At 41.4% G+C, this 144,179-nt stretch overlaps 1 protein-coding gene across 9 annotated transcripts; it reads right to left on the bottom strand.

Annotated features, from left to right (window-relative positions):
- Positions 1 to 44,332: 44,332 nt before the first annotated feature.
- LOC148009476 (GTP-binding protein At2g22870-like) lies at positions 44,333 to 117,465 on the bottom strand. 9 transcript variants are annotated; one of them, XM_087673087.1, is made up of 6 exons: positions 116,915 to 117,465; positions 46,149 to 46,218; positions 45,841 to 46,003; positions 45,662 to 45,769; positions 45,489 to 45,536; positions 44,334 to 44,988 (listed from the first exon to the last, which is right to left on the bottom strand). In XM_087673087.1, the coding sequence occupies exons 1-5, from the start codon at positions 117,354 to 117,356 to the stop codon at positions 45,513 to 45,515; spliced, it is 807 nt and encodes a 268-aa protein (XP_087529213.1). In that variant the 5' UTR covers positions 117,357 to 117,465; the 3' UTR covers positions 44,334 to 44,988; positions 45,489 to 45,512. The 9 variants fall into 9 exon arrangements, 7 of the variants coding, with proteins under 7 accessions (XP_087529216.1, XP_087529213.1, XP_087529214.1 ...); XM_087673090.1 differs by lacking the exon at positions 45,489 to 45,536 and having other exon boundaries at positions 44,333 to 44,988; positions 45,698 to 45,773; XM_087673088.1 differs by lacking the exon at positions 45,489 to 45,536 and having other exon boundaries at positions 44,335 to 44,988; positions 45,698 to 45,769.
- Positions 117,466 to 144,179: the final 26,714 nt, after the last annotated feature.

Below are 144,179 nucleotides of genomic sequence, written 5' to 3'. Positions count from 1 at the left end.
AGACATAAACACAGACAAGACTAACTGTCACACAAGTGAATTAGGTTCCAAGATTGAGACTTGGGCTCATAAACACAATCTTGTGTATGGATAATGATATAGACACTTTACTAAAAAGAAAAGAGTACTATCATATCATTATAGAAAAGGAAGCAAGTACAATGCTTTATAGGAAAGTCTAAGCAGCACATCCTCCTACTATGCTTATGGGATTCTTGTCCTAAGCCCTCACTACTCCATCCAAAGAGACTGAGGTATGTGTGATTGCAAACATCTCAACACCTCTCCTCAATCACAACCAGAAGTACAAAGTGTCCAGAGGCTTTAGTGAAAGCAACACCTGCAAAGAGTGGACACACCATAGACATGGCAAAATACTAGAGGCTGTCACAGAAAGGCTAAGTGTGGGTAGTACACCATGGTGGACATCCAGAGGCTGTAACATGGGCCTTACAAAGTGTACAGAGGCTATAGTACAAGGTTACATGAGGAGTTTACAAGCTTATGTCAAAAGCATTAGGGCTAGGCAATACAAGGCTAAAAAAGTCTATCAGAAAAGAAGGACTAATGAGGTCTCCTGGTGGTCTTCTTCTTCTTCTTCTTTTGCTTCATGGTCTTGTTCTTCTTTAACAGTAACTAGATAGGCCTTTTAGAACCTCTTTTTAGCGTGGCAAAACTTCTCAGTGTATCCGGTCATTTTGCAAAAATCATAGAAAAGCTGGCCCTTCTTGCCTTTGTACTTGTTGCCAACATATGATGCTTGTTCATCTCTAGAGATTATTGGTTATTCTTTAGTTTTTAGCTTCTTTTCCTCCTCTAACAGTCATGCTTGAATATCAACAAGCTTGGGGTTTGGCATTTTGATTAAGGTTGTTGATACATTATTATATTCAAGATGTAAAATTTTAAGCCTGATACCAATGCAAACATATTCTTCCATTTAAATGTTGATTCTTGTTAGTTGGGTTAGAAGTCCTTCCATATAATTTAGATGTGTGGCAAGTGATGTGCTGGACTTCATGTCAAGCCTAAAAATTAAATCAAGAGACCATACTTTGATGACTTAGACTGTGCACCAAAAAAAGTGTTAAGTCTCTTCCATGTATCATGTGAAGTATCATAGTTATCCACATGGTGGATATAGCTGTCGTCTAGCTCCACTTTGATAATGGCCTGGCCCATAGACCCTTCTTCATTAGGATAAGCTTGATGCGGGTCTACTAGGTGTGAAACCCGACCCCCTGAAAGTGAATTGTCAGAGAGTCCTTGCCCATGTTGGAGTTGCAAGAACAACAACAAATTGGCTCCAAAATTCTCAGATTTCAGTATAGCAGAAGAAATTATCTTGAGTGTGCTAACAAGCATAAGTGCCCAAAACGCACTAAGTGACTAGTATCAAGGGATACTTGTGGAGCAAGATGCTTGGAAAATCTTCAATAGGTCTTCAAGAACTTCAATGATCTTTAATGTTGTATTCCCCTCCTTGATTTGATGCTGGAGTAGCCCAAAAAAAATCTCAAATCTAATGTAAGGACAAAGCTGACATGAGTGACAAGAGTCACTGGATAGTGTCAAGCAACACTATGCTTGAAATGCTTGTGAATCTACCAAGAACTCCCCTCCTCAATGATTTGTGTAAGAGTACGTGCTGGAACTTCAGTATTCGGTCACATCAAAGTGAAAGTGGACTGAGAAAGTGAAGTAAAGGATGAGCTTGGAGTTGAGAATGGCTATGGAGTCTTTTAGGGTTTAGCAGGCCCGATTGTATTTTCAGCTATTACACCATGTACACGAATTATTACAAGGAGATTCTTTGTGATAAGTAAGCTTACTCCATGGGCTCAAAATGCCCTATGCAAGTCGTCATGATTGCACTCCACATAGGAGCTGCCCACTATACAACCGAAACACACACACATATGGACAGTGATAGACAAATTATAGAATGTTGGAGTTAGAGATCATCAATGTCTATGATTGAGGTATCAAGAGGGAGCACCCTGATGTCAGGAAGATATGCCCAAAAGAAAGCTCAAGGAGATGTGTCTTTCTTGAAGAGATCTCAACCCTCTAAGTCAGGTAGGTCTTGCAGGCTATGGCAACCATTGAAGCTTCACTGAAGGTAGAGTGAGAATGGAGCTGGAAGTGAAGTCATGAGCTGGCCAAAAGTGAAGATGAGCTGAGGTGAGCTAGGCCATTCCTGACTGGGCTCTAATACTATGTCAAAACATTGATCTAGGACATGGTAATGTGGAAGCCATGGAGGTTGAAAGATGAAGACCAAACTCATGAAGACATAGACACAGACAAGACTAACTCTCACACAAGTGAATTAGGTTCCAAGATTGAGACTTGGACTCATAAACACAATCTTGTGTGTGGATAATGATATAGACACTTTACTCAAAAGAAAAGAGTACTATACTTTATAGGTGATTGGTGTTGATCGACTAATGGGACTCCTAACCATCATGCATAGGGGCACCATGGATAGGTTAGAAGTTGTGGCTTTGTTGGGTTTGATTGCAAAGTCTATCACTTGCCTATATTCATCCTCATCATTTGAGAATGGAAGATCAATGGTTGCTAATGTATGCATCCAATTCCACTCATCCTCAAGACAAGGAATGTACTTAGCTAGGGATCCATAATTGCTTCTAGTCTTTGAGTCACCCTTCACTATGGCAGAGATGGCATCTAGCTCCACTGGTGAGGTTTTCCATGTGTCTGTCTCCACTCAAACTTCTTCTATGCATCCAATTCTGCTCATCCTCAAGACAAGGAATGTACTTAGCTAGGGATCCATAATCGCTTCTAGTCTTTGAGTGACCCTTTAGTATGGTAGAGATGACATCTAGGTCCAATGGTGAGGTTTTCCAAGTATCTATCTCTAGTTATATTGAATTTTATCTATTGCCTAAGAATATTGGACCATTACCCCAATCCTCTATCACTCAGGCATTCCTCATCCAAGGTTTGCCTACCACCAGGATAATCCACACCCTTCATGACTATGAAGTTCACAGAGAATTGAATTCTCGCTATCTTTAAAGGCCAATCCTTCAAGACTTCAAAGGGTCTAACCTTCATCCCATTTGCTAGAGTAGCATTGAACCGTGTAGTTTCCACCGATGGGTTTCTCCAAGCTTGTAGGACTGCATGCCTAAGTACACTAACCCATATTCTTGTGTATACTATCCCCTTGTGTGTTGTATTTCCCAAGGCAATGATAGGTAAGACTGTGTGCATCTTAGTGCCTTCCCAAAAGGCATTCACTTGTGGGGACTTCAACATTAGATTCAATGTGAGGCTTGGTATGTGCATCATAGTGTCATGGTTAGGCAAGTCTTGTAGTTCATGTCTATCAGTTTGTTCTACCCATTGCTTCAACACTTGCCATAGTGCAAGGTTTTTCCTAAGAAATTCTCCCAGTGGAAATGTTATAGGCATTGATATAAGTGTGGTAAGAAAATTGCCAATCATCTTTCCCCCTGCTTCCTGAACTTACTGCCAATGCTCTTGGCCAAGTTGTCTATTCATGGCATCCATGTTCTGCCTATGCGGTTGTGCATGTGATGATTTTGCCTCTCCTGCTCCCAAGTACGTGGTCTCCTCACATGAGCGACGTAGTCTCATATGTCCTCTTTGTCTTTTTGGATGATATTTATCAACTTAACAATGAGGTTATTAGAGTGCCTCCCAGAATCTCTTGATAAAGGAATCCTTTAGATCATTGAAATTATTGTGTTTGACATTATCTAAATTGGTAAACCAAGTCCCTCCCTTATATCCTAGGCAAAGACCAAATGCTTGTTGCTATTGAGCGAGGTCTGTGAGGGGTTGTTAGCCTCGCACACCTGCTAAAACTACTTGATGAAGTTGTAGGGGTCATTACCTGCTTGATATTTGTTGAGTTGCTTGGCAACTAAGGGTATCTTTGTTTGGCTCCCACTGGGGAGCTAGCAATGATGGTGCCAAGGCTGCCCCACTTTTCCCGGCACTAGTATTGTCTAGCGATTGCTTTGTAAGAAACTTGCTCACTGTAAGGTCTGCTTCTAAGACTCTCTACCTATCATCATTTCCTTCCATTTTGTTTCTACTTGAGATGGCTAGGATCTTATGAACCTCCTTGAGCTCTCTCGTACTTTATTTGTGCATACATAAGTTATAGCTTATCCTGTGCTTTATTTCTCAACACACTTTGGTACACAAACACACATTAAGATAGCAAACACATACTTTTACACCAAAGGCACCTATACACGTCCACTATCCCACTCAGGAACTCTTGCACTCTACTCATCTAGGCATGCACACACTCTCATCTCAATCACTTAGGTGCCCTAGTCACACACTCACCCTACCACTCTTGCATGATAACTTCACTCTTGCACTACTATGATTTTAAGTTCACTCTTGCACTAGGAAATTAAGACACTTTTGGACTAAAAGATAACTCTTACATTTTTACTTTTGCACTATAAGTTCACTCTTGCACTAAGAAATTCTTGCACTAGGAAAGTCCACTCTTGCATTAAGAGATTAAGATCACTCTTGCACTAAAATATCACATTTAGAGTTCACTTTTGCACTGTAAAATCCCTCTTAGAGATCACTCTTGCACTAAAAGTTTAGTCTTGCACTAAAAGATCACTCTTAGAGTTCAAACTTACACTAAAAGTTCACTCTTGCACTAGATAGGTGAAATTTACTTTTGTGCTATCATTTCACTCTTGCATTGGGCCCTCCTTTTTGCACTAAGTTCTCGTGCACTAGCACACACACCTATGAGCCACTAGCACTCCCGCACAAGAACTCCGACATACTTCCACATGTATGCCTCTACCCTCTACTCCACACTTGTCCTAGAATTCTTGCAATTGTCCTTGTGTTCCTAAACCTCCTTGCTTAAGGAGCATCCTCCTTTTTCTAAGGACATTATCCTTTTGCCTTAAGGGCACAAGGTTCTTAGAACATAAGCAAAAGCTATAAGGGTCATATCTTAGGCTCTTTCATCTTAGGGTATTCACCACCTATAATCACAATCGTAATCTCAAACCTAGCTATGACGGTCTAGCACTCTTTTCACAACAAACTAGCATCCAAACATTAATGGTATAGTTTCATCCTTAGAGTATCCAATCCATAGGAGAATTCACCTTAAGCCCCAGGTTAGCCTTCACATCCCCTCATAGTCACCACCTTTGGCACATGTGTATAAGTGCACTTTGTCCTATGATACAACACCCAACACAACACCTTAGGCCCCATCCATATGTAGTTTAGATAGTGTGTCACACCTACGATCAATTTTGGTAGACATTCCTTGTTGAGGGGGTCATCACATCCTTGACCCTAGCATACTCTCCTCACACCTAGGCACAACATTCCTAGGGTAGATAATTAGGAATTGACTCACATAGCATCTAGGCTAAGCTCATTAGACCCGAATAACCTAGGACCACTTAGGCTCACTAAAATCACAATGCACAAACACAATAATCACTTAGGCACTAGACTTAAGATACAAACACTTTAAGGAGGGAAACATCATTCTAAGGGGCTGATGAGAGAGGAGCTATTGGTTGAGTGACTATGAGTACTAACTTAACTTCCAATCATCTTGCCAAGCAATATTCAAGAGTATACCAAGACCACATGATTGAGAGGAGAAGCTAACTCACAAGATGACCATCTTAACATCAACAAAGCTTAAGACTTGAGTGTGGCATTGTGAGCTCCAATCTTAGACCAAATTGATTTCAACTTGTAAACTTGATTTGAACTCAAGTGAGCTGTGCTCATTTCACTGACCACTACTTGCACAGTAACTTGCCTTATGTTTTGCTACTTTGACTTCAGAGAAAAGGGAGAAAAATGCTTTAGGTGGCTCATTGACACATCCCAATTAGGAGCCCAATTACGGAGAGCTTGGAAATCTAAGCACCTCAAAGCCCAAGATACACATTCTAGCTCACAAGGCTAATTGAATTTGCAAGTCCACATGAACTATGACCATCAAGAGCAAAAGCATAAGGGGACAAAGCTAGCAAGGCATAGAGGGATATCAAAGGAAACCCAAGGATAATTGCACCTAGTGCAAGATTAGAGAGGACACTAAGTCAAGAATTTTAGGAGACAAATATAAATGACAAGAACATGAAGAGATAACATTGAGAGAACTAAGAGGAATTGACAAGCCTTGAAATTTGAAGAGAAGGAGCACACACATACACCTAGAACTTGACTTAATAAGAAGAGTTGAAGAGTTTTTCATCTAGCTATTGAGAGCCTAACACTCTATTGATGTACTACATAGTAGGACTAGATTGCAAAGTCTACAAGTCCTCAAATCTTGAGTCAATATCATAGAGAGAACATTTCCATCCAACAATCCATTGATCAAATGCCAAAGCTAGCACCATAAGGGATAGAGCCACAACTAACAAACTCAATGGAGATAGGTAATTCCACAAAGATTGACCTTAGATGCATTATGTGTAGTATCATTCATATGCATCACAATTGTCCAATGTGCAAGGTATCCCCTAGTACCCTAAGTAGGTCTACATAGCCTAACATCCAAAAGGTTAAGGCCAAGTTGTTGTTAGGAAAAGAATTGCATCTAGAAGGAAGAGGAGATCTAGGGTATACAATCAAAAGAGTTAATAAGGATTAGGACTATGGGAGCTCACGCTCAACCACCAAGACACATGGACCGCTTATTGCTTCAAGTGTTTCAAGCCAAGTGCAATGTCTACCTCTCACATAGCCATATGCACTCTCACACCTATGAGTGTAGTGAGCTTACCTCCATGCTCGATCGAGTTCCTCCTCCCTCCAGTAATTCTATAGCTCCATAATCCATGGTGCAAGCTCAAGCAAGCTCAATCCTCAAGCTCCAAGCTCCATGCTCCATTTCCGCGTGTGAGACAAGAGAAGAGAAGAGAAGAAGAAGAAGAAGAAGAGAAGAGAAGATGGAGAGCTTCTCCACCACGGTCTCTCACACTCTCTCTCAAGACAAGCTTAAGCAAGCAAGAACAAGAAGAAGAAGAGAAGAGGAGAGCTAGCTTTGGCCACATACAAGAATAAGCTTCTCTATTCACTTTTTGGCTTTCATACATGCCCTAATCCCTTTTGGGCACCCACCCTTCTTTTACATGACCGGCTATTTTAGCCTAGGTCCTATTTTCATATTCCCTTCTATTTACATTGTGGCTTCACCTACGCCCACTACTCTTTACAAATTGCACAGAGGGGATCTTGGCACCCTTTTATAAATATTTAGGGGTGTCTTTGCATATTAAAATGTGTCTTTTCCATTTTTGCACTCCCCTTGGGTTTTTAAGGTGTCTTTGTGCTTTTGACCCTTTTCTTTCTTATTTTTGTTGTCAGGCTGCCTTTTTCCACTTTGCCTTGTATTTTAAAATTTTCTTTTGTTTCTTTCTTTTTATTTTTTGTCTTTCTTGCACTAGGGTTAACATTAGCCCCTCATAGTCAAGTGCCAGTCCCATGGCACTTGTGGGCTTTGTTGATGAGGTCTCAAGTGGTTGGAGGGTTGTCATGGAGGCTAATGATGGAGCCTTGCTTAGATTGGACATGGAGAAGAAGCATATAACAGTGGTTGAGGTTGTGGAGGCCGAGAGTGGATTGAGTGGGTGATAGGGCCTCCGAGGTCGATGGGTTATCACAGTTGATCAAATTCACCTGAAAAGGAAAATAAGGTGCACTGCCTAGGGGATGCGTCTACCTTGTCATGTAGTGCATCATGTCCATGCTAGTGAAATTAGAAGTTGGGTCAGACCACATGCCACTGCAGGCCAGCAGAAACCACAAGCAACCACATGCAAGCCTGAGATGTTTTCCCACACACTTGAGGACTTAATTTGTGTAAAGGGAATGTGCGGTGGGTGTAGATTAGGGAGACATGTCTAACCATAGGCGAGTGTGACCTTCCTAGGTGTGTCCTGCCCTTGATGAGCCCTAAGTGTGGAGTGGGGGAACAAAAGGGCTAGGGGGTTAGGCATAGAGCTGGCTGATCGAGGCCACCAAACACATCTAGCTTGAGAACCCCTAGGTGCAGTGGTCGTTGCACTCCAATGTTATAGTAGACTTCATTCATATTTCCCTTTCTCTTTATTTTCTCTTTTATTTTTTCTCTTATTTTATTTTTCTTTTTGGTACAAGTAGGAGGAGACAAGCCAGATGTCATCCTCATGCTCTTCAATAGCTACATGTTGAAGGGGCCCAAGAGATTTGCTAAGGAAAGCATGGCTTTGCATGGAGCCCTTTTGGTTGATTCTTACATTGAGAGGGGTATTACAAAGGAAAGGATGATTACATTTTGAGAACCTTCTATTGCTCATATCTTCTAAAATGATCATGCAAAAAGCTAGCAAGATAGCAAGAGAGTGGCCCTTAACATTAAGTAGGACATTGCACAACTGTCTATTCCTACATTGATATCAGGAAGGGCCGATTCGCTAACTTACCTAGGGTTTGGTCTCAAAACCCAAACTGTAAATTATCTTAGGGGAAAGTTATGGCAACTATGCTAGAGCACTGCAAAGGGATTTCTAAAGACTCAAGAGAAGACTAGAGTGAAGTGATAGTGATGAGTTATGAAGAGTCATTGTAGTGGCTCTGGTGACCTTTCATATCAGACACACCTCTTGGAAGAGGCATCCACGACCTAAGAATGATTATTATGAGTGATTATTGAGTATTGTAGTGAGGAGATGACGTACTATTGATTGAGAGAGAAAGAGAGAGTTAGAGATAGCCAATTCTATGTAAAAACAATGTATCTATCTATGAGAGACTGTGAGAAAAAACTATGAAGACAATGAAGATGAATCATATGTGATTATTTCCATTCAAAAATTGTATATTCTTTTGTGTTCTTGCTTGTTTTGATGGATTATATGAAGACATTGAATATTATGGTTGATTCTATCAAATCCATAGGAGATATCTACTATGATGTTGCGTAAAGATTTGTTATTTTTCTTGTTGTGATTTCCTAAAGAATGAAACAAAAGCTTGTTGTTGATGTTACAAGATAGATTTTCTTGCAATAGAAACCCATTTTCCTTGGTGTCTCTCTTGGGTCTCCATATTCTTGCTGCGCAGCCGGGGAAACTTGCCATCAACAAGCATCAAAAGAGGCTGAAAATGAAGGAAATGGCATTGCCAAGAAGAGAATAATTCAATGGATGTTTGCAAAGTTCCTTCTTTCACTAAAGAGTTGGAGATTCTCATTGCCAAAGCCACTTTCTACAAGAAGTTCATCCCATAATGGCAGAAACATATTACCATCATGATGCAAGCTCTATGTGGTGGACTATTTCCTCTTTTATCAGTTGAAGCAACAAAGACGTGTATATTGATGGCAAATTGTTTGGGAACAAACTGAAGTGCAAAAACAAAGAGAATGACCATCCATGGAAGATTTGGCATTCAAAACAAGAGAGAAAAGAGTTGGAATTTGTCCATACAGTAGGACACGTGGGATGCCTGGTGTACTAAAAATCTCATGTTTGTCCAATTAGTAACCCACTAAAAGTTGGTGGATAGAGTATTCTTCACAACATACACTATTGAAACCATTAGAAGCTAGCATTATTATGATTGTGGCACAATAAAAATCCTCAAAAGAATGAGTTTTGATACCTTCAAAACGGAATATCTCCCTCTCTGTAGTGGCATGAAAGCAGAATTCAGAGATGTTGAAAAGAAAGAAGTAGAAGAAATGTTGGCAAGAGAGTCCTCCAGAGACTAAAGCCTTCTGTTATCCTTTTGTGGAGCACTAACAACTTAGTGGAGCCAACCCCCTTGTGAATTATACCATAAGGAGACAAGTGCTAGAACGAGTCCAGAGGTACATGAGAAGAGAGAAGGCAAAAATCAAGGCCAAGAACGAGCTTGCAACAGAAGCCTCCTTTGACGCCTTAAAAGCACTCTTTACAGAAGTCCCCATGGCGACTCAAGGTCCCCTTCCTAGTTAGATTTGTCCTGGAAATATTGATGACAGGCCACCAAATATAGTCCCATTGCCAATTTTCAAGGGAGAGTATAATGAAGACCCTAATATTCATGTAGCAAAGTTTATGGTAGCATATGTAGCTAACAATGCTAGAACCCCTGAGCATTGGTTAGCAATATTCCTCGCCACTTTCAAGGGCGTGGCATTTCAGTGGTATGAGAGACAAGCACATCATGAAACTTTGGCACATGGGACGACCTAAAGTTGACCTTCCTCACTAAATTCAAGAGTGAAGGTTTTGAAGAGCGGATGCGAGAGGAGTTCATGAACCTAAGCCAACCCTCTAGAGAGAAAGAGTAGAAGATTATATCTCGCGAATGGAATCCATCCTGAAGAGGTGGACCAATCATCATTTGGATGAAGGCATCTAGAAATGAGTGTTCCTCAGAGGCCTATAGCCAGAAGTTCACAAGTTTGTGGAATTGAGAAGACCAGTCAATCTGCAAGCTATAGTGGAAGGTGTAAGACTGTATGACGAAGTTGAAGCAAGGTTGTCAATGACCTCAAGAAGAGGAGCATTACCCCCTCCCATGCCAGGAATGTTATACCCATCAAATACAGTTCCAGGGACAATTCCCTACCCCTACCCCCAGATGCAAATAATGACGCGGTACAATGCACCTAATCCACAGTAGCCATAGACGACAATACCTCAAATGATGGTTCAACCACAATAGCAATTGCCTCAAATAGTTCCTCCAATGGTGACTCAATAATAATAGTGGAATCCTACCTACTGGAATCAACAACCCCAAGCCTCAACAGGAGCTTTGAATTAGAATCAGAATAGAGGACCCTCTGGATCAACCCAACCAGTGCATGCCGTAATTACAGAAGCTTCCCAAAACCCTACAACAAGTACTCCAAGAGGTGAAATTTTGAAGGACTACCTATCCAACCAGTACATGCCGTAATTACAGAAGCTTCCCAAAACCCTACAACAAGTACTCCAAGAGGTGAAAATCTGAAGGACTACCTATCCAATTCAGTGGCAAGTATCAAGAAAGAGCTTATGGATGTGATTACAGAGTAGCTACAGACGCTGAAGATGAATGTCGCCAATATATCCACTCCTGTGGGAGGTGGAAGAGATGTGATGTGTTCTAATACATGGTGCAGAAAGTGCCATCAAGAGGGATATTTAGCCACTGAATGTATCTGAAAACCAACCATTCTTGGAGCTTTCCGTTCATACTATTTGAGAAAGAACCATACAGAGGATATTTGCTCTCTGAAAGAGATGCACCAAAGAAGAAAGAAAGATAAAGACGCAAGATTGAACTTGCTAGAATCCAAAATGACAATGCAAGACATTGGACCAAAGCCTAGGGAGTTTGGTCCTAATTTCGGTTCAAGGAGGTCTCCCTCTCAAAGTTATAGAGGATGACAGTTTGCTGGTGGTGTTCAGAGATTAGAGGTGGAATGTTACAGATGTGGAGAAAAGTGTCATATCTCACAAAATTGTCCAAATCCTAGAAGGTCTATGGATTACAAGCCCTTATGCAACCAATGCAAAGGATAAGGCCATACTGCAAAAGATTGTCCAAGTCCAGCCCCTGTAAAATCTACTTCTAATACCCAACAGAAGACCCAAGAACTTGCTTCCAATTTGGTGGAATTGAAAGTGGCCACAATAATGCGAGCAAAGAAAGGAGAATCGTAGTTCCAAAAGAGAACGTTCCTTCTGCCAAGACTGTGAAATTCAACCTTCCTTGGGAATAGCAGAACAATGCAATCCACAATGAGGAAGTACGTAGCACTACAGAGCCATAGAGCTACAGAGACAGTTGTAGAGACAAGACTAGAGATCCAGGAAATAGAGGATATAGAAGTACCTCCTCATGAAGAAGAGGTGTAGATATTGCCACTCCTGGAAGAAAAAGGGAAGATAAAAGTAGGTGTGGCCCCATTTCCCAGTCAATTGGAAAAGCCTATGAATCCTATCAAAGAGTATGATTTGGTCAAAGACCTAGACACCTTTAAACCAAACCTAACCTTCTGACAGTTGTTGGTGTTGCCTCCCAGTTGTCAAAAAATATTTAAAAGCATCTTGATAAGAAGATGCGGCCTAAGGATTGCTCCCCCAACAACAACAAAGTCCAATAGAGCCTTAGAACTCGTGAAGGAAGTAGATGTGGCTAACACCTTCCTAGATCTTGGAACCCCAGAGATTGGCATATATTTACGATTGATCTTTTTTATATTTTAATAATGGTGGAATTTTTTCTAAAGAGAGTACTTTTAATCAATAATTTGACAGAGAGTAAAATTACACAATGACAGAGTTTGAGTGTCTAGCAATGGTGTTTGCTTTGGAGAAGTTCCAACATTATCTATTGTCGATACTTTTCAAATTCTATGTAGAACATGAATCCCTTTCCTTCCTGATGAAAAAGACTAACATGAAGGGAAGAATGATGAGATGGCTCCTTCTATTTCAAGAGTTTGACTTTGAAGTGGTTATCAAACTCGATCGCTCTCATGTCCAGGTTGATTACCTTTCGCGAATCCCTCAAAGTGAGGATGAAGAAGAGCAAGATGATCCAGACCTTCCTGATGCTTCCTTGTTTCTAGTCAAAATAGTTAACCCATGGTACGCAGAAATAGCCAACCTCGTAGCAACCCAACATTATCCCCCTGGCATCTCGAGCCATGAGAAGAAGAAGCTTCTATTGGAATAATCCCCCTACACCTTGTTAGGTGTCGCTCTGTACAAGAAAGACAAAGATGAAGTCTTGCAAAGATGTGTTGCAAGAGAATAAATCAGCGTAGTATTGAAAGCATGCCATGTCGATCCATGTGGTGGACACTTCACAAGAGAAGCAATGGCCAGAAAATCCCTACTTGCAGGATATTGGTGGCCAACCCTCCATAAGGATGCTTATTATTACTACAAATAGTGTGATGCTTGTTAGTGAATGGGAAAGCCTACCAAATCTAGTACTATGCCCTTGCAATCCATTATTTTTCTAAAGCTGTTTTAGAAGTGGAGGATTGATTTCGTGGGACCCATTGATTCGCCAACTAGATGGAAGCAGAATAGATACATCTTGGTCTGTTCATACTATGTAACAAAGTGGTGTAAAGCTAAAGCTCTGAAGCGGGACAATGGTAATAGCATGGCCTTGTTCTTATACCAGAACATCATCACCTGTTTTGGCAATCCCCTAGAGCTTGTCAGTGATAGAGATATGCACTTCCTTAACAAGATTATGGAAGAGTTGACAGATTTGTATAAGATCTGCTATCGCAAGTCCACTCCTTATTACCCTAGAGCCAACGGCCAAGTTGAAGTACCACAAATCACATCCTTTGCTCGATCCTAACAAGGACGATTTCCGCACATCGCCGTGATTGGGATGATTGACTTACAAAGGCCCTCTGGGTATACAAAACCTCCCATAAGGCAGCTACAGGACAAACTCCTTTCCGGTTGGTGTATAGAATAGAAGCAGCCTTTCCTATTGAACTCAAGCTACCCTCTCTGCGTGTGTGGCCATCAATGAACGCTTGGGAGATGCTGAGTCCTTACAACGTTGTCTCTTGCACTTAGAGTGTCTTGATGAGATCCACAAGATGGCCCTACAGTGCATGAAAGCCACACAAGCTCCCAAAGAGTTCTATCATGATAGCTTCATCAAGTAGAAGGAGTTCAAGAAAGGTGATCTCATCTTGGCCTACGATTCTCGATTTGGAAAGTTTCCATGCAAGCTTCAACAATGATGGATGGGTCGTTATAAGGTACTTGCCATCAATCTGAATGGCTCAGTCCAAGTCCACTTGATGCCTCTGATGATCCCTTTCATATCAATGACTATCTCCTAAAGAAGTACTTCCCTCCCTGGGGATCTTGAAAATCACAATCGACCCACCCTTTCCCTTTTGGGAGTCACACTGCCCTTCTCCTTGTGCTACTAATAGCCATTACGCTCTTCTTTATGAGGCAGCATCCTTCTGCTAGCCACTCCTAGACACCTCCCATCCTTACTTTGTTCTCCTCTCGTCTAATTCAGTAGTGGTGGTGAGGATGGTCTTGACACATGGTATTTCTACCATTCTCTTTATTTTTTTGTAAAGAAAATATATATATATTGGTCATGGGAGAAAATGACTTAGGTCCCTGTCATGCCGACTTACTCTTCGTCGAGATAAGGTGGAAACACCCTCGGGAGTAGAAAAGAAGAAAAAAATGACAAAAATAAAAACAAATAAAGAAATTGCTATGGAAGAAAATGAAGAAATTCCCTGTCATAATAGGCCTCGTTCCAAGAAAAGGTGGTAAATACCCTTGGGCGGGAAGCTTGCTATGGAAAAGGTGGTAATACCCCACAATTCAAGATAGCTAGTGTGCTAGCAAAACTTCTTCAAATACCATTTCAAGCCACCTCCATTGGCTCATTGTCTCTGCAACTTCATCAGTCTGTCTAACCCCTTCAACAAATGATCTTTGTTCCAACCCAATTGAAGTACCACACATGTTGGCTATCTCCCTGGATACGCCTCATTTTCAACACCCTGATGACAATAATCAACAAAGTGATCTTCATATCAACAACCCCTTGAGTGATGTGATCTTTCATCTTAACAAAATGGGCTATGTGTATGGTCTGCCCTCTGTATCTATCAGTGAATGAGACAGAGGGTGGGGTGAGTGACCAATCCTTTCTCTTCAAGTCAAATGGGAGGTGAGCTATATGAAATGGAGTGTTGCATGCATGGGTTGGGTCTCTCAATACACAAAGCACAATATGTTCCTGTGCACTGCACTATAAGGCTCCCTAGCTTTTCTTCTTACACCGTATGTCGGCACAGGGCGGGATGCACAGTTGCACCAGAAAATGCACACAAGGCATACAACCTGTGCACAAGTGCAAGTAAGGATTACATCAATGGATGTAAGAAACGGCTTGCCCTCCTGTCTTCTCAAACAGAGTGTGCGACAGAGGGGGGTCAAAGTGTGACTGGTGTGTCCTCTAAACAATCATTGAGAGGTGAGAATTGAAGGATGTTACAACATTGGAGTCAGGTGCATTTTCCTTTCCCTATGCACCCACGAGATAGGTCTCTATCTTCATCACTAGGCACATCATCCTCTTCTGTACACTGCACAACAAGGCTCATTGGCCTTCGTACTTACACTTATGCTAGACGGAGTTGGTTGCATGAATGCACCATCAACTGTGCAACCTAGCATACTCCTGTCCCATTTCCCTAGTTGATTTTCTAAACCAAGTGTGCGATGTGGGTTTCCCTCATTATTCACTCGAGTGATGTGAGTTATGGGGCGAGCGAGTGTTCCTCCCTTTCTATTTGAGTGACTGTGCGACGAGTGCAACCTTCTTTGTTATCAATGGATTTCCTATGCCTTCATCAGCAAAGCTACATCCCTGGGTATTGTTGTGTGGTTCTTGCCACATTGAGTGCATGCTATGAAGACATCTAGGTACCTCATGTAGCCGACTACGACACAGGATGCAACGTCAACTGTCAATAAAATAGGCATTCACTGTGATTGTTTGTATGTGTGGTATATGTAATCTATTGGAATGGCGTCTCAAGCTCCTCCTCCAGTTCATTACGTCCCCTTGGTATCTCACGATTATTCTTTATTGCTAGAGTCCGAACTTATTGGCAAAGTAGCCTTAGCCAAGTTCATCGCACTCTCCTTACTACTCATTCCAAAGAATACTGATACTTGTGATCAGTTTCTAGCCTCTTAGAATAAGAGGTCTGGTCTTGTCAGAGGCACAGTTGTTCAGTTGATGCCTAAAAGTTTGGACAAGGTTCTGTCTTTACCCTATCGGGGAGACTCTTTCCCTACTACTAGATAATTGTTTTCAATTGAGAATATCCTTAAATTGTTGCAAAAGTAGACACATGATGTGTTGGATCCCAAAAAGATTATTACCACTTCTTGCATCAATGTCTCCATGATCTCCAATCTTGTGTGGAAGCAGCTCTGACAATTCCTTCAGGAGAGGTTTATGCCTGCTAAGACACCCTCCAATTACCTTTCAAAGGAGTTGTTCACAGCCTCTAGAATGGTGTTGAAAGGCATAACGATTGATTGGAGTTCCTACCTTCTGTCAAAAATGGATCAACACTTTGTCAGAGCCACAAGGGGTAATGTAACTAATGTTACATTTGGTTCCTATCTTTCTGCCTTTTTGGCATATTCCACCCTTTGAAGGAAGTTCCTACCTTGATAGTTGATCCACTAGAAGCTCCTGTCCCTATTGAATACTCTGATGTTGTCATTGAGGATCTTGATCCTATCCCTCCTGTGGTAGTTCAGAGGAAACACTTAAAACGAGTGGTTGAATCAGTTCCAGCTCCTCCTCCAGTCTCCATTCTTCGTGATCAATCTAGCATTCCCCTACCAGCTTTCCTTATAACATCGAATCTTTTCAGAGCACATCGTGAGGGTACTCTAGATATTTCAATCCCTTCAGTACAACACTTGGTTGCTACAGATACAATTCCCTTCCTATTTCAAGATGTTCAGCGTTCTTTTGAGCTCTCAGTTGACTGCATGTATCCAGCAGCTCTATTCTTGTTATGATGAAGTCTAACAAACAAAAGAAGAGCTGACAAAAGCAATTGCAGAGCTAGCTTCTACTCATGAATCTTTTTTCGATCTTTGTACCCAAATGGAGCAACACACTAAGATCATTGACGCTCAGTAAATGGACATTTCTAGTTTGCACACTCAGTTGGCTGACACTATCACCTACGTGGTTAATGTGACTAAGGAACGAGATAGATTGTTGAAGGAATCTCAAGAGCTTCAAGCTCTACTAGCCACCCAAATAGAGGAGCTTAAGATAGCAAATACCACCTTAGAATAGAGCAGATTCCAAATTTAGTAGCTTAACGAGTAACTGGTCCAATCACATTCTTCTACACCAAATCTTGAGCAACCAATTTCTTCTTTGATCCCTACGGACTTGGCAGTTCTTCAACAACAGGCCACATAATGTCTGTTGCTCCAAGCTAAAGTGGAAAGACTGCAATCCAGGATGGACTTATTATGGTTTTCATTTGAGTGATTTCAGGAGTATATTCCTCTCGACCATTCCTTTTTTGTCCACTATTAGTTGTAAAAGTTGGCCTTCTACATTAAGCTCTCAACGATGGATCTACCTCTTTCAAAGGATGGTTGGAGTGGAGCTTGGTCTCTTCTGATTTATTGACAGAAGTAGTCCGTATGGTCTTTGAAGATTCTATGACTTCGGATACCATGCTGCTATCTTATATGTATTTACGAGGTGATCTGTTAATTCCCGATGATAAAGATCTGGCTTGGTATGTGGAGGATGTGGTCTTACAAGCTGTCTTATATGTCAGACATTTGGAGTTGAGGATAGATAAAATGTTTCAATGCTATTCTTCTAAAGTGGCTGCTTGCCTTGACACTTTATGGCATGTAATGATTGACTTTGTAGTCCTGAACCAACAACAGAATAAAGCCTCTACTCATTTGTAGAACACTAACCAACTGAGGGTGGATCTTTTAGCTTATCTTTCCAAGAACCCTTCATTTGATTCATCATTCTTTGATGCCTACTATCGACGATCTGCTTTAGGTCCCTCCGTTCCTAGCTTATTTTATTATCAACAAATGGCCCATCGCTATTATGCTTATTTTTCCCTTTATCAATCCAACTCAGTAGTCATCTTACCTCTCCCTTTCTTACCTCACAGTGCACCTCAAATTCCAATCTTTACCTATTTTTCTTTCATTGAAGATCGAGTATTTTCCCCTTCTCCGCTTTGTCCTTCCCCATCTATCCATATTCCTTTCACTTTTCCTACTTATCAATTAACACATTTCTTAACTGATTTGCCTAAATTCTTAGCTAATCCTTCTTTATCTTATTTCTCATTTTATAATTTTTTCTACCCATCTCTTCATCCTCTTTCACTCATTCCTCTTCCATCTCCTACCACTTCTATTTCTCAAACCCCTTAGTTGGTTAGTGGGTATGAAGGATTTGATCAGCAAATTCCAAGAAGAAGAGGATGGAGCTCAACTGACTCTCTTATGGTACCACAAATTAATTGGCCATTAATTCCAAGGGACTGGACAACTGCTAGTCAAGCCTACCAAAATTATCTCCATTTTGCCCAACAATATTCACAATCTCCAGATCCTTCAGTGAGATTGACAGGCCACTTTGCTTGATACCTAGCATATATGCATAGGCATTCCCATAACAATCAAAAGGCTATTCCAAAGTTATGTATGAATGTCAATGTGAACATTGATTACCAACAACTAGATGTCCTATATTTTCATGCCCTTTGTCTACATAGCAGATACCTTGTTTTGCTAGAAAGGATATGCTGTCTTCAATTCTTTCAGAATTCTCCAAAATCTTTTGTAGATGAATCCTTATCCATGGATCATTTTCGTAATCATCAAGCTTTCAAGAGGGATCATCTTCACTGATTTCCCTGGATGTATCTTCTATGTTTCTTAATGATATATCTATTTTTTGGAGGTGCCATTCAGATGGTTGTTTTGTGTTTGTGCAATGTTAATTTTTATGTGATGAGTTCATGATGATTGAATATTGGATTTGTTCGAGAGCTCTCTTTTCGACTATTGAACTGATGGTGATGGTGGATGAAAAGCCTACAATGCAAAGCTGAAGAACCTCTTATATCATTTACAAATTTGTCATGGCTTTTTATTGTTTATATGATGTGTTACTGGATAATGGTGTTTTCCTTTAGTTGTCTTCTTTCTTAGATACAGGTGACAAGTTGGGATCATGGTTGGGTGGATTATTGAAGATACTAAAGAAGATCGAGTTGAGCCCTTAATGAACTTGTATTACCTCTTTCTTAGGTCACAAGGACGCTTCCTTTCTAAGTGTGGGGATATGTTGAATGCTGAGATGACTAGATTTTTTTATTGATTTTTGTTGTTTTTGAGGCCTGAATGATTGATTTTTGATGGATATTGAGTTAAGATTGGTTTTTTTGGAAATTTTTGAGAGTTTTTTGGATGATATTGATTATGTTTTGACAGTGATGAGTTATGAAGAGTCACTGTAGTGGCTCCAATGACCTTTCATATCATACATACCTCTTAGAAGGGGCATCCATGACCTAAGAAGGATTATTATGAGTGATTATTGAGTATTGTAGTGAGGAGATGATGTACTATTGATTGAGAGAGAAATAGAGAGTCAAAGATAGCCAATTCTATATAAAAACAATGTATCTATCTACGAGAGACTGTGAGAGAAAACTATGAAGACAATGAATATGAATCATATGTGATTATTTTCATTCAAAAATGGTATATTCTTTGTGTTCTTGCTAGTTTTGATGGATTATATGAAGACATTGAAGATTACGGTTGATTCTATCGAATCCATTGGAGATATCTACTACGATGTTGCGTGAAGATTTGTTCTTTTCCTTGTTCTGGTTCCCTAAAGAATGAAACAAAAGCTTGTTGATGTTACAAGATAGATTTTCTTGTAGTAGAAACCCCTTTTCCTTGGTGTCTCTCTTGGGGCTCCACGTCTCCTTCTTTTTCTCTTCTCTTTTCTCATGTGCTTGGCTATGGAGCTTAAAGCTTGGAGCTTGGAGATGGAGCTTGCTTGAAAGTGCATCTTGGATCATGGAGCTACCAAAAGATTTGTGAAAGGAGGCAACTTGATTGGAGTCAAAGGTAAGCTCACTACATTTCTGTGTGGGAGAGTGCGCATGGCTATATGAGAGGTAGCCATTACTCTCGGCTTCAAAACATTTGAAGCAATAAGCGGTCCGTAGGTCGTAGGTGCTATGGATCCATATACTTCTTCTCGCACAAAGTACATCCATCTGCACACAAGTGTGCATCTGCATGTGCATCCATAGGTGCACATATGCATCCACACCCATGTATGCATGCGCTCACATGTGTGCATACACTCCTAGCATCTTAGGTGCCCATGGTACACATTAAGAAAATGTTTGTGCATGCTCTTTGCACTCTACGGTGCTATGCACATACGTACATCCACTACATTCTATGCACACCTGTACATCTTAGTCAGACATGCCCTTCCCATGTGTACATCTAAACCCCTAGTCATGCACACCACACCTAGTGTACCCATACTACTTTTAGACTCATATGCATGCTACGACATTTGTGTGTGTTCAATGCACTAGCACACTCTCTCGCATTAAGAACTCATTCATGCACACATAGTGTGCTTGCATACCAATCACATGTAATACTTGCACTAACTTGCACTAAAAATAGCACACTTTAACACTAACTTGCACTAGAAACAGCACTAAATTTTTCACTAAAAACACATATTGTGCTTGCATACCAACCATTGTGTGTGTGTACTTACATGTGCAAACTCTACATGTAATGCAAACTAAAAATGCACTAACTTGCACTAAAAATAACACACTTTTGTACTACACATATGCATATACCTAGAAGCACATCCATCATCGCAGATCGAAATTACCATAAATAACTTTCACGTACCAATGTATTGTCAAGAATCGCATAGTGGGGGGGACTTGCTCAAGATGCTGCGCCGAACACACACAGAATGGACAAGGAGAAGCTCACTCAAGAGACAAGAAGAGAGATGGAGGCCAAAACGTTTTCTTGCTGGTTTTTTTCTTCTTCTTCCACACACTTTACAATGTACACAAAGTATAGATAAGATACAACATAAAGGAAAGTGGCCTACTAAGTCAAACAATGCATAACCGACTACACTAGTCGACTGGCGCTATTACTATGCCAGTTGTAAATAGGTGTAACAACTTGAATATAATAAGTAATGAGTCAGTGGCCATGTGAGAGTCATAATGACCACCGACATGCTAAGTGTAGACGTGTGGATCCATCTAACCAGGCGGTCCATCATCAATGTCCGCATGTGTTGAGCTTGTCATCTCAACATGTATCCTAGGACATATAAAATAGCTACACATACACATATTAATCCACGCGCCCACACATTCACATTGCATCTTCTAACCACACACACCTAGGGCCAAGGCATGTAGGTTAGATCACACCTTTGCACATGTGAAACTTGGATTGTGCAGTAGTGAACTTTCAAATGCGGACACTAAACTCAAAGGGAAACTACAAAGAATTGAGCAAGCAAGACCTAAGCTACGAGGAGCCAAAGACAATGCAAAGCCAACAAAAGCTAGAAGCTTAAGAGCTAGCATGAGAAAAAGGTGCCACAATCCTTACAATTATTATTGACTTACGATTAGCTTGTTAAAGTGCTCCAAGCTATTTTAAAGATCTGTGAGTATTGAAAGGAGAGAAAGCCTGCTTGCATACTATGTACTTGCACAAAATTGAACTCAAGTCATCATGCGATTGTGAAAATTAGAATCAATGGAAACACAAAGTCTAGGAACACATAAAAGGAAATCCAAATCTTAGACTTCAAAAATAAACCTAAGACTTGTAGCTTTCTTCTACTATCCAACTCCTCACCTTCATCACACAAGAGAAACCTAGTGCCAACAATAACTCTTGGCTTACTTCATGAATACATTGGATCCTTCTCAACACACCTTGATATCAAAACTCTCTAGACTTATCTCAAGAGCTACATGGCTGAATGATCAAGAGTACATCTTAGGAAGTCATAAAGTTCAGTACCCTCCCATTACCACACAAGTAACTACCAACACACTTGACCTAAATCAAACCAATCTTTACTCTTTCAAGGATCACAACTTGAAAAGAGAACACATGCTCAAAAATGCCAAACTTCTTCTTCACTTCCACTACACAACAAACCAACTCCGAGATAAAATGCAAAGTATATATGCCAAACTTAGACAAAACCCAACCACCACTTAGTCATCTCATGACCCACCCACACATCATCTATTGCACAACCTTGCAAGCCTAAAGCTTGTTCGAATTGCCATCAATCATGCCATATTTCTTGCTAATTTCCAAAGCCACAAACCAATGCTAAGGACTCTCAATGCATTGGATTCACCTCCATGCGTCATGAAGGTCCACAATGTACAATACCCAGTGTGACAAACTCCCTATGCCTATTGGCCCTAGAATTTCTACTCGAATGGCAAAGGTTGTCACCATTGACTCCAAAGACAAGGAGCTAATCCCACTTGCCTATCTTAAGGTCAAATTAATCGTGAAGTTAGAGCATCTCACTAAGCTCTTATTAATTGAAGGAGCTAATTATAAAATCCTCGCCTATCACACTTGGGCTTGCATAGGACAATCAAAACTAGTGCCTATATATGCTATAGTCACTCCTTATGAAGTATCACCATACTCTATTCTAGGCAAATGCAAAATTTTAGTTTCCTTAGAAATTGAACCCTTGCCAACTATGTTTTACATCTTCCTAATCGAGAGGATGTCAGGAAGAAAATCCTACTTGAAAGACCTTTCAAATGTGCAACTAAGTACAATATAGACTATGGGACACATCAAATACACTTGACCCTACCTATGTCAAGATCATCACATTATCTTTAGCAAAAGAAACCTCGTCGTCTCACTCAAAACAAGGGTAACCAATCAACTTCTAAGCTAGATAGAAACTCAAGCCAAGAGAGTCATGAAGATCTTGGAGAACTCCTAAAGGCACATAAACAAAAGTAAATTTGAAGGGAGTGAGTCCTGAAGTGGAAGCATGACGCAAAAGCAAGTGCTATGGTGGAAGGAGTAAGAGAGAGAGAGAGAGAGAGAGAGAGAGAGAGAGAGAGAGAGAGAGAGAGAGAGAGAGAGAGAGAGAGAGAGAGAGAGAGAGAGAGAAGATGTGGAAACTCCAATAGTCACAATGTGTGACCGGCCTTCCCTTTATTAAAATGTCACTAAAAGAATAAAGAATAAAGTGATAGTGATAGGTGCTCTCCACACACAGTGTATATGTGCACGAGTAACTAATACATAGTGCAGATACTATCAGTGTAACTAATGCACGGGCAATTAGGCACAAGTTACTTTATCCCCAACAACCTCCTACTTAAAGGTGAATGTGCCCCTAGTGAGGAGAGAACAAGAAAAAACTAATAAAGTACAAATGTACATAAGTACAATAGGATGAGAAAATATATCATCTCATCCAACGCCCATCAACTTCCTAAGAAAGGAAAAACACTCTAATGAGAGACTTTTAGTGAGAAAATCTGTAGGATTTTGGTAAGTTAAGATATTGACAAGCTCAATGGACTTATCCTCAATGACCTCTTGAATAAAGCGATAACGCACCTCAATGTGCTCCGTCTTCGCATGGAAAGCTAGATTCTTAGACAATTAAATAGCACTCATAGAATCCAAATGCAATGTAGGAACCACATCAATAATGTCAAGGTCTAACCAAAGAGCCTCCTTACAAGCCTCAATGGTGGTTGTAACATACTCTGCCTTAGTAGTAGATAGGATTGTGCATTTTTACACCCTGGACATCTAAGAAACAACACCTCTAGCAAAGGTGAAGACATAGCTAGAGGTGGATTTCCTACTGCATACATATCTTGCATAATCAAATTCAATGTATCCCACGACCCATGTATCCTAGCTACCATAACATATGCACATAGTTGTTGTGCCCTTCAGGTACCTCATGCTACCCTTGACAACATCCCAATTTCCTTGGCTAGGTGTAGCTATATAGGGTGCCACAACTCCCGCTCCAAATGCTATGTTAAGGCAAGTAGCTATCAGATCTTTTGGATATACTCCTGTGTCAAGTAAAGGAGCCCCTTAGAGTAATTGCATATAATGTGTATCCCAAGAATATGTGAGGTGTGTCCCATTTCTTTCATCTCAAATCTCTTCTTGAGCTAACCTTTCAAGGCATCCAGCCCATCGGGAGCACTCCTAGCAATCAACATATTGTCCACATAGAGGATTGAAATCATAAGGCTACCATCACGAGTCTTCTTCATGTATAAACATGGATCCATATCACTACTGGAGTATCCTTCTTAAATGTATAAAGGCAACAAAATTGAGGTACCATTCTCTTAGGTGTCTACTTAAGGCCATAGAGGCTCTTTCTGTGCACACTAGGTGGTCCATGCCAGGTTTTGCAAAGCTCTTAGGCTACTCCATGTACATCTCATCATACAAGTCCCCATGAAGAAAAGTCATCTTGACATCCATATAATAAGGATCCAAGTCAAGCTAAGAAACTAAAGCCACTACCAAACATAGAGTCGCCATCTTCATAATAGGAGAAAAGACTTCATTAAAGTCCACACCATGCTTCTACTTGAAATCCTTAGCAACTAATCCGCCCTTGTATGATGTCGCTTGGGATATCTAGGGGTACTTTTCAACTTGTACACTTACTTGCTTGGCAACGTACACTTTCCACTAGGCAAAGGAACCAAATTCCATGTATGATTTTTCCTCAATGAGTCATACTCTAACTGCGTGGCCCTCTCCCAAGAGTGACTATCACCTTTTCACATGGCCTCACCATAAGAGGCTCACCAACATCTACTGCCATAGCATACACCATAGAGGTCTAAACTATGTAGAATGTCATTTATCTCTAGTAGACCATCTCAAAACACACTTGGGAGACTTGGAAATCCTATGGAGCATTAGTAGGGACTCACTCTTAAACTGTCCTATTCATACACTTAGCCATGCCATTTTGGGATGGGGTGTACGGGACAGTCAATTGATGCTTAATATTTCTCTTGTCAAAAAACTGCTCAACAGCTTTAGAGACATATTCATCCCCATTATCTCACCTTAGGCATTTCAACCTATACCCAAAATGATTCTCAACCAAAGCAAGCCAATGTTGGAATGTAGCCAAGACTTTTGATTTCTACTTAGTAGGATACGCACAGACCTTGTGCATATAGTCATTAATAAAGGTAACAAAATACTTCATGCCCCCTAGCAACCGTAGGGCATATGATCATATACATCAGAATGAACGAGAGCCAATGGCTCATCCATGTGTATCATACCATACTTTTTATGTGTATTACGTGTTTGTTTGCTATAAAAACAATGATAAAAAGACTCAAAGCACTTATAATCAAGGGGGAAAGATACTACAAATGGATAAGCATTTTCATTCCTTTCAAGGATATGTATCCAAGGTGATAATGCCAAAGAGATACATGTAAAACTACATCCATTGCCAAAACATGGTCAACTAACCCAGATATAAACAAGGGATAGAGAGTAATGGACTTAGCACCACGTGCAATGACAAGATTCCTAGGTGTAATCTTCCATGATGAATCACTAAAAGAAACTACATAACATGCATCATCCAAAGTGCCTGCAGAGATAAGGTTCTTTGTGTGAGCTAGTACATGGCATACATCACGAAGAGTAAACATGTTACCTAAACCAAACTATAGCTGGACCACCAATATCAACTATCTCTAATGCTAGGTCATTACCCAAACTGACAAATCTAGTCAAACTACGATAGGAGTGGAATCACTCTCTATGAGGGGTCACATGAAAGGAAGCCCTTGAATCTATTAACCAACACTAAGTATACTCCGACAAAGCATCAATAAGGTGTGAAGTATCAAGAGAAGAAGTTGCAAGTATGAAATCATAGTCAAAATCAAATTATATGATATTAATCTCTTCAATCTTAACATTGGACCAGGCTAGGGACAATGCTTTGATCATCATTTTTGTCTTATACTTTACCCTTGCCCTTTTCCTTGAGCTTATCCTCAAGCATTTTATGGTATTATGGCCGAATATGTCATGCTTTCCCATAGTAATGACAAGTCAAGGAGGACTTACAACCATAAGACTTACTACGAGATTTTCCACATGACTAAGAAGGAGACTGCTAAGAATCTCTCCCACGGTGATCATTACTACTTCTACCATTATTGCCTCTAACTGTCAAAGCATGAGAGGTGAGGGAAGCATCAACATTGTTTCTATCAACTTCTTCATTCAAGAGTACACCCTCTACATCCTATAACTTCAGCCCATCAATAGGCATGTTTACACACACAGCAGTACAAAATGTATCTCATGATTCATCCAATGTAACCAAGAGAAACAAAGGGGGAATATGGCCCTTGATTTCAATTCCCTACGAAGACAAATGGCGAAGAATAGAATGAAACTCATTTAAGTGGACTAACATGCAAGTTTTATTCTTCATGGGAAGTTCCATAAGCTGTTTTAGCCAATACATCTGAGAAGCGGAGCTCTGCTTGTCATAGACATTGTGAATCTTATCCCATAAGTTCCATACAAACTGCCTACTATCAAAGATAACATTATAGAACACATACTTACATAGGGATAATATGATAGCAGACTTACATAGCTCATCTAATTCAGCCCAATCCTTTGCATCATGGAGCCCCAAAATGAATACTAAGAAAATGGAGAATCTACTGTAAGAATATCTATCTTGTGTCATCAGTAAACTGCAACAAGGAAAAGAATACCAAGAATAAGAAATCTTCACACAGCTTCATAGAAACGATTCTCCCATGGCTTAACTTGAACAAAATTAATTATGCTATTCATATTCTTCATAGAATTCATCAAGAAGCCACAAAGACACAAGAGAATACACCACTTTGAATGGAAATCATCACATAGTATTCTTCTTCAAAAGTTCCATAGCTTTCTCTCACAATCTCTCACTCATAGATACATTATTTTGCATAAATTTGGCTCTCTCTCACTCACTCTCTTTCTCTCTCTCTCATATGTGCTTTCTCTCAATTGTACAATGAGATAATCAAGAATAATCATTCATAACCCCTATTTGGTCATGGATACCCCTCCCAAGAGGTATGTCTGGTATGAAAGGTCACCAGAGCCACTATAGTGTCCCTTCGTCGCTCATCAATGTCACTGTTACTTCAATCTTTACTTCAAGTCTTCAGCAGCTACTTCTTCAACTTCTCAGAGAAGATTTGAACTTATATTCATCCCTTTCCAAGATTGGAAAACTTTCCCAAGCTATACATTCATCCCATATCACACTTACAGAGGCATACATAACATAACGGAACAAAGACAGTGGCTCTACAGAAGCTCAATAGAGGGTCTATATAAAGTATCAGAAAGCCTTGAGCTTATTTAAATCACTCAAAACCATCAAAATCAATCAATAAGCTTCCAATCACTCTCAAACTTCATCAATAATTACTCCAACCTCTCATATAGAAGGAAAACATAGCAAAACAGAATATCAATAGACTCAAATAGAACCAATCAAACACTATCATGACATCAATAAAACATGTCAGAACATCATATCTCCACTATAAAACATCATCATAATGAACCTCATCCAAAACACTCTCAAACACTTCCAAAACAACTAAACATCATTCAAAATCCATAAAAAATCAACCATTCAGTTCACAAAAACAACAAAAATCAACAAAAAAATCAAGTCATCTCAACCCTCAACACATCAATATGTTTACGCTTGATATCCTCATGTTTTAACATCTTAACCTACATTTTCTATTCTAAAACTTGCCAGATTTGGGCCTTCCAATTACTGTAGTTGGTGTCATCCAACTTGTCAATATTAAAGATAGCACTATCATCAAAATCATCAATCATACAGAGACTAAGTAAATGCACAAAGAGGTAAAATAGGTTGCTATAATAATCCATAAATCAACCCCACAACCATTTCTTGATCAAGCTTAACAATAAGAGGTATTAACCAAGTAATAACTATCCACAAACTCAATGCAAAGAACTATCAAATGGAGGTGACTGCTTACATAAAAAATGCATTAAACTGCATTTACAACATGTCAAAAATGAAGTACAAGAGTAAGAAATCAATGCCAAAGAGGGAAAATCACTAATATAAGACAAACTACAACTACCAGGAAATAGCTCCAACTAGCAGGAAGCGAATATGCGACTAGCACCAAGAACTGTCAAAGTTGTTGAGATATTTGCAATCACACCTAATGTAGCCTCTTTGTATGAGGCAGTTTGGGCTGTAGGCATACAGGCTACACGAATCCCATATGCACAGAGAGGGAAAAATGTACCCATCCAACAACTATAAAGCATTGTACTTGACTACCATTTTTCACATGAATGAATACATGATGATGCTTTTCTTTATCAGTTAGTGTCAGTCTTGTACTTGTCAGTCTAATACACAAGATTGTGTTTATGAGTCCAAGCTTCAATCTTGGAACCTAATTCACTTTTGTAACAATCAAGTTCAGGGTCTCTGTCATCATGAGTTCATTCTTCTTCTTTCATCCACCATAGCTACCTTGCCATGTCCTAGATCCTGCACATCTTTCACATGGTATTAGAGCCCAGTTGGGCATGGCCTAGTTTCCTCACTGCTTCTTCAGCTCTCTTTCACTATCATGTAGCTTTGGCTTGAGCTCAATCCCTAGCTCAGGACCTCATCTCCCACTTTTTCTCTTCACTTTACCTACCTGGAAGCCATAGCCAAGCAACTTGGAGGTTTTGTATCTCTCTCCACAATCAATATTTTTTTATACCTTCTTCTAGGCATATCTTTCAAGACTCAAGGTGCCTCTCTCTGTTATGTTACAGTAGGACATTGCTCATCACATAGCTCAGCATTGTCAATTCTTACAACTTTTTCCCTATGTGTGTCTGCCATAGCCAGACCCTGCCAACTTTGAGGAGGTAGATCTTGCAATAGAGGGCATAACCCTTCATGCTATCTTCTACAAAGTTGTTCCTCTACTCAAGGCGCTTCAGATGGCACAAAAATCAACGTGATCCAAGTAGAATAAGCCTAGAATTTTGAAATTTTGCCATCACTGTCAAAAAGCGCCTGCGGCTGATCGTACCATCACTACGAGCTATACGTGTTAAATCGAGACCCGTGACCATAGGGCTTTTTAAGACCATGGTCTAAGCTTCCTCCTCACTGATTTGTGCATGGAATTATTAACTATATGAACTAAAATCAGAAAAAACACAGTCGGTTGTGAAACCCTAATTTGGTGGAAGCCATAGCCAAGTTACATCTAGCTCATATTTTGCCTTTTTTTTTCAAGCAAGGTTGTGATGTGCCCACACTTTGGTGTTTTGCCATGTTTATGATGTGCCCAAACTTTATAGGTGTTGCTTTCACTAAAGCCTCTACACACTTTGTACTTTTTGGTTGTGACTGAGGAGGGGTGTTGAGATATTTGCAATCACACCTAATGTAGCCTCTTTGTATGAGGTAGTTTGGGCTGTAGACATATAGGCTGCACGAATCCCATATGCATAGAGAGGGAAAAATGTACCCATCCAACAACTATAAAGTACTGTACTTGACTACCATTTTTCACATGAATGAATACATGATAATGCTTTTCTTTATCAATTAGTGTCAGTCTTGTACTTGTCAGTCTAATACACAAGATTGTGTTTATGAGTCCAAGTTTCAATCTTGGAACCTAATTCACTTGTGGAACAGTCAAGTCCAGTGTCTCTATCATCATGAGTTCATTCTTCTTCTTCCATCCACCATAGCTATGTTGCCATGTCCTAGATCCCACTCATCTTTCATAAAAGGATCAATGTGTCAAACTAAGATGTGTCACATAGGCATAACCATCATGCATAGAATGGTCTCGTGGGTAACAAAGGAGACCAACCAAAGGCACAACCGATTGAGAATGTAACATGAGCTCAAAATATAGACAGGCAAGATGCATATATCACTAAAAACATTGTGGCAAAGATAGATGCCAGCCCAAAAGTAATGTCAAATCTACCCAGTAAGCATCAATTGCGTACATAAAGCATGACAAGAGGATGTACATGTCACCAAGTCCCATGATCTCACTATAAGACCCTCAAGTAGCATCTAAAGTGCTCAAGAAGTATCCAATAGCAATAGGCATATAAGATCCTTGATAAAAGAGCATTTAACCCTACTCATTATAGTAGTAAAAAACCTCTATAAAATTGCAAAAATGAGTGCTCAAATCAATCTCATAGCATTCCAATACATTGGCATAACATTACCAAATGGTCTAGCATCAAATAGGTATCTTGGGAAGCATAAGTGACCTCCAAAAAATGAGTGAAGGGCTATCCAAAACTCTAATACATCAAATTGTCACAAACTATAAGCTAATGGATAAACCCAAGATATCCAACTAAGGCCCAAAATCATGCCAGAGTGTGGCTCGAGCTCCTAGGGAAGATGGATCTAATACCAATTGAAGGGAGTGAGCCTCGAAGTGGAAGCACGGAGCACAAGTAAGAGCTATGTTGGAAGAAGAAAGAGCAAGAGAGAGAGAAAGACACAAGATGTGGGAACTCCAATAGTCAAGATTTGTGACCAGCCTTCCCTTTATTCAAATGTCACTAAAAGAATAAAGAACAAAATGACAGCGATGGGTACCCGCCACCTGCAATGTACATGGTGTGGGTAACTAATACACTATGTGAGTACTATCAATGTAACTAATACACAAGTAGCTAGGCACATGCACCTTTATCCCCAAACAAAATTCCCATCAGTTTGCAATTTCTCAAACTTAATGCAAATGCCAACATATCTAACAGCTCCCAAGTAGCTCCCAAAGCTACTAGAAACATACCCCTGTGCAAGGAACAATAAAGATTTTGGGATACCATTGTAAAAGTCAACAGAGAGTTAGCACAATGGCGCAATGGGTACCCAAAGCATTCCTCCATGCTCAAGGATATTACGTGGAAAATGGATGGATTTGGTTACTCAAACCACCTGCATCACCACCTTTGTTAGAGAAAAACCAAAGGAAATGACCTAAAATTGGATCATAGTCTAGGAAAAAAGCCACTCAAGAAATCGACCCAACTAGAATAGAAACAATGAAGTTGAATTGCGCCCATTGGAAAAGGAGGATCAACCTAACATTAAGGTACAATTACTCATCTCATGGTTCTACCTTATCAGCACATGACCGTCCAAGTTAGGAAAAAGTCACACCATCAACAAGTAATGAGCAGCCACCAGAGCGGTCCCAAGTCTCTTAAGAACATTTCACCTAAGCAAAAACAGGAAACCTAGCAGCAATAGCCTCATGTAGTTGCTCAACCTACACAAGTAAACCCACAAAAACCAGCCCAAGGCATTGCTATACCCAAGTAGGATAAGGACTTGACCAAGCAATCTATCTCAACCAACAAAAGTACCTAGTCCATTGGCTCAATTGCTATTACTTTCCAATTGGAATCTCAACAATCACAACCTTTAGCCATTACAAAGCCCACATCCACACATGAGTAAGCCCTTATCAATCCACTCACAAAAATGATATCACAAGAAATATCTTTATCACCTCCAAAATCCGCTATGCATCCCAAGTCTATTCTCATGAAGAAAACTCTTGAGGAGATAGATAATGAGGTCACACAACAAACCAATGAGCCAACAATGAAGTGTTTAGTCCAAGGCAATGCAAACCTAACATCGTTCACATGAGCATGGATTTACACCAACATTGGAAAACCAACACATGAGCACAAGTAGAACTTAGAGAAGTGATTGATGTGGGATAAGCAGCAACAAATTTACTCTTGCTACATGACCATTGCCAAGGAAATCATGAAAGATATACCAAAAGCCATAGACAGTGAGTTGTGTCTAATTTCCTCTTTCTATATCACCCTCCATGGAACGAACGAGGAAAAATTGGACGCCTTGGAGTGAAAAGGAAATAGACAAGGTGCTTATGAATGCAAGTGGTATTCAAATTGCAACCTAGCAACTAAAATTGGCCACCAACTAATGATAGTAGCTGAGCAAAGGAAATCTCTTTGGACATCCCTACATGACCCCATATATGTCGGTCCTACATCCCTAAAAGTGTTGTCAATTGTCCATGATATCGAACTATCATCCACCATCCAAAATCATTCCTTGTACAATAAACTTCTTGTTAAAGAAGGCCTACATGTGGCTATCAGGCTAGGAGTAGGGAGCATGGTTCTCGATGTCAGTGCATATGTGTTTTGCCTTACCCAAGACTTGCTAGTTTTTGATAGCTATGCTTCACTTTAGTACAATCCCAACTTCTTCAAGTGGTATATTCCATGGATATCTGACAAAACCTAGTCTAGCCCCCGATTTTTCCCTAGTTCCATCCACTCCTTCATCTCAAAGAACGAAAGGCAAAGTGACTCATCCACAACCTTGCCCCATATAGCTAGAACTGAAAAGAACAATCATCCTATAGATCTAGGCCAAGGATCCATACCTCCTAAATGAACCCTTAATAGAGGCTCTAAAGAGAATGAATCATTGCCATTAAAGACACATCCACAAGAAACTTGAAATGCACAAGAGTCCCTTAACCCCAGGAATCATTTTAAACAGAACCAAGATCTAAGACCATAGTTACCCTCAACTGCTACAACTTCCAAACCCACTGACTCACTTATTACTACTTCCCATCAAGAAGAGAAACCACAACAATTACACTTCCCAGTCTCGACCAAACCCACCAACTTTGCCAAGAAAAATATGCCTACTACCTAGGAAAAGAGTGCTACTAGCACAAACCCAACAAGTCCTAAGGAGTTAAGAGTTCTCAAGTCAAGCCCAAACCACCCAAAACCTCCCACTCAACTTGTGATTGAGAAGATTAAAGGATATTGTAGCAGAAAGTACCTAAGTGTAAATCATCCATTGCATGTCTGCCTTCAAGAATTGAGTCATAAAATCACATTCCTTGCTCATGTTTATGCCAAGTCTAATATTATCCTTGAGGAATTTGTAATGTGCCCATCTATCGGCTATCCAAGCACGTTTTAGCGATCCATCGAGAAACGAATCTAAGCGTCGCCGCCCGGCACTCCCATGGAATGTTCCAGGGTTTGTCGCCTAGGATTTCCCAAGTTTGCCTCCTCGCAACGGAACGTTCAAGGCCTAACCCACTAGGATCGGCCTAAAATCTAAGTTCCTAGGGGCCAAGGTTGCCTAATAGTATTCTAGCGTCGACAAATCCTGGACATCCTACTTTACGCAGAGATACCCAAGCCAAAGCAGACCCATACCGCACTTGGTTCAAAGAGAATGGAAAACGAGAGGGATGCACCACTCAACCTCTCTGCCCATAGGGCATAGTCCCATTCCGGTCCCCTAAAATTCCATGAATCAGGTTCTAACCTAATATTACCTAAAGGTCGTATGACTATAGAATCTTGTGAGAAGCCTCCCAGCTCTCTGGGACCACCCTTCCGTAGGACGGACTTGCGTCAAGGGTTCCGTCCACCCGCTTCCCTCCATGGGTGTTCTTTAGTTATATAATTAGGTCATATCACATTTATGTGTAACATTTAAAATCAACTTCCTTAATTGAGCCTTTTAGGAAACAGGGTTCATTCACGTAACTTATGGCACTGACACGAAAACAATTCAAAAAAGTTCGTTGGAAGTAAACTTTATATTAGCTTCTTAACTGAAATACAAATCTTGTCCAAAAAGGACGAATTCCGCAATCCATGAGGATGCATCTTATTTCCTCCAAGATTCCACCCTTGTACTAGTAATAGGGCCTCGAGAATCTATCCTGAGTTATGTAGATCGTTTGAGTTGGACCCAGAGGCAGGGAATATGTGATTTTGTTTTGAGTCTAGTTAGTGTCTGGGATACGGTGTGCTTGAGTCCAGAGCCCCCTTGGCATCCAAGCGTCCTCCTACATTCAAACTAACCCACGGATAGACCTCTCGTGGCAGGTTCGGTCCACATTCCCGTCATAGTTATATAAAACCCTCCTTGGCAAAGGTTGGCAGCCAGCTGGGGGTAGCTTGGCGCGCCCTACATGAATTCAACCTGATTCATTAATCATATTTCTTTTATGAGCTTGGGTCATACATTCCTTTCACAAACATTGAATCTAGATTTACAAGCACAAATAATGATGAAAGTGAGTGCTCATGACATTTGCTAAGGTGGAGTCCTCATCTTTGAACGCTTAGCGATACCCCTCTTGGATATTTCTTGTCTTGGCGTCAATTTCCATTATCTTCTTAGAGATAGAGAATACCCTCTTTCCGACCTCACTCCTATGTAATAGGAGCAAGCAATTACACTATTGGATTTATACCCAATAGTTTTCGAATGGTAACTTTTCCCAGGTTACTCACATTTGGTTCTTATCTTAAGGTCTAGGTCTTATATGTTTCAACTATGATATAAATTGGTTGGTTAGTAACCATTTTCCCACCTTAGGATTTTATAAGGGTTCTAAGTTTACCCTAGGGTTTCCTTCCCTCAGGATATCAGGAACTTTAATTCATTCCTCTCGCAAGCCAAGCGTAGCCTAATCCCATTTACCATCCTTAAATAGTTTCGAGTATCAAATGTAATGTAGCAAATTGTCATTTTTCTTGTAGATATGACATTCGAGTTTTCTTGTGTTCGCTTCAAGATATACCATATTTTGAAAATGATATTCCCAAGAGTGTTTTGAACCCTTTACAATTGGCTATTGGGATAGAGACCAAAAGAGTATGTTGAATCTAAGTCAAAATATGGTTGTAAAGACAACTTAACCTATTTGCAACTAGAGTCCTCGTTGAGTCGAGAGCTAAATCTTGGCTTCACTTATCATGCAGGATTTCATTTTCCAAATTGGTCCTTGCAATTAAGCTTGACATTTCACATGCGCATCTTAAATCTATCTTTTTAGATGCATTCCTATTATGTGATGCAACTGAGGCTATTCATGATGCCATGCAAATCTAGATGCAAGTATTTCCTAAGTTGACGATACAATGCAGGATTCCCATTCATGAAAACTCCTTCTAATGAATTCATGCAATTCATAAGGTGTGACCTAAATATTTAAATGCGAGTGTGCATGAGCTCATTGTAAATGCGAGTTAATTCGCAACAATAGTCTATAGGATGCCATTGATCTATACTGAATATTTATGTACACCAGCAATCTATGATGCATTTGCGAAAGTTTGAACCTAATACTTGACTTAATTACCGCAACAACCCATAGATGCTTAATCTATTCAAGACAACTCATGGTTATTAAGCCCTTTTCAGCTACCTTTCAAAATATGCACGTTACTTGATGTGAGGTATGACTTCTTCCTAATGATGTCCATGCTTAAATATTCGATTTCAATTACTAGACACGGTAGCGGTACCTAGTTTTAGAGTGTCAAGTTAGGGTTCACATATGATAACCCGTTCATGTTAATAGTGGCATCTTTGCCCGATCCTTCTCCCGTAGTCGCGGCCTTTCTAGTTACTTTTGGGAGAGTTTACGCTTTGGGGCCATTTCAGAACTGGAATGTGACCTTTATTTCTCTCGAAGGACTCTTTGGTGCCGGAGTTTCCTATGCCTTGTCTTGAATTTCGCGATCTCCTTATCCACTTAAAGGCAATTGATGGAGTGGTTATAGGACTCACGATAGGGAGAGTGGGTACTCGAGCCTTTGCCCAAGAAAGGAATTGTCATTGGGCCTCCTCCCTCCCTCCCTCCCCCTCTCTCTCTCTCTCTCTCTCTCTCTCTCTCTCTCTCTCTCTCTCTCTCTCTCTCTCTCTCTCTCTCTCTCTCTCTCTCTCTCTCTCTCTCTCTCTCTCTCTCTCTCTCTCTCTCTCTCTCTCTCTCAAGCTTAGCAGTAAGGGGGATAAAGAAGAATGGTAACTCATTCGAGCACGTTCAGTACATTATGAGAACCTCAACATCTAAAGTCAAAAGTCAACTCATGACCATTTCAGAGCAAAGACAAGCTATCTCCAAATCCCAAATTCACCCAACATATGTAGTTTCTACTTTTCTTTGAGTACTTTCCATTGTACAAGACATCACACTAATTGGACCTCTCTTAGACATTCCCTAACTCCACAAAATCCTCACAGAAGAAGAGCTCCATGTTGTGAGTAGATTAAATCAAGGAGGTGTGGTGCTTAATTTTGCTGCATATCTAACCTTAATAGCAAAATTACTACAACTTCTTGAAAAATACATTGCATTACTCTAATACAATCCTAATTGTTATCAATGACTCACGTCTTGCAGAGTAACCATGCATCATAAAAACTGGTATATTATAGTTTTATACACAATCAAAATTGTAAAAACAAAAACAAAATCCACAAAAAAAAAAAACATCTAAAAAAATATCCTCGCACACCACACTTTTAGTACCCTTGTAATGCTTAGAAGCATTGCAATATTTTTCGTGCGAGGAAGCAAGTGGAAGCAACCGACTATTGACAACGTGATCGGGTAAGTAATGTTAAATAGCAATTTTCAAAATTTTTTGAAGTCCTCACTAAACTCAATTGCATATGCTCCCAATTTTTATCAAGTGAATGCAGACAAACAGGTGTGGCGAATGATATTTCTTAAAGCAGTAACAAAGAAGTAGCAAGTCAAAGACATTTTTCTCATTTCCCCCACACTCACTCAAGGCACATCAAGGGTAGGACATACCTAGGAAGCATGCCTTGCCTATGGTTAGACCTATCACCTTAGGTCACTTGCACATTTTCTTCCTTATACCACATCAATACACGTGACAAAGCAAGGTGAAAAAGTGCTAGAAAAAGAGACCATTCTATTCAACCTCGATACTTCTAACCTAAAACTCACCATGAGAACTTACAATGATAATAATCACCATTGGAACCCACTAAGAATCCCATCAACTTCACTGCAACCAGGACACCTATCACCACTCCAACAACTTATTGTACAACCAAAAACTTCTATGCCACCAATAGTTTAAAGAATTCCTCCAAGGCCAACATGGTCCATAACATCTACATCTCTGGTGTAAGCTAAAGCATGCCACCTATGATAGAGACTACCATGGGACTAGTACTTGTCTAGGAGGGAAATAATGTTAACCGCAACAAGAAGTAAGAAGCACGCAACATGCAAGCAAGCACAAGAAAGAGCCTAAATTTTAAAAGATACACTTCAGATTATTAACCATAATATAATGTGCATGAAGTATATGCATATTTGAATTGCCAAATGGTTGCAGCAATTGCATTGATTTATTATGTAAATCTGTAAGCTGGGCATGATTCCTTGCAAGTTATAATGATAGCATAAGCTCCCATGGAAAAACCGCAAAGATTCTAGTTTGTTCTCACCATAGGAAAACCATGCAATGAAAGATTATCAGTGTCGAGGCCCTAAAGTGGATTGGATGCCCAAGAGGGATGGGAAAAACCTAGAAATCATCTATAAAAAGGATGAGAATAAATAGAACAAGATATTTGCATGTGTGCAAACTTTGTGCACTTGCCTTCCCACTTTCATTATGAGAGAGTGAGTGAGGGTGAGAGTGAGAGATTGAGAGCAAGAGAGTGATAGAGTGAAGTGATGGACCAAGAGGGTGGAGCTACTCATCTTCTCTCAAAGCACTCTCTCTTGACATACCCATGCTTCTCTTTTGCATGTGGAGGTTGTAGATGGTTGAGAATTGAAGGAGCACTCACTTGGATCATGGAGTGTGCAAAGTGGATCCTTCATGGTATTGAAGGAAGGCTATGTTACTCACTACAAACAAATGCTTGCATTCATGTGCGAGAGACTATGTAAGAGGTAGTCATTGATTCTCACGTATCAAAGCTCTTGAAGGAATAAGAGCATGTCTGACATCCCACTACATTTAGCTCATGTAGTACAACAATCATGAGGCATTCAAATATTTAGCGCACTCTAAGAATCAAACAACCAGTTTACAATTTATCATTAGCTTTGTTCTTAGCTCATGCACATGCCAAAGTCACAATCCAAATAGGAATATGACCATAAATTTTGTTTATCTTACATTTATGTTTTTTGCCATGACCTCCCAAAGAAAAGACATTGCTCCTCATCGGTGCACCCTAACCTTTGGCCACTATCAACAAAGTTTAACAAAATTTGAGCATAATTCTTGAATATCAAGCAGACTTATACATGTAAGAACAAATTAGTTCCTACAATAGAGTAGAGTCTTGCTATAGAGTAAGCACACCAAATTGAATCATTCCACTAGACTATGATAAAACTACCTAAAATGGCACCCTCCTTCCAATTGCTACTCCAGTAAAACTCTGATAGACCGATTGAAATGACACCTTCCTTCCACTTCTCCTTTGAAGCAAAAAGGCACATCAAACGAATATGTGAACAAATAATAACATGCAATGCAAACACGTAGAATAGTCATCCAAAGAAGCAATAAAGTCACTCTTAGCCTTTGAATTAGTCAATATTGGCTTTCCATGGAAGCTCATGCTAGCAACATTTGCAAGCAAAGCTGATGCAAGTGAGGTTGAAGGGCAACAAGAGCGCATAGCAATAGTAGTAGATTGACAACTGATTTCGAGGATTGAACTGGTTGTCCTCTAAGACAAGCACTAAATTATCCCCATTCATAAAACCAGGCATATATCCAAGAGAGAAAAAGAACAACTTTTTAAGATGTGACTTCATGAATCTGCAACACATGAATAATAAGGAACAACAAACATTTTCTCGAATAGATGCAATTACTTGATCCAAATTAGCATTAATCTATAAATAAACATAATATGCATATTATAGCCAATCCATTTCCCAAATTTCCAACACCTTAGCCAACATCTTGAGTTGAGCAATTAAATTCTTATTTGTACAAAGTTCACTCAATAACATTTCTTTATGTTCAAGTCTAATAATGCTTCCCTGCAACATGCAAGGCCAAACACCAATATGGAGTAATAAATTCTTTCTAGCAATTAGGATCGTAACCAATTTGTGCTCTAAACATTCAAAATGTTGGAAGTAAACCTAAGAGTTACTTTCATACCCTTTATGCATCTAGAAATTATTCATCCATCCCAAACATGTTATTTTACTAAGATCAAAACATTCCAAAGTTAAATTTCATCTCATATATAGTGTCTCATGCTTAGTAAGTATTATGTTTTGCATCTATAAGACACTCTTAAAACACTCAACTAAATGCGTTCATTCCAAAACATGAAACCACTTTAAATTTGACTGTGATTCTAGAATTAATTAACAATCAAGATGAAGAATGGCAGCTTCCTCATCCATGGTATCAATCAAAATGACACTTTAGCTAACGCAAGCATCTAGCTATGTATCATCATATACTATTGCCAAACAATGAGACCAACCCTCAACCTTTCTTAGTGCTACAAGCTTCCACAATGTTTACCCAAAGCAATTCAAAACTTCATCTCATGAGGTCCATGTTTGGCATATATACAAGGATTTGTGCATTCGAACATATGGATCTAACATCATATGCCTGCAAGATGCTTGTTTTACTTCAACAAGGGCATCAAGATTGACTTTGTACAACTTGATAATTTTCTAGTAGCCCTAGCTTGTAGACCTCAACATCTTTATATTTGTCCTTCTTGGTTTCCCAAATGCCACTATGAGCTTTTATTACACAAGCCCATGCTCATCTAGAAAGAGTCCACATTTTGCATTTGTAACATCTTTGAGTTCTTCACCAAGGCCATGCTACACATACATCCTAATGAGTACTAGAGGTCCTCACACACTTCTTGTGCTTTTGAAAGCATAGCAAACTTAGCATACATATAGACTAGGGTGACCTTATTCAAATTTGCATTTTTTAGCATAAATGTTTTGAGAGTATTACTGTGTATGCTTTGATCTTTAGCCATCATCTCTCCAACATTGATTAGCATACAATTCAATAGATCAACTCAATTCAAGAAAGTAAGCAAAGCATAGAAACACAATATTTCGAGCCCTTTAAATGCTTGGGAAGAAATCATTTATTACATGATGATAAAAAACAAACATACTTCACCATGATCACATAACAACAAGAGATCCCAAATATAAGCATGACCCACTATATCAACAAAGATAGCATCGCATGCTAGTAAGTAATTTATCTGCAATTCTAAAAGTAGAAACAAAAGCTAGTTTTCTCTACCACATTCACAAGAACAATATAATTTAACTATTTCGAATCTTGGAATTTGTGTTGCCTCCTTGAGCTTGATAAAGTAACTTTCTACTTCATCTCTTTGGCATGGTAATATCCTTCTTAGAAGTATTCAGAAGCTTGATTCTCATCTCTTGCCTAGGCATGGGATAAACTATTGTCATGAAGTGGCCTTTTCATAAAAATCATGTGGATTCTCACTAAGGTTTAATATGGTTGTCAACATATTCAATGGCTTTAGGAAACTTACTTCATATGTTGAATACCCATAAAGATCCTCTTGACAAAGGCTAATGATTTGGTGCCATAACTATTACTCTTTTGGAGAAATGGTAGGTTAATATCGTTGGACAAAAGTGGTTTCTATTGCCTCCCAACTCCCTCACTTTGGAAGTGGTAAACCCAAATCCAATGCCTTATCCTCTTCTCTTATCCTCATTTTATCATCATTTCTTCTTCTCATAAGATATTCTAGCTCCAAATTAGTCAAGACATTGGTCGCATCTTCAACATTCTTGCCATATTAACTTGGGAAAGCCATTATGGAATGCCAAACTCCTAACAGATGCTAAAAAATCTTGTAATATGCTAGGGGTAAGATAAATGGATTCACTTATGCATTGGCAACCACTAGCCTATAAAGACATTTCAAAAGGTAAAGGCGACTTGGAATTTGAGTTTTGTACAAACATAGAGGTGGATAAATTATCATATTGCAAGACTGATTGTGCTAGAAGCGTCTTGATAACTCATGAAAAAATATCATAACAAGATTAAAACATACACATCAAAACATGTGAGGTACACATGTGAAGTGCAAGTTATTTTGCACATGGTGATAGAATGTTTGCATAGTCTTTTGCAGTGTACAACAATAGCAGAGGGTGAGATGATTTCAAAGTCAATGCATGATCCTTCACTTTGGCCAAAATCACTAACAATATCATCGTTGAATACACTATTTGCTAAATATCTGCTTCAATCACAACTAGGTGATGAGTCTAGGAGAGAGTATTTCCATGCTTTGGCAATTCGCAGGAAACTAATCAACCCTAGTGGTTTCAACTTTCCATGGAAAAGATCAAAAGCTTTAAACTGTTTAATAGTTGTGTCAGTAAGTGAGTGCTAGGCAGTGGTTATTGAATACTGAAGCTCTTTCATAGTAATCTATGGCTACAATGGATCAACATTGCAAAGGTCAATGCTTTATTAGCCCTCAAGAGACTATTAGGAACCACAAATTGGGCACTTTTGGCTCTATACCTTCATTCTCATTGTTGAGCATCTCTCATAGTGCTTGCATCTTGAACATTCCTCTTCCTTGAGTCTTGGATAGCTCGGCACTTTGGCACTATTGAGGCTTCAATCTTCCTTGTGGACTCTTCCTCAAGTAACCCAAAGTGCACTACTATGGTGCATTGCAACTTTGTGGTGTGCCTATGTTTATGTTGGCAATTAAATGCCCTTGTTTGATAGTGATGCTTATGTTGGTCATGTGATGATCATGTTTGACAAGGTTGTGCGTTTGTTGGCAATGCATTGGGCCATGGTGGCAATGGTTTGGGTCATATTGGCAGTGACTTCCAACCCACAATGATTTACAGGACAACTTCCAGCTCATAATAGGCTTATACATGCTGATGTAGGTATCTACAAGTGTTCACAAAGGTATTTATGATTTAGGGAAGTATTTGCAAGTCCTCCAAGGTTCTCACAGGTCTCCCAAAGTTCCTCATTTGGTTTGATAACTTGGTTAGACCCTACAGGGTATCTATTATTCAAAACAAGCCTCTCATAGTTACAAACAGGGTGCTAGACTACACAGTTCAACCACACATTTCTTATTACAAAATTTTATGTATAAGACATGTTATTACATACCTATACTCCTTGCATAGAGGGATCGATACCTTCGACTAACACTAGAAAGCTCCCTGATTGGAGCTCCCATTAGAGAGTTACAGCCACTTTTGTGTGTAGTGGTTCTGCGGGACAAATTGCAGTCCCCTTCTATACAGCCACAGAAAGTTGTTCACAACCAATTCTGAATATTTTGTCATAAAACTTTTCACATAGGATCGTAGAGGGCACTCTCTCCATTTTGAATCAGAAATTTCCCCAATCAGAGCTCCCTAGCCAAAGTTATCTTAGATTTTGTGACTAGGGGTCTATGTGGACTGCACCTTCAATGGCAAGGGACAAGGACAAAAGAAAGAATAGTGACCAAGAATGTAAAGCTTTGCCCCACACATCTCAATGGCTTGATGCACTTTTGGCACTAGAATGGATTGAATCACCTACAAAATATGGGGAGTAGTAATGATAACCATCAAAGCTACTACCTCTAGATCAATACACCCAATCTCCTTAGGAAAAAAAGTAAATGCCCTACCATACTTTTCCAACATATCCACAAAGCCCAACATCTTTGTAGGAAGCAAAAACTCACAATTCCCAATTTTCAATTTTGCTAAGGTCTCTACTAAGAACTTGTGACCAATCTGTCTAGAATCTTGTAAACTTGGCTACCATGCAACCCTCCTCATCTAATCCTCACTATCTAAGGGTGGTGGATTTGCAATTGGTTTAACTTTCGTGTCCACAGTCTTGTACTTAGTAAACACCTTGGCCTCTATATATTCTCCTACTCTCACATCCTGTGGCATCCCACACACACCTCTATTAACTAAACATAGGCAACCCTCTACTCATTCGATTGAGCTACCTTAGCCTCTAATTACATAAATGTAGCAATCTCACTATATATCTTCAAAGACTGCACTAAGACATTAGCATCCCGAAATGAATGCATTGACTGCTACTCTATGGCGACAAGAAGCTTTCCAAGCTGCGAGCCACAATCAACTAATTGAGCAACACAATTAGTTCATGTCTAAGATGGACGGAGTGGTCTCAACCCTCCCAATCACCAACATGCAAGCCAAGGTAATCAATGACAACTTGCAACCCTTACGACTCAAGTTGCTCAAATGGCTACAATTAACAACAAAGCTCAAAGCCTTTATAGCATGGTCAAAATCTATATCCAACACAAGAAAGAGATTAGGGTTGAGTGCACATTTCAATACAAGTAGCTTTAAGACAATAGAGTAATTTTACAATCACTAAAAAGCTTATTGAGAGGAATAGTTATTTGAGATTCCAACATTCCCAATGCAAGAAGATAAACTATTTGAAATCCCATGAATCCCAATGCAAAAGGCAAGGATAAATAGGCATGTGATTATGCTTGGCAAGTATGGAAATTTTTATAATTTTCAAAGCCAAGCATTTCTTTGTAAACATGGAAATTTGATTGCTTTAGCAACTAGCAATTCTTAGACGTGAATAGATATATGTATGATGTATAATTGATGAATATTCGAGTTTCAAAAGGTTGAGATACTCACTAAGCAAAACAATTCAACATCTTAGTCACTTCCCATTCTAGAACTTTAATATGTTTACAAGCAAGACGATACCATTTGCCTCAACTATTACTTCATCTACTTCGAGATCCACCTTGACTCCCTCAAAGATGGACTCAATCCAATATCCCAAATCAATTAGGGTGTTTGGATTTTGAAGGATTCATACCCAAGCTCTCATAAACTACCTTGAGTACTAATCTCACCCAAGACACAAGCCCTAAGCTTCTAGTTGTCCCCTTACCTACTAAGCTTCTTGGAGATACCCTACCACAAGCCTCCTACTATACACTTTTATTGATTCATCCCATTTACTCCAAATTGCTCTATTAAGCATTTTGGAATTCCAAACAATGTATCCTCTTTGTGAACATTTAATGACTATGAGACTACTTTGTTGCTTTGGTTGAGCGCGCACATTTAATAGTACCTCTCCTCTTAAAGATTCTATTATTGAATATGGACTTTCAAGCTTCATAAAGTAGCACTAAAAGAATCCGAGGTGTTTCTTCAAACCAACCACTAATCGCTCTTCAATGTAGATACATTCCTAATTTAGTGATTTTAGTAGGCTTCCTCACACAAATTGGTATTTTACGTGCTAAATCAATGAAGGGGATTACAATGTTATCAAGCCCTTTAGACTTGATGATCGTGCAAATGGACAAATTGAAATTAAGACCTAACAATCACCATGTGTTCAATCTATCAACTAGGCCTACCGTCTCCCCCCCTCCCTTGGGCCATGTGTGCACATGTGAGTATTCACATATTAATACGAGATTAGTTTCAATATTCTCTACAAGTGTTCAAACATTTTAGGAATATTGAAGAGACTCCAAAACTTATGCTTCACAACTTAGATGTCTATCCTCATATGATTGGTGTTGGATGCTTCTATAGCATAGATCAAGGACTCCACATTCAAAGCACAAGTGTATGGAACAATCACATTCACATTGACAAGTATCTCTCATGTCGCTTTATGGGCTTCTTTGATATGAAATCAAAATTTATGAATGACACTCCACATAATTCCATTTCCCCCTAAATCAAAATTTATGAATGACACTCCACATGATTCCATTTCCACCTTGGTTGGAAGTAGTCCATATCCAATTGCATGGCTTGACCTATTGTGGCCCTCATGATCCTCAAGTTTATGGTACCAATTTCGCACACCCATCCTCGTACATTGGAGTCTACTAGACACTTAACGACAAACACAAGGGAGAACAATCCACTGGCCAACAATTCATTCACAAACCTTTCACACGAAAGACAATGCCTTGTTAATATACCACACAAGCTATCTTCCACTTGGCCTACTGGCTGGCCTCTTGAGTTTCTCAACAGCAGCACATAGGTAATCCATGTAAAACATTGGCTATCATCATGATTCTGGAGCACAAGTGCAAAAACTTTCAAAAGACCAACAGCTGAAGCATAGCTTGTCAGTTGCTCCATAACTGCATTGAGTATTAGGCCATCTCAATAGGTCATCTCCTGTGCTTCCATGTGCTAACTGAGCTACTTGCTCCTCAAGACTGGTCAGTTGTTGACACCTTGTGTTATCAAGTTGGAGGTCTAATATCAACCAAGACCTATCAAAAGAAAGATTGTTAATGCCTTACATAACTTGTTGCAACAAAACTGAGAAGCATATCATCAAGGTGCAAAGAAAGAGGTTTACAGAAGGGAGGTAAATTCGTTTTAAAAAGCTTGGGACAAACTTAAGGGACTATCAACTTAAACTAGAGTCAATACCTGTTTGAGCTTAAACCCTGCAAAAAGTATTCATCGAGCCAGTTCCTAAAGTTATAAAGCAAATTACCACCCTCTGCTTCCTTTAGCAATTCATCTGAAAGGTTTGAAATACACTTTGCCGTAGATAAACATTTTCTTTCAACATATTCAAGTAGCATTCAACTAGTCATGCAAGCTCCTTTTAAAGGAATTTGAAACGCTTAACGCATACTTGGTTGAGCTCTGACCCCCCCCAACGTGCAAAATTTGCAATGTCTTTGAGCTAGTTCTTGAAGTAATAAAGTTATCATTCTCTGTTCCCCTCCAGTTTTTCATCTGAAGGGTTTGAAGTGCATACCTTGCTGCAGGTACATTCTAGTGTTCATGTAGTAATACATGCTCCTCCTAAAGGGTCAGAATGTTGTATTATTATCTTGACCAATAGTCCCTTAGATGAGCCAAGTGAATCAAAACTTCTGAAATGCCAAAGCTTTTCACACAGCTAGTCATGATCCATGGATGTAACTTGTCATCATCATGTTTCAGTTTTTGCAGAAAGGCCTTTACATTTGCATGCGAGGGGTCCTTGTTTCTTGTCCTCCGCTTATCACATTTCGTAAAAACTAGAGTCAAGGGAACCTGCCTAAAGAGAACATGTTAAGCCTATCCATAAAAAATCTTGCTAGACTCAAAAAAACCAGATAACCTACCTTATTGCTTGTCAACCAATCAGCATACTGGAGATCCATTTGTTTCGGAGGAACACTTGCATCTACCAACAGCAGGACGGATACTAGTGTCTTTCTACTGAGAAAATAATCTTTTGTGAATGTATCCCAACTCACACGGATGTTTGAAGGAGCATTTGCAAATCTAGCAAGAAGGCAAATTGTCAAATCGTACTAAATTACGCAAAAATAGAGTTTAATATCCTTTCGAATAAACCTCACTAAGAAAAGGAATTGCCGGGTTTTACAACTGAGGAACAAAAGCAAAAATAGATAGTTTTTTGCCTTACCCATAACCAGGCAGATCCACCAAGTACCACCTTTTGTCTATAAGAAAATGGTTAATGGCTTGCGTCTTCCCTGCGCCAAACCACAAGAGGAATTGAGAACTTGTTGAAGTAAAAGAGAAGCTGAATAGTTTTGAACTGTTAATTGAGAATGTGCCTGTTGAGGTACCAGATCAACAAGTGCATCGTGTATAAAGATGAACAAGTGTAGCACATGCTATGACACCCAATTCATTACATGAAAGCCCAAGGCTCACTTAAATTCATTAACCTCATGGCTGTCATTATTCACATAGTCATTTAAAACATTTAGAAGTCACAAATTTTGCATGCTAAGTGTTGCAAACTCAATTGAGCAAGCATGGGCATACCCCATTCCAGCCCTAAATGATAGAATTTTTTTACATACAATGAGACGCAATCAAGGTCTCGAATATTAGGTTCACAAGCACTTTGCAACAACTACTTAAACACAAAACGAAAATCTGAGATGATGAGCAAGGCAAGAAAGGAGAATCCAAGGATAGGGTTGCAAACCAACTTCTTCCTCCACCCACATCACACTTGCTTCTTTGTAAAGGATTCATGTTACAGTGAAAACTGGAGTGCATAAAAATAGGGTGGAACTCAAAAACTATGCCAAGCAATGAGATGATCAGGCAATCATGCTGCCACAGCCTGTCAAGGCTTCCTAAAATTTAAAGATGCAGAATTTGGCAGCAGATGAAACGTCCCCCTAGGATCCAACATGCACATGAGACACAACACAAGCCATACTCACAATAAAAGAGACTAGATATCAGACTCACCTTCCATCCATAAAGCCAAACATGCTCACCTCCAAGTCCAAGAGCTAGCAACACTCCGGTTGACGACCACATCCCAAGGGTTGGCATCCCATACCACTAGCCCACACCATCCAAGTGTATGGATGCATAGGCCAACGAACCAAGAGTCCAAAAGTGGTGATCACACAATGAATGTGCACGATAGGGCCTTGAATCCTATAAATAGGACTCGGCTACCCTAAAACTGAAGTGCCCTTAGTGCATTCACACTAAGCTGCTTCATTACCACTGGAACCAATGCTACTAGCACCCATCTAGATGTCCAAGGACATAACAACCGGTCAACCAAGGTAGCACTAAGCTTGCCACACTCAAGCCCCAAGATGCAAACTAGTATGCTGGCAAATAAAGAGCGGCAACAAACTTGGACAAGTCAAAGGCAATATAAATTGCAGAACACGTCGTAATTTGAATCTCCACATTGTAACCGACCTTCCTCCTTGGATAGGATGGTAAATCTCTGATTACAACTTAATTACAGTAACAAATAATAAATGAAAATCTGAAAATACAAATTTATCTACTGATCTTGGACAATGCACACTCGATTGGCTCCAAAATTGGCACCCCTTTCGGTATTTCTCTAGCTTTATTGAAGAAGAAGTTGATTTACAATGGGATTCTCCCGATCCCCTTCGCAATCCAAACTCCCCTTGCATTTCAAAGTGACCAGCAAATCTTCAATCAATTTACCACTTGATTCAGGCACTTGATTGGCCTTCACCCACTTCATAGATGATGGAAATGCCCCAAATTCAAAGGCTCGCTAGTCCTCAACCTGAATTTAGCTGAAATTCACCTTCAACGTTGAAAAATCCAAGTCTTGGAGCTTCCAATTTCTAGCATGCTTCCCAAGGTTGCTTCTAAACCCTAATCTCTACTGTAAGTTAGGGTTTACAGTAGAGAAATTTACAATTTCTCAACCTCCGAGGGTCCAAATGCTTAAATCTTCAAAGCGAGGCTATGAAATGGTTGGAAGATGAGAGAGAAAGCTATAGAGAGAAAATTCAGAGTTTTGTCGCGAAGAATGACTGAAAATCAGTCAAATGCAGCTATTGCCCTGCCACAACAATGTTGGAAACTGACAGCTAGCTATGGAGAGAGAGAGGAGAAACAATGACAACAAGAGAGTGAGCTGAAGCAAAAAGAGTAGAGTGTACTTGCTAGAATGAAAGATAGAGTGAAAGTACAACTTCTGTTTAGGTCAAGGGTTGACCTACCCAGCCTTCCACCAACTAACTAGAGTTAGGTTTATTTTACTCTAGAGCCTAGTGTCACTACTTTAAGCTTCTAAGACACTAGGTATACACACCTTATATTGACACTTTAATGAGTGCCCATACCACACAAATTACATTGGGCATTGCCCATAGAATCGTCAAATTCTAACACCCACTTGTAGTACCAATGTGATGAAGTACAAGGATGATCAATCACCAAAGGGTAACAAGTTTAAGGACTTTCGAAAAGCCTCAAATTTCTCGCGTAGTAGTGCCTTGGTGAAAATGTCTACAACATTTTTCTGTGTGGACACATACATCAAGTTGATCTCTCCTACATAGCATCTCTCTCTGACATAATGGTAATGCACCTCTATGTGTTTCGTGCGAGCATAAAACACAAGATTTCGTGCTACTGTAATAGCACTCTAACTATTGGACAAAATGGGTGTAGGACCCTCCAATGGTAAATGTAGATCAGCCAACAATCTATGCAACCATACACATTCCACTATTGTCGTGAAGGCTGCCTTGTACTCAGCCTCACAAGACGAGGTAGCCACTGTAGGTTGCTTCTTGCTTAGCCATGAAATGCATGAACGGCCTAGAAAGAAACAGTGTCCACTAGTAGACTGCCTAGTGTCTACATCACTAGCCCAATTTGGATCACTGTAAGCCTGTAAGTGCAAGTCTCGCCCCTAGGAAATAATAATGCATGTGAGTGAGTACCTTGCAAATATCTGAAGATCCGCTTAACAACCTGCCAATGTATGGTCCGTGGGCTATGCATATACCTGCTCACCTGAGATACTACATATTGAATGTCAGGGTGTGTGTTGCAAAGATAAATAAAACAGCCAACAGCTTGCTGTAAATTGCAACATCAGAAATCTCTTCACCATCATGCACAGACAGCCTTAAGCTTGGCTCCATAGCAGTGCACATAGGTTTGCAATCTTGCATACTAAACCTATGTAACAGCTTATCCACATATTGTGACTGTGACATGATGATACCATGCCGATTTTGGATGAATTGAATCCCCAAATAATAGTGTAGGTAGCCCATATCTGAGATAGCAAATGCATGTTTTAATTCAGCCTTAAAATCTGCAATTTTTTATTCTTTCCCACAGCACGAGCTGAGATTCGAGAAGAGATAGCTGAAATAGATTGGAAATTCCAAAAATTTCAAGAAAATCCCAAATCTGAAAATTAGGGTTTCTTAACTTTTTAGGGTTTACAGAAATTGGCGGGCAGGACTGAGAAAATGGCGGGTAGAGCTGAGAAAATAGCGGGTAGAGCTGAAAACAGCAGCAGCTCTTCCAAAACAGCGACTCCTCAGGCTGCGTGCAGGGCTTCGTATGGGACTGCGCGTTGGACTGCATGCAGGGCTATGCCCAGGCTGAAAACAGCATATCTGAAGCAGATGATTGAGCTGGACAGATCTGGAGCAAATGGACAGATTTGGAGCTGATGGCTGAACTGGACAGATCTGGAGCAGATGGACAGATCTGGAGTAGATAAGAGATGGCTCAGCTACAGCTCCTCCTCCACTTCAGCAACACCTCACAGCAGCTGAAAACTCTTCCTCAAGCTAAGAACCAAGCTGGCAACAGTAGGACCTTGGGCAGGATGGCACTGGCTGACGGTGGTTGAACAAAATCCGCGAGTACAAGTTGCTCTGATACCAAATGTTGGAAAATGGCAGCCAGCTATGGAGAGAGAGAGGAGAGACAATGGCAGCAAGAGAGTAAGCTGAAGCAAAAAGAGTAGAGTGTACTTGCTAGAATGAAAGATAGAGTGAAAGTACAACTTATGTTTAAGTCAAGGGTTAACCTAACCAACCTTCCACCAACTAACTAGAGTTAGGTTTATTTTACTCTAGAGCCTAGTGTCACTACTTTAAGTTTCTAAGACACTAGGTGTACACACCTTACATTGACACTTTAAAGTGTCCACACCACACAAATTACATTGGGCACTGCCTATAGAATCGGCAAATTCTAACACATGCTCATGCAGCAAACACAGTATGTAGTGAATGAATATTATACCTCGAACTCCTGTATCTCAAGAATCAGGGTAGGGGTAATGAGCTAGAGAGTGTGTCGTACTCTGGACAGTTCATGAATTGCAGCAAGATAGCCTTCGGATGTCGAATACCAGCAAATGCAACCAAGGTTGAATCTGATGTAGCCGACAATCCAAGAGAGAAAAAGACTAAAAACACAAGTGAGGAGAGAGAGAGAGACTAAAAATGCTAGCTGCTGGAGAGAGCAAATAGCAAACATAGGCTCTAGGAGAGAGAGAGAGAGAGAGAGAGAGTAAAAACGTAGGAAAAACCAGCAGCAACAGTCAACATGCTGAAATCAGCTCCGAACAGTGTGTGGTAGGCCGGAAGTAGGCACCAGACTATTGTAGACAGCAATATCTAGCTTGGACCACGATGTTCTTCCCGTTTGGGGTATGCGCAACAAGCTCAAATACCTAAAATCTGCTAAAATGAGATAAAGGCTGCTGAATGGAGAGCAACATTGTCACGAGGACGTGAAATTTTGAGATGCTTAATCTTGCTAGTAACATTTGATTAAGTTATTAATCAAATGTGCAAGGTTGTTCAGCACATGTGATGCACATGGCAGTTATTTCATGGGAACGGGCCAAGGACCCCAAGGATGCAGTGGGTGTGTGTGGAAGCTCTCGCTCAAACCACCAAGACCCACGGACCGCTTATTACTTCAAGCGTTCCAAGCCGAGCACTAATGGCTACCTCTCACATAGCCGACGCGCCATCCACATCTACGGGTGTAGTGAGCTTACCTCCATGCCAATCGAGTTACCTCCTCTCTCGCGCACTCCAGTAGCTCCACGATCCAAGTGCAAGCTTCAAGCAAGCTCCATCCTCAAGCTCCACGCTCCAAGCTCCATAGCCGCGAGCAAGACAAGACAAGAGAAGAGAATAGAAGAAGAGAGAAGAAGATGGAGAGCTTCTCCTCCCCGGTCCCTCACCCTCACACGCTCACTCCCTAACACTCTCACATTCCCTCTCTCAAGCACAAGCTCAAGCAAGCAAGAACAAGAACAAGAAGAAGAAGAGGAGACCCACTTTTGGCTGCACACAAGAATGAGCTTCTCATTCACTTTTCAACTTTATATACAAAACCCTAAATCTCTTTTTGGGCGGTCATCCCCTTATCCCCTTTTTTACATGGCCGGCCGTGGTCTAGGCCCTTTTTCCCATTGTCCTTCTATCTTCCTAGCTTGCTTTCCACCGCACATCCACATTTACAAATTGCACGGGTGAGAGCCCGACGCTCCTTAAATTAAATCACGATGCGCTTGCGCTCTTTTACAAAAGTATTGACTTGCGCTTTTCCTTGTGCACATTTTTCTCTTATTTGGGACTTTTCTACGCTTCTTGTGTTTCTAGGTTTTTCTTGGTGCACCTTCGTCTTCCGTTTCACTTTTGCCTTGGCCTTGTCTTCTGCTTCAACTTTTCCGAATTTTCCACCTTCGTTCGTTTGAGGGTTAACAATACCCCCCTCCTAGACGAGTGCCAGTCCCATGGCACTCACCGTCGTAGGTAGCAGACTTTGGCATGAACTGAAGGCATGGGTGGAAGGGACATCGGTGATTGCCATGGAGGAGTGCTGGTGGTGGTGTGAAGGAAGGTCGTTGGGGGCACGTTGGTGGCCTAGGTGGCTGGTGGTAGGGTGGTTGGAGTTGGTGGTAGGGCTGTTCGTTGTTGGGGATTGCACTGATGGCCAGCACAAGTGTTGGTTTGTTGGGGATTCAGCACATGACAATTCTTTGACGGGCTTGTAGGATGATAAAGGATAAGAGTTCAGAGTTGGGTGTCGATGAAGAGCAAACGACACTTTCGTTGGAGTCTCCAATACCTGCAATTAAAAACCTCTCATAGGTGGTCTCTCCCTAAGGGTAGTGCTAGTCTTCTCTATCGTGCACAAGACATAGTTCAATTAGTTTGGGAGACAGGTCGAACTCTGAGCAAGCTAAGAGTATTGTCCTCCACTTAATGACCCAAACTGTGTATATATTTCGATGCAGATATTATGTGAGTGCTCGTGCATACTTAGATATTACATAGTTAGAAGACCGCGGCTGGTTTCTCGTAATAATATGTGGATGAAGCAAAGGCGTCCATGTTGAGAAGAAATATATGTGAAGGTGTATGCGACATCCTTTGCGTTGTGATTGCACGACGTAACATAATTGAACACAGGGACACTGCACTGTTGGTATAGCTGGTAGCTATTGGACCTGCGTGATGAGAACAGTGTACTTTTCATGGCCATGCATGCGGTGCTTACCACAATTGATTGCAATGGTATTAAGACAGAGTGTAAGAGGGAATCGTGCGAATGGGTCAAGATGATAGGTCTAACCATAGGCGAGGCAAGCTCCCTAGGTATGTTCTGTCCTTGATGTGCCCTGAACAATTGTGGCTGACACTAAAGGGCTAGGGGACTAGGGACGGAACCAGCCGACCAAGGTCACTGGACGTGCCTAATTTGAGGACCCCTAGGTGCTGTGCTATGATCGTGGATGCTTCGTATCTTTTTTTTCTTTTCTTTTCTTTTTTCCTTTTCCGTTTTCTTTTTCTTGTGCTTTTTTCTTTCTTTCTTTCTTTCTTTCTCTTCTTTTTTTTTTTTTGGACTTGCCTGAGTACAACCATTGCAATATGTTGAGGCTATCATCCTTTCAATGGATTGGGGAATGTCAATTACAGTGATGATTATGCCCTAGCCTCGTTGTTAGAGAAGCAGTCGTTGAGATGGGGAGATACACTTGAGATATTACAACCCTCTTTGGAACGTGCAATATTGGTACAATTGGGGTAACAGCTGCCGTGATTACGCGACGTAGAGTGTGCGACGTGGGCACTCGAACGAGTGATTTTTGCTTTCGGCAGTGGGCTTTGTCGCGGCTCTTTGTGGGGTCGGTGATCTTGCGGTGCTCGAACATTGAACACTTTCGCACAAAGACCTGCATCATCCTGCATCCACTTCTCACTTCATGAGAATACATGCACGGCATATGCCGCAACTATAATAAACCAATGCAACGCAAGGAGACATCACTTATCTAAATTCCCTGGTGTTGACTTAGATACTTATCACTTGCGCTTGATTAGCTTTTTCTTTTGCTAAAGACATGAAATATATTAAACGCAGATATGAAAAGTTTGTACAATTGGGGAACATGTCAACACTAAACCATTTTTAAGACAAAGTCATGGCCAGGGAGCATTTAATAAGCCTTTTATACAACATGGAGCTACTCTATTTGTACGAGGCGGGGTGAGTCTCGGTGGTCGGGCGACTGAGGCTGTGCTGGTGAGGGGATCCTGTGAGATTGGGCGGGGAAAATGTCGGCTGGGACTCGGATGGTATAGTCCCTGGCCGCAACTGTTTTCAAGATGCTTTTAAACAATGCATCAAATTCCTGCTTGTCCCGAGTTGCCCTCTCCTCTTTCGAGCACCTGATGCCTGAGCATCTGGTGGGAGCCTGCATGGTTGGTGTTGCCACACCCCATGTGCGGCGCATACCTCTTTAGATACGCACGTAGCGTTTTGGTGGGGGTGCTTGTGCTGCATGCTCCCTTCGACGGCGAATAGCGTCCTTGCAAGCCAGCTACATTGGGTGCTCCATGTCGGCTACCGTAGGGGGACCTGCAGTATGCGAACCGAGGATTAGGCCTTGAGGCAGGATAAAACTGTTCGCATGGAAGGGATTATGCAGTGGGTCATCAAGTGCACATAACGAGAACGGGAGAGGTGAGGCATGCAATGTTTATTGTAGAGGGATGGCCCCCATGATGATATTCATTTAGCCTCCAGCCATTAGCAGACCTTGGCTCATGCTAAGTTGCGTGGACTGGTTGTCATGGAGTGGGGCAGGGCTCATCCTCGGAAGGATAGACCGGAAAGGGGGAAAGGTGTATAGAAAGGGACGGTACCCTGCCTACACCCTCAGAGATGTTGGTTAGAGCTTCCTATGGTGGTGATGAGGGTTGCATGCCCTCCACCTAGAGGCGAGAATGGTCACACAACTTGTGACATTAATGTGACATTAAAAGTGATATTTAATGTCACATTAAGGTCATAAGTGTGGAATGTGACATTAAAAGGGATATTTAATGTTACATTAAGGTAAATTTAGGGGAACATGCACGAGAATGACCGTCCGGGCTCTTGGGCGCCCGAACGGGGTTAAGGGGAGCCTAGAGAGTAAGGGAGTCCAGGAATAGTAAGACTCCAGGAAGTTGACGGCTGGCAAAGAGATAAGCTTGAGGGCCAACACTTATCTGGGCGTGGCTGGGAGGTTAGTCTGTCTCGTGCTTCCATCTTTTCAAAAAAACTGTCCCCGTAATCTAACATTGGTATCAGAGCCTATGTTTCTGATCATTAATCGAACAAGAATCCGTCAGGTCGTCAGTTTTGGTCATATCGCGTGAGCAGCCGGAACCAGGAGCTGTGAAGACGTGACGTGACTCGTCACGAAAATAATCGCTGGAGTTGCTGGTCATTAAGACGTCGATAATAGTCGACAGGCCGTCAGTCAGAAAACGGGCCCGTCAGTCAGAAGCGGGCCGTCAGTCAGAAGCGCCCCGTCCCGTCGAGTGAGAAAATGGGCCGTCAAAGAAATTTTAAAAGAATTTCAGCGCCACGTCACATTAATGTGACCTTCAACGTCACGGCAGAAAAAGTTACGAGCAGAAATGTTTCGTGACGGGCAGGAAAAAAGAAAAAAATAAAAAAAACGTGGAGCCGCCAGCATCCGCGAGGATCAGACGTGAAGCTGCCAGCACCCGCGAGAACTAGATCAGAAGTGGAGCCGCCAGTATCAGATTGCTGAGACGAATAGGACTGCTCCTGAGACGGATAGCACTGCGACTGCTGTGAGACAGGCAGAAAACATCATATACAACTGAAGTCACAGTCTGCCATTAAAAATCAGGGAAGTATTTTATCTTGTATGCAAATTTCTTATTTTTGCTTTCCAATTCCAGTGTATTAATGGCAGAAAAAGGGAAAGAAAGGGTAATGGAAAGTTCTAGTTCCGGGGATCAACCTATGGCAGATCCCCATGAACCAGACATACAAGAAGAACAATGGGAAGAATTTTTTGCCACGAGAGAGCAATTTGATGATCTTTCTGCTCGTGTGCAAACTCAGGGGGTTCAAATGGAGTTTTTAACTCAAACACTTACTGAAATAAAATCTCAGCTAACTTTATTATTGGAAAAAGATAAAAATAAGATAGAAATCTCAGATGTCCCATCTTCATCCAAAGATTTAGATGTGACCATTCGAGATTCTAAAGAACCCCAAACCTATCATAAATTGAGGGATAATCTGGTTTTAAAGGATATGAAACCACCTCAATTTTACGGGGAGGAAAAAGATAGGAATAAAGATACAATCTTTAATTTCCTCCAAAAATGGGAAGATTTACATAAATTAAAAAATACCCCACCACATCTCCAAGCACTGGAGGCCAGTTTAACTTTGGGGCCCAAAGCATATAAGTGGTGGCGAACTTTAAAGGAGGCGAATAAAATACTTGAAACTTGGGCTCAATTTGAATCTGTCTTTTTAAAAGAATTTCTTCCTGAAAATGAAATGGAAAGAAATTGGGAAGATTGGGATTATGTCAGACAAAAGGGACGGCCCCTACTGACATATCTGGAGAAATATCGTGAGATAATCCTCAAACTGGAAGGAATTGATGAATTCCAAAAAACAAGAGGATTCATTAGGGGACTGGATAAAGCCTGTAAAAAAGAAGAACGGAGTTTACCTAAGACGCTTGAAGAGGCAATTAAATTTGCATTAATTTATGAAGATAGTACGCGTCCAGGTACACTCACCAGTCTCACTGATACGGAGCCCAAGTCTAAGGAATTAGAAACCTCAAAATTTGTGGGCAAATTTAAAAGAAAAATGCCATTTTTCAAGGCTAAAAAACAACCTTTTGAAAAGAAACCATATATGAGGCCAAAGCTAAGTCCTGATGACTTTGATAAGGCCAAAAAAGAAAAATTGTGTTTTAATTGCCTATCCCCTAACCATGCTGCTTGGAATTGCCCTCAAAAGAAAAAGGGGGAAGACAAAGGAAAGGACAAGGGCAAGGGAAAAGAAAAACAAATCCATGTAGTGCAGACCTTAGAATTAAAGGGCCATGAAAAGTATAAATCTTTAAAGGTCTTGCACATGGATGTACAACATAAGTGTTGTATGTCAACTTCTTTGTGGCAGCCTACTTTTGGGCCACATGATTTACTTAGAGTACATGGATTGATAGCTGGAAAACGGATTAGAGTCATGATTGATGACTCTGCCACACATAATTTTATAAATTATGCACTTGTCAAAAAATTGAAACTTCCCCAACAAAACAGTGAGCATCAATACGTTGTGCGTATGATGCAAGGCCAAGACAATAAAATATGGGATACAATGGTATCCAATTTGGAAATCGAGATTCAAGGATATAAAGATAAGCTTGATTTCCAAATAATGAACATGGAAAGAGCTGATATTGCTCTAGGGAGGGAGTGGCTATGGGGATTGGAACCATCCTTAAAACGTAGCTATCACCATAATACACTGGAATTTGAAAGGGATGGTAAGACTTTTGTCATTCAAGGTGAACATGAAGTATCTGATAATCCTTTGCTGTGTTCTACTGAAGTTCAGAAGCTGATAAGAAAGGAAGTTTGTGAGGTATATATGTTATGGTCTCTTCCTGTACAGAATACTTTTACTTTCTGTAATATAAAGCAACAATTTTCTTATGTTTGCGAATTGAATGTAAATAATGAATTGAACAGTTTGTTAGATGATTTTAAAGATGTGTTTCCTTCTGATTTACCAAGTGGCCTTCCACGAGATAGGGGTGAAATAAATCACCCAATTGATATAAATAAGGATACACAACCAATTTCAAAACCACCGTATAGGCTAAGTGAAACACAGCACCAAGAAGTTGAGAGACAAATTAAGGATTACCTGGATAAAGGATTTATTCAACCTAGTAATTCACCTTGGGCTTCACCAATTTTATTGGTAAAGAAAAAAGATGGTTCTATGCGACTTTGTGTTGACTATAGAGCACTTAATAAAATAACGGTGAAGAATAAATTTCCTATGCCCAGAATGGAAGATCTTTTTGATCAATTGCAAGGAGCAAAATTCTTCACAAAGATAGACTTAAGATCAGGTTATCACCAAATAAGAATTAAGGCACAAGATATTTCCAAAACGGCATTTCGTACTAGATACGGGCATTATGATTTTTTGGTGATGCCTTTTGGTCTCACTAATGCACCAGCTACCTTTATGAAGCTGATGAATAGTGTTTTACGGCCCTATCTAGGACATTTTGTAGTAGTCTTTTTGGATGATATCTTGATCTTTAGTAAATCAAGAGAAGAACATTTGGAACACTTACAATTAGTATTCCAACTGTTAAGAACACATTCCCTTTATGCGAAGAAAACTAAATGTGAATTCTTTGCACAAGAGGTCAAATATTTAGGGCATATAATCTCGAAAGAGGGAATCAACATGGATCCAGAAAAAGTAAGGGCAATTATTGAATGGCCACCTCCACGGAACCTGGAAGAGCTGCAGATCTTCCTAGGTTTATCTGGATTTTATCGTAGATTCATTCGAGATTATGCCAAAATAGCTGTTCCAATGACAGACCAACTTAAAGGGAAAGGGAAAAGTTTTAATTGGGGAACAGACCAAAATGAAATTTTTCAAAAACTTAAGGTAGCTATTGCTACAGCTCCAGTATTATTAATAGTGGATCCCAATAAACCATTTGTGGTTGAAGCTGATGCCAGTGACAAGGCAATAGGCGCGGTCTTATTACAAGAAGGTCGACCAGTTGCTTTTGAAAGCAAGAAATTAGATCGTGCAAAACAGAATTATCCTGTTTATGAGAGGGAGCTGTATGCAATAGTACATGCAATGAAGAAATGGAGACACTATTTGTATGGTGTCAAACTTTTGATTTTATCGGATCATGAAAGCATTAAGTGGCTTAATGATCAACCAGATTTACATGGGCGTAAAGCCAGATGGGCCGAACTCCTCCAAGAGTTCGATTATGAAATAAGATATAGAAAAGGAAAGTATAATATAGTAGCTGATGCACTCAGCAGAATGCCCATCATTAATGAATTGAGTTTTACTCAGTTCACTTCCAACTTGCTTGAATCTTTAAAAGGGAAATGTCAGGTTGATCCGGCATATTCCAACATATGGGAGGCAATAAAAAATGGGGATCCAAAAGAAAGTGCTTCTACTGAGGAAGGAATATCTGAGGATGTTCAACTAGCAAATGGAGCATCAGGGGTTGCTCAAACTGGATTCAAGTGGAAGAATTTTACCATTGATAATGGTTATTTACTCTACAAGGGTAGGGTATGTGTCCCGAAAGATATAGAAATAAGGCGCCAGATACTCTTTGAGTGTCATGATACCCCTAGTGCGGGACATCTAGGAGTTAATAAGACTTATAGTCTTATTAAAAGGCAGTTCTATTGGCCTGGAATGAATAAGGACGTCCTTGACTATGTGGTCAAATGTAATAAATGCCAGGTTAATAAAGCTGAAAAATTACAAATGGGAGGACTTCTCCATCCATTAGAAATTCCTTCGGAAAAATGGGAGAGTATCTCCATGGACTTTATTGTTGCTTTACCTAGAACACAGAGGGGACACGACTCTGTGTGGGTAATTGTGGATAGGTTAACCAAAATGGCTAGGTTTATTCCAACTTCAATTGATGTTAAAACACCAGAATTGGCTAGATTGTTCGTAGAGAACATATACCGATTGTATGGCCTTCCGGAAAATATAATTTCTGATCGGGATAGAAAATTTGATAGCCATTTTTGGCGTGCCGTATTTAGGAAATTGGATACTAAACTTAGCATGAGTACGGCGGATCATCCGCAAACAGATGGGCAAACTGAAAGGGTTAACCAAATTCTTGAAGATATGCTTAGGGCATATGTAAGCAAAAGGCAAACTAATTGGGAAGAGTATTTACCGATAGCCGAGTTTGCATATAGCAGTGCCAAACACTCTTCCACTGGATATAGTCCATTTATGTTGATGTATGGGTTTCAGCCCAGAGCTCCTTTTGCAGTAGGACTGCATAAGGAAAAGGTTCAGGCAGCTAAAGACTTTTTGGAGGATATGAATAGTATGTTAAAATTTGCTCAAGAAAATATTAAAAAGGCTCAAAGTCGAGCTAGAGCATATGCAGATCCTCACCGAAGAGACATCTCCTTTGAAGAATGAGAATTGGTCTATCTTAAGGTGCCTGAACAAACTAAAACTATGAAAAAGGGACATTGTCCAAAGCTTTCACCAAGGTATTGTGGTCCTTTCATAATACTTAAAAGGGTGGGAGAATTGGCTTACAAGCTCCAACTACCTGCTGGTAGTAAAATACATCCAGTTTTTCATGTAAGCAAACTAAGGAAGAAGCTGGGTGATTTGGATAATCTAATCTTAAATGATGATATTGAGGAGTCATTCTATGACCAATCTAATCCACATGAACCAGAAAAAATATTAAATGTTCGTAATAGACGAACGAGGAATACTATTTATCAAGAATGTTTGGTTAAGTGGAAAGATTGTTCAGAAAAAAACTCAACATGGAAGCGAGTAAGTACTTTAAAGAAAAGGTTTCCCGATTTACAGTTAGACCTTCCAAATATCGTTTTCGAGGACGAAACCGATTTTTAAGGGGAAGGAAATGTGACATTAATGTGACATTAAAAGTGATATTTAATGTCACATTAAGGTCATAAGTGTGGAATGTGACATTAAAAGGGATATTTAATGTTACATTAAGGTAAATTTAGGGGAACATGCACGAGAATGACCGTCCGGGCTCTTGGGCGCCCGAACGGGGTTAAGGGGAGCCTAGAGAGTAAGGGAGTCCAGGAATAGTAAGACTCCAGGAAGTTGACGGCTGGCAAAGAGATAAGCTTGAGGGCCAGCACTTATCTAGGCGTGGCTGGGAGGTTAGTCTGTCTCGTGCTTCCATCTTTTCAAGAAAACTGTCCCCGTAATCTAACACAACTTCTAAATGTGTGGTGAGAAGATGACCTGAGGAGCTTAGCCTGTTGAACCCAACTTTTCTCCCTGCGCTTCACTATCATTGCTTGTGTGTATTGGCATTGTCTATACAGGGTCACAAAATTCATTGTTTATTTATGTACATATTTACGAATCCATGTCACTTCTCGAAGATAAAAGCCAATTATAGAACTCCGGATTGTACTGGAGTGTGGCACACGCATCTAGTACTCGTGACAGCTTACTTAATACTGATAGATATTTTGTAACATCGAGTAGCATGAAACCTTATCCGAGTCTACTGGCAATATGTAACTCCTCCTCAGTGAGAACCTTATTAGACAGAGAGTTCTCTTGGCTAGTTTCAGCTAAGTTTGTACCCCGAATGGCAGTCAGCACTCGAAAGAAAGTTGGTGCCACATAGGTTGGGTCTCTTTGAGACCACCATTTGGCCAATCGCTTCTTTGAGACTGTCATGATTTGCGCTCCTAGCTCGGCCATTGCAATGCGGTTTTCACACCAACGTTGTTCGAATTGACTTCGACCCTCTGATTGTCGCTTTAGTTGCTCTATCTCTAAGAGGTTTGGTTGGTAGAGCACATCATTGAATGTTATAGTTAAGCGTAGTTCATCGGCTTCCTCATTAGAGATAAGTCGCATGCGTTCATACAAGAGCCTGTTATAGTGCTCATCAAGATGTTCTTGCTCTTCCCAAGATAAGGAAAATGGCAAGTATTCTTCAAGCTGCTCTTTAGGGAATGCGCCCATGTCTGCCAGGACATAGACACGTACGAACACTTTGAACTTAGCATCCAACTCGGTTAAGCATTCTCCGACACTTCTATGTTCAATGCTATCTCATGCAAGGTTCTAGGAGTTTACCTAGGCTTTAGCATAGTTGGGGGCTCAGGCCTAGACGAGCAAGATTGGTCAACGCTAGGATTTCTTATGCTCTTGGGGTTTCCATGTTTCTCCTGAGGCTTCGTTATTGCGTCATGATTCTCCTTGGATGTGACTAGTATAAATTTGTCACCCTGTTGTAACAGCGTTGTATCCACTCTTGATTGGTCAATGCGAGTTCTGTTGTCAGTGGATTGAGTGTTGCAAGCAACTGTTGATGGTAACGACTGCTTTGATTTTTCAGAGCACACGGATGTATCTGAGGTTTCACCGCTATTAAGAGAGGCATCAATGGGATCATTGGTGGATGGACTCTATGCTTTATTTTTCAGCTCTCCAGCGCTCTTGGTATCAATGTTACTGGGGTCCACAACCACCTATAACTGTTGTTGTTTTCGTTGTTTTCTTCTATTTTTCTTGGTCAGTGAAGGTGCATCTCTCAACGACTCAGGACTCTGAACTAGGTAAACCGTTGATGTGCTTGGTTGGGCCTCAGCATTCTCTTTCTCTAGTGTGTCCTTGTGGGACATAGCTATGGCCTACTGAATAGTCTTGCTAGGTTGTGAGGGTACAACTGCCTCCCTTTTTGGAGAGTCTAGCTCTTCCCTTCTGTTTAACTTCTCCAGCCTAGACTTTAGGCGCTTTGGAAGTGCTGGAGTTATCAATGAAGTTGGTTGCGACATCTCCTCCACAGGTAAACTACTAAGGACACGTTCCGCAAGGGTCGTTGTCATGGCCAAGGGGTGTGACTGCTGTGATCCCTGATTGGAAGTAGTAGCGGCTAGTCCACTGGGCTGGATACTCTTGGTGGATTGCGGTGTCAAGTCCCTAGGGCGATCGGAAGTGGTCGTGTCTTTTGTTGCCCTTTGAGCATTCACTTGTGTAGATCGAGCATAAGTTGATCTATTCACATTAGGTTGTATAGGCATATCCTTAGGCTGAGAGCTGCTGATGGTGTCATGTTCCACCTCTTGGACATTTGGAAGCTTAGATGGAGACAGAGATTGGGATTGAGCAGCTGCACTTGATGACTGTTGTTGTGCTTCCTGTGTCCGTTTAGGGAAAGAGAGTATAGGAAACTTGGGACTCTTAAGTGGACTTGGCACTGGCTGAATGATTTACTCGAGGCTATTAGACGATTGTGCCATTTGCTTTGTTAAGTAATCAGCCTTCTCACAAGCAGCGTGTTTGGTACCCAAATCCATCGGTTACCTGCATAATACCCTTGAACACGTAGCAACGCTTTGGATATACATCTCGGCGTTGTATTGGCTCTCCATCGATGCCTTCGTCTATAAAGCTTAGGCTTCTTTTAGAGTTTTCTACGATGTTTATAAGTCCAACGCCTGTCCTTAGCATTGGCTCCTGACCTTCCTGTTTCAGACATGGCCTCACTCATTGGTTCTCGTTGTTTGACCTGTGCTTGTATCAACTCTTCCAACAAGTCCTTGCTCTCATTAGCAGGCTGGACTGTTATGTCAGCGCCTTCCTTGCCTTTCCCTTGAGATTCGATGAGGTCACCCTTGCTAAAGGTTGTGACTATCCTCACACCCGATAGTGTCAAGTGTATCCTCTGTGCTACATAGTCGGCCTCACACTTGGTCGCTCTTTTGAAGGATCTTCCTAGGAGGGTTTCCTTACCGTAATTAGCACTATTTGGAGGAACATAAAATAGGACAAGCTTTCAGTTTCCGATTGCCAGCCGTCAAACCTTGGTGAGTCCTACTATTCTTGGACTCTCTTCAGTTCTAGGCTCCCCTTAACCCCATTCGGCCGCCCAAGAGCCCAGACGGTCATCCTCGTGCATGTTCCCCTTGATTTACCTTAATGTCACATTAAATGTCACTTTAATGTCACATTCAATGTTTGTGACCTTAATGTCACATTTCCTTTCCCTTAAGAATCGGTTTCGTCCTCGAAAACGATACTTGGAAGGTCTAACTGTAAATCGGGAAACCTTTTCTTTAAAGTACTTACTCGCTCCCATGTTGAGCTTTCTTCTGAATAATCTTTCCACTTAACCAAACATTCTTGATAAATAGTATTCCTTGTTCGTCTATTACAAACATTTAATATTCTTTCTGGTTCATGTGGATTAGATTGGTCATTTAATAGCTCCTCAATGTCATCATTTAAGATTAGATTATCCAAATCACCCAGCTTCTTCCTTAATTTACTTACATGAAAAACTGGATGTATTTTACTACCAGCAGGTAGTTGGAGCTTGTAAGCCAATTCTCCGACCTTTTTTAAGTATTATGAAAGGACCACAATACCTTGGTAAAAGCTTTGGACATTGTCCCTTTTTCATAGTTTTAGTTTGTTCAGGCATCTTAAGATAGACCAATTCTCCTTCTTCAAAGGAGATGTCTCTTCGGTGAGGATCTGCATATGCTCTAGCTCGGTTTTGAGCCTTTTTAATATTTTCTTGAGCAAATTTTAACATATTATTCATATCCTCCAAAAAGTCTTTGGCTGCCAGAACCTTTTCCTTATGCAGTCCTACTGCAAAAGGAGCTCTGGGCTGCTTCAAGAATTTGGTTAACCCTTTCAGTTTGCCCATCTGTTTGCGGATAATCCACCGTACTCATGCTAAGTTTAGTATCCAATTTCCTAAATACCGCACGCCAAAATTGGCTATCAAATTTTCTATCCCGATCAGAAACTATATTTGCTGGAAGGCCATACAATCGGTATATGTTCTCTACGAACAATCTAGCCAATTCTGGTGTTTTAACATCAATTGAAGTTGGAATAAACCTAGCCATTTTGGTTAACCTATCCACAATCACCCATACAGAGTCGTGCCCCCTCTGTGTTCTGGGTAAAGCAACAATAAAGTCCATGGAGATACTCTCCCATTTTCCCGAAGGAATCTCTAGTGGATGGAGAAGTCCTCCCATTTTTAATCTTTCAGCTTTATTAACCTGGCATTTATTACATTTGACCACATAGTCAAGGACGTCCTTATTCATTCCAGGCCAATAGAACTACCTTTTAATAAGACTATAAGTCTTATTAACTCCTGGATGTCCCGCGCTAGGGGTATTATGACACTCAAAGACTATCTGGCGCCTTATTTCTGTATCTTTCGGGACACATACCCTACCCTTGTAGAGTAAATAATCATTATCAATGGTAAAATTCTTCCACTTGAATCCAGTTTGAGCAACCCCTGATGCTCCATTTCCTTGTTGAACATCCTCAGATATTCCTTCCTCAGTAGAAGCACTTTCATTTGGATCCCCGTTTTTTATTGCTTCCCATATGTTGGAATATGCCGGATCAACCTGGCATTTCCCTTTTAAAGATTCAAGCAAGTTGGAAGTGAACTGAGTAAAACTCAATTCATTAATGATGGGCATTCTGCTGAGTGCATCAGCTACCATATTATACTTTCCTTTTCTATATCTTATCTCATAGTCGAACTCTTGGAGGAGTTCGGCCCATCTGGCTTTACGCTCGTGTAAATCCGTTTGATCATTAAGCCACTTAATGCTTTCATGATCCGATAAAATCAAAAGTTTGGCACCGTACAGATAGGCCTCTATTTCTTCATTGCATGTACTATTGCATACAGCTCCCGCTCATAAACAGAATAATTCTGTTTTGCACGGTCTAATTTCTTGCTTTCAAAAGCAACTGGTCAACCTTCTTGTAATGAGACCGCGTCTATCGCCTTATCACTGGCATCAACTTCAACCACAAACGGTTTATTGGGATCCACAATTAATAGTACTGGAGCTGTAGCAATAGCTACCTTAAGTTTTTGAAAACTTTCATTTTGGTCTGTTCCCCAATTAAAACTTTTTCCTTTCCCTTTAAGTTGGTCAGTCATTGGAACAGCTATTTTGGCATAATCTCGAATGAATCTACGATAAAATCCAAATAAACCTAGGAAGATCTGCAGCTCTTCCAGGTTTCTTGGAGATGGCCATTCAATAATTGCCCTTACTTTTTCTGGATCCATGTTGATTCTCTCTTTCGAGATAATATGCCCCAAATATTTGACCTCTTGTGCAAAGAATTCACATTTAGTTTTCTTCGCATAAAGGAAATGTGTTCTTAACAGTTGGAATACTAATCGTAAGTGTTCCAAATGTTCTTCTCTTGATTTACTAAAGATCAAGATATCATCCAAGAAGACTACTACAAAATGTCCTAGATAGGGCCGTAAAAAACTATTCATCAGCTTCATAAAGGTAGCTGGTGCATTAGTGAGGCCAAAAGGCATCACCAAAAAATCATAATGCCCGTATCTAGTACGAAATGCTGTCTTGGGAACATCTTGTGCCTTAATTCTTACTTGGTGATAACCTGATCTTAAATCTATCTTTGTGAAGAATTTTACCCCTTGTAATTGATCAAAAAGATCTTCCATTCTGGGCATAGGAAATTTATTCTTCACCGTTATTTTATTAAGTGCTCTATAGTCAACACAAAGTCGCATAGAACCATCTTTTTTCTTTACCAATAAAATTGGTGAAGCCCAAGGTGAATTACTGGGTTGAATAAATCTTTATCAAGGTAATCCTTAATTTGTCTTTCAACTTCTTGGTGCTGTGTTTCACTTAACCTATACGGTGGTTTAGAAATAGGGTGTGTATCCTTATTTATGTCAATTGGGTGATTTATATCACCCCTATCTAGTGGAAGGCCACTTGGTAAATCAGAAGGAAACACATCTTTAAAATCATCTAACAAACTACTTAATTCATTATTAACATTCAACTCACAAACATAAGAAAATTGTTGCTTTATATTACAGAAAGTAAAAGTGTTCTGTACAGGAAGAGACCATAACATATATACCTCACAAACTTCCTTCTTTATCAACTTCTGAACTTCAGTAGAACACAGCAAAGGATTATCAGATACTTCATGCTCACCTTGAATGACAAAAGTCTTACCATCCCTTTCAAATTCCAGTGTATTATGGTGATAACTATGTTTTAAGGATGGTTCCAATCCCCATAGCCACTCCCTCCCTAGAGCAATATCAGCTCTTTCCATTTTCATAATTTGGAAATCAAGTTTATCTTTATATCCTTGAATCTCAATTTCCAAATTGGATACCATTGTATCCCATATTTTATTGTCTTGGCCTTACATCATACGAACAACATATTGATGCCCACTCTTTCGTTGGAGAAGTTTCAATTTTTTGACAAGTGCATAATTTATAAAATTATGTGTAGTAGAGTCATCAATCATGACTCTAACCCTCTTTCCAGCTATCAATCCATGTACTCTAACTAAATCATGTGACCCAAAAGTAGGCTGCCACATAGAAGTTGACATACAACACTTGTGTTGTACACCCATGTGCAAGGCCTCTAAAGATTTATACCATTCATGCCCCTTTAATTCTAAGGTCTGCACTACATGGATTTGTTTTTCTTTTCCCTTGCCCTTGTCCTTATCCTTTCCTTTGTCTTCCCCCTTTTTCTTTTGAGGGCAATTCCAAGCAGCATGGTTAGGGGATAGGCAATTGAAACACAACTTTTCTTTTTTGGCCTTATCGAAGTCATCAGGACTTAACTTTGGCCTCACATATGGTTTCTTTTCAAAAGGTTGTTTTTTACCCTTTAAAAATGGCATTTTCCTTTTAAATTTGCCCACAAATTTTGAGGTTTTCAATTCCTTAGACTTGGACTCCATATCAATGAGACTAGTGAGTGTACCTGGACGCATACTATCTTTATTGATCAATGCAAATTTAATTGCCTCTTCCAGCGTCTTAGGCGAACTCCTTTTTACTTCCTTTTTACAGGCTTTGTCTAGTCCCCTAATGAATCCTCTTGTTTTTTGAAATTCATCTATTCCTTCGAATTTGAGGATTATCTCACGATATTCCTCCAGATATGTCAGCAGGGGTCTTCCCTTTTGTCTAACATAATCCCAATCTTCCCAATTTCTTTCCATTTCATTTTCAGGAAGGAATTCTTTCAAAAAGAGGGATTCAAATTGAGCCCAAGTTTCAGGTATTTTATTTGCCTCCTTTAAAGTTCGCCACCACTTATATGCTTTGGGCCCCAAAGTTAAACTAGCCTCCAGTGCTTGGAGATGTGGTGGGGTATTTTTAAGTTTATGTAAATCTTCCCATTTTTGGAGGAAATTAAAGATTGTATCTTTATTTCTATCTTTTTCCTCCCCGTGAAACTGAGGGGACTTCATATCTTTTAAAATTGGATTATCCCTCATCTTATGGTGGGGTTCCTTAGGATCTCGCATAGTCACATCTAAATCTTTCGATGAAGATGGGACATCCGAGGTTTCTATCTTATTTTTATCTCTTTCTAACAATAAAGTTAATTGAGATTTTATTTCAGTGAGTGTTTGGGTTAAAAATTCCATTTGAACCCCCTGAGCTTGCACACGAGCAGTAAGATCATCAAATTGTTCTCGTGTAGCAAAAAATTCTTCCCACTATTCTTCTTGCATCTCTGGTTCATGGGGATCTACCATAGGGTGGTCCCTAGAACTAGAACCTTCCATTACTCTCTCTTTCCCTTTTTCTGCCATTAATACACTGGAATTGGAAAGCAAAGATAAGAAATTTGCATACAAAGTAAAGTACTTCCCTGATTTTAATGGCAAGCAGTTGTTGCTGGTTTGTAAATAAACCCGAAGAGTAAGGAACAAATTTTATCGCCCGAACAAAGTCGGTCACGCAGGAAATGGAGCTTCTTTGCAGAAACGACTAGTATTCAGTCCCCCTTCTTAATAATCACGCAAGCCATCAATGCACCTTTCCTGAACTTGTTCTCTGCTGAGCTTGTACTTGTGATGCAAGTGCAGTCGGGGCTGGTGAGAAAAATTTCAGAGCGTGCAGTCGACTGATCACTCAAGAACCAGAAAATAGCTTCAGCTTCGAAACTGAAGAACCAGCCTGTGGAAAGGTGAACAAGACGTCAGGTCCATTGATGCGTTTACAGACGAGCTCCAGCCAGAATCCGTCGCGCGATCCAATATACAGCGTTTTTGTAAAGGATAGCTTCCCCGCCTTAAAATACGTAACGTAGGTAATCGTCACGTCAAATTTTATGTGACGTGTCACCAGGCGCTTTAGACCAACGGCTTCACGGCGAGACCCGTCGACTGAAACCCGTCACCCGTCGACTGAGACGAATAGCGGGACCCGTAAGACCCGTCAACTGAAACGAACCGCAAGACCCGTCGACTTTGCCTTTTCGTTGAAGAACTTCACAGAACCACACGACTAGACCCGTCGGCTCTGATACCAATGTCAGATGACTCAGAAGAAGACTATGAAGCCAGAAGAAAACAGTCGAGATGGATGAGCACGAGTAATTCCTTTCACCTCCCAGCCTTACCTAGTATATTGCTGGCCAGACCATCGTGATCCAATTGCCAGCCGACAAACCTTGGTGAGTCCTACTATTCTTGGACTCTCTTCAGTTCTAGGCTCCCCTTAACCCCGTTCGGGCGCCCAAGAGCTCGGACGGTCATCCTCGTGCATGTTCCCCTTGATTTACCTTAATGTCACATTAAATGTCACCTTAATGTCACATTAAATATCACTTTAATGTCATAGCTTGTGGGTGTCCCCCATAAGGACTAAGAGTTGCATTAGTCGGTGTGAGCTTTGGTTGGCCTGATAGGGTCCATGATTCATAGGTCAAGATATTAAAATCTGCTCCTTCATCAATTAGAGCATCGATAGTATACTCTCTTTTCGCAGTGAGTTTGACCCTAAGATAAGCAGGTGGTACTATGTCTTCATCTTGCGGGTCTTGGCTTGTAAATTTAAGCCTTCTGACAAATGCCCTTGAGTCCCCAACTGCACGACCAGATGTGAATTCTCCACCGATGTCTTGGGTCGTCTGTGCAGTGCTACTCAAGGTACATCTCTCGTCAAGAGTATCATGTCTAGTCATCTTCGCATTTGTAGCTTGTTGATGTTGCATTCTACTCTGACTAGACACGGTCTGAACACAATGTCTTTGTGTTCTCGTGGTGTGGCCTTTTTGCCCTTGATGGCTAGATTGGCCTGTTGAGGTTCTAGGGTCTCTTTTTGTCTTTGAGTGTAGGCTTCTGTTTGCTGCTTTACAAGTGAAAATCTATGCTTGTATAGAGCCATTACTACACTAGGGCCTAATCCGGAGGACCTGTCACGACGCACGTTTTCTCTCCAATCTACTTGAGGGAGGTGTGGAGGGAGCCCCCTTTGCGAGGATCTGGGGGGAGACAGTCCTCCCCGGCCCGTAGGGCCGTTACGGTAAACGCCATGTGCAATCTAGAGGACCGTTTATAACCAAATTTTGAACTACTTGCTCTAAGTTTCAGCCCAGTGATGGATCTGTGATGTGCCTTTAGCCCTACGTAGCCTTTGGATTTAGATGCGTCAAAATTTGTATTCTAGATACCTGTCTGATTTTGACAATTTTCTGTCCGATTCCCAGATGTCCGATTTTCAAGAGTCCGATTATCAGAAGCGGACGTCCGATTTAAGGTTGGTCCGATCGGTCCAGCGATCCGATTTTGGTCACGTCCGATTTCTGGAATCCGATTTTGGTCACGTCCGATTTCTGGAATCGGACGTCCGATTTCTGGAATCGGACGTCCGATTTTAACGAGTGTCCGATTCTGAACTCATCCGATTCATTGCATCCGATTTTCGTGTGTTTGATTCTAAAGTCTGATTTTTAGTGTGTGTGATTTTCAGGGTCCGAGTATCCGATTTTGAGACTGGGTCCGATTCTCACAGTGATCCGATTCTGGTAAATCGGATCGGACAAGGTAGTCCGATTCTAGCAGTCGAACGGTCCGACCCCGAATTTGAATGGTTCGATTTTGGGAATCGGACGAACTGGTTCGACAGTGCGGACGACGGCCCGCGGATTGCGCGCGATGCCTCAAGGTCAACGCCTACTCCACGAAATCATCCAAACCTTCCAAATAGGTACAAAACACTACAAGGAAATGCCAGACTTACCTGGAATCACTGTGGCGCTCCAATCGATCGGCACTTCAAAGGTCTCTCCGCTGCTCTCTCTCTCCCTAGCTCTCAAGCTCACTATCTTCTCAGAATGCAGGATGTCAAATGTGGTATTCCTGGTTTCCTGGGCCTCTTATTGCCCCATCCCAGCCTGCTGTAACCTCAGAAATTAATCCCTCGTACTTTTCTAGCCAAAAATCTGAATCTGTGCCCCTATTTCCATGTTTCAACCTGTTATACAGCAACAGAAAACCCTACTGTTTGCTTCAATGTTTTGCTCCTATCTTTCCTAAATGCAAGAAAAAATTATAAGAAAAACACCTACACTACTCCATCATGCTTTCCCAAGTCCAAAACTACAAAAACCAACTTGCTAAGGAGATCGAATACCTCTTCAAACACCCTCGCTTCCCACCTATCTACCTCAAGCATCGATTGGGAGAAAACCCTACTTCAATGCTCGATTCGAAGTGCGCAAGCGCTCAAGGCTTGAATCCGTTGGTCCTGGCAACGGAACCAAAATGTGTTAGGTCTCACTCAACCGCCAAGACCCACGGACCTCTTATTGCTTCAAGCGTTCCAAGCCAAGCACTAATGGCTACCTCTCACATAGCCAATGTGCCATCCACATCTACGGGTGTAGTGAGCTTACCTCCATGCCGATGGAGTTACCTCTTGTCCCGCGCACTCTAGTAGCTCCACGATCCAAGTGCAAGCTTCAAGCAAGCTCCATCCTCAAGCTCCACGCTCCAAGCTCCATAGCCGCGAGTAAGACAAGACAAGAGAAAAGATTAGAAGAAGAGAGGAGAAGATGGAGAGCTTCTCCTCCCCGGTCCCTCACCCTCACACACTCACTCCCTCACACTCTCACACTCCCTCTCTCAAGCACAAACTCAAGCAAGCAAAAACAAGAAGAATAAGAAGAAGAGGAGACCCACTTTTGGCCACACACAAGAATGAGCTTCTCATTCACTTTTCAACTTTATATACAAAACCCTAAATCCCTTTTTGGGCGGTCATCCCCTTATCCCCTTTTTTACATGGCTAGCCGTGGTCTAGGCCATTTTTCCCATTGTCCTTCTATCTTCCTAGCTTCCTTTCCACTGACGGTCCACATTTATAAATTGCACGGGTGAGAGCCCAGCGCTCCCTAAATTAAATCACGATGCGCTTGCACTCTTTTACAAAAGTATTAACTTGCGCTTTTCCTTGTGTACCTTTTTCCCTTATTTGGAACTTTTCTGCGCTTCTTGTGTTTCTAGATTTTTCTTGGCGCGCCTTCGTCTTCCGTTTCACTTTTGCCTTGGCCTTGTCTTCTGCTTCAGCTTTTCCAGATTTTCCACCTTCATTCGTTTAAGGATTAACAGTGTGAAAGGCAAAAGTTGTGTTAAGTTATGCCAACTGGGTTTTGGTGGTCAGTTGGTGCCAAGTTGGACCCTAGGACAATTGTTTGGCCATTAAGTATCAGTGGTGACACTAGGGACTAGCATTAATTAATTAATTAATGCTAGTCTAAGGGTCAACAAAGGTTGGGAACCACTCCAAGTTGCAAATGGCCTAGCCAATTTCATTACAGATGGGCATGTTTAATTTTGGGCAAGGTCAAAAGGACTGAAATTAATTTTCAGAATTAATTAATTCTGGAAATTTAATTTAATGGCTGAAAATGCATTAGGAAGGCTGCCACTCGGAAAACTTTCCCATGCAACTAGGGAGAAGGCTGTTGAAGGGTGGTGAAAGCTGAATGGCAACCATTCTGAGCTTGGTGGAGGGGGAGGAGGTGATCAGATTTAGCTCTGAGAGGCGACGGCTGATTGCACGCCGCGATAGGATAAGGGGCAGCTGGTTTTCACTTCCGCCTCAAGAGAGGCGGCGGTAGAAGAGGAGGGCTCGCTAGCCGAGAGCTAATGTTTTACCCCCTTTTAAAACTGTTGGTGCCATCAGATTTGTCATCAGAGCTACGAATCAAAAGATACATTTCAACTGATTTTCTCTCTCTCTACAGCATTCTCTCATCTCCTCCAGTCTATGCTCAAGCATTCTCAATAATTCTCAGCCATTGGTAGCAAAGTACAGCCAAATTTGATGGACAACAGAGAGTTTACTGCTGTAAACCCTAAATTACAGCAGTAATTAGGGTTAGCAGACACCTTGGGACCCGTGCCATCAGTCAAAGGCATTGTACACTGAAATTAGCACTGGAAATTTGTGGAATTGTGAGGATTTCAGATGCCAGCCCATCTATAGTGAATTTGGGGCAGCATTTGACCAGTTGGGGTTCCATTAGAGCAAGTCTTGGGTGAAAAGCAAGGGGCAATTTGCTCGAATGATTTGCTGATTATTGGAACAGCAAGGGGCTTTTGAATCAGCCAAGAAGATCGTGAAATCTCGACTTGTAATTTATCCATTAGCAATTGAAATTAAAGAAATACCGAAAGGGGGGCCAATTTTGGGGCCAACAAGGTATCCACTATCCAAGTTTATGAAGGCAAAGTGAGCATTTCAACTTATGTTCATTTGTTGATTGCTGTAATTAAGTGCTTAATCAGGTTAAACCACCCTATCCGAGAAGGAAGGCTGGTTTCAAACATATTTATTTATAGAAAGTTTGGGCCCTCCCAAGTGGGTTTGTGCTTATTTATAGAAAGTTTGGGCCCTCCCAAGTGGGTTTGTGCTTATGGGATACATACACTCTCTAGAATGCATTTCTTTTTAAATAAAGAAGGTTTCTTTCTTAATTAAGCATGTTTTGGGACTGTTTAAGTGAAGCTAATGCATTTTTAGCTCAACACCCTCTCTTAGGCCCAACAATGGTGCCATGAGAGGAAAATGGCTAAGGTGTCACGCCAAATATATATAATGAAGCTTATTAGGAAGAAGAGAAAAACAAACGCGACGACTCTAGTGGATAATGACTCACTCACTGAGAGTTCTAATGAGTTTTCTCTAAGGGCCCTTAATACATATGGCACTCCTTGGGCGTTCTTCGAAGCCGCCCGGGCCCTGTTCAAATGTCTATTGTCCCACCAATGTTTAAGCCATGACAGTAACCCAGCTAATGTGAATCCCAACCTTAATCATTGAACTTCCTTAAGAAATTGCTGGAGGGGAGGGACCTCTTTTTTCCGATACCCTACAGGGCAGGCACCTATAATATTTAGATTATCCATGTCAATGGGGGCAAGATAGTCCTCTTGTAGCATGCTGTTAACCTCTTCCTAGTTTTGCCCGATCTATTTTATTCCTTCCTACATACGTTATTAACTCTCTCTTTAGATTTTTTATAGAAAAAAGACGAATGGACTCACTAAGAGAACGAACTCATGATATGGCTGTGCAAGGTTTATGGAGCATTGTTATACCCATCAGCCTTGCCTATCTATCCACATCCCTACTTGTTTGTAGAATGGAGTACGTCCGAATTGTCAACAGGGAGGGACCCGAGGGGGCCGAGATACAAAACCATGCCCTTAAGCGAATAGTTGTGGGCGTGGGGCGCTTTTCTATTATGCTACCCAATAACGATGTCCTTGACATCATAGTCTATGAGCTTTTTTTCTTTAGCATTTTTCACACTATCGGTTTTATAGTGTTGTTATTTAGGTATACCAACAAGCCCTAAAGGGCTAGGTGATTTCATAACATCCCTCTTTAATGCTTGACCCGTGCAGACCAACTCTAGTATAATAGTGAGATATCATTGTACACCAATAGGGATAGCTTCACATCTGACCCCCCCCCTATACTATCAGGTGGGAGGGGGTTTAAATATCCCAAATAGGCCCCCCCTCTCTGTTAGTTAGGACAAGCTACCCTATTAGCTATTATAGCAAGATGCAAGAATTAACACACCAACAACGAATAGGTTCCTTATAGGGGAACGAGGGGAGAGATTTATGATGCCTCATAATATAGACGAGAACACCTCTAATAATATGCCTTTAGACTCTGACCGTCTTAGACTAGAATCTTTTAAAAAATGGCATGCTAAGCATTGGATTACTACTTTTATAGTAGAAGAACTAGCAGTTGTATTGCATTTAAAGACGGCCTATTTAATATATAAACAGCAATGCGTAACGTCTGATATTCCGTACGTACGCATTCAAGCGTTCAACGGCCTTATTAAGAATGGTTTGGCGTCGCGCTGGCCCAAGGCACGCAACTACCGGGGAGCAAAGGATATCTATTATGAAAATCTCACAATTTGCGGCTAGGTCCGTGCTGTAGATTTTAATTCAAGACAATATGAGGAGCCCCCCCTCTAATTCCTCTGCTATGTTCTCGTAAGAAAGGCGGGTGCCAAAATATTCCTAATACCAATCTATCAAAAGGGGAGGGTAACACTAGAAAGGGACCCTTTGAAATGAAGCGTCCTCTTGATATAGCTGAACAACCAAGGAAGATCCATCCACTTCATGGGGAATTAGCCTTAGATAACCCATTAATTGAGTGTAAGAGGTGGCAAATAGTCTCTTAACGGGGCATCAATGGTTAAAATAGGTGTTGCCCTACCTCCTAAATAGCCTAAATAGCATATAAACAACATCCACTATTGGGGATGCTACCCTATTTATTAGGTTGAAAAGGCCTTGAAATTGCATTTGAGATAGCTTTAACTGTTCGGTAGATTGCTCTAAGGTTGGAGCCAGAGGGTGGGTGACACAAATATAGCACAGAGATGCCCTCCTTTGTTGAGGAGATTCATAAGTTATTAAGCATTAAAGGAGAGAAGATTCACAAATGAATGTACTAAATGTGGCTAAAACTGAGTAGATTGCATACTCAAGAATAGGAGTTTGATCTTAAATTTTAACATTGTACTTAAAAGCATGGCCATGGTTGTGTATTACAAACTTTTGTTTAACCCCTAAGCATAAAATAAGGTCAAAATTAGCTTCATTTTCAAAACTACAAAAATCTTAAATTCTTGAAAAGTAAGGGCTTTTGAGTCTTTTTTAAAATGGAATACATAGAACACATATCCTTTTTAAGTTTTTTTTTGTGAATTTGACTTTTTAGAAGGGAATCTTCAAAAAGATTCTAAACATTTATCTTAAGCTATAATATTTCAAAACCACAAAAATCTTAAATTCTTGAAAAGCAAGGGCTTTTGAGTCGATTTCAAGCAAGCAAGACAAGCAAAGAAAGCAAGCAAACAAGCTAGGAAAAATGCTGGCTGCAGGAGAGAGAAAACAGCAAACGCAGGTTGCAGGAGAGAGAAAGACTAAAAACGCAATAAAAACCAGCAATAGCAGTCTACATGCTGAAATCAGCTCTGAACAATGTGTGGTAGGCTGGAAATAGGCGCCAAACTGTTGTAGACAGCAATGTCTAGCTTGGATCGTGAAATGGAGGGCAACATACCTATTTATACAAAGTTTGGGCCCTCCCAAGTGGGTTTGTGCTTATGGGATACAGACACGCTCAAGGAATGCATTTCTTTTTAAATAAACAAGGTTTCTTCCTTAATTAAGCATGTTTTGGGACCGTTTAAGTGAAGCTAATGCATTTTTAGCTCGACAAAAAAGTCTTAGTCATTTGAACATTTTGGTCAATTTGACCGTTTCACTTTTAATTTCTCTTTGGCATCTCGTCAATGATGACTAAAATATAATTTCAAGGTATTCTAACATTGGCCACCCTTGAATAAGAAAATAACATTTAACCGTATTTTAAAATACTCAAATAATATACAAATCACCTTTCAAGGTCTATGAGGATCAAATGAATTTGAACACATCTTGATAATAGTAGATGTACAAAAGGTTGGTTACATCCTAGTATGGATGGTTTGAATGGTCTAAATGTACGAGCCACTTTGATTTTGCACCATAATAATAAAATTCTTGAAGCATGTAAAGATTTCTGATTTCAATTTGAGACCAAAATCCAAGTGTATTTGGAGTAATCATCAATGAAGGTAACAAAATAATAGGAGCCTTCAATAGTTTTTGTTGGCATTGGACCACAAACATCATTGTGACTAAGATGCAATTTCGTTTTGGCACCAACTAGTGCATCATCAAGCAATGAGAAGTGGTGCATCTTATGAAGGAGACATGCTTCACAAATATGATTGTGAGGCATTTGAATTTTGGGGAGATCATGGACTATATCTTTAGAGTGAAGCTTTAATAGTGCATGACAACTAATGTGCCAAAGCCTTCGATGCCATAAAGGAGTGGTTCCCATAGAACCACTGGCTTAAAGTATGTGATTAACATAATTTCCAGCAAGCTGCTGGTCATGAGAGTAAGCTTGTAGAGGCTTTTAGCCACCGTACCAACCAATACAAATAGAGGAAGTACTTGTTATTCTAGACTTCATACTAAGAGCCATCGAAGACCATTCGAAAAATTGATACATGGCACATAAAGAACATCTTGCAAGAGGTTAGGAGTGTTAGAAACTTTGATGATCTAGTACTTACACATGACCAATGCTGCATAGGAGGCAATGACAATGGCCCCCTTAGGACCAATAGTGAAACATCCCCTTAGGATCCAACATGCATACGAGACACAACACAAGCCTTATCCACAAATATAAGGGATTGGACATGAGACTCACCTTCCAGCGAATGAGCTCACCCTTGAGCCTAGGAGCTAGCAGCACTCTAGGTCACAACCACATCCCAAGGGTTGGTAGAGTCCAAGAGTGGTGATCACACAATGAATGTGCATGATAGGGCCTTGAGTCCTATAAATAGGACTCGACTGCCCCAGCCCTAAAGTGTCCTTAGTGCATTCACACTAGGTCACTTCATAACCACTGTGACCAATGCTACTAGCACCCATCCAAATGTCCAAGGATGTAACAATAAGAGATAGAATGAATAAGGTTTTGCAAGATGTGATGTGCTTTCAATTTGTTGAACCCTCTCATTAAGGTATTCGTTTGGCCCCAGCCTTACACTTGTGCAAGAAACTTGTATGGTATCATGCATGGTAGCAACCGGGTCTATTGCACCATGAACTTTTCCAAGTTTATGTACCACATTGGCATACCCAACAACACGCTGGGCCTTAACATCACATCTAGTGATTGTACTACTGCCATTCACCTTTCATGGATAAGCAGGTTTGGATTTTAAGATTCAAAATTCACCAGTTAGGTCCCAACACTGCATCAGATCTTCCTCAGCAAAACAACTTGAAGACTATTTATAGATACATCGGCTCTTCCTTAGCAAAAAAACTTGAAGACAATTTACAGATGGGTGACAATAGTCCTACTGTCCTAGCATATTGCGTTGGGTGCACCTACTTTGTGACAAATAGTAGTAAGAGTGGACACACTCTGTAGCTGCAAAATCCAGCTAGAACCACTTACATACAAGGCCATGTATACTATGTTAATATCATTGATTCTTTCTAGCCATCACCAACAACCACAATCGAGCATAGACAAGTAAACCTCAAGCAATGCCCACCTTCTCATGTGAATGCAATTGTATGAAGACATGACTAATTGAAAACTTCTCCTTCACTATTTTACTGACTTGTGATTTATATCTGAACCAAATGATCCATTTTTCAAGCATATGTCTTGTTTACCTCAAAATTGCATAGCTCGCATTGTTTCAAGGAATGCATAGTTTAAATAATGTCTAGCTCCATTTTGGACATACTTGTATATTCTCCCAGGCACCCCATTTTACAAACATGAACATTTGATGCACCTTGACTTGTGTCCAATCATTGCCTATTTACATGTTCACTGCTACCTATACTTGTCACCATTGAGAATTCAAGTATAGATCTAGCTTGCATCTTAATTTAAAGACTTGAAGGGGAGATAGTAATTTTTTAAGTGTGAACTGTTCTTTTATCTTTCCTGTCCAGGTTTTATTATGTTACTGAGTAGGTGTGATCAGAAGTAGAAAAGATTTGCCTTGCAACCTGGGTACATCTGTACTCAAATTTCCTAAAAGCAGAGAAGGTGAATTGGATTGATATTGATAGATAGCCTAGTAAGCTTATCTTACAAATCCAACACAATCTCTGTTACGGATCATTTATTGATACATGACACACTTATTTTATTTGGACAAGTGATGGTTTACAATGTACATTGTTCTCCTGTAGGCTGGACAATATATGTAACATTCCTCCCTTGTCGGTTATGTGTGCTTTAGCCCATTACATGAAACATGATTGCAATGCATTGTTGCAAGTCTCTAACCTTACACAGTACCCAAATCCATTGGGGAGTTCTGACTTCTAGAGTAGAGTAGTGCCCGATCCTATCATAATAACTTCACCTATGAAAATTGCAAATAATTGTGGGATGTTACGCGGTCAGTTAGTCATGCAGCATAGAGGCTGGGCCCAAAGTAGAGAGGCCATGGAGGATTGGGGTTTGGGATGCCATAGAAAAGCATCTTCGGTGGTATTGAGCGCTTAGGCATATGTGAAGTGGACTGTTAAGGTAAATGGGTTGTTGGGAATAAAGGGCCATCGTGCCTTTTATATGTGCACGGGTGTGAACATACCCTTAGCACATTGTACTTTCGTATATATATCTATCTAAAACCTAAAGTGGTACTCTTGTCATTGTACCAAAAACGTGCTCACACTCTACACTGCTTGCTCTCGCTCTCTCTCTCTATCTCTCACTGCGCGTACGACAGTCTGCCTCGATCGTCATGCTCTATCGGCCCCCTACAAACTGGTATCAGAGCCAATGGCTCACTCAAGCTGTTGAGAGGTGCAAGCGACACACAGAGTCTCGTGTAACAGTCTTGTGGACTGTTGAGGAGCAGGTGAACGGGCAATACGGCGCGGCAACTGACGGGTGCCAACGACCGTGCAACCAAAGTCAAACGGGCAACTATCAACGGGGGGTCCTGCGTCTTACGTAACTGACGGGCTCCAAGTCACGCTACCCACCTGGCGGGTCAACGGACCCATCATAAATTTTTCTTACCAAATCAATTTCTTCTTGAAACTCCCTTTGCCCACTGATGGGCGTTCATGCGTGTAAGCACAGTCAAAGATTTTAGGCAGATTTAGGCCCAGAAATTTGAAGCTTTTTCCGAATTTGGGGATCTCAACATAGAATTGGACAATCTGACTCAGAAATTGCAAAGTTGGTGCACATTTGCCCGGGAATTTTGGGGCTTTTCACATTTTTGTGAAATTCTTTCAATTTCATTGAAATTAGTGCATGCAAGACTTGGAAAATTTGGGAATTTGTCCAGATTTGGTGCGAGCAAGATGCAACAGTGATATCCGTCTCAGAAATTGCAAGAATTTGTTACATTTTGTCCCCGACATTTGGGGCTTTTAATGTACCCGTGCAAATTGGACTGAAATTTACCCAATTTCTCGACACTGATGCACATTGGACCCCGTGCAATTTGGGGCTTTTGCAATTTGGGCAAAATTTGTGCAGTATTTGGTCATTTTATGTACATGCAAGTTGAATTCCACGCAATTTGGGCATCAACACTTGGTAAATTTTGGGGGTTTTGCTGAAATTTCCTTATTTTGGCAAAATTGGATAGTCCTATGCATCACAGAGGAAATGCAAATGTGTGTTTGACGCTTTGAGCACAAAATTTTGGGGCTTTTGACCGTTCGTGTCAAATTTTATGCCCGTGGGTACATGTACAACAGAAATTGTAGCTGAAATTTTGGGATTTCTCATGTAATGTGATGCACATGCCCTTGAAATTGTAATCAGTTGGATAGTTGTTGTAGCACATGGTTTGGTGCTTCTGAAAATTTAATTACAGATCTGAAATCTGTACTTCTGCATGGTCGTTTATTGCTAATTGGTACTTGTTTGTACCTTAGTCACGTGGGTGACAGTTTGGGTTTGCATTTGCTGGTTGTTTTTGTCACATTTGGGCTGAAAATCATGGCTGGCAGCAATGACAGCGGTAATTTGATGCACATAAAGACGCTTGAAGGCGCACATAATTTTGTAGTGTGAAAAAAACAGTGCTACAATATCGTGTTACAAAAGAAGCAAGCAAAGCCGATCAAAACCAAAGGGGCAAAGCCTGCGGACATGAATCAATACGATTGGGATGAGTTGAATGAGCTTGCACGCTCAACCATAAAGCTATCGATTTCTGATGCCTTGCTCTTCAACATTGAAGGTTTGGATTCTACATATGCTATATGGACTAGACTAGAAGAACTGTATGCACAGAAGAGTGTTGTAAGCAAAGTGTACTGGCTGAAAAAGATAATGGATTTGCGTATGAAAGAGGGTGCATGTCTACTCACTTGAGTGAGTTTAACTCCATTTTCAGCCAGCTGATTGCCTTGAAGTTCATGATTGATGAGGAATTTAAGGCTACTTTCTTGCTTTGCATTGTATGCACAGAAGAGTGCTGCAAGCAAAGTGTACTAGCTGAAAAAGATAATGGATTTACGTATGAAAGAGGATACTGCAATATCTACTCACTTGAGTGATTTTAACTCCATTTTCAGCCAACTGATTGCCTTGAAGTTCATGATTGATGAGGAATTTAAGGCTACTTTCTTGCTTTACATTCTACCAGAGAGTTGGGATACATTCAGGACTGCTATGAGCAATTCTAATATAATCCTTTTGTATGCTGATGTAGAGAGTGCTCTACTTATGGAAGAGATGAATTGGCAAAACAATGCATCCAGTAAGTCTTCCAGTGCTTTGCATACTAGGGGCAAATCACAACAAAAGGGCAAATATGACGGCAAGGGACGCAGTAAATCACGTGGCAAAGATGTTGAATGCCATCATTGTGGCAAGAAGGGTCACTTTAAACGTGACTGCTACAAATGGAAGAAAGAGAAAGGAAAAGGCAAGAAGACAAATGATAGCAAGGAAGAGAAGAAGGACAATCAACCTAAGAAGAGCAGTGTAAAAATTGAAGAGGTGAATGTAGTCACTCATGACAATGACAGTGGAAGTGACGTACTCTTTGTCTCTTCACACTTTGGTGCACATGCTTTACTTGCAAATACAGAGCTGACATGCATACCTGGATTCTCGATTCAGGTGCTTCCTTTCATGTTACTCCTCCTCGTGAGTGGTTCTCCCCCTATACAAGGGGTCGACATGGTGTTGTCCATCTTGGGGACAACTATGCATGTGAGATTGCAGGTATTGGCAGTGTGCAATTACAGTTTCAGCATGGCTCTATCTTTACACTTCAACATGTATGGCATGTACCTCAACTCAAGAAGAGCTTGATTAGCACAGGGCAGCTAGATGATGATGATTTTCATATCACCTTTGGTGATGGAAAATGGAAGATTTGTAAGGGATCTAGGGTTATTGCCAGAGGTTGCAAGAGTGATACTTTGTATCCACTTCATGTATCTAGTGTGCGTGACCATGTTGTTGCTGTGACCGAGCAGCCAAGCGTTTCTTTGTGGCATGGCCGGTTGGGACACATGAGTCAAACAAGAATGAAAGTGCTTTCTTGTTTGGGTTACTTGCCTTGTCTTCATTATGCTGATTTTGAGCATTGTGATCACTGCATTTATGGCAAACATACATAGACGTCACATAAAAAGTCTCTTTCTTTGAAATCTTCTCCTCTAGAGTTAGTACATTTGGATGTATGTCAAATGCCATGATTATCTCGGCTGTCATAACAGCCTCCGCCCCAAAACCATGAGGTAATGTAGCATGAGACAGGATCGTACGGACCTTATCCTGTATGGTCCAATTCATACGCTCTGCAACTCCATTTTGGGGCGAATTATGAGGGGCATTGAGCTCCCTCTTTATCCCTTTGCTGTCACAAAATGCTCGAAAGGCCGTGGACACATATTTCCTACCATTGTCAGAGCGAAGACACTTAAGTGTCTTATCTGTCTAATTTTGAGCCAATGCCAAGAATTTTTTAAACTTATCAAGCACTTCATCTTTGCTACGAATAGGGTAAACCCATACTTCCTGTGTAACATCATTGACAAAGGTGACAAAATATTTCTTTCTTTTCCACTTGATTAATAGGTCACCAAACAGGTCTTGGGGAGGGGGGGAGGGGGGAGGGGGGGCGGGTTTCCTAAGAAGCGTGGTCACGCAAGTCACCTTCATATGCTCATCTGAAAGTGTTTGGCTGCAAGGCTTTTGTGCACATTCGTAAAGAAAAACGCAGCAAACTTGAGCCAAAGTCCTGTAAATGCATTTTCCAAGGATATGGTGACGGGGGTGAAATGGGGTATAAATTGTGGGATCCCGAGAAAAGAAAAGTAGTACCCAGCAATGACGTTATCTTCCGAGAAGATTGCATGCACAAACAGCCCGAAAGGACTGAGGAGGTCCGTAGGGTTGTATTCCGGGAAGAAATACCTTTTGGACAGCAAAATGTGCTCGCTGTACAGCAGCAAATACATGCTGTAAATGAACCTGTAAATGCATGAAATGATGCTGGAAATGATCAGCCAACTATTGCCCATGAAAATGAGCCATAACATGTGTAAGAACAGCCAGGACAGCAAGCTATTAATGCTGATTTGCAAGCTAAAATGCCAGGACAGCATGCTGAAAATGAAAATTTGCAAGAACAGCCAGCAAACAATGACCATTGGGTTAGAAAATCGTGTAGGGCTACTAGACAACCTAACAGGTTTGTTCCTAGTGCAATTAATGTGGCTGATTATGTCATGTTGACAGACTGTGGTGAACCGTCTCGCTTCAAGGAAGCAATGGACAGACAGGACAGCAAGAAATGGTATAAAGCCATGCTGTCAGAGATGGAATCTCTTGAAAAAAATGGCACTTGGGACTTGGTGCAATTGCCTAAAGGGCAGAAAATCCTTCCATGCAAATGGGTTTACAAGATGAAGGTCACTTCTGGTTCCTCACCAAAGTACAAAGCAAGATTGGTTGCAAAAGGGTACAAGCAGGAGCATGGAATTGACTTTGATGAGATTTTCTCTCCTGTAGTCAAGATGACTACATTGAGAACCATTTTCGGCTTGGTTGCAGTTGAGGATATGGAGCTCATACAGATGGACATAAAGACTACGTTTTTACATGGTGATCTGCATGAAGACATATATATGCAACACCTGAAGGGTTTGTTGAACAAGGAAAGGAAAAAATGGTATGTAAACTCAAAAGGAGTTTGTATGGGCTGAAACAAGCACCAAGAGAATGGTATCATAAGTTTGATACATTCATGCAGTCCCAAGGCTTTCATAGAAGTCAAGTGGATCACTGCTTCTACACCAAGAAGGCAGCAGATGGCAGCCTGATTATCTTGGTTTTGTATATTGATGACATGCCGATTGCTGGTAGGGAAAATCATGCCTTGGACTCACTGAAACAAAGTCTTCATGGCAGCTTTGACATAAAGAATCTTGGTGATGCAAATCACATTCTTGGCATGCAAATACTCAGAGATAGATCGAAAGGCTTACTCTATCTATCTTAGCAGGGGTATATCTCCAAAGTTTTGCAGCGTTTCAATATGGAGGGGGGAAAAACAAGTGGGGTTCCATTGCCTCCATATGTGAAACTTAGTGCAGAGGACAGCCCTACATCTGATGATGAGAAGGCTGAAATGGCCAAGATACCATATGCTTCAGCTGTTGGCAGTTTGATGTATGCTATGGTTGCTACACGTCCTAATATTGCCTTTGCAATGGGAGTGGTTGGTTGGAAGCATTGGGATGCAGTGAAAGGTATTATGAGATACCTCAAAGGCACAAAGGAGTTGTGCATCTGCTTTGGAAAGCAGAAGGCATCTGTTATTGGCTTTACGGATGCAGACTGTGCTGGTCATGCGTACTGCAAGAAGTCCACTTCTTCTGGGTATGTGTTTACTTTCACAGGAGGAGCAATCTATTGGATCTCCAGGCTACAAAAGTGTGCTGCATTGAGTATGTGGCTGCCACTGAGGCATGCAAGGAGGCTTTATGGCTTTCACGTTTGGTGGAAGAGCTTGGCATCACAGAGTTACCTGTTCTCCATTCTGATAGTCAGAGTGCTATCATGCTAGCACGGAATCTTGTCTTTCATGCAAAGACAAAGCACATACAGGTGAAGTACCACTTCATTAGAGATGTACTTGACAGCAAGAGCATCGAGCTTGTCAAAGTACATACAGATCATAATCCTACAAACCACCTCACGAAGGGTCTTCCAACAGAGTGGTTTACTCATTGCCGACAGATGATGGGAGTTGGATAGATATATTTATTTCAGCTTTGTACATACCTAGACTTAGCTGATTCTTTTCTCCTCTTAAGGCACATTGCCTTTAGGTGGGAGGCTATTGGGAATAAAGGGCCATTGTGCCTTTTATATGTGCACGGGTGTGAACACACCCTTAGCACATTGAATTTTCATATATATATATCTATCTAAAACCTAAAGTGGTACTTTCGTCATTGTACCAAAAACGTGCTCACACTCTACACTGCTTGCTCTCTCTCTCTCTCTCTCTCTTTCTCTCTCTCTCTCAGCGCGTACAACAGTCTGCCTCGATCGTCGTGCTCTAATCGGCCCCCTACATGGGTATCCCTTGAGGAAAATGCACCCACTAGTTGAGGGCATGTGAGCTTATCAATAGCCAATTCCACATCCAGACAAATGAGATTAGGGTTATTATACATGATTGGCCACTTGAGAGAGTAATTTTGTACTTCTTGCATCTCACCTTACTGTGTGTGTCATGAGAACGTGTATTTTTGAAACCTCACTTAACATATGGATTAATTTTTAATCACATGGTTAAGTAAATGTTGCACATGTGAGTGGGTTAGAGTAAATTTACGAGCCCGGGACCTGAAGAAATCACAAGATATTAAGGCAAAAGTTGCTATAAGTTATGTCACACAAGAAGTTGGTGGTATCTGGTGCCATTTGTTAGTCTAGGTGATTCACTTGGCTATAAGTGTCAGTTGGTGACACTAGAGAAGTGGTATTTAATAGTACCTAACGTCAATCTGATGGTCAAAGATGGCACAGAGACACTCGGAAATGGATGTTGCCTAGCCAATTTAATTATTGGCCAGTCAGATTACTTTTCATGGCACTAAAATAATTATTAGATTAATTTTCAGCATTTAAAGACTGCAAATTAATATTTAATCATAGCTAATGCTGGAAAAACCATTTGGGAAGACTGTCACTTGTCAAAAATGCCCATGTAAGACTGAAAAACGTCTTTAGAGATTGAAGAGAAGCATTTTTACTGGATTCAGCCTACAAGAGAAAGGGAGGAGATATTGTTGGTTTGATTTACAACCATTGGAGGACCTTGTGAGGCAACCAAGGATAGGAGAAGACCAATCAACAACAGGTGACAGTATCTACAGGCTGTTGAGACAAGGCAGCAGTAGTAAATGACTGATTTTCTTCAGTTCTTTGCATCTACAAGCTATTGTGGTAGGATAGCAGCTGCATTTCACTGATTTTCAATCATTCTTCGCCACAAAACTCTCAATTTTCTCTCTCTACAACTTTCTCTCTCATCTCCCAGCCATTTCACAACCTTGCTTTGAAAATCTCAGCATTTGGAACCTTGGAGGCTGAGAAATTGTACATTTCTCTTCTGTAAACCCTAACTTACAGCAGAAATTAAGGTTTAGCGGCAGCCTCGGAGGCGCGCCAAAAATTGGAAGCTCCAAGACTTGAATTTTTCAGGGCTGAATGTAAATTTTAGCTAAATTTAGGTGGACTAGCCAGCCATTGAATTCGGGGCATTTCCATCGTCTATGAAGTGGGTAAAGGCCAATCAAGTGCCCGAATCAAGGGGCGAATCTGATTCAAGACTTGCCGGTCACTTGGGACATCAAGGGGAGCTTGGCTTGTGAAGGGGATTGGGAGAATCCCATTGTAAATCAACTTTTTTTTCAATAAAGCTAAAGAAATACCGAAAGGGCGCCAATTTTGGGGCCAATCGGGTGTGCATTGTCCAAGATCAATAGGTAAATTTGTATTTTCAAATTTGCATTTATTGTTTGTTGCTGTAAAGTTGTAATTGGGGATTTACTACCCATCCACGAAAGGAAGGCTGGTTTCATGGTTCTGTTGCCGGGATACCATCAAATCCTTTGAATTGGTGGACTTGTGGTACTTGATTGCAACTTGGGACTATTGCATTATTGCTGAAATTGTTCTTAGCAGTGAATTACAGCAAGAATGTCTTCACATGGTGATATGGGATCAAGTGGAGAGGATACATCACTCCTTGGTCAATCACGTGGTGAAGGGGGAAATGCAATGACTGATGTTAGGCATGGTTCTCAACATGAACAGCATGCTGAAAATGTGGGAAATGTCCCAAACATTGGCATTTCAATGCATAAAAGGCTGATGACCAGCAAGGGGCTGAAGGATTTGATGATAGCTTCAAGGATCGAATGCGTACAGCAGCAAATCTTTTTGCTGAAATGGCAAAGGATCCCCAGTTTAATCGATTCTTGAATGCCCCAAAGAAGGACAGCAAAGGCAAAGAGAAGAAGACACCTTCTACAACTTCGGGACAGCCACAAGAACCGAAGGAAATGCCTAAGCCTTCTTTAGAAGAGCCCAAAATGCCCGATGAGAACAAACAGTTGGTATCCATGGGCAACAAGTGCAAATGCATGGCCAACTTGGTAGTGCCAATCCATGGGAACATGGGCAGCAAGGCAATTATACACATGCAAGCATGGGACAGCAAGGATACTTTGGTGGTGGTACCATTTTTCATGCTATGATTGGACAGGCACCACATACGGGAATGTATGGCACAAATCCCTATGGTATGCAGCAACCAATGCATGGTTCACAACACCCAATGTATCCGGGTAATGCAAGTGGAATGCCTAATCCCATGTATCGCAGCATAGGCATGATGCTTGGGGCACAAACGGGCCATATGGATATGTATCGGCACCCCTAGGAACTATTGAAGCACAAGGATTTGGTGCTGGTCATGTAGGTGCTTCAGATAGTGCTGGTTTTTATGCAAATACAGCCAATGCACCCTTTTTGCAGCAGCCCATTTATGATAACTTGACTCCCATAGGTCTGCCGAAGGACTATAATGAAGGTGGCAAAAGCGTGAAGTTTAAGCCTTTCAGTGGTGCACAAGATAGGCTGAAAGCACTTGTTTTTATCCAGCAATTTAATGCAGCCTTCTAGAGGCAACTTCACTGAGACATCTAAGATACGCAAGGCAGCCACATTTTTGAAGGGAAATGCATTGCAGTGGTGGTCTACACTTCTTATTCAAGGGAAGTCACCTACCACTTGGGTCCAATTCAAGCAAATGTTTGCTTCAAATTGGTTGACAAGTACCTTTGAAGTAGACATTATGGCAGCTTGGAATTAGTTGAATTCCAAAGATTGCAAGAACTTGGATCAATACAATAAGAAGTTTTAGGATGCATTGTTGCCAGTTACTTCTTATTGCAGTGTACCCCTCCATGAGTAGGTGGAGAAGTATATTTGTGGTTTGCCAAAGGGTATTCGGGATTTTTGCATTAAGTCTACTATTTCCAACATGTCTTAGCTTATAGAAATTACTACTACAATTGACAACATTGCTACATGGAAAGGATGCAAGATTCCACGATGATGATGCCAAGTCACATGTCAAAGAGGCAAAGACTGAGAAAAAGGGCAAATCTGAAAATAGAGCTGAAAATCAGGGCAGATCTGAAAATAGGGCTGGAAAGAGGAACAGATCACAAAGAAAGAGTGGGAAAAGTGATGCACGACGTAGGGAGTTGATGGCTGCAAATAAATGCTATATTTGTGAACAGGAAGGGCACATATACAGCATATAGCTGTCCTAATAAACAACAAGCTGAAAAGGATGATAATAAGGGAAAGAAAGGCAAAACCACTACTGGTTTAGTGCTTGATGTAGTGGCAGATCAGCCTAATCAAGATAGCACTGCACTTTGCAGGACATGGGGCAAAATCAAAGATCAACATGCATTGATTTTTCTTGATCCAAGGGCACGGTCGTATTTCATCTCTCTTGACATGGCAGCCCGTTTAGGCATCGGAGGGGATGAGATGGGGCCCATGGGCGAGATTGGTATGGCATGCAAGGGACATGTAGAGTTGGTCACTCCTATCATTGGAAAGCTTCGTTTGCACATTCAAAGTTATGTGGACAGCAAAGAGTTCTTTATTGCTCCATTGGAAGGATGCGATGTCTTGCTTGGTATGCCTTAGTGTCATTGTGTGCATGCAGTGATTGATACTCATGATAAGATTGTGACCCTCTTCCATAGAGGCAAAGTTCATACTTTGGATGTAAAATTGAAAGGGAAATCTATCCCTGTTGTATTTGCTTCTGCTATTTCCAAAGTAATGAAAAATCATCTTTGAGCTTACTTGGTTTTCACTAAGGAAGATCAGGGGTAAGGGTTGCAGAAAGTACTTGGTGAAGTTTTAGAATTATTCACCAATGGATGCCAAATGGATGGAGGAGGATGACTTGGCAGACCATCCTCAATTGTTGCAGCTTTAACTTGATGCTTTCTAATTAGAACCGACTTTAGTTCAGACTCAATCAAGTTTAGCAGAGCACAGGTCCAAAGTATTACCTGATGCTTGTGAGGGAGCTAGCACCTCCACTCCTCAGTTATGGACAGCTCTAGAAGTAGTGGATCTCGAATGTATTCAGCATACATTTAGGATATTGTAGCTGAACAGTATGTTAGCCAAGAGATCACTATTCAGTGTACTAGTCACTATGTTTGATATGCAGATTGGTATGGTTTTCACTATAGCTCTAAAACTGTACATTTGTATCCGTTATGCTCGGTGTGTAATCAATTATGCTTGGAATAGCATTGGTTATGCTTGGTGTAGTATCAGTTAATGATCATCAAGGGTTGATTATCGAATGTTGGTTTTCAGTATATAATCATTAATATTCAATGGTATTCAGCTTAGTTTTTTATTAGCTTGAGAACCGTTTATGGTCACTTTTTGGATCAGTTGTGCATCAGTTTTTGCACTGATTGCTAGTCAGTTTTTGCAATGAGTTTGTGATCAGTTTGGGGTCACATTTGCAGTAGTTTGTGATCAGTTCTTAGATCAACAAGTGATCAATTTATGATCCGATTATGCTCAGTTTTCAATGGTTTACATCTAGTCTCATGGACAACAGCATATGTTATGATGCCATTGATGTTTTAGCCATGGTTTATGCTTGGTTTTTGCTATACGTTTGGTTTTGCCAAATGAGTTGAGCTCATCAGAAATGGACATGCCACATGATAATCTAATAATGTTTTTGAGATTCTTTGTGAGTCTTATGCTATGTTATGTTGGTTGGTAATTTTCAGCATATGTTGGGCATATGGAATGGTTGAATAGCAGTCTGCAATGTTGTGTTGATTATGATGCCCTATGGAAATTCCAGTGTAGTACTTTGCTTTTGATGCATTTGGCAATGCAATCAAGGATAATTGCAAGGATTTCAAGGGGAAGGATTGTCATGAGGACATGTATTTTTAAAACCTCACTTAACATGTGGATTAATTTTTAATCACATGGTTAAGTAAATGTTGCACATGTGAGGTGTAACTAGGGTTAGAGTAAATTTACAAGCCCGGGACCCGAAGAAATCACGAGATGTCAAGGCAAAAGTTGTTATAAGTTATGCCGCATAGGAACTTGGTGGTATCTGGTGCCAATTGTTGGCCTAGGTCATTCATTTGGCCATAAGTGTCAATTGGTGATACTAGAGAAGTAGTATTTAATGGTACCTAATGCCAATCTAATAGTCAAAGATGACACAAAGACACTCGGACCATCATAGCACAGAGACACTCGGGAATAGAAGTTGCCTAGCCAATTTAGTCAGATTATTTTTCAAGGCACTAAAATAATTATTAGATTAATTTTCAGTATTTAAAGACTGAAAACTAATATTTAATTATGGCTAATGGTGAAAAAACCATTTGGAAAGGCTGCCAATTGTAAAAAATGCCCATACAAGACTGAAAAACGTCTTTAGAGGCTTGAGAGAGGAATCTTTAGTGAATTCACCCTACAAAAGAGAGGGAGGAGCATTTGCTGGTCTAATTTGCAACCATTGGATGACCTTTTGAGGCAGCCAGGGACAGGAGAAGACCAATCAATAGCACGTCACAGCATCTACATGTTGTTGAGACAGGGCAGCAGTAGTAAATGACTGATTTTCTTCAGTTCTTTGCATTTACAAGCTGTTTGTTAGAATTTGCCAATTCTATGGGCAGCACCCAATGTAATTTGTGTAGTGTGGACACTTATTAAAGTGTCAATGTAAGGTGTGTACACCTAGTATCTTAGAAACTTAAAGTAGTGACACTAGGTTCTAGAGTAAAATAAACCTAACTCTAGTTAGTTGGTGGAAGGCTGGTTAGGTTAATCCTTGACCTAAACATAAGCTGTACTTTCACTCTATCTTTCATTTTAGCAAGTACACTCTACTCTTTTTGCTTCAACTCACTCTCTTGCTGATTGTCTCTCCTCTCTCTCTCTCCATAGCTGGCTACCATTTTCAAACATTTGGTATCAAAGAAGCTCGTACGCGCGGATTCCGTTCAGCCACCGCCAGCCAGTGCCATCTCGCCCAAGGTCCTACTGCTGCCAACTTGGTTCTCAGCTTGAGAAAGAGTTTTCAGCTGCTGTGAGGTGCTACTAAAGTGGAGGAGGAGCTGTAGCTGAGCCGTCTCTTGTCTACTCCAAATCTGTCCATTTGCTCCAGATCTGTCCAGCTCATTCATCTGCTCCAGATCTGCTGTTTTCAGCCTGCGCCCAGCCCTGCACGCAGTCCCACACGCAGCCCAAGGAGCTGCTGTTTTGCAAGAGCTGCTGCTGTTTTCAACTCTGCCCACAATTTTCTCAGCTCTGCCCACCATTTTCTTAGTCCTGCCCGCGCCAATTTCTGCCAACCCTAAAAAGTGTAAAAACCCTAATTTTCAAATTTGGGGTTTTCTCGAAATTTCTAGAATTTCCAGTCTATTTCAACCATTTCTTCTCGAATCTCAGCTCATGCTGCCCAAAAATTTGGGGCTTTTTCTAGTTCTTGCCCCTGGAGTTCGAATTGACAACCAATTCAAATAAATTTCTCAATTTCTTAGAGATCCCCACCAAAAATTGGGGGCTTTTGCTCGATTGGAGGCCCTTTGCACAAATTGTTACCAAACTCATAGAGATTGCACAATTTCTTCCACATTGGCTTAAGAAAATTATGCGCTTTTCAATTTTTTTGGGTCTGGCATGCATCACGAGGTAGATTTCAGCTGCTGTTCACTGCTAACACGCATCCCGAGGCAACATTTCCACAGAAATTCCAACTCTAAGGTACAAAATTCTTCAATTTCTTTGAAATTTTAGAAAGAAATTGGGAGCTTTTGCCCGACACGCACTCCAAGGCAAGCAACAAGCAGTACAATAACATTTAATTGCTGTTACAATCGGACTAGATAGAGAATTTTCGAAAAATTCAATAAATTTTGGTAAGAATCAGCATTAAGTTGTTGTATTTTGTACTTTTGTGAACACACATTTCGAGGCGGGTGTGGTACAACAGTATAGTGCTGTAATTTACTGGCTGAGTGCTAGTTTGGGTGGCATTGTGCACACTTTGGCATTTGAGTGACAATCTGGTACTTGTTTCTTAATCCCGTCAGGGATTTTGGTACTCTAAGGAGTATACTCTATACTTCAGCATTGAAGTATTTGGTTGTAGATTTTAGTCTATCATTGACAACATGGCACGTCAAGGGAATAATGATCTGAGTAACATCCTTGGTATCCTCACTCGAGAAAACAAACTTGATGGCTCAAACTATCCACTGTGGAGTTTTATGGTCCGTAACTTTCTTGTGGCGAAGGGCTTATGGGACTATGTTACAGGTGATTTGCAGCGACCACAAGATCTTGCACCTCAGACAACTTAGCGTAACGCTCGAGGACAAGTTGCTGGTGCTGCTGGTGGTGGTATTGGTGCTGCTACTGCTGCTGCCCCTCCTCTCCCTCCTATCGAGGATCAAAGAAAATGGAACTCAAAAGATGCACATGTACTTTCTTTGATTGCCTTGTTAGTAAAAAGGGCAATTATTCCGCACATTCGGTCTTGTAAGACCTCAAAATCAACATGGGATGTACTTGAGCGTATGTTTGCAACATGCAATGAGGCCAAAATATCCTATCTCCGCAAAGAGTTGGCCAATGTGACCATAGATGAAGGTGATAGCATGACAGAGCACCTTACTCACATATAAGATTTGTGTGAGCAACTACTCGATGTTGACGAGGTCATTCACCATGCTGAATTGGTAAACATCACACTGAACTCTCTTTCAGAGTCATATCTTGGTTTCCACACCTCTTTGATGTTGTCTTTGAGAGGGGGGGCAGCAGCCCCTTACATTTGTGGAGTTGGAAGGCCTCTTGCTGCGAGAGGAACAAACTCAGAAAAATGTGGCATTGCGTTCAGGTGATGTGGCTATGCTTTTCAAGTTCAAAGGCAAAGGAGAAATCAAACAAAATGTAAAAAATCAACAAAAGGGTGATGTTGGACAACCATCAAATAAGGTTGTCCAAGACACAAAAAAGACTAAAAAGAAGGTGAAATAAAATTATTGCAAGAAGCCCATTCACTACATCAATGAATGCAGAAAGAGATTGGCCAGAGAGAAGAAAAAGAACTTCGATTTAGCTGTCCAAGAAACATCAGCCAGTAAATCTACTGATGATGATACTTCAGTCAACTTTGTAGAGGAGGACTATGCATTTCTCACATGTAGTTATGATTTTTCAATGGCTGATTCAGCATTTCATGCTACTGAAACACAGCAAACATGGTATTTTGACAGTGGGGCGTCAAAGCACATCACTTCCAGGAAGTGTTTATTTACCTCTTTGCATTCAGCCCTTGTTGGGAAGCGTGTTACATGTGCGGACAGCAGCAGTTATAATGTATGTGGCATTGGGACAATCACTATTATTGCTGCAGATGGTTGTGATTTCATGCTTCTAGATGTCTCGTTTGTACTCGGCATTACAAAGAAATTGTTGTCCATCTCTGCTTTTAATAAGCATGGCTTTTAGGTTATCTTTGAGTATGACAAATGCAGTGTTAGAGACAAAGAGATGGATTATGCACTTAGGCTATCTGGCACCCTGCAAAAGGGTCTATTTTTGTTGGATACATATGACAAACAGTCTCATGATGCTTTAGCAGTCACTACTCTTTCGCCCGCTATGCAAAGTGCGGAGCTATGGCATGCCCGCTATGGACACATGAGCTCTGGGAGTTTAATGACCCTTCATAGGTGTCATATGGTAGATGCATTGCCTCCAGTGGAGACTCCACCTCATCATGCATGTGCAGGATGTATTTTGGGCAAGATGCATAGGTTTGCCTTCAAAAAGGATGGTGCAATGCGTACTGTCCGAAAACTGCAGCTTATTCACTCTAATGTTTGTGATCCCATGAGGACACGTGCACTTGGAGGTCATCAGTACTTTGTTACATTTATTGATGACTACTCTCGGTATACATGGGTGTATGGGCTGAAGGCAAAATCCGATGTGTTCATGCATTTCAAACATCTTGTTGCAAAGCTTAAAGCTGAAATTGACTTAAACGTGTAGATGCTTCACACAGATAAAGGGGGGAGAGGGGGGGGGGGGGGGGGGGGGGGAGGGAGGGGGGTACATGTCTCGTGCTTTTGAGACGTATTTGCTTGATCATGGCATTACGCATCAAGCCACTGTTAGAATGACTCCTCAGCAAAATGGTATTACTGAAAGGAAGAATCGAACTCTTATGGAGGTGACTCGTTGTATGCTAAAAAGCAAGGGGCTACCTCGTAAATTTTGGCTAGAAGGCCTTCAGTGTGCAAATCATGTGTTGAATCGTGCATCCACTAAGGCATTGAAGACGATCACACCGTTCAAAGCTTGGCATGGCAAGAAACCCAAAGTAGACTACTTTTGAGTGTTTGATTGCACAGCCTAAGCACATGTTCCGAAAGAGCTTCATGGGAAGCTTGATGACAAAGCTGTAAAATGCATATTTATTGGCTATAGTTCAGAGAGCAAGGGCTATCGCTTGTATTACCCACGCACGAAGAAAGTCTTTGTCAATAGGGATGTCCTATTTGCTGAAAATGCTGCATTTTCACATGATCAGTTTCAAATGCCAACCACCCATGACATTGGTGATGTCTTTGAGGATCTTTTACCACTTACTTTGGAGTATGTACCTGTTGTAAATGGCAGGACATATAGCAAGCTGTTGCTACACCATATGCTCCTAAACAGCAGGGTATCAATGATGGTTTGCCACATGCAGTGGAAGAAGCAGTACAGCATGAAAGTGTTGCTGTAAATGCAGCCAAAACAGCCCCAAGATGGCTGCTACAGACTCTCATGGAGAGTAAAATGGATGCTCCTATACCTCAACGCATTAGAAGGGCTGCCAAAAATGCAGCAATTGATGCAGGGGGGGCACATTTGATTGATTTTACGGAAGTAGATGATTGTAATGAGCATGTGTTTATGAGCTCACTATTGGATGATGATGAGCTTGCTTCCTTGGACGAAGCTCAGCAAGATGTGCATTGGATGCAGGCCATGCAAGATGAGTTAGACTCTATTGCTGCTAACTCTACATGGGATCTTGTGGATTTACCACCTAGCAAGAAGGCCATTGGCACAAAATGGGTTTTTAAACTCAAACGCACGGCTGATGGTACAATTGACACGTAAAAAGCACGATTGGTAGCAAAAGGCTATGCACAGAAGAAGGGCATAGATTATGAAGAAACTTTTGCTCCTACATCCCGTATGAGTATAGTGAGATGTGTAATTGCTATGGCTGCAAATTATGGTTGGAAAGTACATCAGTTGGACATTAAGACAGCATTCTTGAATGGGGATTTGAACAAGGATGTTTATGTGTCACAACCTGCAGGGTTTGTGGTTAAAGGGAAAGAGCACATGGTATGCAAGCTGCATAAAGTTGTTTATGGCATAGAAATAGGGAATGGCCGTTTCGGCCTGTAGGAATAGCCTAACGCGCTCCAAACCCTCCAAGGAGGTGAAACAGCGAGGGAACGTTCCTTGCCGTTCCCAAGGCCATTCCCTACCGTTCCCTACCATTCCCTGTTTGGAACGGCCGTTCCAGGCCTAATGACCGAAAATTGACGTTTTTTTCGGTTTTTTCTTTTTGCTTGGGTCACACTCCTACCACATGTTCACCCATCTCCATTGCCTAATGTGCACACACTACTCTCTCTCTCTCTCTCTCTCTCTCTCTCTCTCTCTCTCTCTCTCTCTCTCTCCGTAAAAGATAATTGTATTAATTACGAAAAAAAGATACAGGTTTACATGGTTAGAAGATACACGATGGCTCTAAGCCATCGCGTGTAATCTCTCTCTCTCTCTCTCTCTCTCTCTCTCTCTCTCTCTCTCTCTCTCTCTCTCTCTCTCATAGAATCCCAATACAAAGCCACGAAAAAGTTACACAAGTCATGGAGAAGACCCAAAGGAAATCGCCATATGCCAGGGAAGTAAGTCCTCCCAAGGGAGCAAGTCCAAGTGCCGAATGAGATCTATCTGCCAATGCAAGAGACCTTTAAGCCGGGCAATGTGTCTCAGTACATTAGAGACAGAATCAAAAAGAAAGGCATTCCGAGTGGTCCAATTGTGCCAGCATCCCCAGTATCTCAGAAAGTGGAATAAGATCTTCATATGCAACTATGGCAGTGTGGGGTATTTTGGGCATGCAAAAACCCAATCAAAAGGGGTTACTGAGAACCCCACCACCACGCGCCAAATCTGTGATAAGAGGGACCAGATATTCTTAGCGAGTGGGCAATAAATAAATCGATGTCGGGGCGATTCCACAGTAGTGGTGCAGAAGAAACAATTGCCATTCGAGATTCAACGCTTGGAAAGGGCCAAGGCAAGAGGAAGACCACCAATCATCACCCGCCAAAGAAAGACCTTACATTTGAAAGTGTCTTATTCAACCAGCCCTCCATCACAGTTGCCTTCCACCATGACTGAGATTTCTGCAATCCCCAAACAGAATTAGCTTTAACCCCCAGCCATTGATGATCCTTAATCAGAAGATGATACACCTGCTTAGCAATGGCATTTTCCAGACTCAACCGGCCATCAAGATCCCAGTCCTGCCAAGGACGATCCACAGCAAATGGCAAGAAAGGGTTGCCTGCTCTAAAGCACTAACAAGAGCTGTTCCCACAAATCATGGTATCCCCACGGGATTTTGAAAAGTCTCCTGGCAATACGAAACGATGTGAAGACATTATGACTGGCAAGGGTGGCATCCGCAACTGAAGTCACACCCAACCGGGCCATGCGGTTAAATTTTGGTCTGAGCTCATATTTGTCTTCCCATGAAAGTAATCTCAAGACTGCCAACAATTCCAGTTGAAAGAAGTTAGTATGCAAGCGGTCCTCCGCTGGATGCCAACGCGCCTTTTGAAGCACCACTTTCCAGGAGTCGACCAAATGCAGTAACAGAGAGGATGATGGACTGGAAAACCAAGAGTCTGCATTAAGGACATGCCAGCAGGAGCCCCGAAGTTGTGTATTACCATGCCAAACCCGCTGTCCTCAAGAAAATAACGGGCTATAATGGCCCACGGGTGACGATCCCCACAGATGGCGCGAAAGAGAGACCAACGAAGTGCCAGCATATGAGTTTCGGCATCCAAAATAGCTCCACCACCCAGGCATTTGGGGATACATGCATGTGACCAGGAGATCCACGAAATACCTGCGTGCAATGAATCCTTCTTCCATAACATGAAACGAATGGGGCGAGTCAGAGCCTTCAAAGTAGTAGGAGACCACAGCAGCAATGGCAAGAAATATGTGAGCATTGGCAGCATAATTGACTGAGCCACTTTGAGGGGGACATGGAAGGGCCACACTTGCAACTTCCAATACATAAACTTAGCTGCCAGTTTCTGTGAAATCCACTCCAGGAGTTGCTTTGGCCGAACATCAACACCCAACGGATACCCAAGATGCCTGACAATGGAGCCGCGGGGAACAACCTGACCCTGCCTGCCCAATAACTGTAAATTAGACTCCGTGCAACTAAGAAGGGCGGATTTGAAGACATTGATACGAAGACCAGAAGCATGACCAAATAGCGTCCAAACATCTAATGCCTTGCGAATGTTATCCTTGTCCGCACGCAAAATCATAAAGCTATCATCAGCCAAAGATTGGCTAATGAAGTGTTGTCCCAGAGAAAGAGAATCCGGCCAACTGAGTAGAAGCTACCATTGAAGATAGCATTGAAAGAACCAAGTGGGTTGCCAGGGCAAAGAAGAGAGGACTCAAAGGGCAGCCCTGTCTCACCGAGCATGCAAGGACAAATGGCTCTTTAACACCACCATTGAGCATAACGCGTGAAGAAGCCGCAGCACTAATGGTGAAGATCAATCGGGACATCTGAGTACCAAAACCCATAGCAGACATAAGTTCTGCAATGAAGGACCAGTCTAGATAGTCAAAAGCCTTTTCCAAATCCAATTGAATCAATACCACTTTCTGACTAGAGTGCCTTGCATAGTCAGTAGCCATTTGCATGTTTAAGATATTATGCAGAATGTTGTGGCCCTTAATGAAACCATATTGAAGAGGATGCACAATAGCTGGAAGGTGCTTGTGGAGCCAATTTGCCAGCACTTTGGAAAAGATTTTATACATCGAACCCATCAAAGAAATTGGTCTCCAATGTTGCAACATTGACGGAGATGGAACCTTTGGAAGCAGTTTGATAAGGCCTTCTTTCCATGAGGAAGGCATGACTCCTGTTTCCCACACCTGCTGAAACATAGCTGCCAATGGCTTCACCAATTGGGTAGCCGAGCTCTCAAAGAATTCATTGGTGAGACCATCCCAGCCAGGACTTTTATCCCTAGGCAGGTGTAACAAAACATCCATAACCTCCTCCTCACAAATATCTGCCTCCAAAGTAGCTTGCATATCAAGTGGAACCTGATGGCGGACCATATCATATTTTCTCGAGCAGAAGACACATGCAAGGCGCGAAAGAACTTATGAGTCTGGCAAGCACTATCTTGCAAATTGTCAGTCAAGTTGTGCAGTTTGGCCTGCTGATAAGATTTCAACTGAAATTTTTTAATAAGATCAGTCAAACGCCTCGCCAGTGACAGCAGAAATTCATCATCTGGGATATCCGCCAGCAGCGAACGAACCAAGGCTAATATGTCCTCCGCTGCGTGGCGACGGCGCCGACAAATAGAGGCATGATGGATCCCATACTGCCGAGCAACCCACTATACATTAGAGAGCAGTCGTTCAAAGGAAGCCGAGCCCTCAGAGGCGAAGTCCAATAAAAACCTCTCAATCAATTGCTGCATATAGCCCTGAAAGATTGGAGGCTTCAAATAAGACGAGTTGAAACGTAAAGGGAGTCTATCCAGCAGCTGCATAAAAGGTGCAATGGGTTGTGCAAGTATCTCAAGCTGGAGAGGGAAATGGTCCGACAAGGCATATTGCTACAAGACTTTCATTTCCAGCATCTCAGGGAGAAAATCATCATCTTGCATGATATACATTCGGTCCAACCGCGATCATGTATTTGCATATTGTGCGGAATGAAAAGTAAACCCTGTAGAAGAAGGGTGGAGCCAAGACCATAGATCTTGCTTAAGTACCTTAAGAGCAAAGGCATTCCACACCCGACTTTCCGGAGCATCCATCACCGAATGCCCCGAAGTGGACTGAGAAGAGTCAACACACATATTGAAATCCCCCATCAAAAAACCTTCTGCCAAGTGACATGGAGCTCTGCAAAGTCTTCCAAAGATCCCGTCGGGATGAAGGATCATTCGGGGCATAGAGGCCCAGCAACCATAAGATCTCCCCTTCAAATAAAACTTCGATTACCACAAAACAGCCTTGAACATCATTTTTAATAAGAACAGGCTGGTATTTCTCATGGATAATCATAAGCACGCCAGAATAGTGCATAGCTTGTGTCCCTGCATAAAACAAGCGAAACCCATGGCAATCCACAACTTTTCCTGCTTCACCATGACTCTTGTGCTCAACTGCACACAAGACATCCCACTGATTCTCATGCAAGACAGTCCACATGGCATGTTGCTTATGGCGAGAACAAATGCCTCGCACATTCCACGTGGCTATCTTCATATATCTTCAAAAAGAAAATCGGGAACGAGGCACCGCTTGCCTCGATTTAACCTTGTCTGCTAGAATGTCAAGGACACCTTCATCCAGAAAATCTGCTAACACTGCAAAGGAATTCTGACGGCCTGCTTTAGAGGTAGATGGAATATCCACTGCCTTGGGAGTGGAACGGGGATAGGCGAAGGGACCTTTGGAATCAATTTGATAAGGCCTTCTTTCCATGAGGAGGGCATGACCCCCGTTTCCCAAACCTGCTGAAACATGACCACCAATGGCTTCACCAACTGCGTGGCCGAGCTCTGAAAGAATTCATTAGTGAGACCATCCCAGCCAGGACTTTTATCCGTCGGCAGGTGCAACAAAACATCCATAACCTCCTTCTCGCAAATATCCGCCTCCAAAGTGGCTTGCATATCCAATGGAACCTACTGGCGGACCAGATGATAGAAGACCGAGCGAGCATGCGTAACCTGGCTAGAAGGGAAGGGAGAAGAACCAAGAAGTTCCATAAAATAATTTCTGCACATATTGACAATGGTCTGCGGATCAGTGACCATGCAACCCTCCGAATCCTGGAGTTTGGTCATATTGTCGCGAGCCGGAGACGCATGCAAGGCGCGAAAGAACTTATGAGACTGGCAGGCACTATCTTGCAATGTGTCAGTCAAGTTATGCAGCTTGGCCTGCTGATAAGATTTCAACTGAAATACTTGAAGAAGATGGGCCAAACGCCTCTCCAATGACAGCAGAAAATCATCATCTGGGGAATCCAGGAGCAAGGAACGGACCAAAGCCAGTAACTCCTCTGCTGCAGATCGATGACGGCGACAAAGCGAGGCATGATGGATCCCATACTGCCGAGCAACCCGCTGTACATTAGAGAGCAACCGTGCAAATGAAGGCAAGCCCTCAGAGGCGAAGTCCAATAAGAACCTCTCAATCAATTGCTGCATATAGCCCTGAAAAATGGAATGCTTCAAATAAGAGGAGTTGAAACGTAAAGAGAGCCTATCCAGCAACTGCATAAAAGGTGCAATAGATTGTGCCCGCATCTCCAGCTGGAGGGGGAAATGATCCGACAACGCATACTGCTGCAAGACCTTCATTTCCAGCATCTCGGGAAGAAAATCGTCCCCCTGCATGATATACATTCTGTCCAGCCGCGACCAAGTAGTTGCATATTGTGCGGAATGAAAAGTAAACCCTGAAAAAGAAGGGTGAAGCCACGACCAAAGAACCTGCTTAAGTACGTGCAAAGCAAAGGAATTCCACACCCGGCTTTCCGGCACATCCATTACCAAATGCCCTGAAGTGGACTAAGAAGAGTGAACACACATATTGAAATCTCCCATCAAAAACCCCCTTCGGCCAAGTGACATGGAGGCCTGCAAAGTGGACCAAAGATCCCGTCGGGATGCGGGATCATTCGAAGCATAGAGGCCCAATAACCATAAAATCTCTCCTTCAAATAAGACTTCGATAACCAGAAAGCGGCCCTGCACATCATTTTTAATAAGGACAGGCTGATATTTCTCATGGACAATCATCAGCACGCCCGAATAGTGCGTAGCATGGATGCCTGCATAAAACAGACGGAATCCATGACAATCCACAACTTTTCGTGCTTCACCGTGACTTTTGTGCTCAACTGCACACAATACATCCCACTGGTTCTCATGCAAGACGGTCCACATGGCATGTTGCTTATGGCGAGAGCAAATGCCTCGCACATTCCACGTGGCTATCTTCATATATCTTCAAAAAAGGAAGTCAGGAACGAGGCGCTTGTTGCCTCGATTTCACCTTTTCCGCAAGAGCATCCAGGACGCCCTCATCCAGAAAATCAGCCAATACTACAAACGAATTCTGGCGACCTGCTTTAGAGGTAGAAGGTAAATCCACTGCCTTGGGAGTGGGGCGGGGATAACGCCGATCCCAGGGTGTAATCACATTACCTTTGGTATCAAACGCCAGCTTAGCAGGAGGGCCTTTGGGGCCGTCGGTATAGACTTTCCTTGGAGCCTGATTACGGGGGGCAGACGGGGCCGTAGTATGCGCAGCCTGCTGTGAAGTGACCATTTCTTTTCTGCGCGTATACGTGCGCACGGAATCCTGGGAAGCAGTAGGCCCAGGATCTGCCATGCCTGCATCCAACTTTTTACCTTTTTTGGGACGTGCCTCAATCCAATCCGTGCGACGGGAATCCAAACCCAGGACCGGTTGTTTGCCTTTATCCATGACATGAGATGACTGAAGGGCTTCCTGGGGCGGGGCATCAAGCACCATGTCATCCTTGGGCAGCACAACCTGCACATCCTCCAAAGACGGTTGCCTTTCAGGGCATTCAGCCATGAAATGCCCCAATTTACCACATGAAAAGCAGTGCCCCGCAAAGTTACCCCATTTCAAGCGAAAATGCAGAGGATGCATGCCTGAACAATTGAGGCGAAGCCACGCGGGCCTTTTCCTGGCCGTGTCCCATAACATGCATAAACGGTTGCGGTTCATTGCCCTGAGGCTTGGGGGAACCAGCATTGTTCCCACAACCGCCATCGCATCCTTCAACATTGGCCAATAGACCGCCGGACAATTGTCCACTTCCACCCACACCGGGCATTCTCGTTGAAGCAGACGCTGGAAGTCGGCCATGGGGCGCCATGGTACAACATGGACCAGGCGGCAATCAAAGAATAGTGGCAACTTGGACAGGAGCTCAGCTCGTTGCGTTTCCGATTTCAACAGCACCTCATAAAAGCCGAGAGGTCCAAGGAAGATCTCCTCAACACACTCCCCTTGCAATAAATGGTGCATCCACTGGCGAATATGCGACAGCACTGGGATCCTGCCAGTGAAGAAAAGTATAACTGCACGATCATAAAATACCGAGAAGGATCGCAAGACTGATTTGGGGTCCACCGTGGCTTCCAGCACATCATCTGTTCCCGCTTCAGAAAAAGATTCATTATTATGCTGGACATAATCGCCAAGTAGAGTATTGGCAAAGTCTAGCAAATGCTCCCAGTCAATTTCCTGCGAATCCACAGGATCAGAGGCCACTTGCGCATAGGAACGTTCCTGAGGACCCATTGGCTCATCAGAAGTATGCTTGGAGCGTTTGCCAGCAGGCGGCAGTTCAGAACCCGGAGGCAGCTCCTCCGTGCATGGCACCATATCCTCTGGCTCCTCTGCATCGGAATCAGGGCCAAGGGCTGCCACCATCCAGTCGAGAAAATCCATATCCAGGACAGCCATACTGCTGTCTTCTCGCTCGCGCTCTCTCTCACTCTCTCTCTCTCTCTCTCGCCTTCTTTATACAAATCAGTGGGCACGCTGTCCGGGATGCCGCCTCTCTGACAACGGCCAGATTTAGGGTTTACAGAAGCTGGACTCCGCTCTTCAGGCCCTATATGAAAATTTTGTGCACAGATGCAGTAGCTGTGAACTGGCTTCTGGCTCTCGCAGTCGTTCAATCAGATGCCACAGGAAGGAGGACAATGACCCTCCTCAGGCACTGCCGCTCCTGAACTGTGACTGCCGCAGGCCTGTGGAAACACAGATCCCACACGACTGCAGGACGACTAGGGTGTCAGCGGGGGACAGGGCCGTGTTGTCGTTACCTCCAATCTGCCACGTAGCACAATCGCAAGAAGGCGGGGCGCAGGACGATTTGGAGAGTGCCAGGCGTAGACGCAGGTGGTAACAGCAGGCAGGGGCGCAGGCACGAACGCTGTAGCAAGTCGAAAGGCGGCTGACAGGCAACGGCTCCCAAGTCAGATGGCGACGGCAGGGGCCCCGACACGCAGGACGGGCGCGGGTCAGGCAGCCGAAGGCCGCGCGAGGCTCGCAGGCGATGACATCGCGCTCCCCGTCGCGTCTCTCTCTCTCTCTCTCTCTCTCTCTCTCTCTCTCTCTCTCTCTCTCTATATATATATATATATATATATATATATATATATATCTCTTGCTCCCTCTATCTTCTAATTTTCATGGTGATAATTGAACAAGTTAGGTTAAGTTTAAAGTATTGTCATTCTCGCGTTCTTCCCAACGCTTACAAATAGGAAAGGTGAGAATCTTTCCAAGTAATTTGTTCAATATCTTGCATCCCATGGTATACTCATCAATGTATACCTTCTTACTCCCTACAACAAAATGAAGTAGCAGAGAATAAGAATCGAGATACCTAGGTGCACGCTCAAAAGTAAAAACTTACTAGTACATTTTGGCTGGATACATTATGTGCCACATGTTTTGGACATGTGCCCTACAAGAGCCTTGAAGACTCTAATTCCTTACGAGGCTTGGACAAGCACTAAATCCTCTTCTCTCTCACATGGGACCTTTTGATCTTTGGTATATACTCATGTGCCTTCATGACAGAGTATAAGCTTCATAACAAGGTTGTCCAATGCATCTCCTCCTCACTCAAACAACAACTTGGTGGACAGCCACTCAATGGCTCAACGTTCAACCTGTTAGAGAGTCATTCCATGTACAGTCATGGGCAGAGCAGTACGGCAGCAGTGCAGTCACAAAGGATGCCACGTCAGCTGGTCGGACGTGGCACAGGTTGCTGCAGTCAGCTGCATTAATTGCAGCCGACCTGGTGCTGGGAATTTTCTATTGTTTGGCTAGTTATAGCCAGTTTGTGGCACACTATTATTCATTATTCCAGATTCTGATCTTGAGATCTGTTGGCTGAGACAGACTGTGCTCGGGCTGACGGAGATCGAGGTCATCAAGTTGGATACATACGCAGATATTTCCTCTGCCCCCTTGTGTATTTCTGCACTCTTATACAGCATACTACACCGCCGATTTTCTGTGTTTACACTCTCCTTTTCTCTCTCTCTCTTCTCTCTGTGTTCACTCTCTCTCAGTCTTTGTCCTACGCTTCCGCATCGCTACACTCTGACATGGTATCAGAGCAGTGAATATGGACTGACTGAGGGTTGAACCTATCTGAAGAGGAGATTTCAGCATGACACAAGGCTGTGTTTCCAGGATTCGAGGGCAAGCGGAAGAGCTGCGCATCAGATCAAGGCTGAGGCGAGCATGGGCATGCGGGAAAGGAATCTAATCGGTGAATTTGCTGCAGGTAATTGCTGTTCGAAGGGGAGGAAGGCTGCGTTTGAGGCCTTCCATTGCAGATTTTACCTTTTCATCGCCTCCCGCGGGTGAAGAAGGTTTGGGCAGCGGAGGAACCAGCCCTAGAAGGCTGTGTTTTCACAGTCAGAGGGGGCTGCTTTTGCGTTTGTGCAGGTATTGCAGGTTAATATGTCTACAGAGACTGATTTGGAGCTCCAGGCGATCATGGACAGGAAGGTGCCTGTCCTACCAGCTCTTCCATCGGATCAAAAGCTTGATGGTGACAATTATCGCATCTGCCGGGTAATGATGTTGGCCATTTTGGAGTCTTATGATTTGGCGGAACTGGTGATGGAGGAGATTAATAGGCCCTCGGTGAGGGATGAGTCCAAACTCTCTTCCAACGCTCGTGCAGAGTTGACCAAGGCCCAGTCTCATTGGGGCAACAAATTGAATGCCAAGATTCGATCTTTTCTGTTTCTGTCTTGCACTACAGCCATGATAGCTCACATCGAGCACTTGATGGTGGCTCAAGAGATATAGCTAGAGCTCAATCAGATGTACAACCGGATGACCCTGATAAAGAGGGTTTCTTTGGAGGTGCAAATGCGGACCTTGTCCGTGAATAAGTCTTCTTCGCTTCGGTAACACATCAACAAGCTTCGGCAACTTCAGATGCAGGTTCAAAATGCGAGGAAGCCTATTTCCTCCGAAGACATGGCAATCACTTTACTATCCCAATTACCGCCACGATTCAGTACTTTTTATTCTACTCTTATTGCATCAGGGCGGGAGTCGACTCTTCGATGGGAAAAGTTGGTTCCTATAGTCTTGGACCAGGAGGAACAATTGAAGGGACAGAATGCTTCCAAAACGGAGGCATTGGTTGGTCAAGCCTCTCAGAAGAAGGGGAAGGACCAAAAAAAGGACAACAAATCCAAGAAGGACAAGGAGAAGGAATCAACTTGCCATATTTGTGGAAAGACCGGTCACTGGAAGAAGGATTGCCCTGACAAAGACAAGAAGGATACCAAGAAGAAGGACACGAAGGATTCTGGAGTGGTGGCTACACCCTCATCAACTGCTTTTCTACACTTAGCAGTCATTGAGGACTCTACACCGAAGACTTCTGATGCTGCAATGACAGCTCCCTAGGCTCGAGAGTGAATCGTGGACAGTGGTGTCTCCTGGCACACGACTCATTCTTCCGTTGGTGTTGCTCATTTGCGACCTTCGCGTGGGCAGATTCTCATTGGAGACAGCTCTTCTATGTCTATTGCTGCGTGGGGTGAGATGCAGCTTATTCCAGATGGACGTGGTGATACCCACACCTCTAAGGTGTTGCATGTGCCAGGTTTGGGATATCATTTACTTTCGGTCCATAAGATTTGTGCTCTTGGCCTCTTGGTGGAGTTTGACAATGATACTGTTCGAGTCCTTGATCGTGGATCGAGGAAGGTTCTCTCTGCAGGGTATGAGGAGAATGGCATCTACAAATTGAAGTCTTCTTCAGCTCTTACTTCTCTTCTTCTTACTTCTCAGACACCGTCCGAGCTATGGCATGCTCGGTTTGGCCACCTGAACTACGAGTACCTTCGGAAGGCGTCGCGAGGGTCGTTTGTCCGAGGCTTGCCGAATATAGTGGTGAGCCATCAGCCATGTGTCTCCTACATTCGTGGAAAACGGGATGCAATTCCCAACAAAGCTTCTAGGCGGTCTACTTCACCCGTGGAGCTTGTATCTACGGATCTTTGTGGCCCAATGAGGACACGTCCCTGAAGGGGAGCTTGTACTTCATGTTGATCGTAGATAACTACAGCAAGATAACTTGGGCCTATTTCTTAACTTTGAAGTCGGAGGCTTTCTCTCACTTCAAGGATTGGCTTCTCTTTGAGGAGAATTGTTATGGCCGGTGACTGAAAACCTTGCGTTCAGACAAGGGAGGTGAATTTATGTCTAATGAGTTTTCTCGTTTTTGTGCAAATAGGGGCATTCAACAGGAGTTTGCTAACACCAACACTCCCCAAGAGAATGGCATTTTGGAGCAGAAAAACCAAAGTGTGATCGAGATGGCACGCACCATGATGGAGCATCGACAGACATCTCAGTTTCTGTGGCCGAGGCAGTGGCTACCGCAGTTCACATCCTCAATCAATCTCCCACTTCGGCCATTGACAGGATGACACCTTTTGAGGGTTAGTTCAGGACTAAGCCTGATGTCTCTTATTTCAAGATCTTTGGGTGTGACGCTTATGTACACATTCCGAAGACACAACATGATAAGTTCGAGTCGGCTTTCCGACGACAGATTTTTGTTGGCTATAGCTCCCAGTCCCAAGGTTATCGTTTGTTTGATCCCGTCAAGCAGGATGTCTCCAAGAGCCGAGATGTGCGGTTCGTGGAAGTTTAAGCCATAGAGGGGGGTGTGGAGCACCCCGTCCTTGGAGATCCATGGGAGTGTTGGGCTGTTAGAGAGTCATTCCCTGTACAGTCATGGGCAGAGCAGTACGGCAGCAGTGCAGTCACAGAGGATGCCACGTCAGCTGGTCGGACATGGTGCCACATGGCGCAGGTTGCTGCAGTCGGCCAGTTTTCTGCAGTCAGCTGCATTAATTGCAGCCGACGTGGTGCTGGGAATTTCCTATTGTTTGGCTATTTATAGCCAGTTCATGGCACACTATTATTCATCATTTTAGATTCTGACCTTGAGATCTGTTGGATGAGACACACTGTGCTCGAGATGATGGAGATCGAGGTCATCAAGTCGGATACATATGCAAATATTTCCTCTGCCCCCTTGTGTATTTCTGCACTCTTATACAGCATACTACACCGTAGATTTTCTGCGTTTACACCATCTCCTCTCTCTCTCTTCTCTCTGTGTTCACTCTCTCTCAATCTTTGTCCTACGCTTCCGCATCGCTGCACTCGGACACAACCTCTGTGGAAGAAAGAGCAACAATAGGTTATCACTTCCTACTCCAAGAAATAACATCTCATCCCAAGGTAAAACAAAAACTTATAGTAAATCTATGGGAGTCTATGTCACCAGTCCCATTTTGAAACTATCCAACCTATCAATAAGATCCCCTTTCCATATAAAATCCCATGGATCGTGATTGTGAAAAGAATACCTTAGCATTTGCAGAGAAAACAAAAAGCATATACAAACTCTACTTAAAAAACCAGACTCATAGAGAAACTCAAGAAAACTCAAAAGAAAAATTTGTAGAGTAAAGGAATGAGTGAGTCTTGACTCTTGAGCCTTCTCGCTTCTCTCAAGACTTGAGTTCTTACTTCTCTCGAGCCATTTTCGTTTCAATTTTCAGCCTGAATGTAATATTTCCGCGTGATCGTATCATAAATATTACTTCCCACACGCCGTGCAAACCCTGTGAAAAGGGTATCTCTCGCATTTAAAGTATTGGCCGCGTAATGTGTGAGCCGCACGAGGGAAATAGGGTCCTCTGCGAATGGTAAATCGAACCGGGTGTTCAAAACCGCAAGCCGCACGGAAACACCCTCTTGGGAGGGGCAATTTAATTAATTAAATGCAAATTTTTTTATGTTTATCCCTTCCCCCCAGCCGATGCATGGCTGGAGGAAAGGGAGTGTGTGGGGGGGGATGGGAAAGTGGGGGTTTGCATGGGAAGTTCCCCCACGTGGGGGGGAGACCCCTTCCCCACACTCTAAGGCTATAAAAACACCCCCTTGATGGGGGTGTGCTGGGGGAGAAGGAGGAGGGAAGACTCTGTGAGGGAAGTCGTGAGAAGGGGGAAGAGGAGAGAAGGGAAGGCTCTGTGAGAGAGGGAGGAAGCTCGTAGAGGTCGCCGCCTCGCTGTCGCTGGGTCTGCCAGCCGCCATCCTGCCCCGCCAGCGTCGCCACCAGCTACCACACCGCCGCCTCGCTGCTGCTGGGTCCGCCAGCTGCCATCCTGCCCGCCACAGTCACCGGACTGTCTCCAACCGCCGCCACACTGACACCCCCCTTCTTCCCACGTGAGCTGAAGAAGAAGAAGCTTCTTTGGAAGCTTCTTAGAAGCTTCCAAAGGGGGCCTCCATAACCCCCTTTCCCACGGCAATTTTCCAACTTTCCTAAAGGGTTTTTTTTTCCACCCATTCCCAAAGGTCCCGTCCCACCCCAATTCCGGGAAAAGCCCTCATATCCCTCCCCGGGACTTCTAAGAAGAGACGGCGGAACCTTAAAGACCACCGCAAGATCCATCGAGTGATTTCCGCAAGAAGGGTTAAGCCGCCAACCGTCCGAGGATAAATACCGTGCCGAATTCGAGTTTTTGGAAGACTCCTAAACGTTCGTCGCAAGCACCATCCCGAAGAGGAACCCTCACGCATCCAAGGATAAAGGCAAAGGCCAGAAGGTTGCTCGTTAAGGCAAAACAATCCGTAGGCGACGAAAGCAAGTTCAGAAACCTAACCTACGTGTGCAATGGCTCCAAAAAGATCCCAAGAGGCGACCGCGGGAGGCTCGACTCCAAATGTGCAAGTGGACATCACCCCGACACCACAAGTCCAGGTTCTTCCGTGTTAATTCCGCATAAGGAAATGATTAGGCGCGCTTAGGAAGGGAATTTCATGTTTACGTTTAAATTGAAAGCATATGGAAATTGAAAGAAATGCATCTTTTGAACATTATGAAAGATTGAACGATTAGAGAGTTAGATGCATGTAGATGGTACCTTATTAAGGTAAGGAATCTAATCCTAAGCAAGGAAACGGAATTTATATGTGCATTACTTGCCATCCTAGATATGGTGGATTAAGCGTATATGCACATTAGGTAACATACCTCCCATAATGATTTCATAGGGAAAGGCTAGCACCATAAGGTTTCATTCGGAAAGAACTAATAGGGTACTAAAGTGAACGTATGACTTGCAAAATAGTTATAAGATGGAATAGAATAACACTAGTTTCGCTTGAGTATCATCAACGACTTAGTGGCTAGGAGAATGTTAGGAATTGCGTAGTCGTCATGAGAAAAAGGTCAATCATTAAGAGCCGTAATTAGGTGTGAATGCATAAAATGAAAAAAGGTAAACAACAAGGTTGTAGGAACGACTATTGACGTAAGACCTAATAGGAGGTCCTAGGAAAAGTTAGTAACCAAATTATCGTGCACCAAGGAAAGATTGTATGATTCGCTCAAGACAAAAACTGTGAACCTAAGGATCATGATGGAAATCCGACGGAGTTGCATATTCTAGAACCATGAGCCAAACCTAATTAGAAATGACTTGAAGGATACCCCAAAATCCGGTTACTCGGCTAGGGTTAAAGACCCGTGGTCGGAACACTAAGAAACGAATAGGAGGATTCCGTAGAATAGATGCAATACTTGCGCACAAGCCGCAACACTGTATAATCTTGGAATTTGTCCGCAAAGAGTCTTGTCATCTCTCGAAATGAGGTTGACAAGTTATTGAAGGAAGTTAATTTATTGAGGATGAGTAATCATCCTGTTATTCACTTTTCTTGGGAAAAGTTTGCCAAGGAAAAGGAAAGTTAAGTATTTGCCTTGAAGCAAATGACCGACAATAAACTAAAGCGACTGGGTCGCTGGATCCTGCCACAGCAAACCTAATGTATTGGAAGGGTATGACCCTAATCCAAGAATAATAGGAATCTTGCTAAGCTGCAATTGATTCCGGATCGAATGCGGGTTGCATTCGGAGATAAGGAGTCAATCCTTAACAGTTTGCCAGCCAAACGACCATTGGAATTTGATTGTACTTGTAACAGTTAGAAAAGCACTGTTTGCATTGTTTGCTCAATGAACTAAAGGAGGAAAACATATCTAAATGCTTCAGGTTGAAGGCCTGAAGGGAGAGGCAGCTTCAGTTACCCCCGACTGCCTGCCTAACCCTAACCAAGGGGGTTGTGAACCGCGCCGGGAACGTGGACCAAACCCGCCGTGAGAGGTCTCTCCGTTGAGTTCTGCTTGGAGCAGGAGGACGCTTGGGTGCCAGGGGGGGCTCTGGCTGTAAATCCCTCGCCTTCCGGGTCCTGCACAAGAGACTAACGTGACTCGGGATTGGATCTCGAGGCCCGCATACTAGTCTACGGGCGGAAACTTGGGATAGTAATCACAGGAAGGATTACTGGATAGCCTTCGGGCGGATTATGAAAGCGCCTACGGGCGGGAACTCCTTGTATTTCAAAGATAAAAGGATAAAATGATAACAAAGAAGTTGTTTGACATTGTTTTCTTTATGTCCTGTGATAAGATTACGTGAAGGAATCAGTGCCTAACAGGGTTAATCAAGGAAGCTGTTTGTAAATGTCAAACTAATGTGGTAGGTAATTACATAACTAAAACAAACTGAGGAAAGTGCGGAGGATAGACCATGGGTCTGTCCTACGGATGGGTGGTCCCGGTTAGCCGGGAACTTTTCTCAAGGTCTTCAACAGACAGAGGATGATCGTCATCACCGAGCAAGAAAGGAGAATGATGACTTAGAAATACCAATTACCTGATTCAGGCTGTTTTAGGGGAACGGAATGGGACTATGCCTTTTGGCAGAGAGGTCGAGCCTTGCATCCCTCTCGTTTCCCATTCTCCTTGAACCAAGTGCAGCATGAATCCGCTTCAGACCGGGCGTTCTGCGTAAAGTAGTTCGATCAGGTCTGACGCTAGCCGCTGATAGCAATCGACCAAACAATTCCGTTTGATCCTAAGTGGGAAGCGCCCAAGACACTTCCGTTACGGGGCAGACGCGGAAAGTCCTAGGTTGCGAAACCCGCAACATTCCATGGGAGTGCCGGGTGGAGTTGTCTAGACAACCTTTCCGATGGACTGCTAAGACGTGTCCTAGAGGATGTTAGTGGACACGTTACACTGAAATAGCTTCATCTTCCTGCCCCGCTCGTCGGATTGGTGGTCGAGGAAAAAGGTCCGATGATTGGTCATGGTGGAAAGAAGTAAATGCTGACCGCCCATTGAGTGGTGGAGGATCTCGACCATGGACTTGCAAGCTTTGCCCATATAAGCGAACTAGTGGAGCAAACAAGGTAATCCATTGAGCCGAGCATTTGTATTTCAAATTTTTATTGATTTTAATTTTTCAAAGTTACTTATATATTAGAATATGGAATACCAATTGCCACTTGCTCCATTTTAATATTTATGCATAATCAAGTCCGAGCTCATCTCCTACATGAGTCAAATTCAGAGGTACAATTTTGTCCGAATGTGACCTTGGAGAAGCAAAGAGAGCTTCGTGACCGTGTAGCAAGTCAACAAGCTTATCTTGCATCTAGACCACGACATGTCGTAGTTTACCCTGCAACTTTTGTGACACCATCCCCATCAGATGTATCTATAGCAGGGTTAGTATCAGGAAGTGCTACCTCCACACCTACTGTAGGCATTGCATCGGCCATGGCATCAACAGCGCCACATGTTTCACGTAGACAGAGCACACTTGATGCTAGTTGGGATCCCAAGAAGAAAGAAGAGGTGGATACATTAGTGGCACGCTTTTTCTATCATGATCACATTCAATTTCGTGCAACCAGGTCAGAGTATTTTAAATTGATGTGCAAGAAGACTGGTGAGTATGGCCCTTTGTATGTACCTCCATCATTAGAGACCTTACGCATCACTTTGCTCAACAAGGAAAAGAGCCTTGAGCAAGCAGCAGCGACTAGAAAGAGCATGTGGGCTAAAAATGGAGTTTCCTTGATTGTTGATGGTTGAAGTGATACACGCAAGCGATCCATTCATGGTATGGTTGCTTATTCTCGTGGGAAAATATATTTCATATCTTCATATGATGCATTGGGGACAGGAAAGTCAGCAGATGTACTTGCAACAGAGTGGGTTACAGGTATTGAGGTTATTGGCCCAAAGCATGTTGTGGGATTTGTTGCAGATGGAGAGCCTGTAAATAGGGCAGCAAGTGCTATTATCCAAGGATATTATCTACATATCACAGTTTCATATTATATGGCTCATTGCTTGAACAACATACTAAAGGATATCGGTAATCTGTCATGGATTGCACCTATCATAGAGCAAGGAGCTCAAATGGTTAGCTTTCTTTTGAATCGCCAGTTTCTTCACCATCACTTCTCTTTGCAGTCGAAGAAGACACTTTTAAAATACTTTGATACCAGATTTGCCTTTAACTTCTTGATGCTAGGCAGGTTAAGAGAATGTATGGTGCCTTGAGGCAATTATTTCTTAGTGATGAGTTTACCTCATCAATATTGGCAGATGCTCCTACAGGTATCTTATGCTTGGAGAAAGCAAATAAGTCCACTTTTTGGGATCATGTAAAGCGGATAGATGCTATGGTATCACCTATTGTACATTTATTGAGGATTATGGATGCTATGCAACTTTGCATTGACAAGGTATATGAGACTATGGATAGGCTAAATGAAAAGTTCTAGGAGCTAGCACCGAGGCATATGAGAAGATACGTCATTTAGTTGTGACGAGGTGGAACTCCTATAGCTCACCCATGCATGCAGCTGCATTTGTTGTGAATCCTGAGTTCCAGGGCAAGGGTCAGGATAATGACACTGAGGTTATGGATGCATGGAGACTTATATTGGCTCGTCTAGTGCCTGCTGATCATGGCACTAGACGAAAGATCAAAGATCAGCTTTCATATTATAGGACCTTTTGGGATTTTTTTGGTTGTGGGGATGCACAGGAGAATCGTTGTAAGATTGGGGCAGCTTTGTGGTGGGAGGACTATGATTCGGATGGTCCTTAGTTGCAGCAACTAGCCATCCGTATTTTGAGTCAGTCAGTTAGCTCCTCTTGTTTGGAGCAATTGTGGAGTACATACGCTCACATTGCTTCAAAGAAGAGAAACCATCTTGGTGTGGAGAGGGCAAACGATCTAGTATTCGTTAGTGTTAATTTGAGGATGCTATGTAACAGTATAACAACAAAGCCCGATCCATTCACAAAGTGGAAGATGCAGCAACAAGAGAAGACACATGCTGATGTTGAGGGAGATGCATCAATTCATGGTACACATGATGATGAGGCTGGCACTTCAAGAGTAGCTAGAGTAGCCTAAGATCATGATGATGATCTTTGATTTAGTTTACTTATCATGAGTCTCATAATACATGACACATGTACATTATATATGATATTATGATCATTAATGACAGTGTGACACTTGGACTGTTGACAATTGTGCCATGCCGATATTATATTTGTACTTAAGTCTTGCAGTCTTGCAGTTATCCTTTGGGCTATTTTGGCATGCCTCATTTTGCTTCAATCTAGAGATTAGACTTTATATTTGTAGTCTTTTTTGGGGCAATGAGCATGTTCTTTCAAAGATTAAACTTCATATTTGTAATCTTTTAAGTTTTTTGGCAATGGGACCATAAGCATGTTCTTTCAGCTTAGACTTTAAAGTTTAGTTTATTGTTCATTGTTTTATCATTTATGGCATATGTATTATGCATTTTATAATTTATAATTGAATAGCTTACCTCTTAAGCCTTGTAAGTTGCAATTTAATTTCTAATGAGTAGTTTTAGAATGATCCATGATATCTTAAAGTTAAAACTTAAAATGATTTGTCCTTGTGGATTATATACCTTGGTTTTAAGTTTTAACACTCCAGAGTCCACATGGATTATGAGTGAAATATTAAATTTTTTTCATGAATTTTGATTTTTTAAATGTCGTTCCCGTTCCCACATCCCCGTTCCCTAGGTTTGGCGTCCCCATCACCGTCCCTATCCCCGTTCCCCATTCCCTGTTTCATGTTTCTATGGCTAAAGGGCAATAGCTAGAGATAACCATGGCAGCAAGTTGAATGAAGAGGACAGCATCTAGGACAAAACACAGCTTGAAGAAGTCACTAGGATGAAGGCAATAGCTGTGGATGGCCACGTCAGAGCTAGAGGTGATGGTGGCAACAAGCTAGAGTAAAATGCAAGTTGGTGAGGTTGCCAAACTCATGGACGTTGTGACTGAGGATTACCATACCAATAGCTAGATGAGGCGCTTGATGGATGGAGGCTAGAAACAACCAAGGTAACATACAAAACAAAGGATGAAGCAAGTAGCTCAGTAATCTCCTATTTATAGATGTAGATCCTCCCAAATTTTGGGTGTTTGCTTCTGGGATATGGAATTCGGTCATTTATTAGTTTTAGGGCTGTTTTAATGAGCTAATTTAGGTTTAATGTGTAATGCATCTTTTTTAGCTTAACAACCCCTCTTAGGCCCCAAATTGGAATCAAAAAGTGACTACAAATGTAGCTCACCCTATGTTTACCGCAAGACGTCCCACCCACAAAGCAGCCAAGGTATAGGTCAACGGGTACACCTTAGCTAACCGAGGACCTACCAAGTGTGAAGATATGCTAGGGTTTGCACTGAAGTAACACAACATGTACAACCAAGACTAAAACACAAAGACTCAAACAATAAAAAGTAAAACTCAAACCCTAAATATGAAACCCAAAATGCAAATGCAAAACTCAAACTCAAATACAAAGACAAACACAAAGAGAAGACACTCTAAAGTGAATGAACAATGTAAATGAATGTAAGAGTGTACAAAATGCCCAAAGGCAGAGCAATGCAGTGTCAAAGAGTGACGTCCACCAGAGACGGATCCCAAGTGTTATAACCACCAGTCAAAGATGAGAGAGTACTGAATAATGAATGGCAATAGGCTGGCCACCAAAACACAGCAGTCAGAAGTTGAATTCTAGTAAATACAACAATGCACCACAAGAGAATACTAAAAACTAGTTACCGAAGGCAAATAACTATCAAGCCACAATAGGATAGATATATACTGATGTAGGCGGCCTGTTAGATAGCAAAAACACAAGTACAGTACCAATCACCTAGTGGGAGAGAGAGCAACAACCTATAGCCTAACATTAGATACTAAAAACGCAGGCTGATCAAGTGCTACGATGACACAACACATGGAGACCTCCAAACGATAGGGTAATGGCTTAAAACAAGCCACCTGGGGCTGGATAGTGATGGGTTGCAATCGATGATGGGCTGAACAGCAAATGGTAGGTGGCTAATTGGCTAAAATCTACATAGTAGAGTGAGAAACTTACACAAAAGAATCGGGCTGAATGATGGGCATCCCATCTATTTATAGATATTGAAGGGTACCCCAAAAATTAGGCTTTTAGGGAACCACTGAAACTCTCTCGAACCGCACATCAATTTTATGTTTTTCATAAATTAAGTGTATTTTGGGATTATTTAAAGATGCTAATCAATTGTTAAGCATGTTGTAGCTCAACACCCCCTCTCATGCCCAAAATTGAGCCCAAAAGGAAGGCCTGCAATGTTTACCCCAAGGCGTTCCACCCCAAAGCAACCAAGGTATTGGATAAAGGGTGCACAATGGCTGCCAGTGGCTTACCAAGACTATAGAGACGATAGTTATCTTACCAAGAGAGTCCAAGTAATCACCCTAGAGAGGATAGGGCATCGAAGAAAGGGTACTCGAATGGCCTACCAAGCCGTACAAAGGCAGATGGAACCACATTGAGCTTTTGTTGTTGTTTTTGTTTTTTTTGTTGGAAAGTTAATTTTCTAGGTAGCGGCCGATTAAGTAACATTGACCCGGGAGATGAAAGTAGGGATGGTATACCCAACACATTACAAAACAATACAAGCTTATCCATCCACCCAAGGATATCAATGACGAGAAAAATGTGATGGAAGTATTATGTGAAGAATGATGGTGTAATCCACCAGTGGAAACAGCTTAGAATCCGTCACATGGTACTCTATGCAATGGGATGCATAGCATGCTACATACTAAAGAATGCTCATACAGTAGGTGCCACTTGGAACCTTTGATCACTCAATGACTAAAGCCCTATAAAAGGACTTCCTGACTCATTTGTACCACATTAGCACTTGTGACATAAATATGGCCCATTATCCTACTAGTGCCAAGCTTGAGGGTAAGCATGTTTGGTTCCATGGCTAGGTGGTGAGTCTAATGTCTATTTCATTATGTTTCTTCTACATGAGTTTGGCTTTTGTACCATCTATTGTGCACGATTGACATTTCAACAAGCTCCAACATTATCCAACACTCAACAAAAACCATCCATAATGAGAGTTGTCTAGAGCTCAAGAAACTGATCCCTCGGTATCACAAAGGGACACTTGAAAATAACTTAAAATCCAAGCCTCCACCATAACAATCCGATCACAAATGCATTTATACAAGGAACGGTGAGCAAAGCCGCCATCATTTCAGACCAATTTAGTCCAAGGCTATTTTCCTCAACAAATCTCTATGGCGTGCGCGCGCACACACACACACACACATCCATCTACCCCAAACTATTTGCACCTTCATAACCAAAAGAACGAATGGCCAGTTGAGACCCCTACCCCAAACAATCTATCTACTTACAACGGATCACCATACGGAACATTACATACTTAATTGATTAACTCATGCTAAAAGAAACGAATGGATAGCTGAGACCTGGCGTCTTGGAGGTTTTTGCGAGCCTTTTGCGTATAAGAGCATTGATGAGCGAGGACTTGCCGACGTTGGACCTTCCAACGACAGCGAACTCGGGTAGACCATCTGACGGGCATTGATCCTCCCGGAAACTGCTCTTAATGAAGCAGACCTCGGCCACGGCCTTTGCTCCTTTATTAGCAGCAAATGACGAGCCGACGAAGATGTTGGAGCAGGGCAGTCTCCTCAGACCTGCAGTGGATGTGACCCCGGGGGGGAGAAAGGCATCGTCTTCTTCTTCTATCACCTCCTCGCTCTTCCTCTGCTTCTCCTCCTCCCCCTCCTCTTTCCTCCTCGGGCAAGAGACTGTCGAAAACGTCCTCAGGTCCCCGGCTCTAGGGTTTCCTCGGTAGGTCGAACAGACGATCAAAAACCGCTGGCTAACCGGCCATCGCACCAGCATGATGTCGATGCCGCTGCATAGAAACGCTCCCTACCTGCATGAGGCCACCAACAGGGACTCTCTAACAAATGAAGGTATTAAATTATACCAAAGGTCAAAGGGAAAAAAGGTTTACATGTTTCAGAACCATATATAAGTTTTTATCTTTATCCTTAGTCTTTTCTCATAAGCAGAGTTGTATGGGAACACACTTGGTGGGGAGAGCTGTTAATTGTGCTTCGCATGGTTGGGATCATTGCAAACCTCGCAAGGTTACATGTGACTCAGTTTGCAAGAATTGCTCACCAAAAATCAATGAAACTATACATTTTGCATGCAATAAACAACCTGCTCCGTACAAAATGACGTATTTTTTCAAGTCACTTGAAGGTGTGATATAAATTCTTAAATTTTTATACAAGCCACACAATTCATTCCTTTTAAATCTTCATTTCCATTAAAATTTTAAACAATGTATCCACTAGTGCTATAGCATTGGCTTGTCATTATCCATTATGCTCTGTGTGAAAAAGCGCAATTGTGAACCTCGTTAGCTTGTTTGCTTCAAAAATATATAGACAATACTATTAAAAGATTTGTTTCTTAACCAAAAAAAAATCTCACATTTCAAGGATGTACGATGAGATATTGAGGAGGAAACATACATATAACACGCACAACCATATTCAGGAGCACACAATCTCAAGTGATGATCAACCTCAATTTTCAATGCTCGAATTAAATGCTAATAACTATTATATGTCCAAAGGAAAACTATCACGTCTTTCAAGGACTCACAATGCAACTAGTGTTAAAGAATTATAAATGTGATAATGCATTTAAATTACAAGCATTAAAAATCGAATGCCATCAAAATGCATCGTAATATATGAACCTATGTGCCAAGTGGAGTACATGCAACTCCAAACCAAAGATGTCCTCATGTAAAGTTAGATGCTAGGCAATGCAATGACAATGACCCCTTGTTCCAAGTTCTAGCTATATTGCCGTTTAACTCTAAATAATCAATGTTACTCTTTCTTCCAAAATATTGAAGTGTATTGTCATTTGTCTCAAGGGTTGAGTATAGATTAGCTTTAACATGTAGTTGCATCATTTGGAGAGAGAGAGAGAGAGAGTATTTAAACAATTAACTCATCACATAATATAATTATCCACCCAATCACTTAAAAAGACTTACAACATATTGTTTGCAAAGTTGGTACCAAAAACTCACAAATAATGTTGGCATGCACACTTTGAAATCAAAATCTCAAGTGCAACTTTCTCCTAAAGCAATGTGAAGCCTATTAATAGTTATTCCCACTTTCAGTAGAGACTCAAAGTCACACCACCCACCTTTAAAAGAGAGATCTATCATACTTTAACCTAACCTTGCAATTAATATGTTTGAGATGAGAACTTTGAGCACATACTCACTAAGAAATATGTCAATAACAAAAGAACATTAAAGTCCCAAATCTATAGTCAATATAGACTCAACCGTAATAAATACAAATACCTCTTGCACAATGCACAATTTCCCTATAATATATATCGTCCAATATTATAGCATTGATTCTAATGGAAAGTAAGGATGGAATAATTTATGGAAGTGCATGTTTTCTACATATGTGCAACTAACCCATGTCAAGTCCAAAGATTGGATCATGCCTTGCTAAAGGTATTTTGGTCATAGCTTGCTTATCATGCATTTTGGTCACATATTTACAAAGAGTGCAAGTATATATGAAGTCCAAACATGTGTGTTTAGCATTGTGTGTTGGGGTTTGAAATTTTCTATTTCAATGTCACATTTGTTCTCTGCTTATGCACGTGGCAAGCTCTTGCAAATTAGTCTTTCTATTGTGTGTGGCAAGCTTTTGATGAGGCATCGATGTGTTGGAGTCACACAAGCTACCTAGTGGCTCTTCTTTGGGATGTGTCTCCTCTTCCTTTCTTGTTGCTTATAATTCTTTTTATTTTCTACTATTGACAAGCTTGTTACATGTGCAACTATATATCATTTATTGCTAGAAAATTTCTCTTTTTTTAGACAAAAATAATTAACCTTTTTTTTTTAATTTCTCCTTTTGTGTTTACAAAAGCCTCAAGGTTATAAAGGCTTTTTTTGGCAAATTATAAAGGCTTTTTTTTTGCAGTCAAATTGAGTCATGGCATAAAGACTGTGGTTGAGCTATTTCAAGCTTGTCACCATGTGGTTGGCTACACTTGGAAGAGACATGTATGAATTAGCTTATTACTCCATTTGAATAGCTCAAGTCTAGTCTTGTTATGGTTAAGTAGATCAAGCTACCGACCATCTTCTTCAACATGGTAATATCCTCAACATAGTGCCTATCATCAGCCTTCAATACCCAGAAAATACCTCAACAATCCAAGATCTTTGATGTCAAACTTCCTGTGCAAACTATGCTTTACTTCAACAATCTCTCTTTCAAGAGTACTTGTTATAATAAAATTATTAGCATAGATAACAACAACCACCCATCCATCCTTATGTGTCTAGCATAGAGTGAGTAACTAGCCATGCTTTGTTGGAATCCCATACTGCATAAAAACCTATTGATCTTTTTACACTAAGCTCTGAGTACTTGCTATAACCCATATAGTGCCTTAGCTTGCATACATAATACATATACTTAGGGTACATATGCCCTTTTGGTTATTCCATGTACACTTCCTCTTCCAATATTCCATTCAAGAAAGTATTCTTGACATCCATAAATTCTGGCCATAAATCAAAGCGAAGGCAATCATTAATTTAATTATAGTCATCTTTGTTACTGGGCTAAATATCTCTTGAGAGTCCAATCCATATGTTTATGCATAAGCGTTTGCAACCAATCTTGTTTTGTATCTTTCCAAAGAACTATTTGACTTGCGCTTGACCTTATAAACCCACTTGCAGCCAATTACTTTATTGCCATAAGATAGCTCTACTAGATCCCAAGTCTTATTCTTGGTCAAAGCATCCATTTCCTCACCCATTGCTTCTTTCCAATCTTTGCTTTCAACTACTTCTTCAAAGCAAGTAGGATGTAGATGATACACATAACACACCATGTGTGCATAATGCATTTTCATAAAGCCATTGTATGTCAACTTGTCAACTAGATGTCTTACTCTCTTTTATCTTCTCAACTGAGGTACACTAAAAGGTCTTTCAAGTGATCTTGCATATAATGGTACATACTTTCCTTCACTTTTTATGCCTCAAGTTCTAGCGTGAGGTATCCCAAACTCATCATCTATAGACTCATCTTCAGAACTCTTACCCATAGGTTTCTTTTTTTGTGCTATTTATGCCTTCTTTTGTGACTCCTCAACTTGACACTCCATGGGCTATAAGTCCCACTTCTTTCTTCATCACTTAAGGGAATGGCATGTCTTCAATGTGATTATTTCTTTGAGTATTTTTTACTGCAATTTTCTTCCCATAACTATCATTATCACTGCTCTGATAAGTATCCATCTCAAGTGCGGTTTTAGGTCTATACCATGATTCATATTCACATCCCTACTTATGTAGACATCCTAATGACAAGATCATAGCATTTATAATCCTTCTTCTCATTTGGATAGCTAAGGAAAATACATTTAATAGCCTTTGGTTTTATTTTCCTCCTCAAATCATCAAGAACATGAACATAGGACACACAACTAAACACCTTGAAATGTGCAACTATAGATGTTCTTCTATATGTCTCCTCATATGGTGGTATGTGATGAGTCAATGCTATAGGAGTCTAATTCATAATATGAACTATTCTATGTACTGCCTTAACCCAATAAGTCAAAGGCATATGCATTTGGTTCATCATAGCCCTTACAGCTTCACAATGATCATATTCTTTCTTTTTGCAACACCATTCTATTGTGGTGTATATTTGCATTAACATGTCTCTTGATCCTATGATCTCTCAAGTAGTCAAAAATTTCACTTGACATGTGTTCACCTTCATTATTTGATCTCAAGCACTTTATGTAACTTCCAAATTGCTTTTCTATTATAGCTTTGAATTCCAAAAACCTCAAAAGCCTTACTTTTATATTGCAAGAAATAAATTAATGTCATCCTACTTAAATCATCAATGAATCTAATATAAAACTTGCATCTCCCACTCAAGGACATATTTTGACATGGATCCTAAACATCCTAATGTACCATTTCCAAAGGATATCAATTGATTCTTCCCCTCTTTGGGAATGGAAGTCTAGACTTATTGTCAAATTGACATACCTCACATACATGATTATAGTTGACATAGCCAAACTACAAAAAACCATGCATAACCTATCTAGTTGGCATTTGTTTCAATATTTGCAAGTTAACATGCCCAATTATTCTATGCCATAACTCAACATTCTTGTCTCGTCCATGTCTAATCTCCATATACATAGAACTTTGTATGACAAGAGTACTTGCATCCAATGTAAACAACCAGCCTTTCTTTTGCCCTTGAGCAATCAGTCTGCCAAGTTTTCCATTTCTAAACTCCTCATTGAAGCAACCATATTTATTGAATCTTACTTGTAGCCCTTGGTTACCATTTATCCAACAAAAGTCTAATTTTTAGTGACTATAGGCATATACAAAACATCTCCAAGCTTATTCTCTAGTCATTAGTGGAACATTGTCAATGTGAGTAATCTTATGCAAGGTATCAATGTGAGTAATCTTATGCAAGGTATCATCTCATATAGCAACATGCTTTTCACTTTGTATTTGTTCCTTCTTATCAAACCATTCTACATGATGCATCATATGATTTGTAGTTGTTGAGTCCAAAAGCCAATCATCCTCTCTAGGGAGACATGTCATACTATCAAGTACATACTCCATAGCAAAAAATCACCTCTAGGTGATGAACCACCTCTAGAAACATAGCCTATGGCTCCATGACCACCTATATAATGACCATATTGAGTCCTTCCATGACTTTTGGACATAGCATTCTACTTATGGTAGCATTCCTTCTCGAAATGGCCAGATTGTCCATAATAATGACAAGTACTATCTCAATAAGGACTAGACCATCCTTTACCTCTAGAAAAGGATATCCCCCTACCTCTAGGTATAAAGTCTCCATGACCAAAAGACATACGACTACAAGTAAAGGTATCTCCACAACTATATGAAGATCCTCTAGCTCTTGATGAGCTGCCACAATCTCTTCGATGGTAGAATACACTATCTTGACTAGCATTTTTTCCACTACTAAATGCACTAGACCCAGTTTTACTACTTCAATAAGCAAGAAGGTAACCAACTCCTCAAATTAGGCATAGAACTGCCTCTCACAAAAATAGAAGTGCCAAGGGACTTGTACCAACTCCATTCAAGGTAACAAAGACCAAGTCATCATCATCCATATGTATATTAATCAAAGCAAGGTCCTTGGGAATTTTATTTATCTCTATAACATAATCACTAATGCTTCAATTCCCATACTATGCACCGTAAAATTTTACTTTAACAATATCTTTCTTGCCTTTATGAAAGTGCCATACATCTCCTCAATAATCTCCCAAGCATCTTTACATGTGTTAAATTTCTTGATATACAAGATTAAGGTTTGTGAAATGCATGAGGATATCCAATGTAAGCCCTTCCTATTTTTACCTATCCAATCTTTGAAGGCCTTCTTCAGCTCCTTTGTGGGCTCTTCAAGAAGTTCAGGGTATACATCCTCACCTATTATGAGGTCCCATAGATCTCTTCCCATTAGAATTTTTTCCATGCGAGAGGACCACACATTGTAGTTATCTTTTGACAAAATTTCACCAACAATTTGAGATATTTGTGCCATTTATAAATTTATGACTACTAAAATTTAAAAAAAAAACCAACAATATATAGTGTGCCAAACTACTATTCAAGTGCATGAATAAGTCCTGAGCATCAACCACTCAAATTCAAGGCCAAATGGCATTAAAAATAATGCATATTGAGCAAATCTTCTTGCATGTCCATTGACTTGTAGCCCGAACATTCATCATAAAAGGTCTCTATTTAGGGCTTTCCTCCTAGAAAGGCATGTTTGTTATTCCACTTATGACTCACATTGGAGTAATGAAGGTATGGGGCGATTGAAGTTTTGCGAGAGATACCATAACTGATGAGGTATTTGGAGTTACAAGGTGCAGCTATCATACTATTTAGCTTGTTATTTCTTGTTATTATTTGGCATTGGGTATATTAGAACTTGGATCTATTTCACAATAGTTTAGGGTTTCAACCAAAATAGGTAGCCCCACTACAAGTAAAATTAGTGGAATAAACAGTCATGGAGATAATAATTGTATGGACAATCCAATACAAATCCACAACCACCCTATAATGACCAAAAGTACAAGGAGGAAATTAGTATTTCAAACTTCAAGCTGGAAGATAACTCTTCACCTATGGAATGGAAGGAGTGGATCAATAAGCTAGAAATGTACTTTATGCTCTATAATAGGAGCGATGAGGCAAAGATCTATTATGCAACCCTTTAACTTGAAGGTTATATCCACACCTAGTGGAGGTACATGTGAAAGATTGGGGAGGATTTGTCACTCGGGAAGACTTAAAGAGGGCAATGCTTGATGTATTCGTGTCTTCCATGAAAGAGAGAAGTTGCAAAGGAAGTTATATGATTTGAAGCAACAAAGGAATGGTTGTTAGGGAGTATTCCAATATGTTTCTCAATCTATCCATCAGTGCCGAAGGAATTTCAAATCTAGTAAAATTGGATAAATATATATATGGCCTTCATCTCCATCTTGAAGAGAATGAGCTCGAAGTGGAAGCATGCGAGCGGAAGCAAGAGCTATGGTGGAGAGAGAGAGAGAGAGAGAGAGAGAGAGAGAGAGAGAGAGAGAGAGAGAGAGAGAGAAAGTTATATTAACGTCTTCTAAAGACCAAAACTGGCCTATGAGACAAAGTGTGATACAACTGATGAGGTCCAGCTATCCAAAATAAAAGTGTTGAATGAAAAGCTAAAAACTGGAAACTGAAAATACGGTGCTATGAGTGTGATAAGTGTCGTGTATGTGTATGTGCATATGTAGCTCTGGTACTCCAGATAATGGCTACAAAAGGGAAACAAATGTCGGCTGTGATAGGGGAACAATTGTCGGCTGTGATAAAGTGGTGCGATGTGTATATGTAACAGATGCAGGGAGATATACTATCCTGGGATGTAGTAGCAGTCGTCGAAGTCGCTAATAGTAGGTGATCCCTCTTGGATGCAGGATGTGGTACATCGGCGGTGGAGAAAGAGCAAACTGGAGATCTGAGATCCAATGTGTCGAGTGTCATCGGATCTCAGTCTGCTGTCGATGTAGATCAAGAATCCTCCGGATCTCCTGTCGGTGTGGCTGTGGGGTCCGAAACCCACGGATCCTCGTGCGGCGTCAGGTACGCTGGTCCTTAGCCTGCTGTAGTGTGAGCTCGGAGGTCTGGCTGGAGGCTGGTATAGTAGCTCTCACTCTGTCTGTCTGAAAGAACTGTGTAATAGTCGTCTGGGTGGGCCCCTCTCTGACTGGGACCCTCTGTGTGCTCTGCTCTCTAATGTGCCATGCCTCTCCCAGAAAATGGCCAAATGATCTCTGATCCATATCAGTCATACATCCCTGAAGTGAGCTGCTCAATGTGTATCTAGATCTCAACTCTGAGTATGCCGGGCATCTGAGAACAAAATGCTCCTCACTCTCCACCTCTGATCTGCAAAGGGGGCATATCCTCTCCTCCCGTGGGATGCCACTGGCTCTGCCACTCTCAATCATAAGCTGATGTGATGATACCCTGAGCTGTCCAATAAGAACTCTCAATCGATGTGGCATATAGATCTGCATATATCTCGGAATCTCTATGAATCCCTGCTCTGATATGCTCAAGAACTGTGTATAATAATGTGCCATCTTCGATGGCAGTGGGTGTGCAGGGTTGACCCATGTCCTCTGTATATAAATATGCCATATCTCCTGTCTGATGACTCTGTTCCTCTCAGAGAGAGAGAGGGTGTAAGTGGGAGCCTGAGTATCATATAGAAGAGGTGGGAGTCTATCAATGTCCAGCCCATGTCTGTCAAACCAAGCTCTAGTCTGTGCATACCATGATGTGGTATCCCCCGCTCGAGCCATCTCCTGAGATGCCATATATGCTCTATATGCAATGCGATCTCTGTCCATATCCTGAAATCTGTGTAGGAAGCAGACTGTCTGAAATAATGCCTCGACTAGCATGGGCGGTGTGGCAAGCTCTGCTCACACAATGTCATGTGGGACTGAGGCCTTGCTGCAAATCAATCTAGATATCATGATCACCTGAGGTTTCTCCATCAATGTCCATACATAATGGGCAAGGCCTGGCCCCCATATAGTTGCTCCATACATCAGTGCTGGAGTGACTAGAGTATCAAAGAGCCACCCCTTGGTGCGGGGCTCCTGGAAATGTGCTTGATGACACTGTCACTCCATAAGAGCCAATGCTGAGTATCCTCTAGTGAGGCGGTCACGAGCTGCCTGTGTCATTGAGAAAGTCCCTAAAGCTACTGTAAAGGTGACTCCCAAATATACATATAATCCAGTGACCTCAATACTCCCTTCTGCTGCCATGAAAATACTCTGTCTGCGTATCTGAGCTGATGTATGGAATATAAGAACCTTGGTTTTACCAAGGTTCACTGTCATGCCTCTCTGTATGCAAAAATCATCCAATGCTAATAAATGCTACTGTAATCCCTGAGCTGAGTCTGAGACCAACACAATGTCATCTGCATATAGTAAGATATGAACTGTGGCTTCACTGAGATCTATACCTCCACCGGCTCGCTGTTGAATAAACTCTGCTATCTCATCAATGTATAGCCCAAATAGAGTCGGTGAGAGTGGGCATCCTTGTTTCACACCAATGGTGCTCACAAGGGGATCTGATATACCTCCCGGATATTTGACTATGCCAATAACCCGCTCATATAGTGCATAAATACCCCACATCATGTCATCATCCACCCCCAGATCAAGTAGGCGTCTGAAAAGCCTCTCTCTCGGAACCATGTCAAAGGCTTTGCGGAAATCCACAAAGCAATATTACAATCTCTGTTTCTTCACTCGTGTCTGGTCGATCAGACAACGGAGAGTGAAGATGTGGTTTATGGTAGAAAATGCCCGTCTAAACCCTGCGTCTAAACCCTGCCTGTCTGGGTGTGTGCATGCGCTCTCTCTCTGCCAGCGTGCTGAGCTCCTCCTCCATCACGTGCCATAAAGTTTGGCCAAAACTGGCCCAATCATGATGGTCCTATATGTGTTAGGATCCATAGGATCCCCTGACTTGTGGATAGGTACAATGGTGTGCTCTGTCCACGAGTCAGGGAACCCCTCAGACAATGCACGGTTGAAGAGGTGAGCAATGAGTGGAGCCAATGTGTCTCTGCCATATATAATATGCTCTACCTGAAGTTCAAACTGGTCTCGAGCGTGGCCATGCTGTAACCGTGAGATAGCATGTTTCACCATACTAGTGGTGAAAAAGGATGAGAGAGAGAGAAAGAGTAGGTGGAAATTCCAACAATCACAACCGCATGACTAGCCTTTTCTTTATTCAAATATTACTGAAAGAATCAAGAAGGAAGTGATAGTAAAGGGTCCCCCACCACCTGCAATGTATAGGTGTGGGGATACTGTTAGTGTAGTGAGGACGACTAGGCACATGCGCCTTTACCCCCAATAACATATCCCACTTAAAGGCAAATGTGTCCCTAGTGAGGAGAGAATAAGAAAAAAGTGACAAAGCACAAATGTACAATAGTACAATAGGATGAGGAAAGATGCAATCTCATCCAATGCCCATTAACTTCCTAAGGAAGGCAAAATGCTCCACTGAGAGACTTTTCGCGAGAATATATGTAGGATTTTAGTCAGTTGAGATCTTGACAAGATCAATAGATCTATCCTCAATGATCTCTTTGATGAAGTGGTAAGACATATCAATGTGTTTCATCTTCAGATGGAAGACCAGATTTTTGGATAACTAGATAGCACTCATAGAATTCGGATACAATATAGAGACCACGTCAATACTACCAAGGTCTACCACTAAATGGCCTAACCAGAGAGTGACAACACCTAGAAAGATGCCAAATATTATAATTTTTAAAGCAAAATTGTATACATTTGATATATTATTATGAAAATTTTATATCAATTCTATGTTGATGTGGTATTCGTAGTTGTTATATTTGGAAGATGGTCTTTGTAGTCTGGCAAGGAGATGTTGCTGCAAAGAGGTTCTTGTACGAGAGGAGGGTGGAGTTAGTCCAAATTTGGTAGATTTCCTTAGGTAATTAAATACCAAATGCATTTTTAAAAAGGAAAGAGTATATGTGCTAGTAGTATAGAGTTGGGAAAGATTATTACAGGCTGGACAAATAGAAAACACATTTAATAGAGTTCCTACGTTTAATAAAGCCTAACTAAGATTTATTAGAAATTGGCTGTAGAGTAGGTCCAATCATTATTATCATCAAGAGGATGCACTACAAGGGAATGGGGGTATAGCAATGGTTGTTTCCGACACAAAATAGTGATGTCACTATTTGCATCGTATTTGTGATGCAAATAGCGACACTAATCTAAGGAAAAAAAAGGCAAAAACCCGAGTGCATCATTTTGCTGCTGCAAAGAGTCTTAGAGAGAGCAAAAGAGATCATGGCTTTGGGAGGGAGAGGGAGAGAAAGAGAGAAAGAGAGAAAGAGAGAGAAGGAGAAGTTATCACTGCCACCATTGTCGTACGCGAAGAAAAGGGAGAAGTGCACAAAGGAGAAGGAGGGGATGTCACGAAGAGGAGACGAAGAATCCATCCTCGGGCCTTTGCGGCAAGTACATTGCCTTCTCTTGGTTTGTTTTTGTACTTTTTTCTTTTCCTTTGTTTGATTTTCTTGAGAAAGAGATGCATTGAGGGAGAAAGAGAGGAAATGTGGTGCACAAATCAGATCTTGTATACATGCGTAGTGAATGCCGAAAAGTCCCCAAGAACAAAGAACTCTACTAAAACTCCTAAAGTAAGAAGAAGGTTTTGTACAACATGAGGCAAAAAGACAAATTGGGTACAATCTCCCCCCATGCCTTGTGTGAGCACTCCACAAGGCATGCATTTATAAATTTATTCACCTCCAAGCTAAAAAATAGCCCAATTTACAATTAGCATGCTTTGGCTTTTGTATTTGCTTTTGCCCAAATAAAGAATAAAGTGGTTGGGTGTCCAAAAAGTTGAGTTGTGCCCAAATACAATGTTCAATAATGAAATATTTAAATCGAGCGCTTATTTGCATACAAAATAATAAAAGTTTGTCAAGCGCTTTAATAAATAAGCGCGCTTAGATAGATATTAGCGTCGTGCCTTTAATGATAAGGCACGCACCCATAAAAAATGATAATTTCTTCTATGTAATTTAAATACACGCTATCGCCTAATGCTTCCCAACGCCACCGCTGCCTGCTCTACACATCAACCGAAGCATTCACAATTTTTAGAAAATAATAAAATTAAATCGAAAAAAGTGAATATCTAACAGTCTTCAGCTACAAAATAAATAAATAGGTTGGAACTCTGTCCTAACCTTAATTAAATATGAGTGCACTCTAAACTCATAAATGTCCATTAATTTAAATATGTATTTTGCAGAATCACCCGCTATGGAATCACCCATGTGCATATTAAATCAATCTGACGCCTGAAAAGGATAGGCATCCCCGTCAACTTCTCGCACAAGAAATCCACCTTATGTATGAACCTCGTCAAATAAATATAGTTTTATAGAATCTACCATAAAACCTCATGGAATCCACCATGGAATAAAAACATCAAGGAATCCACTGTGGAATATGCCTCCTGGTATCATATCCCTGGGCTGGGATAGCAATTGTTCTCAATTGCTATTAGCTCAATGTGGAGTGAGCAGTGAGGAGTAGGCACTTAGGTCGCGGGCATGCATCCATTGGGCCTCTTCAACATGATGATTTTTAAAGAATATCTATAACCAGTTCTAGTGATCATAAAGTTAATGTCTAGAATAGTTTCAGGTTCAAGGATTTTAATCTCTTCTTCTAACAAAGGATGGTTTTCATAGACAGGGTCGATAGATAATTGGCCTCTAAAGGGTCGTAACAAACTTATATGAAAAGTATTATGAATTTTCCAATGTAGGGATAGTTCTAGTTTAAATGCATTGTCATTGATTTTGTGAATGATTTTGAAAGGCCCATAAAATCTAGGTGCTAATTTAACAACAACATGTTTCTCAACACTTTGCAATCTTCTTTTTTCAACGAGTAACCAAACATAATCATCAACTTTGAAACTCATGGCTTTTCTTTTCTTGTTAGCTTGTTTAGTGTATGAATGTTGGGCTTTCGTAATCATATCTTTAACTTCAACAAAAATAGTAGCATACGTATTAGCAATATCATCAGCAGTTTTAACTTTGTTTGACAATAATGTAACATGTGTAGGCAATCTATATCCATAAATGATTTCAAAATGTGATTTTTGTGTAGTTGTGTGTGGTGTATTATTGTATGCAAATTGAAGTAGATGCAAGTGTGTATCCCATATTTGTGGTTTTGAAATTGTGTATGCATGCAAAAGATCTAGAATTGTACTTGTTAGTAGCTTCTGTTTGCCCATTGGTTTCAGGTTGAAATGCAGATGAAAAATCAATCTTAGTATCTAAATTAACAAACAAAATAGTCCAAAAATTATTGCAAAATCTAGAATCATGATAAGAAATAATAACTTTTGGCAAACCATGGTTAGCGAAAATAGTCTTTAAAAAAATTATGCAGCTTGAGATGTGGTTAAAGTTTTCTTGCATGGTAGGAAATATGCTTGTTTGCTAAATCGATCTACGATAGTCCAAATCATATCATGATTAGCTTGTGTGTTAGGTAAACCAGTTATAAAATCTATTGAAATATGTTCCCATGGTTGTTCAGGAATTGGTAAAGGCATTAGCAAACCATATTGCTTACCGTGGTGTCGCTTGACTCTTTGACAAATTAAACACTCAGAAACAATGTTAGAAACATCATATTCCATTTGTGGCCAGTAACAATCTTCAACCAATGTTCTTAAAGTAGAAGTAATACCTCTATGGCCTTGATATGGGGGACAATGAATTTCGTGCAACATAAATGATCTAAATGGAACAACGACACACAATCTTTTCTCATAAAACATAAATCCATCAGAATAAGACAAAGAATCAATTAGAATCCAGTTATTAGCAACTAATTTATTCCAATCAGCTTGAAAATTGGGGTCATGGTCATAGGTATCTTTCATAGGAATAAGGGAATCAAAAGATGTAATTGAAATATTATGGATACTTGGTCTTCTACTGCATTGGTGACAACATTCTCTTTTTTGGGTTGATATTGGATAAGTGGGTGGAAACTTTGAATGAAATCAGCCCATTTGATATGACGGTCAAAAATTTGTGGCTGACTAAGAAGATGTTTGATACTTTGTTGGTCAGTTTTGATCATGAATTCAGATCCCATTAGATAGTGTTTCCATTGACGTAAGGCTTGTACTATAGCTAAAAATTCCTTATCATAGGTAGAATACTTTAGTTCAGAGGGTTTAAGTTTGCAACTAGAATAGGCTATGGGATGTGAATCTTGCATAAGGACACCTCCTATTCCTAATCCGCTAGCATCAATGACTACTAGAAAGAATGTTGATTAAAATCAAGTAATTGCAAAATAGGTGCATGTATTAAAGCATGTTTTAATAAATCAAACGACTTTTGTTGGTTATCAGACCAATGATATTCAATACCTTTCTTTAATAATTTCGTTAAAGGCAATGCAAGCAATGAAAAATTTCTCATAGATTTTCTGTAAAAGCTAGCAAGACGTAAGAAAGAACGTAACTCATGCATATTTTTAGGGATTGGCCAATTCAAAATTGCTTCTACCTTTTTAGGATAAACTTAAATACCATTAGAAGAAACAATGTGACCTAAGTATTTGATTTGGGTCTGGAAAAATTCACTCTTTTTAGGGTTAGCATATAATTGATTCTCTTTCAATAATTTGAAAACCAAAGATAGATGTTTATAATGCTCATTCTCATTTTTACTGAAAACCAATATGTCATTAAAGAAAACAAGTATACAATGCTGATACTTAAAAAATATTCGATTCATCATACGATTGAATGTAGCTGGTGCATTAGTCAAACCAAAAGGCATAACAAGAAATTCATAATGACCAAATTGAGTTCTAAATGCAATCTTGAAAATGTCAAGTGTATCCAATCGTACTTGATGATATCCAGATTTGAGATCTATCTTGCTAAAAATGGTGGCTCCTTGTAGTTTATCCATGAGGTCGTCTACCCTAGGGATCGGATATCTATTCTTAACAGTGATCTTATTTAGGGCATGATAGTCAATGCACATTCTATAGGTATTATTTTTCTTCTTAACTAATAGGACAGGTGCACCAAAAGGAGAACTATTGGGCCTAATAAGTCCTCGGGTTAACAGTTCTTCAACTTGTGCTTGGATTTCTTTCTGTTCAATTTGAGTGTGTCTATAAGGAGCTTTACATGGTCATTGAGAACTTGGGATTAAATCTATTTTATGATCTTCGAGACGTGTAGGTGGTAAACTAGGGGGTAAATTAACAGCAAAATAATTTTTAAATTGTGAAAGAAATTGTGTGTGTCTAGGATGCATTTGATTTTCCTTAGCTTCAATTTCATTCACCCATACTAAGTATGATTTGCTATCTTTTCTCAATGCATGTATAGCCTATGTGTGACTAAGCAATGAAAAATTATTAAAGGTGTGCGTTCCATGTAATATTATTTGTTTTTCGTTAGAATGAATTTTCATTGAATGTGTGGTATAATCTATGTTGGGATTATATTTGTGACTCCAAGGCATTCCTAAAATAATATCACTAGCTTGCAAAGGCATAACCAAGAAATTTTTGCACTCAACATAATCGCCAATTTTTATTTCTAAATCATGAACTTCTTGTGTACCATTGTATCTAGTGCCTAAGAATGCAGCTTTTATGTGATAATGAGTTGGAATAGTAGATAAATTCAATTATTTTATCAACTTTGCAAAAATAAAATCATATGTGCTCCTATCATCATGCAAAACAATCTTTTCGTGACCATGCACAAGACATTTCATTGTTAATAATGAATGAGGAGTTGGCATACTTGGTAAAATATCTGAAGCATTGCCAATATCATCATCATCTTCCATGAAATCTGGCATATCTTCATAGTCTTCGTCCTCAGTCGCTCCCAAGTAGTTGATTTAAACAGTTGGCTTCTTGGATTGATAGTTTACTACTAAGTGTCTAAGTCATTGACACTTGTAGCAAACTATAGACTTTGCTTTGAAAACGTTATTGGTAATGTCTGGAAATTTACGTATGTTAGGATTTGGCCGAAAAAAAGACTTAGGGTTTGAATTTGTGTTTGATGGTAAAGGAGGAGGTCGAGTCCAAGGTTTACAGAAAGAAGGAACAAAGCGATTTTGATTGAATATTCAAAAGTTAGAATTGAATTGCTTTGTACCAAAGTTACCGTTAGTTGAAAATTATTGTGGTCACTTTTCTCGTCCACGAATTTTATCTTCAGTATCATGGGCCAAAGAAATCGCATCCTCCAAAGTCTTTGGCTTAAACATGTTCACATTCGCATAGAAGTGACCAAGCAAACCATACATATACTTGTGCTTGTGGATCGCCTCAAGAACATCTTCAAACATTCAAAGTTGTAGTAAGGCACTCTAGAAACACTCAATGTATTGTGGTATGGATTCACGATCTCTTTGTTACAAAAGATCCCACTGTTTGATTGCTTTTTCATGGAATTGAGGTGGAAGAAAATTTTGCAATTTTCTTTTTGAAAGGCCTCCCAAGTAGTAGGACAATCAATACTCTTGCAGACAACATTCCACCATAACTATGCTCTATCTACTAGATGGTTAGTGATGCATTTGAGTTTATTTCTTTCAGCATACTGCTCTTCATGGAAATAATCATCAAATAGACTGATAAAAGTAAAACAATTTTTTCGTCACGTTGCCCATTAAAAGTACATAATTTGAAATTTCTTTTACTTATCTTGGCTTCTTTCTTGAGAGATTGTGCTTCGAGTGTCACTTCGATCATATGTCGTATAACATCTTCGGGTTGCACTCCATCTTGATCAACAGTGGATCGTTGGTGTAGCCAGTTGTTCTTGCAAAGTTTGATGTGCTCTTCACTCCTCTTGAAGTTGCATCATAATTAGGTCCAATTTTTTCTCCATGATTGGTTTCGGTAAATCACATTCGACCACAAAATCTTCCATGTTTTGATTGGACATCCTGCAAAATCTTAAACAACCTCATACACTCGAAATCTCGTTAGAGGGATGAGTGTAACTCAAGTTTGGGTTTACAAGGTTTGCTTTTTTTAAAAATAAATATGGATTTTTGCGATCTTACTTCTTTTGCGGGTATGGTAATTGATAACGGTTTTCTTCCAAGTGGAAAATAGAGTATGTGTGACAATCTGCTTGCTGGAAATTGGCTCTGTCAAGATGGATGTGTGAATAAAGGCTTGCTAAAGGTTGGAAACGAGTTTAGGATTAGCTCGGTGTGAACAACCACTATGAGAAAGAGATTTAAGGATTGAATTTGCAACCTTTGGAAGGCTTAGAACTTTAAGATTTTTAAAAATCTTAAGGATTTTTTTGAGATTTGATTGAGGACGGCGACAACTTGACGATGGATTCGACAACAATCAGTATGTCCTGCCGCAACGATTCGTTGAATTGTGACGAACTTAAGCTTTTATAAAGCTTATTAAGCTTTGTAATCTCAAACTTAATAAAAGTTGCTTATCTGCTTCTCTAAGAAAAAATGTCTTGTAAAGGAGCTTGGGAAGTGGTTCTCTACCATCTGAGAGTGGTCCTTCGCGATCAGATAGCACAACAGGGGGCTTTTCACCGCCGCTGGGAACACGTTGGTATTGATAGTAGATTGCATATAGAGTCTGTTCGTTCCAGGAGCTTCGCCTTCGCGTGAGATGGTAAGCGATTGGAAGCCCTTCATCTCAACTTCACTCTGATACCACTGGTGCACAAATCGGATATTGTATATGCGCATAGTGAATGTTGGAAGGTCCCCAAGAACAAAGAACTCTACTAAAACTCATAAAGTAAGAAGAAGGTTTTGCATGACATGAGGCAAAAAGACAAATTGGATACAATCTCCCCCCATGCCTTAAGTGAGCACTCCACAAGGCATGTATTTATAAATGTATTCATCTCCAAGCTAAAAAATAGCCAAATTTACAATTAGCATGCTTTGGATTTTGTGTTTACTTTTTCCCAAATAAAGAATAAAGCGGTTGGGCATCCAAAAAGTTGGGATGTTCCCAAATACAATGTCCAATAATAAAATATTTAAATCGAGCGCCTATGCGCATACAAAATAATAAATGTTTGTCAAGTGTTTTAATAAATAAGCACGCCTAAATAAATAGTAGTGCCATGCCTTTAATAATAAGGTGCGTGCCCATAAAAAATGATAATTTTTTCTAAGTAATTTGAATACACGCTATCGCCTAGTGCTTTCCAATGCCACCACTACCTGTTCTACACATTAACTGAAGCATTCACAATTGTTAGAAAATAATAAAATTAAACTGACAAAAGTGAATACCTAGCAGTTTTCAGCTACAAAACAAATAAATAGGTTGAAACTCTGTCTTAACCTTAATTAAATACAAGTGCACTTTAAACTCATAAATGTTCATTAATTTAAATATGTATTTTGTGAAATCACGTGCTATAGAATCACTCACATTCACATTAAATTAATATGATACCCGAAAAGGATAGGTGTCCCCGTCAATTTCTCGCACAAGGAATCCACATTGTGTACGAGCCGTGGAATAAAAGCCTTACAAAATCCACTGTAGAATATGCCTCCTAGCATCAAAATGAGAGAGAGAGAGAGAGAGAGAGAGAGAGAGAGAGAGAGAGAGAGAGAGAGAGAGAGAGAGAGAGAGAGAGAGAGAGAGAGAGAGAGAGAGAGAATAAACATGAAAGATAACAAAGAGAGAGAGAAAGGGAGGAAGAGAGGAGAATGAGTAAGAAAACAATGAGAGGGCAGAGAGAAATAAAGAGAGAGGCAACAAAGAAAGAGAAAGAGAAGGGGGAGAGAACATGAAACGAAGAGTGAAGTGAGAGGTAAATAAAAGGGTTAAGTAAAGAGAAGAAGAATAATGAAAACAAAAAGAGAGAGAGAAAGCGAGGGAGAGAGGAGAATGAGTGAGAAAACAACAAGGGGACGGAGAGAAACAAAGAAAGAGAAATAAAGAAAGAAAGAGAACAACGAGGGGGTGAAGAGAAACAAAGAGAGGAGCAACAAAAAAAGAGAGAGAGAGAAAGAAAGAGAGGGAGGAGAGAATACGAAACGGATAGTGAAGGGAGAGGTGGATAAAAGGGTGAAGTAAAGAGAAGAATGATAGTGGAAAAAAAAAAAGAGAGAAAGGGAGGGAGAGAGGAGAATGAGTGAAAAAACAATGAGGGAACGGAGAGAAACAAAGAGAGGGGCAACAAAGAAAGTGAAAGAGAGAAAGAAAGAGAGGGGGGAGAGAACACAAAATAGAGAGTCAAGGGAGAGGTGGATAAAAGGGTGAAGTAAAGAGAAGGATAGTGGGAAAAAAAAAGAGAGCTAGAAAGAGAATTGGAGAAAAATAGACAAAAAGAGGGAGAAAAAGAGAGATTAAAAAAGCAATAAACAGAGAGCGAGAGAAAGAGAGAGAAAAACGGAAACAACGAGAGAATGAGAGAGAACAAAATCATAGAAAGAGAATGATAGAGGAGGAATGGGGAGAGAAAGTCTTTCAATGCCTTGTTTTATGAGATTTTTATTTTTGATATTTGATTTTGATTTTGGCGAGATGCGTCAAGTGCGAATGGAAAGGAAAAGAGAGAAGAAGTGAGAGTGGAGAGGAAAAATGGGGGGATAAAGAAAGATTTATAGAAATAGAGGGGAAGAGAGAAGCAAATAAGAATGAAGGGAGGCAAATAAAAAAATAAAAAGAGAATGAGAACAAAAACCTATTGTTTGTTGTAACATAGACAAAATAAAAAACGATGATGGTCGTGATGTCCAAGATCACGAGGTGTATCTTAATCAGTGTGTCTTGTGTCCTCGCTCTCAATGCAAGCTGGCAATTAGACAAAAGTATTGCTTATTTATAGAATATGTACAACGCTTTGACGAGTTCCAATCAGAGATCATTGATTAGGTAATCTCAGACTTTGAGCGAACGGTAGGAAAAGTGTGTATCAATCATGCCTTACATTCACAAACTAGCTGAATATCATATATAAAAACATTAGACATGGCCGTAAAATTTATACAGGGAGGTGATGTCTCATCCCAAGGAGGAATGCACCTACTATTGTGGCCAAGTAGAAGAGTTTGTGGGAGTGCGGTGGATGGAGTACCTGAGCCAATCCACCACTTCGAAGGCACGACTCGGTCTATACCCTCAATGCTAGAGGAGACAAGTAGCCTTTCGGACCTTCCTCCAAACTCGGAGCCTGAGATGGAGGCAATGATCGATGAATTGATTCCCATGGATGCCGAGGCATCCAATCCGCTAAGAGAGGAAGCACCCATACCATTATATGATGGGTACCGAGTATCTCACTTGAAGATGCTATTTGTGCTCCTAAGTGTGCAAGTAAAATACGGATGGAGCAATGCGAGCACTGCAAGGATATAGGGGAATAACGACGGCTATTTTCGACGCAAATTAGCAACGTCGCTAAATAGCGACGATACTCGGACGAAAAAAAGTGGACCAAAACCTGAGCGCGGCATTTCGCACAAAAGAGCGAAAGAGGGAGTGAAAGAGAGCATCGTGCATTCGGGAGGGAGAGGGAGAGAAAGAGGGAGAATAAGAGCTTCTCATCTCTGCCACCACCGTTTGCAAAGAAGAGGAGGAATTGCATGAAGGGCGAAGAGAAGCCACCATCGCGAAGAGCAGCCAACGAATCCATCCTCGAGCCTTTGCAGCGAGTGCCCTCTTGGTTTGTTTTTGTTTTTTCTCTTTTTTTTTGTTTGTTTTTGTTAAAAATGATGTGTACTAAGAGAGAAAGAGAGGAAATGAGAGAGGAAGAGGAAGAGAAAAAAAGAAATAAAGAACAAGAGAGAGAGAGAGGGAATAAACATAAAACATAATAAAGAAAGAGAGAAAAAGAGAGAGAGGGAGGGAGAGAGAAGGAATGGATAAAAAACAAAGAGGGTAATATCTTGTTCTTTAATTTTTTCTTTTCTTGTTTGTAGTAGTAGTAGTAGAGAGAGAAAGAGATGTTTTATTAAAGGTCCACCTTGGGTGTGTTTGACGCTTTGGGAAGGCGAGTGGTGGTGGTGGTGGTAGTAGTAGTAGGAGAGAGAGAGAGAGAGAGAGAGAGAGAGAGAGAGAGAGAGAGAGAGAGAGAGAGAGAGAGAGAGAGAGGCTTTGTTAAAGGTGCATCTTTGGTGTGTTCGACGCTTTGAGAAGGTGAGTACTAGTACTAGTAGTATGTGTTCAACGCTTTGGGAAGGCGAGTACTAGTAGTGGTGGTGGTGGTGGTGGTGGTAGTAGTAGTAGTAGTAAAAATATATAGTTAAGGGTATTAGATGTGTTCAACACTTCAGGAAGATGCGGAAGGCCTGTGTCTCCAAGCCTAATAAAGTAAGAGAGAGATTGGACTTGGAGTTGAATAGATGGTTTTATTGACATGCTTTGCACTACCTCCTTCTATGCTCTGTATATCGAGTCACACATAAGGGGAAAAAGGTGGCAAGGCCCTGTGCAACACCACGGGATAGTGAACACTTCTACATAGGGTAGCTAGTCCATTGCCCCCATGCATAGCATATTAGACTTTACATATTGTAGGCCCATCTGTAGGTGGGTAGAGACTTTATATACGTTAATTTTGTTGAGTTACAAGAGAAGAAATCCATTCTTAAACAATTTAAGAAAGAAAAAAAGAATTATAACAAAAACAAATTGTTTGTTGTAACATAAACCAAATGGAAAACAATGAAGGCCGTGATGTTCAAGATCACGAGGCGTATCTTAATCAGCATGTCCCATGTCCTTGCTCTCAATGTAAGCTGGCAATCAGACGAAAACGTCGATTGTCTACAAAACACGCATGACACTTCAGCGAGTTTCAATCAAAGATCATTGATCAGGAACATTGGATGTGGTCGTAAAATTTATTATAGGGAGGTGATGTCTCATCCTAAGGAGGAGTGCACCCTTTACAACTAGTTAGAAGAGTTCGTGGGCATGCAATGGATGGAGTGCCTGAGCCAATCCACCACTTGGAATGCACTACCCAATCTATATTGTCAATACTAGAGGAGATAGGCAGCCTTCTAGACTTTCTTATAATCTTCGAGTCTGAGATGGAGGCAATGATTGATGCATTGATGCCCATGGATGTCAAGACATCTGATCCGCTTAGAGAGGAAGCATCCATACCATTATATGATGGGTGCCAAGTATCTTATTTGAAGACGTTGCTTGCACTCCTAAGTGTGCAAGCAAAAACGGGTGGAGTGATGCGAGTGTGACCGAGTTGTTTATGTACCTTCTACATATGCTTCGTTGATTTCTTTCCGACACCATCATAAAAAACAATTGTGTTTTTTCAAGGTATTTTATGATTTCTTTTCAGGTTACTAAAGTATTATATATTATCACTTGCAAATACCATGCTTGAGTCTTGTGATGATGTGCGACATGTTTTACGAAAGCTTGGCATTGACTATAATAGCATTTATGCATGTATCAAAAATTGCCTATTGTTTTGAGGAGAATACGAGACTATGGAGACATGTCCAAAGTGTGGTGTTCACAGATATCGACAAGACTTGCATCCCTCAAAAATTTCTTAGACACTTTTCATTTATCCCCTATATACATCACATGTTTCGTACATACAGCATGGCGAGCTTGACAACGTGGCATGTGCAGAATAGATCCATAGATAGAGTCCAATGAATATCTGTGGATTTACGCGCATGGAGCCACATTGATTCTACCTTTCCAGGCTTTGCTCGTCGAGAGCCAAGGAATCTTTGGCTCGGTCTTGCTATGGATGGATTGAACCCATTCGGTCTGCGCTCAACTTTTTACAGTGTGTGGCATATAGTTCTTATTAACTACAACATCGGTTTTGGGGGATGCTGCAAAGACATGGGTGCAATGAGCCTGTGGTCGACTCGGGATACAGGTGCTACTCCTTTCTCTCGTGCAAGTTCGAGAGAGCGCGGTTTAGGTGGTTGTTGTGGAGGTACTTATGTAGTGTCTCCGTCTCATCGTTCTGCTAGAGTTGCGCCACCTATGGGATTTGTCACACCTGTAGTGATATCTACTCCAGTCTGTAATGTGCTCACCTATCGGTTGTCTAGGCACGTCTTAGCGGTCCATGGAGAAGTAAGTCTAAATGTTGCAGCCCGACACTCCCATGGAATGTCCCGGGGTTTGTTACCTAGGGTCTTCCAAGTTTGCCTCGCAGCAATGGAACATTCGCGATCAAACCCAATGGGATCGACTTGAGATCTGGGTTCCTAGGGGTCAAGTCTCCAACATCATTCTAGCCTCGGATTTAGGACATCCTACTTTACGCAAAGATACCCCGCTCGACCCACCCCACCCTGCGTCACCTCCCCCACGACATGGCACACCCCCCACCCCACCGCACCCCCCACGACGCGGCGCATCCCCCCCACCTCATCCCCCCATACCGCGGCGCATCCCACCCCCACCCCACCTCGAAAAATCCCACTCCATCCACACCACCCCACCATGCCTCCAAAAACCCCGCTCGACCCACCCCACCCCGCGTCACCCCCCCACGACACGGCACACCCCCCCACCCCATCGCACCCCCCCACGACTCCCCCTCGCACCCCACCTCAAAAAACCCTTCTCCATCCACACCACCCCACCACGCCTCCAAAAACCCTGCTCGACCCACCCCAGCCCGCGTCACCCCCCCATGACATGACACACCCCCCACCCCACCACACCCCCCACGACGCCTCCCGCACCCCACCTCGAAAAACCCCTCTCCATCCACACCACCCACCACGCCTCCAAAAACCCCGCTCAACCCATCCCACCCCGCGTCACCCCCCCACGACACGGCACCCCCCCCCCCCCCCACCGCACCCCCCCTTGATGCAGCACATCCCCCCTGCACCCCACCTCGAAAAACCCCGCTCCATCCACACCACCCCACCACGCCTCGAGAAACCCCGCTCTATCTCCACAGCACCCCATCTTGCCTCGAAAAACCCCGCTCGACCCACCCCACCTCACCTCACCCCCCCACCCCCACGACATGTAGTAGACCCATGCTGCACTTGGTTCAAGGAGAATGGGAAATGAGGGGGATGTATCGCTCAACCTCTCTGCCCGTAGGGCATCGTCCCATTCTGGTCCCCTAAAACGATATGAATTAGGTCCTGACTTAATAATACCTAAAGGTCAATGACGGTAAAATCTTGTGAGAAGCGTCCCGATTCTCTGGGACCACCCTACCATAGGACAAACCCATTGGGATTATGTCCACCCACTTCCCTTGATAGCTGTAGTTTTCTAATTAGGTCATATCACATTTATGTATGACATTCAAAATCAGCTTCCTTAATTAAGCCTTTTAGGGAACATGGTTTGTTTGTGTAATTTACAGCACCGACATGCAAATAAAACAAGCAGTCCTTTTGACAAATAAGTTCCTTCACTTATTTTCATGGTAATCTTTGTCTCCTACCCATACAGGAGAAATTATGTATCCCTTCTGTCCAATAGAAGTACTCGGTCCAAATGACATGGCACCATAATTTCTATAAATTATCTAGAATAGGATCTTCCAATGCCACAGACATTGGGCTCATGGCAGTCTTCAACTTCATTTTGGACTCAGCAAAGGGGTGTCCAGATCTCCACGGACTCCAAGCGACCTAGGAGCGAGATGCACTTTCCATGGTTGGCCTTTTCACCACTCAACCTTCAACCCGTTAATCGAGCAATGCCCTCTTGGGTTGAAAGGTGGCATGACCTTGGAGAAGATCCACCCGCGTAAAATATCATTCCTTAATTAATCCAATTAAGAACCAAGCACAATCAAGGCAATCAACCTAATATCATCTTCCAAGAAGAACATTCCTTTATTCTCATGGGAACTTGTCATTATAGACCCCTGCCATGCTTTTATCATCAAACACAAACACTTGGAATAATCATCCAATTCACATCCCAACAATCAGTTCAATGCAAAAGCATTTAGAATGTTATTCGATCAATCAACAAAAACAATGCTATCCTTTTTCAAACATTGCAAGAATAGTCGCGATAACCCTCCATCGCGTGTTTGCTCTCCCCCTTGGGATATAAGTGATTCCATGCAAAAATTACTTAACACTTCCTCCATTCAGCTAAGACATATGTCGAAGTTTCAACATTGTTCAAGACATAAGTTCTAATAATCCCTTAATTTGATTGATAACCGAATCTTCTTCCTAACGAGTACAAAAACATCGGTCTTTCCTTCGACTTAGGGTTTCCTAATCTTTGAGCTCTTCGCTTGCCCTAAGGTTGTTGTTACATCTAACCCATCCCCGAATAGGATTGATAAACATAGTCGGTATTGGATGGATCTCAGGGCATCATAGTTATAGTCCTAATGATTGTTGTTTGCATTAGCTATGCATAACTTCAAGAATCCAATGAGCTAATAGCTCGTGATATTAGCAAATTTTTAATGCAAGGACAATTTGTGTACCATTGGTGCATGTGTCATATAATCTTTTCCATGCATGCACTGTCTATATGCATAACCCTTAAGTAACCCTTATATTCTTTATGCCACATATGACTTCGTCATGTAGCACTGGGATGTAATGTATCTGAGTACATGGGTTTGTGCGAACCTCATTGCGCCATATGCATAAATCTATGCAAGGCCATCTATGGTTGCGGAAAGATTTTACTTGGATATTTGGATATGAATTATCCGAACTTGACGTTGTAATCGTATTAGCAATAACACCTTGGCCAGCGGCTCCACTGCTCGAAGCAAGATTACCTTTGGTGCATGTCTCCCTCTGTTTAGGAGCCATGCTTTTAGCTTATGAATTTCTCCATTTCTCTGTCTTTTGTCAAAGAGATGATGTGCCGAGGTGACTTCCATTGATTGCGACGGGGGCTCAATTTGTAGAGAAAGGGAATAATTTGCAGAAAAGAGACAGAGTGTGCGGCCACCCTCTCCGGAGGGGAAAGGGAAGAATCTCTCTCCTTCTCTCTCTCACTCCCTCTTCTTTCTCTTCTTCTTCCCTTCTTCTTCTCCTCTCTCTCCCTCTTCCTCTCTCTCTCTCTCTCTCTCTCTCCTTCTTCTTCTTCTTCTTCTCTCTCTCTCTCTCTCTCTCCCTCTCTCTTCCTCTCCCTATCTCTCTCTCTTCTTGTTAGTCTCCCTCTGTCTTCCTCTCCCTATCTCTCTCTCTTCTTCTTCTCTCTCTCAGCACAACAGCAAGTCGAGGCCTCCTCCAAGGCTTCTTTTCTTGATGATGGGGGTTTTATAAGGTGTTGGAGGTAATATTTGAGGGGGGGGGGGAGAGAACGAAGTAATGTCACCCCCCTTTCTTATGATGGGTGGGGTTATATAGGGGAGGGAGGGTTTATAATTGGGAGTGGAGGAAACGTGGAGTAGTGGTGGTCTTTCCCTCCCCACCCACCATCTATTTTGCATGACCCAGGGGGGGGGGGGGGGGGAGACTTCTTGGCCCTCCAAGTGGCTACAGTGTCGATACGCCCAAGGGGGGGTGGTAGGCCCGTAGCCTCCTGCCCTTCATTTTCATCGCCTTCTCCATCTGATCGACAGCTCCCTTCCACTCGCCACGTCGTCTTGCTCTCTCATGATCTTTGATGTCGGCGCTCTCCCTTCCCTTTTCTCCCTCCTCACCACCTGTTGACGATGACAGGTGGTAAAATTTTTTTGGATTTTTTATTAAGGCCCAATTCTGGGCCGCAAAATATTACACAGTCACTAAGCTTTTGCTCAACCGTCTGCCTAGGCGGCACCCCTATAGGTGCTACTCCAAGAGATACTACTCCCGTAGGTACACCAGATGTACTTGAGTCTCCTGGATATGTCCATGAGCGTAAACCTTAAATCCTTAACCCTAAATTCTAAATCCTAAACCGTCTTGGATCATTGGAAGAACATATCGGAGGGAAGCAAGGACTACATAGTAGCATCCTTATATGAGGAGTTTTTGATACCCGCCGCAACATATAGATTTCCCATTGACTGGATGATGGAGTGCATGCATGCGTATATGTCATACACATGATTGGACGCATGCAACACACTTAAGAGTGGGGCCTCAAAGCTCGAGTGGCTAGACGTAGATGACTGGTGTCAACTCATGGAGGAGGCTATAGATTCTCCAGAACGTTGGAGACAATAGTGCGAGGCGACAATGGCACAATTGGAGGTAGGAGTGGTCCATCATCTTGGGAGTAGCGACGACCACATGACTTATTTGGAGGACTTTGTAAGTTTTTCTTTTATTCTGCTTGCTTATTTTTTTGCCATATCCCTTGTGCTGACAATCGTGTTTCTAATAGTTGTATTTTGTTTTTTTCGTAGCACTCCATTACAAATCGCGATCCCATCGGCCTAGAGACTCAATATGGAGAGAGACACGGTCTCATTACATTGATCGACTGATT

This window comes from Lygodium microphyllum, chromosome 30 (assembly GCF_053477565.2).
Source record: "Lygodium microphyllum isolate KBCC chromosome 30, Lygodium_microphyllum_v1.1.10, whole genome shotgun sequence".
Classification (NCBI taxonomy): domain Eukaryota; kingdom Viridiplantae; phylum Streptophyta; class Polypodiopsida; order Schizaeales; family Lygodiaceae; genus Lygodium; species Lygodium microphyllum.
The sequence above is the reverse complement of the archived record's forward strand: the minus strand, read 5'-3'. Positions and strand labels throughout refer to the sequence as shown.

Excerpts from the sequence above, each read along its gene's own strand:
- LOC148009476 (XM_087673085.1), bottom strand. The coding sequence starts at position 117,356 with ATGCTGGTGCGATGGCCGGTTAGCCAGCGGTTTTTGATCGTCTGTTCG. Across the intron at positions 46,219-116,914 it reads AAAAACCTCCAAGACGCCAG|GGAAGACGCAAGCCATTAAC; the intron begins GTCTCAGCTATC and ends GGTTTGGCGCAG. Across the intron at positions 46,004-46,148 it reads GTGGATCTGCCTGGTTATGG|ATTTGCAAATGCTCCTTCAA; the intron begins GTAAGGCAAAAA and ends CCTTCTTGCTAG.